The 144179-nt window shown below is 44.2% G+C and overlaps 1 protein-coding gene and 2 long non-coding RNA genes across 5 annotated transcripts; all 3 read left to right on the top strand.

Moving 5' to 3' along the window:
• Window positions 1–12809: 12809 nt before the first annotated feature.
• On the top strand, window positions 12810–15725 carry LOC106043267 (uncharacterized). Its single transcript, XR_001211593.3, has 4 exons — window positions 12810–13012; window positions 14692–14726; window positions 15266–15310; window positions 15637–15725. It is a non-coding gene; the product is annotated as an uncharacterized lncRNA (long non-coding RNA).
• Window positions 15726–29968: 14243 nt separating this feature from the next.
• LOC106043263 (uncharacterized) lies at window positions 29969–31816 on the top strand. Its single transcript, XR_001211591.3, has 3 exons — window positions 29969–30484; window positions 31028–31112; window positions 31200–31816. It is a non-coding gene; the product is annotated as an uncharacterized lncRNA (long non-coding RNA).
• A 1467-nt stretch (window positions 31817–33283) lies between these two features.
• Window positions 33284–109076, top strand: ST3GAL1 (ST3 beta-galactoside alpha-2,3-sialyltransferase 1). 3 transcript variants are annotated; one of them, XM_048049937.2, is made up of 7 exons: window positions 33299–33455; window positions 83315–84099; window positions 92602–92798; window positions 95982–96161; window positions 100901–100946; window positions 103440–103559; window positions 105494–109076. In XM_048049937.2, the coding sequence occupies exons 2-7, from the start codon at window positions 83788–83790 to the stop codon at window positions 105665–105667; spliced, it is 1029 nt and encodes a 342-aa protein (XP_047905894.1). In that variant the 5' UTR covers window positions 33299–33455; window positions 83315–83787; the 3' UTR covers window positions 105668–109076. The 3 variants fall into 3 exon arrangements, with proteins under 3 accessions (XP_066846862.1, XP_047905894.1, XP_066846863.1); XM_066990762.1 differs by lacking the exon at window positions 33299–33455 and adding an exon at window positions 77410–77542; XM_066990761.1 differs by lacking the exon at window positions 83315–84099 and having other exon boundaries at window positions 33284–33455.
• The last annotated feature ends 35103 nt before the right edge of the window (window positions 109077–144179 follow it).

Here is a 144179-nt window from a genome sequence, read left to right as displayed (position 1 = left end):
GTATCCTCGCTCTGCACAGCAGGATGTATCACTAGGATGTGAAGAGTGGTCCAGGATATTCTTCTTGACAGAGTTTCAGTGGTTTACAACTGCCAGGAATCATCTCCAAGAGGCTTTGCTATAACATTTATAGCAATTAAGACAAGGGACTGTACTGCAGACAGTTCCCATCCTGGCAACAATTGTGGACATGTTTCTGGGGTCTATTTTAAGCTGTCCAAGGACAGCTACACCAAGGCTACTATATAAAGTGCAAGAACTATGACCTTGAATCAAAGGGAGCATAATCCAGGTTAAACTTGCTCTTGGGAGCCTCCTTATGAAAATATGTCATACATTGTTGTTCGGATTCTTACTCCAATCTGCATCTACCTCCCTGAGAACAGAAGTCTGTTGTGTTACTTTCCAACAGTTAAGCTATGCTTTTTGAAAGAGGAGAAGCACACATAAACTTGGTTTGGACTCTGTTGGTGCTCAGTATGAAATTTAGTAATGAAATAAACACAAAAGTTATAGACAAGGTAACTGGATATATAATGAATTGTGGAGAGATATACAGAGATAAGAGCTATATGTGTATATATATTAATGTGTATATATACGTACACATTTCTTGTCAATGATTCTCATTAATTTAGTACCAAAACATGAATCAGATTATCATCAATTCCCCTGTGTTATAGTACAGGCTGAAACAAAAGACTTGGGGAAGGAAATAGGGAAAAAAGAGTGCAGATTTAAGTCGTGTGCTGGAAGACATGCAGAGAGTCACTGGCAATCCCCTACTTCTCGCACCTTGCTAACAGGAGGATCACTTTGTTCACAGAGATAATGCAGATGCAGTTTATGTTAGTAAAACTATGTTGTGGTTGGTGTTTCTTAGTTCCACCCTCTCCTGGTCCAGTGGTGGTACATATGAGTAACGTAGCCTGACAACCTAAATTACAAGTGAGAATATTCTGCCTTGATCCATGTGCTATTATTCACATAAGAACATGCTCCACGCAGAGTCAACAGAGCCCAGGGCAGCAGTGGAAGCAGCCCAGGCAAGAGTTGTAAGAGGAAGATTAGATTAAATTTAATGACATTTTGCCTTGTAAAGATCACACAGATGGAGAGGCCTGTTTTTAAGGAAAGCTAAAGGTCACGCATTGCTAAGGCAGAAGTGAAATTTGTCCATTCTGCTAACCTTAAAATTAAACTGTTAAGAATGTAATAAAATTGGACTTAGAAATGGAAGCATTTTGATTATTTTGAAATGCTTATGCATGAGCCATGTGGGATGCATGTACAGAACCAGGGAAACAGAGAATTTACATAGTGATTAAAACCATGAGTAAGAAGACTGTAAAGTTTACAAGATAGAAATCACATTGTTGTCCCAATGTTTATTATTGAATTGCCCTGAGTTTAGGACTGGTACCTCTTGAGACCACAGTAAAAGCAATGTCTGTAACCTCAGAAGAGTGGGTGCATATGATTAAATCACTGAAATTGGGAAGGATTATAGCACCTTACCCACTGACTTCAGGGGGCTTTGGAAAAACCCTTTTTAGCTTATGTATGATATATTATTTTTTTTTCTAATTAAACTCTCTGGTAGATAAGAGTTTGGATAAAGAAATAACACAGTCATCTGCCCCCAAAGGAAAATATACAACCCCATATCTGCATCAGTTTCAATTGGTCTTAAAAAGAAAGGTGAGTCCCTCTAAAAAACTGACCAAGGAGTGCTTCTTTCTCTGTAATAGATAATGACCATGAAAGAACTCAGAACTCACAAAATTAGAGCAGCTCTTTTTTTCTGAGACAAGTATTTACAAAGATGCAAGCATCATTTTAGCCATGCATGCACAGCCTGACCTGATGGATGTCTCTGTTTCACACGCCTACTCATCCTGCATGCCTCCTGCTGAGCCTAAGGCCAGTTAACAAAGGTGCAAATGGCACAGGATTTGGTGTGAGAACCACCAGCACAGGTGTCATACAAGTGCCACCTACCTATTTGCAAGACCTATAGGGGATGGAAGAGTAGGAGATCTTGGAACAGCTCTCCTTGTCATCACAAAATACCAAGCAGTCGCCACGTGACGCGCGATGTTTCCTTGAAGGTTATCAGTTTAATATGATATTTTGACAAGACCACCTGCTGCAGAAAAACATGCTACATATATCATCAGAACAAACTTCTACCCTAAGGGAGGCATATTGTTCCCAGTTGTTTGAAGAAAGTGTAGCCTAATGCCAAAATAAGTATTTTAAGGACTTTTAATATACCAGCATGAGATTAGGCCCCATGGTATTTCTTTGGTGTGATACAGCAATCGAATACTGAATCATTTTCATCCCCTATGGACTCTGATGGAAACTGAGGGTCTCAATTGTCTTCAGAAGCTCAGTGCAAGTAAGGAGGAAAGCTACCAGTGTGAGGACAGACATATGCTCACTATGGGGCTGGGGTCACCAAATAACATAAATTCAGTTCATAAATGCATAAGCAGAACTTATCTTAATCAGGACTTGAAATCTGTGCAGCAAATACCAATGAGATAAAGTTGGGAGTCTTGTCTTTCAGTGGGGTTCACATACAGCATGGCAGGAAGGAGGGTGATGTTCTGAGTGGTATAGAGCTGCCTACAGCGGGGCTTTCACAAATCACTCAACTATGGGGAGACAATTTACTTCTCTTTCATTGCACTGTGTTTTATCCTGAACTGTAAGATTCACAAGGAGTTACTTCACCATGCATGAAAGTAGAGTGATAAAGATCACAGGCTGTTTCATGAGCTGGTCTTATGTGAAATCATGGTTGGGATTTGGGCAGTAGAAAAGACGGCATCCCAAAGCATTTGCAAGCATTAACAAAAAAAAGTAAAGAAGGAACTATACATGGGTAAGCCAGACTGTCCCCACAGGGTGTGGCATGAAAAGACCAAGAAAATGGATGTTAAGTACACTTTAGGCTTTTCCACCCTTTTATCTTTGCAATATAGTTGCAGAACTTATTAGAAGACTTCCCACACAGAACTTCAATCCGCAGAGCCCGGAGAGCTTTGCTAAAAATGTCTCACATTTGAGAAGGAACCTGCAGTAGCGTAAGGCAGTGCTCTGCACTCACTGTGTCTGCTCTGCATCCCTGCCACCTCCCCAAACACGCAGAGCTCCCTTTCAATGCAGTCTGTCTTTGATGCGCACCTGACAAGAACATCAGTCTGGTGGAGAACAAAAGATTGGAGGGCTTCCAGGCTCAGAAATAACGGTTTGAATCCAGGGTGCAGCCAAACACACTAAAAGCAAAAACAAAGACTTTACAGCCAACAGGAATTCTGCTTATCAGTTGGCTTTATTTATCAGCTCTTCCATATCGTAACCTAGATCTTTGCCCATAACACAATGACACTAATAATCATCTGCCAAAAAACTGACACAGATAGCATTTAGGTGTTTTGCCAGTTTATGGGTATTTTTTTTTCTGGGGGGGGGGGGGGAACTCTCAAACTTCTAAACTGGTGTACTGGTCTTGACTGGGATAGAGTTAACTTTCCTTATAATAGCTTGTGTGGTGTTATATTTTATGATGAAAAGAATGTTGATAACACAGTGATGTTTTAGTTGTTGCTGAGCAGTGTTTACGGAGCATCAGGGACTGTTCTGCTTCTCACAGCACCCTGCCAGTGAGAGGCTGGGGGTGCACAAGGAGCTGGGAGGGGACAGAACCAAGACAGGTGACCCAAACTGACCTAAGGGATATCCCATACCATGTGGTGTCATGCTCATCTCAGGTTAATGATTGCCTTTTATGTCACTTATTCTTGAGTGTTTTATTTGTTTGTTTACTTAATTAATTTTCTTTCTCTCAACCCATGAGTTTTCTTTCTTTTGCCTTTCCAGTTCTTTTCCCCCCACCCTGCTGGAGGGGAGCGAGCAAGCAGCTGTATGGTGCTTAGCTCCCAAGCAGGGTTAAGCTACAACTATCAAATTCAGAACTAAATTTGAGTTTATTCAAGACTGTAGGTTGCTTATATGGTGGAATTGTTTTAGTGTGTGTGCCTGGTTTAATACAAATAATTCCCTTTGTTTCGCTGTTCCCAATGAGGCTTTTTGCCTCACAAATACAACTGGCTGTAAGGAAATCAGAAAATGAATTCTTCAGTCTTGTGGGCAGTTGACAGTGCCTGTACAGATACACCAAAAAGCCTAGAGAGAGGAAAGACACATTCCTCTTTTCACAACTCATTAGTGATACTTTGGGGTGGAAATAACTCCTCACTTGGTGTGCTGTGCCAGAGCAAAGCCTGGGCTGAAACAGTTCATTGCCAGAAGAAAGGACTTCTTGTAAAATAGGGCTACCTCCTTGCTCCCTACATCTCTATTCTAGTGGGCTGATTGCTCAGGAGCATGACCTGCATACAAACATACTGACCAGCAACATTTTTGCACCCAGCTGGCCACTTGATCCACTTACCCCTTTATTTTCCCATACTTGCTCTTTCCCAAACCCGTTATATCCCTCCCTTTCCCTGCGTTGGTTCCTCCCCTCAACATCCCATAATAAGTTTTGTGCAGCCCCACATGCTCTTCCCTTGAATCCCATAGTGTGTCCAATACCCCAGGAAGTGACCCGGTTGGATCTGTGAGGTGTCCCATAGAGCTGTTCCCACCTCACCATGCAGTAGGACAGCCCCAGTCTGGCCCAGAGGCTTGTGTCCCTGGCTGAGATACTGGGGACTCCCCCAGTGCCCTTGTGCCTCTGGGTTTCCTTCTGTGTGCGATGAGTCTTTAATCACGCAACCTGACACAGTCCTTCCAAAACAGTTCACGTTGGCTGAAGGAAGATCTCAAGAACAAAGTACTGGAGGTGTCCTAGTGCTCGCTGGGCTCTGCAGCTGTGCATGGCAGTCTGTTGCACATGGTGTGTGCCACAGTACATCATACAGTGCGTGAGCATGAGTGGAGAAGGGTGATGACGTACTGCCTAACTTTGCAGAACGCAGTAATGAAATGCAATTTTTTAATGGCTGGGTGTTATTGCAAAGTCTTGTTTGAAAAAAGGCTTAAAGAAGGGAACACTGAGGTATGCCAGAAATTAAAAGAAAGGCCATAGGCTGGACCGTCCTGAGAGAAGGATACTTTCTGGGGGACTTGGAACATTTGGGTTCAGTTAAAAAGTTCTTGGAAATCATGGTCATATGGAAATGATCCATGGTCCCTGCATCATGGAATAAGCCTCTGAGGGGCATGAAACAGTATAGGGTCAGAACCCTGGACCCGCTCTACCACGTGTTATCGCGCACTCTTTATCCCACACTTTACAACTTTCTATACCAGCCTGAGGGGACTGTAGTCTGTCTATCTTCCTCAGTTCGGGCATTAAACCTAAGTATTGATCCTTCTTTTATCTTCTCCCTTGAGTCCAGGTGGAAGTACTACTGCATTTGCTGAATTCATCACTGTGTGCAAACAATATTTACATGACAGCAAATCCATACAACTTTCAGCTAGCAAAAAAAGGAAACTTATTAGGTCCTTGCTGGAGGGCACAGTAGTTCCCTCTTTCTCGTGGTTCAGCACAGATCCTTTGCCCTACATGAAAATGGCCACCACAGCAATTTCCTTGCTGTTTGCTTGCATGTTTGTTTGTTTTTGTTTGTCTCTTTGTTGATTGTTTGTCTGTTTTTTAGATGGGAAAAAAATGGATTCTAATAAGTGATTTTTCTCAACAGTAGTTCAATTTTAACTTGTTCTATTTACAGTCAGTCTGGTCCTAGCATATATACCATATTTCAATAATCCATAGGTTTATATAAATAAAGCAAGTCAAAGGGATGGAAAAGAAAGATAAAGCCCAAGCAGATCTAGTAAAATATTTAAGGGATGGAGGAGGTATCTTGGTCTATCCATGCCTTTCAATCATGAGTTGATGGCACAACACTACTGTGAAGGCTTTGAGCAATCCATTGGTGTGTTTGTAGGGGGTTGGAAGTAAGAGTTGTCCCAGATTAGCAATCTAAGACCATCTGATAGCTCTAGATTGGAAGCAGGACTAGTGGATCTCAAATTAGACACCGAAAACACTTCTCTTCCTGGGAGACTCATAAATTCCTAGAAGACTTCCCAGATTCCCTAGTCGTTGGTCACCTTGTTTTTTGCATACCATAGTGTAGCCTTTAGAGGGATGGAGCTCAGTGTTGTAACTTGAGGACACTCAGGAAAGAAATCTATAGTCTATGTAGCCTATAGAATTTAATTTTGCAGAAAAATACTGATTTAAGATATTCATGGAGATGTGCCAGGTGCAGTAATCTTTCATTAAACTATAAATTTTCTTGGTGCCTTTGAGGCCTGCTGTGGAACCCTGGGACCCCCTGGTGGGATGGGAGTCTGGAAACCACATGAGGTTACAGGTCTCTCTACTGCAATGGTAGGTGTGAAAGATATAAATCAAGCAGTCCGAAATCCTCAAAACTATGTCAGAATTTTGGTATGTTTCCCAAGTTTTTATAAAGGTTTGGAGGACTTGAGAGCTCCAGGTTGACATAGGATTTTCATACATTCTATATATGTTCTGAAGTGGAAGGAGGAATCTGGAGAATAAGAGACAAGTTTGCAATATTAGGAGCTCTATAAAGAGCCCAAACCAACTGTTGTCTTTGTATAAGAGACATTAGTTCTTCCCATGTTTTCTGGCTTCAGGCTGAGCCCTTTCAGGAACCTGGTGGGAGGAAGTTTTCAAGGGTCACAAATGCACCTGACAAACTCATTTGGTGGTCAGATCTGACCAGATGATCACTGAAGATCCTCTCTTTCTAGAACATCACTTGGCAGAGCATATGAAAATAAAAATTGGAAATATCAAAGAAATTGGAAATTCAGTTTCAGCCAGTAGTATTTCAGATCTCCCTTGTATCCATTTTTCTTATGTTGAGAAAGTCATTCCTGAGGTCGTGACTGGGGAGTGATCAGCAAGGAAATCCAATTAGACTGGCGTTGATTAACCTGAATATTACTCTGATAATCATGTTTATTATGTAGCATGGCATTTCTGAACCCTTAGATTGGATTGCCAAATCCATCTCGCACACATATTGGAGGTATCTGAAACATCTCCCCCCAAATTTAGTAACCATATCTTTACTATTTTTCTCATACCACTTTATGGGAGAAGATGCTGTCAGGACAGCAAATGTCTGGCTGTGCAGAGGAAAGCAACAGATGTAGTCTGTCTGGCCACAGATCCCTTTTCTGCTCCCTGTTGTCTTGCCCACATCTCACAGCTCAGCAGAGGAGTCCCACACTGATGGGAGGAGGCATAAGTCTGTTGATGACCAAATCTCTTCTTACCCAATAAGAGGAACCAGAGCCATTTTTTTTCGTTGTTGTGATTTTATTATCTAAACATCCCAACAAATCTCCCCTAAGCGCTATTCAAGCTACTGTGAAAAATGAGGCTCAGTGAATCCAAGTGTTAATTTTGGTTCATGTCAGAGACACAAGCCCCTGCCCTGTCCCCTGCCAGGCCTTCCCCAGGGGACCCTCTGCCCCATGGGCCAGGGGTCCACTCACCCCTTGGGGCAATGGAGCAGCTCTCCAGATCACCTCACTGACTAAGGAAGATCACTGCATGGGATATGGGACACGTCATGGGATGCAGGGGAAGAGCATCTGAGGATTGCACAAGGCTTTTTATGGGATGTTTAGGGGAAAAACCAAAGGCAGGGGAAGGGAAGCATTAGCAAGGTTTGGGAAGGAACAAGTGTCAGAAAATTAAGGTATAATGGGATAAAGTGTCTAGTCAAGTATAAACAGTTTGCTGGGCAGTACACTTGTCTAGTCACACCGTTTCTCATGAGTGCAGCCTGTCCTGTCTTCTCATTAGACCCCATTTCTAACTCTTTTCCTGGGTAAGGAACTCTCTACTCTGTGTGTGTATCAGTATATTGGGGGTCTGAGTGCCGCAACTGGAGTGGGACTAGGGATCTTGGGGCCCACACATCCATGGTGCAGCAACGGGAGCCAGTGCAGGTGTGTGAACGAGCGTGAGATTGGTAGTGAAGATCAAACTGGACCAGCTGGCAAGCAGGTGACATGGTCTGGGACCAAGTTGGGTGAGTGGGTCTCTGAGGGCATGACCAAGGTTGGAGCTGGCTGGTGGAGGGACCTGGAAAGCCCTGGGAAGCTTTGTGTGTGAGTTTGTGGCAGTATGTATGAGCACCTGGAGTGGAGCTGTGGCCCTGGGGGCTCATACTTGCAGATGCTATCAGCTGTGGAGACTGGGAGCCAGGGCCAACTACCACACAGGCTGAGTGCCTGAGCCCAGCTGCTGGAGGGATTACACGTTATGTATGTGTGTGTGATGACACATTACATATGTGTGTGTATACATACTCCCTTCCGCTCAGCCAGAAAGGGGAGCAGGATGAGGTTGTTGGTGCTGTGCATGTTCATGTGTGTGCTCTGAGAGTTTGTTCTGTGTGGCCAGCCATGCCTGTATGTATATATGTGATGTACAGGTGTGTGTGCGTATATGCCTGCCGGGAATGCGTGCTCAGCCTGGCCTCTGGTGGGACCTGGGCTGGGAGCTGCTCCAGCCTCACCTCTCCCAGGCTGCTGGATTCATGGAATCACAGAATCACAGAACAGTTGGTGTTAGAAGGGACCTCTGGAGGTCATTTGGTCCAACCCCCCTTAACAAGCAGGGACACCTGGGGCAAGGTACCCATAACCCTGTCCAGATGTCTTTTGAAGATCTCCAATGAGGGAGACTCCACAACTTCTCTGGGCAGCCTGTGACAAGGCTCAGTCACCCACACAGCACAGAAGTGCTTCCTGATGTTTAGACAGAACCTCTTGTGTTCCACTGTGTGCCCACTGCCTCTTGTCCTGGCACTGGGCACCACTGAAAAGATGCTGGCTCCATCTTCTTTGTACCCTCCCTGCAGGTGTTTGTAGACAATGAAGAGGTTTCCCCTGAGCCTTCTCTTTGCCAGGTTGAACAGTCCCAGCTCTCTCAGCCTTCTCACACAGAAGTGCTCCAATCTCTTCTCCATCTTGGCGGCCCTCTGTTGGACTCTTTCCAGGATGTCCATTCAGCCTTGCCCTAGCTGTAACCACCACCACTGACAGGACACCACCACCAGATACAGCTGGGAGCTGCTTGGTCCACCTCTGGCAGCCCAATGTCACTGCCCCAGCAGGAAAGGCCAAGGAAAGGAAGAAAGGGAAAGCACGGTGACAAAACCCAAGCTGTGGTGGCAGCTGCACACATCAGCCACAAGCCTATCTGACCTATGGGTTTCACAGCCTCTGTCCCCTTCTTTTCTCCTCCATTACCATCCTAGAAAGTTCCTGCTTTCATACAGGAAAATTTGTAATTACTCCTCAAACCTAGCCTACACTTCTTCCCTACCTCCTTCTCACCTTCTCAAACCTAATCTGTGATCAAATCCACCCACCAAAATCAGATGTCTTTCCAGGGATGAACCTTCACACCACCTTGGAAGAGATTTTCTAGTTCTGTGGTTGGTGAGAATAAAAAATGAATGCAGCTTGTTCCGTGTAGAAGCATCAGTAACACGCTGCATGTACACCAGATTCACAGGGTCACAGAAATTAGAGATTGGAAAGCCCAAGGGAGATAGCTGCTCCAGCTAAGGAGCTGTGCAAAATTGTTGTCTGCACCACATTAAAGCAAGGAAGAGCTCTGGGCATTCCTGAGCTGTCACGTTGTCCTTGTTTTCTTGTCACCTTCTTCCTGAAATGTATGTGCGGGTATTGTCTTTTCCAGAGAAAGTAGTTTATTAATTTTAATGAGCAATCAAAATGTGTGCAGTTGAGCAACAAGCTCAAATTAAAATATTACTCTTATGTAATGAAACATGGATCTTTCACGGTGACATTTAAAGAGCCATGTTTTTATTTTTGGTTACAAAAATTTTAGCGCATGGAGCTGACATGAGATCCATCAACTTACCTGTCTAAGGAGCTGACCCAGGTTAGATATATTTGATTCAGTTCTCAGGCTAGTATGCACTCTTTCATTGTGGATCTAGCCTTAACGCCAATTAAAAGCAGTTGGAAAATCTCTAAATGGCTTTGCCTGAGTAGAACTAGACCCCTTTCAGACCATGTGCTTAAGGTCAGTTGCTGCTCTCAGGTATAAATCCAGCAGAGTGCCACTGAAATCAGTCTAGACGCAGCTGATTTATTGACATGACAGTGGGAGCAGCAATTGACTCATTGCAAGAGTCTGTCTGTGGCCTCAATCCAGCCCTGAGCTCCCAGGCTCCCCATCCCAGGCACTGAAATCAAAGCAAAGAGAATCCAATCCGTGGTTATCTGCTGACTCTCGTTTGAGTTCTTTCTGGTTGAATTTTCTAATGAAGCAGCCATAATGGGATTGAAGTGTCTTGTTCCTGGTAAAATTGTTACCTTGTGTTTTCCTTGCCCTATGCAAATGGCCAGCATTGGAAAGAAAGTGTCCTCCTTCACTTTGCCTTCCTAGCTGAGGGTCAGCCAAAGCACCCCAGCAGTTCTTCACAAAAACCAAGCCCTTGCTCTGTGGCTTCAGCTGCTCCCTCTGTTGCCACCTCCACACTTCCCAGCGCTGGTTATGACTTTGCTGCTTGCTATGTTTGCGTCCCAGATTCACCCCGCTTCATGGAATTAGAAGTTCAGCAGAGGGGCAGCCCCATACGAGGATTTGGAGGGCTCCTCCTCTGCTGCAACAGATCTTTCTCTCACACTTAAAAGTAGCAGTGCTGGACATTAGAAGAAATCCACAAGGGGCAAGGAAAAGATATTCATTAGCAGTGACTTGATGATGTGGTTTCTCTGTCAAAACCTGTGACCTGAATTACTGCCTGTGCTGCCAGAGGGATTATTGGAAAGAGAATAGCTTCACTGGGAAAAGAAATCAGACTGCTGGGCAGAGCATCTATTAAAATAAAAGGGAAAGTCTTACTTATATCTCAGATAAGCAAAGAGGACGTGATCGTAAGAACATCCTTAATGCTGGACCAGGCTGCAGAATGCAGCTGGTTTATGTGAGCCACAAGTCAGGGATGCTGCAAACTGCCTTATTGCCCTCTTCAGCCAAATCCCCCAAAACTTCGCTCCCCAACCTGCAGTTATTTAGATGCTGCTGTTGTTTCCAACAAGCTGACAGAGATCATAGCCAAAGAAGTGGCATGACAGAGGGCTGTCCTCAGACCATCTCCCATCTTTTGTGGTCATCCTCCAAATGGATTTCTGTGGAGGTTTAAGGCTGCTGGAAGCCTGGAGTCCTCACTCAGATGATGTTCCTGAGGCACTGCCCAAATATCAAGGGTGGATGAACTTCCAGAGCAGCCATGAGCATGACAGCTTGGGTCCTGCCCCACTTCTGGATGGATGCGTTGCCAAGAGGACTATTAACTGGCTCAGCCACGCTGTCCTTCGGGTGACACAGGGACAGGCTTGGATGCCCTGCCAGTCCCATGGTATAAAAGCCATTCAGTCCAACCTGGAGAGCACTTTTACAGTCAACAGCAGTAGTCAGTAAAGCATATTTATCACTGTGGAGTCACATATATTTTGCTGCAAGAAAAAACATATTCCTATGTTTTATTCCTAAAACAGATGTTCCTATTACTTTTCCCTTGTTTTGAGGAAAGTAATAATAACAAATAATAATAATAATAATAATAATAATAATAATAATAATAAAAAAAAAACACAGCATTTAAGAATGACCTATTCACATTGCCTTGATTTATTCTTCCCTGGAGTTCAAGGGACTCCTTGGGCCAGAGGCTCTGCATCTGGCTACAGAAAGTAATTTCACTCAAACTTCCAATGTGTCCCATTCACAGAAGATATTTTGACTACAAATATGTAAGAAACATCAAGAAGGGAACTAATGAATCAACTAATGAGTCAATCCTGAAGCAAGCAAAGAAGCTGTAAAAGGGCTATTAATGTAATACTAAGTTTAATTAGGCTACAAAATAGCATTGCACTGCCTTTGATTAATGCTTGTTACAATGTCCTGTCTGCCAGCCCAGATCCCAAAACTGCTTCTCCTGTGCATAAATATTTATTGGCTATATGATATTGTATATAAAGAGTCTGGGGAACAGGGAGAAGAAAAAGCACAGGGAGGTCAGGAAACACAGGTGTGGATTTCACCAAGCAGTCGGCACTTGGCACATGAGTTTAGTAAGGTGGACCCATCAAAGCCTTTTACCTGAATGAATCATTTTAATGACGGCACTTTAGCAATCTCCATATTTATCTTGTGCACCATCTTTCAGGATAAGTCCCTTACTATCCCCAAAGCAAACAGGAAGCAAATTATCAATTCTGTCTTCCTTTTGGCTTCTACTTTCTTTGAGAGCACTGTGAAGATGTCTCAAAGCCTACATTATCAGTGAATTAAAGATACCAGCGTAGCTTTAGGAAAATCCTTAGAGACAGCATCACCGCCCCTTCTAATCCTGGTGAAGGGTGTTGTCAGGGTGGTGGCAAGGAGGCACAGTGGTTGAAGCATCTCAGAGGTCCTCTTGCCTTCTGCAGACAGGCAGGCATTGCAAAACAGCCCTTGGGCTGCTCTGCAGAAGCACTGATATCAAACTGCTCAACCTTATCTACTGCAGGCACCAGGGCATAGCATGTCCTCGCTTGTCTGCCTTGTCTCTCAGGTGCCTCTGCGTGTTTCTTTGCAACATCACAGGGACAGCTGAGGAGTGATGGCAATTAATAGTTTTGAAAACTTTGACTGAGAAAGAAAATAACATCAAACTCACCTGAATACCGCTAATGAGTTTGTCTCAAACAGGTGACCCAGGGATATCAAACACTGCAGCTCTTCAAATGCATTTTAAAATCACTGTAAGACTGGAAGTGGATTTTGTTAGTTTATTGCCTTCAATTTTTAGCTTAAGTTTTTATTTTTCTTGCATATAGCATCACTTGATGATCCCCAAAGTTTAGGATACACACTGTGCACAATAAAATCCACAGCAAATATAATCAGGTAAGTCATTAACATGGGTGCTTATGCATCTTTACTGATAAATCACCACTCCTTACCTCAAAGACTTTAACCTATATACAGATAAAAAAGTCTTCTCAGATCATTTTCTCCTCTGATAAATGGAGTCATTAAATATCAAAGGTTTCAATGTTTATCTACTGTAACATTTCTGCCATTGTGCTTCTGTAAATTGGATGCCAATAGGACTCATGACTTTAGCAAGCTGCAAATCTTCCCTCCTGATGTTACCCTTTATAGAGATATCAGAATGTGTTTTCTTTGCTCTTGCTTGTAGAAATTCTTGTTGACTCTTCAAATATTGTGGCTGACTTCAGAAAGGAGTTATATGGGGGGGACAAAAAAAAAAAAAACATTTTTCTTTTGGTGCATTTTGGCATATTTCAACACACTGCCCTGAAAACAGACTGATGGGCATTGCCACTTTTTCCCTCTGTGGTTTTGGTTCTGATGATAGTTTATTTATACTGAAGGTTTGTCTATAATGGGAGATTAGCTTTGATCTCAGCAAGCCATCTTCCCTTGTCCTTTAAGACAAATCCCCATTGCCGAGTGAGTGCTGGTGTGATGGGAATCAATACATTTGATCCTTCAAATACTATTGCTCTCCTAGTAAATACTATGTACACTACCTGTGCTGATCTAGCACTTTCTTGCAGACCCTTGCACAAAATCCTGCTGTGAGCTGCATCCTCCAATACCAAGTTACACATACTCAGTATATGTCCTGAAGGCACGTGCTAGTTTTTGATACATAGGTTGGTAATGGCCGTAGCATAACTCCTTTGCCCTACTGAGACCTGGGCTAATCTCCAGTACAAACCACCGGTGACATTTTCAATGGCATTCAAATGACACTTTTTAAAGGCTTTAAATCTTTATGGGTACTGACTTAATTGGTCAATATGTAAAAACTTTTATTGTTATAGCTACACACATAGAAACCTGTAACAGTTTGGCTCTCGGTGACTTTGGAATTCATATCTTATCTCTAAAAATGAAAGGCACTGACAAGCTCTAGTATCAGTGAAAGCCTGATACTGCGTTTTAAGTTTGTAAATTCAATAGCTGATTTGATAACTTGACCTAGGAACCAGTAAAGAGATTCACATGAATTCCCATTACCATCCCCATGCATATCAGTTCTTCTGTCCTTTCACTATCTTCTTTTCAAAAAATGTCAGATTCTAAACTCTGTACTAAATACTCCATCATCACTCATTCTCTACTCTGTCTTTTCTGATTAAAAGCTATTTATTATATCTATAGAAAACAATTTTGTCAAGATCCATCCACAAATACAGAGAACAAACTGCTAACACTAGAATTGACGATAAGATAGAACAATTATTTTTCTCTTGCAGCTGTTGATTTATTTTCCAAAATATATTCTCTTATTTCAGTTTTGGCAAAGTGTTCCAGCTGACTTATGTACGTGTATGTGTGTGTATTTATGTATATATGTATATAATAACTGACTATTAATAAGTTTCTCTTCTTTCCCATCATCATAGGTTATAACAGCCTCACAGGCTGTAGGATAAAAATGTTCAGTTCAGATCCTCCAGAATAACACCCCAACTGTAAAGCAGCAGTGCTCCGTATATTCTGTTTTGCTGAAGTCATTCTATTCTGCATAAAACATTTAATTTTTTTACTAGCACAGCAACAGGAAACCAAATGGCTTACTGCCCAGGTGAGTCTCTGAGTATCTGACACTGTTGATCCCTTTCTTCCTTTCCTTCCCCTGTTTTCTAGATCATGGAATAATTACCTAAATTGTGCAAAAGACAATATTATTAAGAGAAATAGTAAGAAGAAAACAGATTGCAAATGCATCGACAGTATCCTGGGAGATGTGATCCAAGGAGCGGGCGAAACCTAAAACATTGTTTAAGCTGGCTTTTTATATCACTCTCTGTTGATTATATTATCATAAATGATATAACTACATTAGTAATATTGTTATATTACTGTCTGTAGATTGGCACATGTACATGAGGGTACAGGTTATCTGGAAATCCGGGCTATTCCATGGGGTTCTCTGTGATGGACACCATGGGCACCTTTCCTACCTACCACTGGCCACTGGGCGTGCTGGTGGAAGGGAATGTGGTGGACTGGGATTCTCTCTCAGAAGGACACACTGCGAGGTTGCACAGGTGCAGAAGCTCAGCCCGGTTATTATGACAGTTCCCTGTAACATACATTCACGCTTTCACTTGCTCTCTGCAGATACAAGGCAAACTGAGATTGAAACACAGGCGATGGCCACACTGAGTAAGTTTCTGGAGATAAAATAACCCAGGAAATAAGGTGATTTGTGACCCCTGTTGGGAAGTGGCAGTTGGCATCAGCTAAGCCTGACATGTCCACTGATGCCCTGATGAGCAAAAAGTGATAATATGTTGTTCTGTTTATCTGGGGAGATAGGCAATGAGATAGGCTGTAAAAACTGTTAACAGCTACAATGCTGTTGCTGGCAATTCCATCCTTACCCAAAAGTGTATCAGAGGCTAAGTCAATATTTGGACAATCTAAGCCCGTTCATTACTACCTTCTGTAAACCCCCAAAAGCAACATTAATGCATTTACTTTTTCCTCAGTGATTTAAGAAAAAAGAGAACAGAAACATGAAGAGGTTTCTCACACGCTGTATGCTGCATTCGAACTCCATGAAGGAATTCTGTCCTGGTTAACCACTACAGGTCATCATCCAGTGTCAACCTTTCCTTGAATCCTTCACCAACCTTTCCTTGAATCCTTCACCAACTCAGATTAAAGAACAGAAAGAGAGAAAAATTAAGGATAGGAAATTGAAAGGGTTTGTGAGCTACAGCTGCTGGAGCATCCTGGAGGCACAGAACAAACACCTCAGCACCACCTAAATTGCCTTTCTGATGTTTGTGTCTGAGCAGGTCATGTGTCTGAGTGGTCCCCTGTAGATGTTTCCATCAGCTACAAAGGGACTTTGGATCAATGTGAATGACTTCACTAGACGTAACTCATGTAAATGGGTTGAATTCTGCCTCTGCCCAGCTCTAACCCCAACTGGACTGTCACTGAGATGAGACAAACTTCCCTTGCTTCATCCTTATCTGCGACAACCTCTAGGGACCTCAGAGATCCCAACAGCATTTCTTCTTTTGATCTTCTTCCTTCTTTTCAGTACCTTTCTAGTCTTTATTCTGACCCCTAGGTTCTTGGATTAGTTGGACATTAGTTCTTTTCCTAAAGATGACAGGCAAGACTTGCTATTGGGACAGGAAATGGCACAACCTGCTAAATTCTGCTCTCAGAACCACAAATTTTGAATAACTGTCCAGTACTGTAGATGCTTGTTCATGTTCTGGTTAGTCCTACATGGCTCAGAGCAGTGCTGTGCATACCCAAGCCATACCAGGACATGCCAGCTCACATACTGAAAGCAGCCTAGTCATGCTAGTGATGTCTTTCACCCAGGCAGTTAATCCTCCTGAAAAGCAAGATAAATTAGGCAGGAAAGCCTGGCTGTCTTACTCAGAACTGTTGCAGTATCTTTATGTGTTACTGCACTGCTCTGTGTAGATACCCTTTGACTTACAAGCTTCATTTACTTCACTAAAATTAATGCATCAGCATGCAGTTACTATGGTGATGTGGGCTACCTAACTATCTTAGGCTACGTCCATACTCATGTGTGAGCTGGTTCTTGCTGTGTCTGAAGTTTGCTGGCACCTGACCATAACCAGACTGCAAGCCGAACTGTAAGCATGGCTGGATGAGCAGGGGATATGAATATAACTTAAATAGGGAATTTTGCTTTTCAGTAGTTAAGTAATTGGGTGTCCCTATGTACCTATGTGCTCCATGTGCCTATAGGGGACAACCACAAAAAGACCTCTGATGAAGAAAGCAGAGACACGTCCCCTGTATCCCAGCTCCATTGCTTGTGCACCAGTGTATGCTGCTTTCATTTCACCAGGCTCCTGCCTTAACACGGGAGGTAAGGGTGCTTCTGGGTTTTACTCTCAACTGGAAAAGACAAGACTTCAGAGAAGATGGAATTAACCCAACGGCAAGATCCTCAAAGTCTCTGGAATAGCTGGGATGATGAGGCATCCTGTATCTCCAGGACTTCATGAGATTTAACAGATGCACAATAGTTATATTGGCCCTCCGCATTATAGGGCTCAAACTGTAAGTACCATAAGCAAGAAGAAGACGTCCAAGGGCTTTGATGATCTGTTTGTGGCTAGGAAAAAGGTGAACTTAATCAAAACCATGATTTGCTCTTAGTCACCTCCTCAGCTACCGACGGTGTCTGGCTTTACTCTGCTGCTTGTTCATAGTCCCTGGAGTCTCAGATACCCGATCATTGCTATGGTGATTTTATTTCACTGAACCTCTTCTTTAGAAATAAATCTTTGTCCACTGATGGCTTAGTCAGCAATTTGCTTGCCTGATGCAGCTCACTAAGACACATGGCACTGTAGCACATTCTGATAAAGAACAGAGATGCTCTGATTTTCTGTAATGAGGCGAGTCTCCCTGCTATGATGGCACAGAGGTGTTTACTCTATTTGGAGATCAGAGGACATCTGTAGAGCTTCCTACTGACAGCAGTGTTGCTGCAGCAGGCTGTTTGCAGAAGCACCCAGTCATTACCCAAACTATCATTACCCAGTGACATAGACAATGGGATCAAGTGCACCCTCAGCAAGTTTACAGACAAACCAAGCTGAGTGGTGCAGCTGATACAACAGAAGGAAGGGATGCCATCCACAGGGACCTGGACAAGCTTGAGAAGTGGGCCCATCTGAACCGAATGAGGTTCAACAAGGCCAAGTGCAAGTTGCTGCACCTGGGTCAGGGCAATCCGAGACGTGAGTACAGACTGGGAGAAGAACTCATTGAGAGCAGCCCTGCAGAGAAGGACTTGGGGGTTGTGGTGGATGAAAAACTCAACATGAGCCAGCAGTGTGTGCTTGCAGCCCAGAAGGCCAACTGTGTCCTGGGCTGCATCACCAGAGGGGTGGCCAGCAGGGGAGGGAGGTGATTGTGCCCCTCTGCTCTGCCCTTGTGAGGCCCCACCTGGAGTGCTGGGTCCATGTCTGGGGCCCCCAGCACAAGACAGATATGAATCTGTTAGAGGGGGTCCAGAGGAGGGCCACAAAGATGGTCAGGCCGAGAAAGCTGGGGATATTCAGCCTGGAGAAGGCTCCAGGGAGACCTTATTGCAGCCTTCCAGTACCTTCCACTACCAGGGAGCTTATAAAAAAGATGGAGAGAGACTTTTTACACAGGTAGAAAGTTATAGGACAAGGGGGAATGGTTTTGATTCTTTTGATTCTTTGATCTGTTTCTGACTTACCTACTGCTTAGGCCTCTAGTCTGGTTTTGGCCAGGATAAAGTTAATATTCTTCCTAGTAACTGGTATGGTGCCGTGTTAAGATTTAAGATGAGAATAATGCTGATAACACACTGATGTTTCCGTTGTTGCAGAGCAGTGCTCACCCAGAGCCAAGGACTTTCCAGCTCCTCTTGCTTCCCTGCCAGCAAGGGGCTGGGGGTGCAAAGGGAGCTGGGAGGGGACAGGACCAGGACAGCTGGCCCAGATAGACCAAAGAGATGTCCCACACCATGTGGTGTCTTGCTGTACAATAAAACTGGGAGTTGTCCAGCCGGGGAGGAGGTGCTGCTGCTTGGAGATGGGATGGGCATCGGTTGGTGGGTGGTGAGCAATTGCATTGTGCATCATTTGTTTTGTATATTATTTTTAATGATAATAACTATCATTATTATTGTTATTATTACTGTTTTCCCTTCCTTTTCTGTCCTATTAAGCTGTCTTTATCTCAACCCACGACTTTTAACTTTTTTTCTGATTCTCTCCCCCATCCCACTGCGGGGGAGTGAGTGAACAGCTGTGTGGTGCCTAGCTGCCTGCTGGGTTAAACCACAACAAACACTAACCAATGTTGGACCAATACAAATTACCAGTCTGGAAAAAAACATTTTGGGGTAGATTTTGAAAAGTTTCTGTAGATGCAAAAATCTTTCCAATATTAGAAAAAAAAAAAAAAATCTAGGGGGATCAAAGGAAGTTGGATGCCTAAGCAGTTGGGGATTTTAAAATCTCACTTTCTGCATTTTTAGATATTGAGTAGCTTTGAAAAGCACTGCTGAGATTTATGAATATCTTTGAGGACTTTATCTATGGAGATACTTTGGATATCTTTGGATATTCTTCAAATTCCCAATGAGCCTGAAGCACCTCAGGTGCTCTCTGGCAGCTGAGGAGAGAGCGCAGGGTGCTGTGAGCTGCAGAGGCACTTGTGAGAGTCTGAGAGAAATATAGCTCCAGAGTTATGGCGAAGAAGAGGAATGAATGGCTTGAGACATTTTAAAGGTGTTTCCTGGTGATGGGACAGGGGTGAGAAAGTGCAAAGCCTGCAAAGACAGGAGGCTTCCAAACACCGAGTTCCCTACCAACATCAAGGCAACAACTTCAGGATAAATTAGTAGATTGTTTTAACCAGCCTAAGCAAGCACAGTGGTCCTGCAGCACCAAGCCTGCTGGGGCATGCACTGATGTATCTGAGCTTTCAGCTCTGTCATACCTCTGCATTTCCAAAGGAACTGTCTCCCATGAAACCTCTTATTGCACAGGATGGAGCAGCCCCAGATGGTTAACAACGCTGGGTTCCCTCACATGGGCTTTATCCTCATCCTTCTTTGTTTTGCTTTTTCCTTCAATGAAAGCATTTCTTTTAATGCCATTTAAGCTAAAGAAATCTGGCAGCTACTCCTGTGTGCTGTAAATCTGCTGCCCTCCCAGTGCAGCACAACAATCCCCACCCGCAACAGCAACGGAAACCAAGAAAGAAACCGAAAAGGAGATGAGAATAAGACCTGAACTGCACTAAGAGGTGTAAGTTTTTAAAAATCTTGTTGGACAGTTCATTTTCCAGCACAGGTTACCTGCCATTAAAACTGGAAAGGAATTTCTTCTTTTCTCTAACACAGAGAAGTAATTTTTGTCTCACTGAAATATAATCCAGGTAACTGCCCAGTTCAAGATATTTACTTGCTCCCAATACTGCAGATCATGAGCTACTGCTGTATTTAACTGTTTAAGCAAAGAAAGAGAAAAAAAAGTATTTCCCACAATAAGTAGAAGCAGAAGAGTGGGCTTCCAGGCAAAACAAAACAAAACCAAACAGAACAAAACAAAACCAAAAAAGAAAAGCAAAAAGCAAGCAACCAAAACAAGCAAACAGAAACTTCCTGTGCAATCACACAGTGCCTCTTGCTTTATCACTGCATGTCAATGTTGTCTCAGTCTGAATGGCACAATCACCAGTTCACATCAATAATACAAAAAATTAGGTAGCTGTGACTCTTCGTGTTCATTGACCTGCCGTCCAACCCACCCACATTAAGGAAGAACCAAAGGGAGGGTTTGGTTATTCAAAGCACTTCATAGCTGCAAAAGCCTGAACTGGAATAGAAATGCTCATTTTGGGGTGCAGGAACCAAACTACAGCTGGAAAGGAAAACACTTAAAACCCAGAGCCAAGCAATCCTAAATCTTTCTCAAGACTGATGGAAATGTGATATTGAAACAAACAAACAAACAAACAAACAAAAAAAACCACAGAAAGGTCTGAGGAGCCTTGAGTCAGGCATTACGTAGGACAAGAAGAAGAGTAATAGTGACAGTAAGGCTAGAAGTGGTCCTGGTGGTCATCTCTGCTGACCTCGTGCATACTGTACATCAGTGTTTCATCACTGCTTCCCACACCAAGCCCATGGATCATGGCTGAGCATCTTTCAGATGGCACAGAATTGTCTTAAACTCTAAGCTTTGGGTAAAGATGGATAACACCTCACTGCCCTCAGTAAAGGGATGTTAGAAGGTGGGCTTGGCTTTGGCCTGGAATACCTCCCATCTCAATACTCTCGTGTCCAAATTATAGCACAAAAATCAGCACGATTCCTACCTCGGAGGGAAGACGGTGGACCTTGGACTTGCTCAGAAGAAATACTGTCGATTTCTCTCTCTTAGCCAAGAGAAAAGAGAACAAAATAGAAGAGACATAAAGACTCAAGTATGTTATGCAGCCTGTCCCTAAGGAGTTAATTCACCTCATGGAGGGTGTGCGAGCTTACAGGAGCAGGGATCAAGGTCTCCATCCAGCCTGTGCTGAGAGCCAGCAGCTAAAGGCACCCTGCCACGGCTGCGCGAGCCGCTGTCCATATGGAGGGTGGAACAAGAGCTTCTTGACAAGTACGCCAACCGTTTGGTAAACCTTTGCTCTCCTCCTTTTTCTGAAGAATGTCCAGGCCTCATCAGGGCAATAAGGAGTGTTGTAAACAAAGTCCCAAGACTCCTAAGCACCGAGCAAGGCATGAGTCAGGACGCATGCATACTCTGCCCCAAGGGTAGGTCTAGCTAGCAGCATAGCTCACTGATTTGGCCTACTTACTAATTGGCCTCATTGTGAGAAACTTTCGTCTTATTTATGTTGTAAATATGTTTAGATTCACCTTCCGGGTACCAGTGAATTTGGGGTTGTACGTAGGTGGTATAATACGAGCCGTGCCTCCAAAATCTGTACCCATACCTGCACTGGGAGTGGTGCAAAAAAAGGTGGGTTAAGGCGAATTAAAGAGCTCCGAGGCAAAATCTGGTTTGGCCGGCAGGATGCACGAGGTAGACGGAGCCCGATCGCCATCTGATGTGTCTTCTGCTTCTTGACTGCAAGCTGGGCAGCTGAAGCCTCTCGTGAGCACCTCAACATGCTGCGTTCTGCAGGCATGGCCAGCTGCCTGCAGCACCAGTCAACTCAAGTGGACGGCAAATAGCAGCGAGGGCTGGGAATTGGCCCCGCTGGGGGCACCTGCTGTGGGTTGGGTGGGGAGGAAGCTTCGCCACGCATTGTTTTTTCCTCTTGGGTTTAGTCAAGCCGAATGTGCTCCAGAGATTCTCACTGATTTTCACAATAATGCCAAATTCAAAACCCATGAACTATGCCATCCCCAAATCCCCACATCGATATTAAAATATTTCTTTATTCAATACTATAATAAACGTTGGAAAGTTTTTATATGCCTTCTGCTTTCTAAACCTTTGGGGAACATTCAGTACACTCATCAAAGCTATAAATGTGCTTTTTCTCCCAAATAACTAGATCTTCCCCAAATCACCTATTTCCAGAAATGAGGGATTTCAGTAAAGCACTAATGAGAAGCCCATGACAAGACAACATTTCCGATGCACTGTGTTTGCTCAGGTAACAGCAGATTTTTTTTCTCCCTTCTATTTTGTTGTAAATGAAGCCATAGCACATACCAGTTCTACAACTACCACACAAATATTGCACGTCACATAAGTAATTTGAATGCTTGGCATTCAGAAATGGCAATTCAGCTTTCTAAAGCTGGGCATTAAAAACTAAAAGCTATTTCCAAAAGTCTGGTCATAACTGGTGTAGCCAATGACACCCACAAATCCAGAGTCAGAGTTTAAATTTGAACTCTGAAGTCTTTAATTTGTAGAAACACACTCAGCCTCTGCATATGCTACCTTGGGAGATGAAGATCCATCTGAAAAAGTCTATAAATTTGAAAAATAACTCTCATAAAAACTAATGTGATTTATGTAAGCACATTAAGGGGAAAATACCCTGAACAGTTGGTTTGAGTGCTTAGACTTCCTAAACTTAATATTTCCATATGGTTACATTGTAATTTTAGATTTTTAGTGCCTTCTTACCCTTCTCTGTTAAATTTGAGAAACAAATCAAGGTACCAGCACAAAGAAATTAAGATTAAGGAACAAAAATGCCTGCAATGAGTATTTGATTGTTCCCACATGAAGCAACGGTTCTTTCTACAAATTTCTGTAATCCTCTAGGAAACATTATTCCAATTGTCATAGGATTGTTTGTGTGATGTTGTGAACAGATGATTATAAAAGTCTTTTGATATAAATAGAAAGCAGTAAAATAAAGGGAGAAGTGAACACCATTTTTTTTTTTTTTAATGCAGGATTATATTAGCTAAGTAAAGATTAGTTTCAAAATACCAGACATGGTTGGAATTCTTGCTGAATTATTTCACGCCTCTAACACTTTCATATTTATCCCACAAGATTTTCACTTTTGCCGAGTCCTTGGCGGCTTTGCAGTGAACCACCCCTAAGTGTGTTTCATCTGTAGCACCAGAACTAGCTTATGTTCCAATTTTTAACTAAAGGTAACAAACATCTTAAAAATGATTATTTGAGCCACCACAAACTGTTGTGTGAACCTTCTCAAATCGATCGAAGCCCACGTTATATCAATTTAACTTAGGTTGATCCCTATCGACTAAAACTAAATGGATATAAGTCACTCACGCAACAGCACAGAGGGATCTGTGTCTGTGTGTCTGTTTGTGGTCTCAGCTCACTGACTACAATACTGTGCAGTAAAAGGTAAGAAAATGCAATTCTTTGTAAGGAACCTCCACTCTGCTATGATTCATTCTTGCCTCCCCAGCCCCGAAACAGAAAACCAACCAAAAGAAAAAAACACGGTATGAGCATGTGAGGATGCAACACTGTAAACAGTACAATCTGCCTTCATTGTATGTATGGGACCAGTTTACAGGTAAAGATGAAGTTGATGAGAAACAGCACAGGAAGTCTAGGCTGCAGCTCAGTTCTCTAACATGGCCTGGGCATCTGTGGGGATGCAGATGTAGGTAAAAAAAAAAAACAACAACAACAACAACAAAAAAAAAACTTCTTCAGAAGTGCCACCCGTTTTCCTGAAATTGTCTGCAGTCAGAGGTAGTAAACACAACAGAGAGGAGAAGACAGGGATGGAGAGAGATTAGGGAAGACAGAGGGGAGAGAGGGACAAACCAGGAATGGGGCATGCCTGAGCTATTCCTACAAGTTGTGGTAGAAGACCCCCAAAGGGAAGAGCAGGGTTCTGATGGGGAAAAACAAACAAAGAAACAAAACAAAGAAACAAAAAGCTCTTTTCATTTCTCCTAGCCAGCAACACATTCAAGTTCCTATTTAGCCTTGCCTGCTGCCCAGGTGAGCAAGCAACGTGTAATTATGTAAAAGAGATAATATTTATCACATGAGAGGTTAAGCAGGGTTAAGTTGTTGGTCAAGAGAAAAGATTTGCATTACTCCTTTTCTTCAGACCTAATAAAACACTATGGAGTGATGGTTAACACGCTGACATTTAAATACACTTGATTTAAAATAAAGGGAACCAGCCCAGCTACATGAATGCTTTGTCTTTTGTTTCAGAGATTGTGTAATTCTTTGGTTGTCTTCTTCAACTGGAGGAGGAAAAAAAAAAATTAAGGATGGATTCATTGCTCTCTGCTGCACAATTTGACAGATGTTAGTATTTATTTAAAAAAAACACATCTGGCAGCTGTCTGGCTGGGCTAGTGGCTGAGCTGGTGTTATTAGATACAGCTGATGCTAGAAAACCAAGTTGGATGGAAGGAGCTGAAGTCTGTGATGCTGCAGGGGATGTTAATATCAGAAAAATGGAAAATGGATATGGAACAAAAATATCAAGATTAGTATTTGCATAATCTAGTCTATTTTTCCAGGAGGACCCTAAGTATTAAGGTGTTTTCTCATTAGTGCTGCGTGTACGTCATCAAGAAGGTACGATCAGTGAAAAACGCAGACTGTGGACAACATGCATACCGAAATCCAGCTATATATCCCTAACCAAATTTTCACTGAACCACACCACTGCACAGTCCCAGGACTTAAGAGGTAGGCGTCCTCATATATAGGAATTAAAGTCCTGCATCTGCTCGAGATGTTTCTAAGTCTCATCTGTGTGAGGTGCAGAGGGGAAAGCCAAGGAAATGATTCAAAGCTGGAAAAATGACTTAGCTGGAGAGTCAGATCCATCCTGCCTAAATACAAAGGTCTTTAATACAGGCATTGACACGGGAGGTAGTCACCACAGGCTTCCTTTGCTGTTGCTAGAGAGAAATAGAAATGCTGTGAGGGACATTTATCTAGTCTGTTTTAAACAGCCACTTTAGGATGAGAGGAACTTCATTCTGGAAAGAGTCATTTCTCTGTGCTGCCTGCAAAGGGAGGCAATGGTGAGCAGCGCTCTGTAGCCATCTGTTGGGAAGAAGTTCACATCTGGTCAGAGATATCCCACCTGAAAAAGCTCAGTGTTCTTAATCCATTACAAGATCACAGTTTTAACTTGATTAGAGTACCGAGGACCTTCAAATGGAGACATTTATTTCCAGTGGGCATTGTTGTCCAGCAGAGATAAATAAGGATTAACAGCTGGAAGCTGAAACTACCAGATACCTCCAGGTAGTGTTTTATTTATTTATTTATTTATTTAATTTATTTTTGTACAGTGATTGAGAAAGCCTGTTGTCACATAGTAGCAGGAGAAGAGAGCACTTCTTTGTCTCTTTGAGCCTTTGATGTCTTTTTAAAACACCTGTTCAGACCAAAACTCTTTGTTCGACTTAATAAGGGCTAACTGGGTAAACTCCTGTGGAGTATGCTGCTCCAGAAATCAGATCAGATGCCTCATCCAGACCCTTCAGCTGATCTCTGTCTTAAATTTATTTTAAAGGTTGCATACTGAGAAGTCCTTACTCCCTTGCAGTCTGCTGGGAAACAAACACACACAAAGAAAACAAATAAAATGGTCAAAAAAAAACAAACAAAAACAAACAAACAAACAAAAAAAACCAACACAACCAACCAGCCAGCCAGCCAAACAAACAATCAAACAAAAAGAACACATGAAAATGTAGTAGGTTCTTTGGTCTACTCAAAAAAATAAAATAAAAAAGAGATGTGATCCTTTTTGACCATAACTATGCCTTACATTATTGTGGGAGTGATAACAAGGACTTGGTCTGCACATTTAGAAACAACTTCACAAGCAGAAAGGGCCAAGTCTTCTGAGGTTCCACCCCTGGAAGCAATGTCTCCTTACTCATATCTCCTTTAAGTGACAAATGAAGATTTGAGGGACTGAGCGTGTTCAGCCCCCTTCAGCTGGTACCAGTGTCCACAACCATCTAGTTTTTGAGATAAAGAGAGATATTTGCCCTGGGCTATGAGCTTCAGGCTCAGTTCCGATCTTAGAGGATTCAGTAGAATATCTACTGCCTCACGTGGCCTGGTGCCAGCCAGCTCCTCTGCCTCCTGTACAGAGCAGAATTACTGCAGCAGGCAGCTGGGAGACAGAGTATGAGCTGCGCTCAGTCCTGGTGTCTTTATCCATGGTGGTTCCTGCTTTGCTCGTTTTTCTTGGTCTAAAACAAGAAAATATTTTGACTGAAGCTGCATCTCTCTTCTCTGAGCCACGAGAGCACCCCATAAGGGTAATATCTCAGCTCTAATGCAACTGCTCCTCGGGGAGGAGTGGCTGGAGTATAAGGCAGCTGCAGCAGTAAAAATATGTGCATACTGGCTAGGTCCTTGATCCATGATGGGGACTGCTAGGAACAATCTCAGTATGAGAGATACAGATATTGCCCAGTGATGGCAGCACATAGGCTTTGATACGGCACAAAGAAGGGAACAGAAAACAGCATTTTAAATGCGACAGGATGCGTGTATTTCTGAAGTCAAGAGGGGAAGGATATGTCGGTGAGAAGATCTATGGAGATACAATGGGAAAAAAAAAAAAAGGATTGTAACAGCCCAGCATTTTTTTTCCTAGACAATTGCTTATTTTCAGCTCCTTGCTTACGATCTGCATTCCTATGATGTGTACTTTACATGGGGCTGATACTTGGATGGAAATTTTAATAATGTGGATGGCAGAAGAAAGCAAAGACAAAATGAGTGTCCTACAAAACAAAAGATGAAGGTAGATCCCTGCCTGATGCTGATCATCATAGACCTATGGAAGCTGATAAAAAAGCTGATTTACGCTGAGGATGTAGCCCTAGTGTCTGCATTCATTAATGGGTCAGGTCTCAGTGCTCAGGCACATGGTGTGGGAGCAGCCTCCACCAGGGAAAAATGCCTTCTTGGAATAATGGTGGAAGAGTGGGGAAATTGCAAAGGCATTGCAGCCTTGTATGAATTCACGAAGCTTACTTTGAAGCACATCCTTTTCTAATTAGCAGCGGTGAACCTGGAATGTCAGCCAGTACTGCAGCAGGGTGTTTTTTTTCCCCCTCATATCTTGATCAAAACTTCTTTTGACTTCTCAAACTGCTCGAAGTACAATTGAAGGAAGGAAAAAGACAGTAAAGATAAAAAGTACATTCAGTGACACAAACTAGCAGTAATGAAGGAAACTGAACAGTAGCTCATGTTTTGCTTTAAAAACACTACTGCGCCATACAAGCTGGCCTCATTTTCATTTATTTATTTATTTATTTATTTATTTTTTCATGAAAATCTCTCTTCTGCCAAAACTGAAGTATTTAGAAACTACATTCTGGAACAATAAATCTGTGGGAAACTTTAATGTTGCATAGAATGTGCTTGATTATGCGAACATATTAATAATAACAGATCTCAATAGCACTTCCTATGACAAGCAGTTTCCTATTCGCAGCTTTCTTCGGTCTGGTCGTAACCTCAGTGCTCTCGTAGGAGTAAACCAGACATCCCTTTGACCATCAGAGAAGTTAGGAAAGGGTCCTGGAAGGTGGCCTTTGCTGGGATCAGCAGAATCTCTGCCAGGCTGTGTAATGTCTTTCTTACTCTTTTCAGAGCAATTAAACGGATGCCACCTGCTAGTGATGTACGTCCTTGAGCATAAGCATCATCAAGCCACATTTCCTTATATACGGAGATTTAAGTCTGATTCATTAAGATCAGTTGTTTACTCATACAGGAAACCATATCATAAATTTTTCCCTGGGAATGCATCAAGCCCCATATGTAAACATCAGTGAGTTTGCTCTCCCTTCTCCAGTAGAGGCTTTATTTTTTGCATCAGTTTGTCTTTTTACATACTGGTTAATAACACTATTTTAATTTACAGCCCGAATGTATTCACCTGCAGCTGATACTCATTGTTCCTTTAGCTGCTATGCATTCCTCACTTCCCTGACATTTACTTCCCAATTAATTGACAGCAATCAGGTTCTCCCTCAGCTTTCATTTTGCTAGGCTGAGCAAATCTCATTTGCCCATTTCACGGCTTCATCCGGCTGGCGGCTTAGAGTCATCTTGTATACCAGAATCTTCCCCCTCCTTAATTGGAAGCAAACAAAGAGCTCCTATCTCAAGGCAGATGGTTTTCTTCATTCCTAAGGGTGTGTTTCACTTCACTTCACTTGGTCTAAAGTGCATATTGTCAGCTTCCTCAAATTTGCTGCTTTCCAGCCATGAAGCAACCCCCAGCCCAGATAAGTCTTCCTATATGTCCGAGAGCCGTGTATTAGCTGGCTAACTCCTCTTCCTCAACAGTGGGCTTCTCCTTTAGCTTACCTTGGATGACAAGACCCTCTCCAGTTGCATGAAGACATGCTATGCAGCCACGTTTCTGAGCACTGGCTGCAAGCTCTGGATCAGCTGGGAACTGAAGGTGAGCACCTTGCACCAGGCCAAAGGGATGTTCCCAGAGAGATGGAGAAAGCTGGGGACAGTGCAAAGGCATGATAGCCTTGGATGAAGCTTATTTTGAGCCACTGGTTTCTTTACAATGCAGGATGGGCTTTCTTCCCTATTTCTTCACAAGAAGCTATTTTGAGTCCACTTTTACATAATGTTTTGGCTCTGTCTATAACTTCTGATAGCTCCTGCTCAGCATGCACGCACTTTGGCCTATCGGTCTCATTCCACTCTTAGCTTCTAGCAAAACTACCAAGAGTCCAAGTAGTACCACTCCACCTGCTTCATCAAAGATAAATACAACCTACTACGAATCTTCTCTTGAGAATCACTTCCTGCCTCAAATGCACTTACAAATTATTCTTGTTTAATCTCCTGTTGGTAAATACAGGTTGCTTTTTATCCCATTTTTCCATTTATCTCCAGATCTTAAATTAATGTTTCCTCCTGAATTTGTTCTATATCACGCTGGTTTAAGCTTAGATTAACTGTCTTCTCATTTTCTAAATAACTGTCTGTTCAACTTCTTAGATGTAGATTATGATCTGAGTGCAGCATCCATCTAGTTTACAGAAAGACCATCTTCAAGTCTTTGAGCTCTTGTGTCCACCTCTCATCTCTAATCATTAAAGCAATTCCTTAGTTTACCCAAGTTTGGCCTTCTGAAATCAGGAAAATGTAGCTGTAGTCTTGCTTATGTTTGTTTATCTTGCCATACAACTTAAGAAGAAAAAAGTCATGATCAGTTACTCCCCAGTCATCTTTGATGGCAAGTTCCTCTATAATAGCTCATTTGTTACTATCAGATCTAAAACAGCATTGTGGATGACTTACTGCTGCTTTAGTGAATAATTCTACTAGCTTTTGCTCACAGAAATAATGCAACCTAAATATTTTCCAGTCTACATATGGGAAACTTAGTTTTTCTAGACCGTTACAATTGCTAGATTTTTTTTTTCTCTAGTAACATCTCAGACACTCTGCCTGACGTGGATCTCCAGCCCTGTGGGTTAATGGGAGCACTACCCCAGCACAATGCTCACCTGTCTTCCCTGGAGCAATCCTGTCCACCCCATTTAGCCCTGCTCAGCTTGTCCCACCAGCTGTAAGGGATTGTGCAATGTTATTTCAACCTTTACACCTGGCAAGAAAAAAAAATATTTTCCATCCTATGTAGCTTACGATACTGCATTTCTGCCATTGAACATAAATGCCATTCCCCAGTAAATTAAGCTGTGACTAACATCTGTCAGGTGTGGTTCATTGTTTTTCTCATCATTTACCCAACGGATGACTTCCACATGCAATTAGTGTGCTGCTTTGTTAGCGTGTTTAATTTAATATAGCATGTAGAGCCCTTCGTATGTGTGCGCTGTCCTTTGGGGGAAACCATTTGTCTCAAAAACTGCATGGTGGCACAGCTTGTGTGCTTCTGTGACATTCAGGAGAGATGAAACAGTTAGCTGGTACTGATCAGACAAGCACATAAGCCTGACTTTGAAAAGGTTGTTCTGCGTTACTATATTTATTTTGTTTGAGCCACAGAAAAATGCTTCCTTGTCAAAATGTTTCTTTAACAGGCTTTGCTTGCCATCCTTTTTGTGGTCTGGATACTCAAACACAAGTCTAACAGACACTCCAACCTCATCAACATTTGTTTTCTGTCTCTAAGACTAATCTCACCTTCTGGTTTATTCCTGATTATCCTGGGGGACAGCTGAAATGAAATAAAATGAAACGATGCTAATAACAGCACAATCAGTTAAGGCACAAGTTTTTAAGTCTTTGCTTGGGAAAAGCTGAGGATTTGCAGCTGAAGTGGCTGGGAGTAGACAGTACTCGAGGCATGACAGGATCAAGATGCACGAAGATAAATCAGGTGAATTTTACTGCTGTGCCTTTCTGCAGGTGATACCTGCACTGCCTAGAATGGTCACTGATGTTGGGGAGTTTGTGTATGTTACAGGTGTACAAAACACCCCAAAAGTATACCACGTCTGTCCCTCTTTGCCATATGGTTACTTATATTTACCCTCTTTTTTATGTACTTTTGTCATTTGTTTGTTTTGCAGTAAATTGCTTGTGGCCAATGAATGTTTCTACGTGAATTTAACTTCCTGTATCCTGAGAGATGTACTATAGTTTTATCTATTTTAATATCCTCACTGTGTTTTATTCCTATTTCGTGTTTATTATTCCTCTCAGGCTTTATATTGTCCTTGTAGGAAAAAAAAAAAAAATCATTTATCTAAGAATATAAAAGCAAAGCAGTATTTCATTGCTGGGATTTTTTTTTATGTGAGTTTGCTAAGGGCTTGGCTTGAGCTCCAGACTTGCTGCTTATTTCTGCAAATCAGGCTTTTGGTATTTACTGTGTGTTTTTATGTGCTACAGCACTGAAATGTTTTTCTGCCTTTCCCAGATATTTATTGAGAGCAAGTTCTGCCATATCACAACTGCCACCCACAGCGGATGCTCCCATGTCCAGCACTAATGAGTCCTAGAAGGTAAAAATGTGTCACTGTGTAATTGTTTGGCATCGAAGGAAATCCTGCACTGATGTAAAGCTCTCTCAGACACAGTTCTGCATCTAGGTGCTGTGAAGCAGATGCTGAGAGCACTGGCCGTACGTTCAGTCCCACCGAGCTCTTCCATCTCCTTGCCATACAAGCACCAACAGCAACCAGAGGAAGATGCTGCATGCTTTTTTGGGTTCTTTCCTCCTTGATTTTTAAAGCACCTTAACCCCGGAGTCAGATTCTGGACACTGTGGAGGCTGCTGAGGACCTGATCTAAATACCTGTTTCAAACCTCTGAGCAGTTCTCAGCTGCCACAGCAGGCTTAGGATCAGAGGACACCACGGCAGTTCTGAGAAATCTGAACAGATAGGACAGCAGTTCAGTGTTTAGTTTGCAACATAAATAAATAAGTAAATAAGGCAAGATGACCTAACTGGCTGAGATCAAACCATCTATCAAACATGGCAAAGTCAATTGCTATCAGATACCTTTATAAAGTTCACGTTCTTGTTTTCACTACTTATTACATTGTTCTAATGACGACATTTGTGTAAAGTAACTGCAGTGCCTCTTGCGCATCTAAATAAAGAATATTGTTCATTTTCTCAGCAGAAATAACATATATGTAGATGACCTGTCTCTCTTACCAGTCAGAACAGAGTTCAGAGTTCAGTTGTGGCCAATAATCCTAGTTTCACGGTTACAAAATTTTTTTTTTTCAGAAGTATTTAATCTGCTTCACAGGCAGCTATAGCAGTCAATAGGTGTCTCTGTACAATACCTAACAAACACGTATGATCAGCTGCGATAAGAAGACAGATTTCCCAGTAAGCCCATCTACATGGAGTTTGGCCTTGGAACGGGGACAGCATTTATATCGCTCTGGCAGGGTCAGCAATCGCTCCCATGATGCTGGCTGTGACAGCACGCAGCCATTGCAGTGCATTTCAGCGTGCACGAACACCTTGGGTCTTATTCAGCCCAAGTATTGGAGGATCTGGGGATGGGGCATCTGTTGGCCACGCTCCCACCCGTGCCTCCTCTTTCCTCCAGCAATAGCACGGTGATAGCGCTTAGCTTCCCCGCGAGTCTTTCAGAGCAAGCCAGCCATTGCTGAACAGCAATTTATTTACACAGGCGAGGAGAAATAGCTTCTTGGCAACTGCGTACACAGCAAATGCTGATTTTTCTATTTTAACTTCTGCTTCTTGGCCTAGCCGCGATGGCAGTTGGCTTGTTTGGAGGATGGCAGGTTACCTACTGAAAAGAGAGCAAATGCAGGGAGGGCAAACACCAGCCCAAATCTGCTCTCTCCCCTTGGGGTGCCCATTGTTACATTTTGCTGAAACACTTGACACTGGTTTTGGCCTCAGAGAGCTTTCAGAATAATCCAAAGGATTTCTTTGTTAATTGCAATCCCGGAGTTAAAATAGAAATGAAAAGCTGGACAATCCAGAGAAGTGAGGGAGTGGAAACAAGTTGGTGAGGCTGAAACCTGCACGGACTTTGAGCACCCACAGGATAGGTGCCTAAAGCCGGCATTGCGTCAAATAGTTTCACCAGACACTTTACCAGTTGCAAGTATCTGTCTGGGGGTTCTTTAACGACGCTTTTTAATTCCGCAGCATTTTATAGTAACCTTAAAAACGTCAGATACTGGACGCGAAGAAGGCATTATTTACTATGTGCTCTTTTTTTTTTTTTTTTGTTTTAATCATCATTAATGACGCAAAACGCGCTCTCCCCACGGGAAGCCCTGAATTTCTCTCCGCTTTCCCTCCTGCGCTCGGCGCCGGGGATCCGCGCGGGCGCAATTTTCAGACAAGGAGAGCTTTTGGGGCGCGGAGGGGAAAACGAGGGGGGGCGAAAGCGTTTCGGGGGGGGGGGGGGGGGGCCGACGCAGGGCGGTGTCAGGAGCAGGTATTTCGCCTCGGTGGATGGGGCGGGGGCGAAGTTTGGGCTGGCGGCCGGCGGGGACGGGCTGTGCGCGCATCTCGCCTCCTGCGCGCCCCGCGCCTCCTGCGCCTCCTGCGCCGCGCAGCAGCCGCGCAGCACCGCGGAGAGCCGCGGAAAGGGGGGCGGAGGGGGGGGGGGGGGCAGAAGGGGGCGGCTCCGCCTCGCCCGGCTCCGAGGAGGAGCCGCCGGGGGCCCCGGCTCCTTCCACGTGGCTGGGGGCGCGCTATATGAGCGGGCAGGAAGCCCTGCCGGGGAGGGAAGGGGAGGGACGGGGGAGCGGAGGCTGCAGCAGCTCGGCGAGGATCCGGCAGCGATCGGTTCGCCCTTTCCCCGGCCATGGGGTTTGGCCGCCAGCCGGCCCCCGGCGCCCCGCCGTGAGTACCGGGCTCCCTCCTCTTCCTCCTCCTCCTCCTCCTCCCCCGCTTACCTGCAAATCCTCCCGCTCCCCCTGCTGCTCCTCGTTCGCTTAAGTTGGTTGTTATTATTATTTATTTTTTTGGGGGAGGAGGGGGGGTGGCGGTGTTATTGTGATCATCTGGAGGCAGAGGGTGGCCCCGCCGGAGCCCGCAGCATCCTCCGCCGGCCGCTCCGGAGCGGGGCGGCTGCGCCCCATCCCGCCGGGCTGCGCCCCCCAAAAATCCCCGCAGAGGGGCAGAGGTGGGCTGGGGGGCACGGAGAGGCTCCGGGCAGCCCCCTTCCGTGGCTGGGTGGCTGGGGAGAAGCCTAACGGAGTCCCACAGCCCGCTGTTTGTATGGATTCATTTCTTTGCTTATTTATTTTTTTCACTTGGGTGGGCTGTGCGGCGAGGGAGGGAAGGCAGTGTTGCTCCGTTAGGGGAAAGCAGGCTGGCTGCCTGAGGTACCAGCACATCCCTGCTCGCAGAATGAGTCTCCAGCGGAGTATAAATAACTAATCTCCGAGTTTGTTTGTTAGGTGTGTTGGTGTTGCGCTGGAGATGTCTCAGCAGCGAGCGTGGAACCTTTGTCCTTGTAATGATTGATTTTAGTTTTGGCAGAAACAGAAAACAAACTAGTTAAAAAATAAAAAAATAAAATGCCTGGATGCATATTTACTCCTTTGAGACTTGCAGGATTTTTCAACTATTTGTCAAGGTTGAGTGTGTATGTGTCCAACACACAGAAATAACTCTTTCATATAATTGTAAGTCTAAATTATATATTTGCCTGCTGGGCACACATGTTAAAGGAAAAACCTCCCTAATTATGGATCCTTCAGAGAGATTGGAAGGGTGACAAAGCCCTTGTAATCTTTTGGGTCAATTTTCATAAGCTCCAAAAGCCCTTTTTGAAAAGGAAATTAAACTTCAGTGTGGAAAAGAGACAGGAAATTCGAGGATATGAAAAAGAAACTCCACCTTTCCCTCTGATCCTGTCCCCAGGAGTTCCTTTACATTGGTGCCCTTCGGTGACAGAAGGGAAAATGAAGAGCCAGCCGCCTCTAAGCAGCCTTCCTGCCGCTTGGCAGTTGAGAAGATACTCAGTTAGCAGCAGCACGCTCCTCCTGGGGGTTATTGACATGGCTGTAGCTGGAGGGGTGGTCGTGGGAAGCATCTGCTTTGAAACACTTGGATCTCCGCTCCTAGTGTCCCGCGCGGTCCATGCCAGCCAGGGCCTTCTGCAGCCGATATGTTCACCCCTCCTCAATTCTTAGGGCTTTGTCCAAAGCCCGTGGGGCTCTGCCCACTGTTTGTAAGGGATCGGCAGAGCTGCTCTCCGGTTAGAATCTGGGGTTTGTCCCAGGGCCCCTCTCTGGCTTTTGGCAGCGGCCGGTGGCTATCTGCAGGGCATGGCTGTGCTTGAGGTCCCTTCTGGGAACTTGATAGCTTCTAATCTGTTTGAACGCACTTCCAGGCTGAGGCTGGGGGGTGGAGAAGGGAATGACCGGATAAAAAAAAAAAGGTGGATTTTTTTCTTTTTAATAAGTTAAGGGCACTTGTTTTCTTGATTATCCCTGAAGCAGTAAAAACTCCAGTGTGGGTCCACAGTGAACTTGGTGCTCTTCCTCTGCCGATTTCTCACTTTATTTACTCTATTTTGGTGCTGCTGTAGGATAACATTTCAGCAGGTTTAAATCCTTTGCCTCAGCAAAGACAAAGCCCCAGACTGTGGTCCTCCCAAACCTGTTTTTTTTTTCTCCTCAATAACAATAGTTTTTTAAAGTACTCTCCTGTCTGATATACTTGTATTTTACCTTTCTGCTAGTAGCATGTAAGAGCACAGTCTCGGACAAAGCAAAAGGAGAGAAAAATCCAATTCCCTATTCTTTTGGCTCACTCAATTTGTGCACAGTTGGACTGTGCAGTAGAGACAGCTGTTTGTATGAATTTTTCACGTATCCCGACCAGAAAGGTACCTGCAGCCTTGCTTGCAGTTTTTCTTCCAAACTTGATGATATTAGTAATGGTGATAGCATCTCAGCTGAGGAAGGGAACTTTTAACACTAAACATCACTTTGTTTAAGGCTTTGTATCTGCTTATCAATTTGATTTTCTTTTGATGGAAAACTGGGAGTTATTTGAGGGGAAATTAGGGTCATGCAGATAGCAGTTCCATCTTCTTGGCTACAACAGCATCTTTTATCCCAGATACATTGTAAATGCTGTCATTAAATGATAGCAATAATATGTTTTTATTAAGAGCTTCTTTCAAAAGTATTTTCAAAAGTGTGGTGAAGCAGAAATGTGCTTTTGAAAGCAGAGGAGTAAGAGCAAATCCAGCTCCACAGAAAATTTAAAGTGCTGTTAATCCCACCACCTGGTGGAGCTTTTTATGGTGCCAGCTGAGGGAACACAGAATAAGGATGCATTTTTGTGTTTGGTTTTATTAGTCAGATGCTCTGCGTAGAGTTTCTATAACTTTTTTTTTCCTCTCCTCACACCAGACTCTCTTACCAGTCAGAACAAACAAATTGTGGCGAGTACAGTTGTAGCCAATAATCCTAGTTTCACAGTTCAAGTTTTGTCAGAAGTATTTAATCTGCTCCACAGGCAGCTATAGCAGTCAATAGGTGTCTCTGTACAATACCTAACAAACACGTATGATCAGCTGCGATAAGAAGACAGATTTCCCAGTAAGCCCATCTACATGGAGTTTGGCCTTGGAATGGGGACAGCATTTATATCGCTCCGGCAGGGTCAGCAATCGCTCCCATGATGCTGGCTGTGACGGCAAGCAGCCATTTCAGCGTGCACGAACACCCTGGGTCTCATTCAGCCCAAGTATTGGAGGATCTGGGGATGGGGCATCTGTTGGCCATGCTCCCACCCGTGCCTCCTCTTTCCTCCAGCAATAGCACGGTGATAGCGCTTAGCTTCCCCGCGAGTCTTTCAGAGCAAGCCAGCCATTGCTGAACGGCAATTTATTTACACAGGCGAGGAGAAATAGCTTCTTGGCAACTGCGTACACGGCAAATGCTGATTTTTCTATTTTAACTTCTGCTTCTTGGCCTAGCCGCGATGGCAGTTGGCTTGTTTGGAGGATGGCAGGTTACCTACTGAAAAGAGAGCAAATGCAGGGAGGGCAAACACCAGCCCAAATCTGCTCTCTCCCCTTGGGGTGCCCATTGTTGCTGAAGTACTTGACACTGGTTTTGGCCTCAGAGAGCTTTCAGAATAACCCAAATGATTTCTTAATGTTCTGTAACTTCTATCTATTCCGTACTTTGCAGAAGAGAGCACAGTGTTATCAGTGTCTCATCTAAAGTAGCACTCACCTGTAGGTAGGTGCATCAGCGATGTAAGAGACAGATTTCTTCCTCCCATCCTTCTTTCCCTTACAGCACGCTTTTTATTTTTGCTTTCAAAAGCAGAATGATGCTGGCGTAGAGCACACCTGTAACCTGGACGTCCAAAAGCTATTTATTTTCACTTAGGGGCCTTTCTCAAGTGGAAGAATGTTTTTAATAGCCAGCTCCTCTTTAAAGATGCATTGAATGTTTTCTTAAGAAAGGTAACCTGAGTAATCTCAGTTAGCTTTGTATTAATAGTTTTGCTGTGATTATTGCTATAAAAAATTTCCTAAACAGCCTGTGCACAATCATGTGTGCTGTGAGTTCTACCCATAGGACAAAACTGGAAGGGAAAGGCAGATCTGGAGCCTTAAAGCTTGGTGTGTTGCACAGAAGTTTCATGCTTTTTAGTCCTGAGCAGGTGAGGTGAAAATGTACCTTGGACTGTGTGCACAGTATGATTTTTTTTTAAAGCCCCTAAATTTGCAACTAATTTCTCCAATCTATCCATAACTAGACTTAAGGAAGGTTGTTGAGACTGTATCTTAATCTGTGGATCTCTGTTCATTTCAACCACTGAAAATAATGTCTAACAACTTACTGGAGAAAGTATCTGACCAGGAAAAGAGAAGCAACAACACTTTCTACTTATCTAAGATTGCTGATAAAAGATAAAAACAAGGGTGTAAATGCCTTTTAATAAGGCAAAGTGTTGAGGGGATGCCTTTGCCCCCTTCTGGTGTATGTAGTCCTGCTTGACTGCATAAGAACCTGTGAAATGAAAACATGAGTAAGTCAGAGGTATGCAAATTAAAAATAATCTTTTTGACTGTCTATGATTTCTCATACCCCAGAGTGGAATTACAACAGTGAGAAATGTTGTATTAGTCATCTTCCTAAGAAGATGTCTGTATGGGACAGGAGACTGAAATGTGCAGGCAAGCTACAGTTTATGCATGGTTATATTGCTTTATTTTGCATTTGTTTTATGGTTTTGCATGTTTATATTGCTTTTATTGCCATAGTATCTGCATCAGTAGGCAAGAGACTAACCCAGGCTGTAGCTTGGGAAGGTGGTAACTCCTGTGTGCCTCTCGAGTTCTGGGTGGTGTGGTCCATCTGGTCCCACTGTTGAGGTGGATAAATGCCTTTGCAGTCCATCCAGAGCAGAGTTCCTCTCTGGGCCAGCCTGGTGTTTGAAGGTAGATTCAGCTCATTGACCAGCAGGCATCTGAATACCACGAATCCTATTCCTGGCTTCAGGAGCTTGATCTCCACGGAGAGCAGCGGGATTGCAGTTGTCTACCTGCAGGCGCCTGTATTTCAGCATCTTACGTATGATGTGACTTTTGTTTCCTAACCATAGTCACTTAGTGCCATTTGAACTGCCCTGGACTATCTGTCCTGGCCTTCTGGAGCTGGTTCAGGAACTTGTTTGTCTCTGACACCTTGTGTCATCATATTTGGACCCCAGGAAGGTGGCTGATTTTTCGGGCATCTCCAGTGGCATTTGAAACCTGTGTTGTTGAACTGAATTGTCCCTTTCAAGAACTGTGGGAGCTAGATATGTTTTCTGGGCACTAATCTTTAACTTATAATATAAATATATTATCAGCTTAAGTGTCTGCACCTACTTAGGAGGTAAATTCATTAGAGAAGGGTTGTTTCCTGTCTCTTGTCTCTGTTCTGGAAAGACCTCTGGACCACCCTGTCATCCATAAATGACAGCCACAGAGGAACCACCATCAGCCTTTTGATCGCCTTTCCCTTTCTTACCTACAGTCTTCTCTTTCTACTGGTGTTGAGTTTCCCATGGTGTAGCTTGTAAGTAGTACACTCAAATCACTTAACAGAAATATCCTGTGAGGATGTGAAAAGCTCCTGTAGTTGGGACTGTACAACATGCATAGCTGTGAAAAGCTGTAAAGCAAAGGAAACAGAGCTCTGGGGGACAGGGAGCATTTTGCAGAAGAAACTCCCAATAACAGTGGTAGAAACTTGCTCTGAACCGTGAGTGGAGGTTAGGGATGTAGTCAATTGTAAAAATTGTAGTAATTGTTCACATATAATTCTGGGGGAAAAGGAGGGTGGAACTTAATTTGTTCCTGGCTCTGTAGCGCTTTGAATTGCTCTTGATTAAATTGCTTAATCTGTGCCGACATGTGTGTCCCTCCACTGGGAGAGCGAGACTTTTGCCTGCGTACTAGACAACAAAGCCTTTGGGCAGAGACTGGGTGCATTATTTCCAAGACAGGAAATCTGTAAACCTCATAAAATGACAGCTGTTTCTGTCAGCTGATGGCTGGGTATAGCGGAGTGCAAATGAGGCACAATAGAGACGGTTGTACCCTGCATCTGGTGACAACTGCTTGAAGTGTAGAGTTCTTGCTCTGAGGACATCATCTCAATAGACCTTTTGTTTTTTAGTAGTTCTACTATTTCGTTGGAGGTCCTTTCTCCCGGCAGCAGTTTTTGATGTGGGCTCAGCCCTCTGTAACTCTTCACCCCGAAGAGTTAGAGTGGAGGAGAACGTGGTGGCTGTGGTCAGAGACTGCAGGGACTAAACGTCACCTTCTGACACAGGATTGCTGCTGACAGAGGTGCCCACACATACTCTGGGTGTCTCTAAAACTCTTCTGAGCCAGACCAGTTGCTATCGAGCCCCTTGGAGGATTGTTCTGCAGAGCAAAAAACTGGCACAGTGAAGCTTAGGTATTAAACTGGATGCAAGTCGAAAATGTCTCTGGACTAGATAATTGCTACTGATGTTTTCTCAGGTTTGGTGGATTTTTGCAATTTTTATTTTTTTTAGCTTTGATGTACCAACACAAAACAAAGGTAGTTCCGTCTAAAGGGCATCGCATTATTTCTGGAAGCTGGTTATTCAATCAGTGACTTGAACATACATATCTGAAATGCTGTATGTGCTGACACATCACAGTACTGTACCAGCTCAACAAAGAAATCTAATTCTATCAAATCTGCCAGCTCAGTTATTATGAGCCTGCCAGGGAAGCATAAGGCATCACCTCCAGATTTTTAGGTAAGAATCATGTTCCATATCTCCAGCTCAAATTCAATGAACACTACACATGGTCAGAACTGGATTTCTTTTTAAGGTACCTGCTTACATTATGGTGCACAAAAGATCAAATTGCAAGATGTCATCTAAGTATTGGGGTTGGCACATACCAGCTGAAGTCCTGCAGAAAGCCTTGGCTTGGGATTAGTGTGGAAATAGACTGGTCTTCATCTTGAGACCTCTACAAAATCATAGAAAATAACATGGTGTAGAGCTACCTACGTCTTGAATTGGAGCTGAGCTTACAGTATGACATTGTCCTCTTTTATGTTGCTCTTAATTTGGTGGCAAAACTGAGAAAAATACTGGTTTATATGGATTCAAAAGAAAGCTAAATTAAACATAATCAGGTCATGGTGAATTTGGTTTTGATCAAACAAAAGGTACTGGGTTTGCCTGTCAAGGTCTTGGTACCAGAGGGACTGCAGGGGTGGGTTCTGTGAGAAGAGCCCAGCAGCTGCCCCATGTTAGATAAGGGCCAGTTTCAGCCGGCTCCACAGGGACCCGCTGCTGGCCAGAGCCGAGCCACTAAGAGATGTTGTTTGTGCCTCTGTGAGAGCAGATTTAAGAAAAACAGGGAGGAAAAAAAAAACTTCTGTGCAACAGCAGCTGGGAGAGACAAGAGTGAGAACCATCCCTGCAGCCCCCAAGGTGAGTGCAGCAGGAGGGCAGGAGGTGCTCCAGGCACGCAGCAGCAGTTCCCCTGCGGCCTGTGGAGAGGCCCCTGGTGGAGCAGGCTGTCCCCCTGCAGCCCACGGGTCCCACACCGAGCAGATCTCCACGCTGCAGCCCGTGGAGGAGCCCCCGGTGGAGCAGGTGGATGTGGCCTGGAGGAGGCTGCGGCCCATGGAGAGCCCCCGCAGGAGCAGGCCCCGGGCCGGAGCTGCAGCCCGTGGAGAGGAGCCCACGCAGGAGCAGGGGGTCTGGGGGGAGCTGCCGCCCGTGGGGGACCCGTGCTGGAGCAGTTTGCTCCTGGGGGATGGACCCCGTGGGACGGAGCCGTGTGGGAGCAGTTCCTGAAGAGCTGCTGCCTGTGGGCAGCCCCCGCAGGCTCAGTTCGGGAAGGACGGCATCCCGTGGGAGGGACCCCATGGAGCAGGGGCAGAGAGGGACCGTGAGGGAGCGGCGGAGATGAAGCGTCAGGGACTGACCGCAGCCCCTGTTCCCCTGTGCTGCTCAAGGGGAGGACACAGAAGAGGGTGTATGAGGGGTGAAGATGTTCTTAGTTTGCTTTTAGTTTTTCACTGCTCTACCCTGTTAGTAATAGGTAATAAATTGTATTAGTCTCCCTGTGCTGAGTCTGTTTTGGCTGTGATGATAATTGTTGAATGATCTCTCTGTCCTTATCTCAACCCTTGAGCCCTTTCTATTGTATTTTCTCCTTTCTATTCTATTTTCTCCTTTTTCCCCTCTTTCCCTTTGAGGAGGGGGAGTGAGAGAGTGGTGATGGAGTTCGGCTGCCCGGCAGAGTAAAACCACCACACACGGCATTCTTGCTTTTTGGTTCACTTAATCTTAATTCCAGGTCTATTTCAAACTCTTTGACATGGTCAAAATTATTTCATTTGGAGAACCCAGAAGGAAATTCTGCCTTTAGAAATGTCAGAATAATTCCTCTGAATTTGACATGGCCTGCATTGACACCATTTATGTTGGCTGGTGGCTACATTGAAATTATGCCTGAATTTGGATTTTTCTTTCTAGTCTTTGAAATGCTTTTTCTATTTAAGTTGTTAATCTTCTTCAGAAGGTTCACCCAGCTTTTCTCTTGGGGGCAATTCTGTAGATTTTGAATAAATAAAGAAAGGATCAGTCTTGTGGCGTGGACTTCTTAGAAGAATTAGAAGTCTCCCCTCTTGCTCTTTTCTTTCCAGCATCCTCTGCTTTTCCCCTTTAGGTAATACTTGCCGCTTTGGGAAGCGATACCTGTATGATCAGGTCTCCTGTGGTTTCAGACTGCATTTTGCAGATGGATCTACTATTCTTCCCAAGCATTTGGCCTAAATCTAGTCTGAAAATTCACCCTGAAATGTAAAAAAAAAACGAACTTTTGCTTGCCCTGTACTCTGTTAACAAAAGTTCAGCATCAAACTTACAGAATCAAAATACAGAGTGTGAGAGGCTAAAAGCTTTTCCAGAGCTTGGGGGTAAGTCTTCCTTGTTTCTCTCCTTTCTGAATACACACGGAAATATTCTGCAGTTCTAGTGTCCTGGTACCCTCCTGTGTTTCTTATCCCCTCATTTGCATGTCTTCTTACCACTCCCCGTACCACAATTGCTCCTTGCTAGAGGAGAGCAGACTTGCAGGCTATTTCTGTCTCTCCTGCCACTCCCTTTACTCTGCAATGTTTTGTCCTCTGTGTGCCAAGTTCCGAGAGAACCAAGACATGGGAGGGTAAGGGACGCTTAAACTTTGCACCTGAAATCATGTGCGTAGCAGTGGGAGGATGCACTTGGGCTGAGAACCTGGAACCTCCTCCTGTCTCAGCTCTATTTTGCCAGCTGTAGATGACAGCATTGGACCTTTGTTTCCCGGAGGCTGAATTCATCCTTTAAGATGCACGGAGACTCCAGTAAAGGTAAAAACACTACTCTCTTTGACTGACAGCTTCATTTATGAATCGGGGAACTAAAAGATGATCTTCAACCTCATGGACAGCAGAACTTTAGGGACAGGACATTTGGCTTCAGCAATTTACTGTCAGCCACTCCATTGAGTAGTGCAGTGGTGTGCCAAAGCACGGCAACAAAAATCACCTAAGTTTCTGCTTTGTCAGCTGTGGTGATTGATACCTGTGCTGAAAGAACAGTTTAATTTGGTATTTTTTTCCAGATGGCTGTTGTTGTGGTGCTTTTGCTTGCTTGGTTCCTGAGACCTTACAGAGCAATGGAAAGTGTCTCTGTCAGTCACTCACTGCGACAGTCACAGTAGACTTATGTGAATATTGCAAAAATACACATGCAAAAATAGAAACTGCTTTAGACCAGAAAAGCTAGAGGAAAAGCCTGTAACATGGTAGCAGGATGTGTGAAATAGCAGCTGCTGCACAACTTCTCAGATAGCATGATAAAACTGTAGGGATGCTGGAGCCATCTCAGATGGCCACTTCATTAGCTTGCGAGGTCAATGATACATGTGTATGCTGGGAAACAACCGAACAAAGCAAGCCCATTAAGGAGTGTACTGATTACAGACAAATTTTCCCCAAGGCCACCACACTAGGTTTGATAAGGCTTGTTTAACTGTACATAGTTGTGTGAAATACTCAGGTGCTCTTTGGCCACTTTGAGGAACTGGAAGTGTTTGTGCATCTGTAAAGTATGTGCTCTGTAAAATATTTAAGGACACTGGAGAACTGTGATGCATAGTCCAGACAGAGGAAAAATGGGGTAATTTAGGTCTCTTGCAAATGGAATTTCACTCAAGTTACAGGAAACAAATGTGACACACTGAGATACTGCCTGATTTTTAAGGATATGAGAAAAAACATGGAAGTTTTCAGGGGACGGGAGGGGGTGGAAATACCGATAATACATAGGTCCTCTGAGTGTTGCCGTGATTCTCACAGTTCAGACTAGACATTAGGAAAAATTTCTTTACTGTGGGGGCTGTCAAACACTAGAACAGGCTTCTTAGAGAGGCGGCTGATGCCCCATGCCTGCCAGTGTTTGAGGCGTTTGGGTAATGCCCTCAATAATGTGCTTTAACTTCTGGTTAGCCCTGAAGTGGTCAGGCAGTTGGATGATCTTTGTAGGTCCCTTCCAACAGAACTATTCTATTCTGACAGTTAAATTTCACTGCCGTGCATTGGGTGTAGATGTCTGGTTAAGACATTTGTGCCCTACCTGGGCTTTTATTAAAGCACTTTAACTCTGGCACGCAGGATGGCCAGTGCCTCAAATGGAAATGAGCCTCAAGCAGCTAAATAAGTGGTTGTGAGGCCAAAGAGCAACGGAGCAGGAGATGGATGCTGGCTCTTGAAAAATACAAGGTTGCTGAAAACTACAAGGTGGTACAGTAATTGCAGAAGCTGCTGAAACACTTGCTGATAGCAATGAAACAAAGGAGTTTAGAGTAAGTTGCCTCTCTGCAAGGCAAGAGTCTCCTGTCAATACTGGGTTGAGTATAAATATTGGCTGAGTAAGCTGCTATGTAAGTGCAATTCATTTTGGGTTTTTTTAATAGGGGAAAACTGGAGATTTGGATGGAAAAGAATCAATAGGGTACAATTACCATCCCAGCTCGCTTGGAAAGGAATGTCTGTTTTGCACAGCAAGAGAACAGGCTGCTCTTCTCTGCTGTTTTCTGACCTGTTGGAGTAGGAGAGGGGCTCTGTTGTGCCGTTGCTCCCACCTGCCTAAAAGGAGGGCACACTTATCCTTTACCTATAGCTTTGAAAACAGTGGACAAAGAATGCTTTGTAAAGCAAAAATATCGCTAGAATAAGCCAGAAGTGCTGTGTGGTCACTGCTGCTATTGTTTATTAGAGAAGAGCTTCTCTCTGCCCCAGTCTAGACTGTAGCCCTTTGTCCCCGGGGCTTAAAATACCCAAATCCAGTGTGCTGATGGGGAAAACAATCCCACAAAGTCCCATGTTTGCCCCATTTAAAGTTAATATGTTGGAAAAAGGATAGTTCTTCTGTGGGAGCAAGCCTGACCAAGAGCTGGATGTTAGTGCAGCTGAGAGCAAAGCTTCGATCCTCGTTAGGCGAGCTGTCAGGGCCCTGCACATCCCAGCTTTCTTCCTTCGTGTATGTGTGAATTTCTTAATGAGGCTTTGCTCAAAATGTCAACTCTCCCTAATTTATCTTGCCACACGCAAACTTAGAGGTTTTCTGTGTTTTTATGAAAAATATCCAGCAGAGCTTCATTTTGGGAAAACGGCATTTCATCGAGGTGTCAGTCGGCCCTAAGATTGTTCTCAGAGCCACTAACCACACTTCTGGCATGTCGCTGAGTCTGGAAGTTAATACTAGTAGTCTGGCTCTTGTCCGCCAGCAAAATCTTGTGCTGTTACTGTCTTGCTTTGAAATTTACTGTCTGTGATATGCGAATGCAGAAGATACTGGTGTTTATCCTCGATGAGGAGCTTCTCGGGGAACAGACTGGAGGCGGAACAGGAGACCCCCTCCCTGAGTTCCCACTTGAACCTGGTGCGCTTGCTGTGCGTGTTTCAGATTTCCTTGGCATAAATGCATGCACTGGGAGTTGGCTCACCAGGGTGGAGTGTAACTCCACTCTTAGAAGAAACCAATTGGCTTCTCAAGACAGCTCTTCTGCAGGGTGAAGTGTGGTGCTGTTGAAACTGGTGCTGCCTGCTCCTGCGCTGCTGACCTCCTTCTCAGTTAAACTGCGAGGTGTTGCATTCAGCCGCCGGCGCCTGAGGGTCAAGTCGAGGGTAAAACCAGGTTAGGCTTGCTCATTTGGAAAAGCATCCCTTTCGGATGTCCACGCCTCTACAAAAGGAACCGCTTCAAATTTGTCAAAGCCCAGATCCCTTTTTAATACTTTTGTATCTAATCAGGTTTCATTTGACAAATGTAGCTCTTAGAGATGGAAATTCCGTTATTAGGGCGCTGACACTTTTCTGAATATTAAAAAACCCTCTTGCTTTTACAGCTGTCAAAATCAATCTTTCTGATCTCCCCTTGAGCTGCCATGCTTTCTTCTGAGCTGATTGCTGCTCCCGGGCAGGTACGTGGCAGCATCGCTTTGGCTGGTGCTGACAATATTGACTTCCAAGGAAATTAAGGTGTTTCTGCTTTTAGGACCAAGCACTGTGTTTGGTTTTTAATCCTCTTTTCCATCAGGAATAAATGCTGCATGACTGTTTCACCTTTCTCCAAGAGAGAATGGGGTCGTGCACGGTAACCTTGAGTATAGACTTGTCATATCTAATGAGCTCATTAGGGCTTGATCAGCTCATTACCTGGAGACTCTTTAGAAGGCAAGACTGAAATATCTTGCGGAGACAGAGCGGGTAGTGTGCTTCTCTCTGAGTCAGCACAGGGCTGTTGCTCAGCACATGTGTTAGAATCGATTGCTGAAGGTCTCATCTGCTTAATGAGACTTGCAAAGCATCTGACATCTCCTGATCTCTAGAGCACATGGCACTTTTATGGACAACCGATGATACGGGTTTCCTTACCCAGTTCCAACAGGACTCTTTTCAGCCTGCATAGCGGAGTACTTTTCTTAGACCTATCTGTCATTACTGTCCGAGAGTCCTGTTAAAGGTACAAAAGGATAAAATTTCCTTTCTTGCAAAGTTACCCCTTCGGATTTCCTCCCCTTCCTGAAGGAAACTTTCATAGATGTGACAGCCTGTGGAACTCTACTTATAGCTCCTATTGAAATTCAACTTCCTGTCCAAAGTTATTGGGATATGGGATTTTTTTTTCCCTCCCTCAAAGGTCAATTTACCTTGCAAAGAGTGCTCAGTGTAACATTTTAAACCTGATGCATGAACTTTAAGGCATGTCACAGAAACCCGTAGAAAGCAACTTAGGTGTTGGGAAAATTAAAGATTAAAGCATAGGTTCTTCAGGAGGTGCAGAACAAAGAAACAGACTTGGCATCCAGAATTAAAGGTGCCCTACAGTTAGTCTGCTCAGCAGGCTGCTTTGGGAGGCATAAGCACTGTAAGCATCGTGGCAGAGAGACTGAACTGCTCCACATCAAATGAGAATAGTATCCGTGTAGGCTCATGCTATCTTTCTCGGCAGGTGATTTTTGTAGTTCTCCATTTCTTGTGAGATTTATATCCTGATCTAAATATGAAAGACTTATGTCTTAGCCTCTTTCGCCAGGTTTTCCCATGTGTACACTCAGACTGGTGCACTGGCACAAGCATTATGAATGGCAAAACTCGTGTCCTTTTGATATAGTTGCACAGTAACACGTAGTTCGATCAAGCTGGTAACTTTGTTTTTGATCTTACCAAAAAAAAATAAGCAAGACACTCACTGGCATGTTTGTCTTTTTGTTGCCTGAACCTTCAAAGGAGGTGTCAGGGGAAGGACACAAGTGACTTTCAGATGACATTGCATTCATTTGTAACGGCGCTGGAATTCTTGTTGAGATGCTTCCTAAGGTTGTTAAATGCATCTGGCAAAAGCTCTGCTTATGTTTTCCTTTGATATATGCCCGGAACCAGAGACAGATGCTGTAAATCAAAACAATTAAATGTGTTCATTTCTTGTAAAAGATGGTTACTGTAGTTCATTTCATGGTTCAGGGGTCAGGAGGGGTCTTTAAATACAACTGTGCTCTGCCTGTGTAATTTGATTTTTTTAATATTACTTTTATTTCTAATTGCAAGGCTTACTTAGGAGCTTTGTAGGCAAAATAATTTTTCAATAACAAATGTCTTCTGTTGGGTGTTAGCAGCAGCACTGAGCCTTTGCTCCTCAATTCAGAGGCAGAATGGAAGAAGGATGTGCTGAAGGAGAATTTCTTGGTGCTTAGAAGAATTAGAATAAGCCCAGCAAGCACATGGTTTGTGCTTAGCTCTGAGAGCCTGAATCTGATCCTGCTCTTACTAATCTCTAAAGGGATTATTCCTGATTTACACCATGATGAATGAAATCAGAATCTGGCCCTGAAAGCCTATTTGTACTTCAGACATTGTTTCAAGGCAGCTGACCCATGAGTATGAAAAAGCAGCTTGGCTTCCTGCAAGTTAATTGTTTAAATTTGTCAAGCTAAGTGGACTATAGTTTGTTTAGCAGGGTTTATTTTAAACTACAGATTCTTTATCCAGGGAACTGTATGGCACAAACCAGGGCTAGAATCCATTTACTTCTATTGGACTAATACGAGATGGTAATCAGAAGACCCTCTTTGGTACATTGCAGTGCTCTTTATTTGCATAGTAGCTTTTGTCTGAGGATATTAAATAACTCCTTCGTTGCAATTCTGGAAGCTGTTCAGCCAGACAAGTCTCTTTAATGGCCTGCAGTGACTCTAGATGCTTGCAGTGAAGCAAAAATAAGCTGCTACGCTAGGTCTGTGGTCATGAGTGACATCTGTAAGAAAAGGTCTTCAACCAAGAATGGGGGTGAAGCTGTTAGCTGAAAATACTGGGGTTTCTGAAATAAAGGTTACAGCATGCCTACTTGCTGTGAAGAAAATTGATCTTTCCTAGCACGAGTTCAGCTAGTGCTCACTGAGACAAGTACCGAAGGCAAACATACAGCTTCAGGGTGGGAAAGCACAGGTCGGTCACCTTTAGATCATTGTGGCCAACTGCTTGACAGTCCCCAGCAGATACACTTTTTTTTTGATTGTCTACGTGCTCATTTTGAAGGCTGTATTTATATCATACCTGTCAGTATTGTGATAAAAAGGAAAGTGGAATACACCTTTTCACAGGGCTGCTCTAAAGGAAACTAATACCTTATATACCCTTGCGTATGAGCAAGTCGCATTTCTCATTGCTGTAAGGCACAATTTTGCTGTAGCAATACACTTGTGCATTCCTGGAGAAGAGACTTCAGTGATTCAAACTGAGATGCTGGTGAGTGATGCCCTGAGAAGTTTGCACTAAGAATGAAAACCTGGTAGACTTTGTCTGTAGCTTGTGCAAGCATCCCAGAAAACGATGCAGTGTCCTCTCCTCTGCCAACGTGTGCGTCAGCCTGAATCTGCTTCATCAAAAAGAAGCAAAGCTGGAGCTCCTTTTGGAGCTTTTTCCATTTAATTAAATCACTCTAGAAAGTCTCTTCATCTGTATCTATGATGTAGAGTGGGAGAATTTTTACCCCAATTCATCTCTGATCTCAGATGGTCCTGCTAAGGCTGACACCACCGCAGATGTAGAGGTGGAGAAACTTCCAAATGCAGCATGTGCCAGATATGAAGTGCACTGCCTTACCAGACTGGTTAATGTTGTTTAGCTGACAATTCTGTAATGTAGAAAAAGCTGCATGTTATTGGCCAAGCACTTCATAATTTTCTGGTATGTCTATAAATGGATGCCAGCAGTTGGAAAAATTAAGTAATTTTTAATTGAAAGGATATGATCAGTAGGTGATTAGTTTGTAAAGTGCCTTGGATGTATGCTGTGCTGTAGAGACAAGCCATCTGGAGCAAGCCTGTGGTTTGGCTTCTGTAATGAGTACTCGCAGACCACGATGCCAAAATGACCAGCTTTATTACGTAGATGAAGATCTTGAGTAATTTGATTCATTTTCACAGATCTAAATGAACTAAAATAGGATCATAGTTTGGCCCAAAGTATTGATTTGCTGCTCTTAACCATTAAGTCAGGATCATCGGTGTTTCTTCCAGTATCCTCAATACAACCAGCCACCACAAATCAGGTTATTGAATTACTTCCTCTCTGTAACTTTTACCAAATTTGTTGTGGCCAGAATTTCGCTCTGTTTTTCATTACAAATCCCAGAGCTTGCGTGGCTGCAGGGTACCTGGGTGATTATGGTTACAGGTTACATATGTGAAAATGCGGGGATTCTGCTGTTATGAAAACTTGGCACTTCTCATCACGTAGGTCGTTCCAGAGCCCCCAGAATAGTTGTTAAATCCTTGACTAAATCCAGACTTTCCCTCTGACTTGGCAGGGTATGGCTTGTCAGCCAGTGACCAAGTGGCTCTTCAGTTCCTCTCTTTGTTGTTTCTCCAGCTCAAGCCTTATGTTGCATTTTGCTGATGTTGTGGTTTAACCCGGCAGGCAGCTGAGCACTGCACAGCCACTTGCTCACCCTCCCCAGGGAGAGAATCGGAAAGGTAAAAGTGCAAGAACTCATGGGTTGAGACAAAGACAGTTCACTAGCTTAAGTAAAAGCCACATGAGCAAACAAAGCAAAACATGGAATTTGCTTCTGATCAGCAGGCAGGTGTCAGCCACTCCCAGGAAAGCAGGGCTCATCACGTGTAAAGACTTCTTGGGAAGACAAACTCCATCACTCCAAACATCTCCTGCTTTCCCCCAGCTGTCATTGCTGAACATGACACTACCACATGGTGTGGCATGTCCCTCTGGTCCATCTGGGCCAGCTGTTCTGGTTCTATCCCCTCCCAGCTCCCTGTGCACCCCCAGCCCCTCGCTGGCAGGGCAGCACGAGGGGCTGGAAGGTCCTTGACTCTGGGTGAGTGCTGCTCTGCAGCAACTAAAACATCCGTGTCTTATCACCACTATTTTCATCACAAATCCAAACCACAAGCCTGTGTGAAGGAATTTAACTCCATCCCAACCAAAACTGTGAGAGCTGGGCACCAACAATCTGTAAGAGAGATGTGGGACACACAGGGGCCTCTTGGCTCCCACCCCTGCAGCAGCTGTTGGTGGGTACCTGCATCTCTGCTGCCAGTCCTGTAGCTGCTGGAGCTAATTAATCTGAAATGGAGACTGATCTGCAGCATCACACCAAAATTAATCCTCCCTCTTTCCGAAATTATCATTACATGGACTTTTTGCTGAAGTCCAATCAATCACAGTGATGTACAGCGTTAAGCCCCGAATCCGAAGGGCTGCCCTGTATCAGGTCTGTCAGGTGGTGGAAGGAGCGAGGGTGGCTGGAGGGAGGGACTGGAAGAGGAAGAAAGAAAACAATCTTTGAGAAGGCTTTGGTCTGAAGTTGGACATCAGTGCACCCAGGGAGGAGGGTACGTTTAGGAGAAGGGCACAGTCTCCACGGAAGCAGATGTGTTGTATTTGATGTGCTGAGATCAAGGTGTCGGAGCATTTAACTGCTCATCTGGCTATCTTATCTTGCACATTTTTTTTCCTTTTAATTTTTCCCTAGTGTTTTAAGAATTGGTTTTCCCTCTGCTTCTGTGGAACATTCTTATGCAAAGCCCAATCTCCTGAAACTTGAGCAAGCTGTTTGTAGCATAACAGCAAAGAGATTCAGGAGTTTTGACTTTGCATAAAAACACTTTGCTTATTTTTTTTTTCCCCAAACTTGTTATTGAGTGAGCAGTATTTTAATGAAGGATTTCATGGAGGGGAAACAAATGCAATTGCTATGGCCTGTAGATCTTTCCCAGATCCCTGAAGGAAAGATTATTTACAGATTAAAGCCCTTACTGTTTCCTGTGTCACTGCAAAGCAAATAATGAGCAGAACTTGAAAAGCTCTGGTATCTTCTGTCTTGGAGTACCAGACCCTCTCAGAACATCAAACAGACATGCTAGTGCATTTTCCTGGTACTAGATGACTACATTTCCTAGCAGATATTCTGCCCTGATTTAATGCTGCTAATGACTGGGTGAAATAGACCAGAAAAGTATGCACGGGTTTAAAATCCCAGCTTCAGTATTTGAACTTTAACAAGTCTGTACAGGAAGAACCTGTTAGAAAGGGGAGCATTGGTTTTTAACTCCTAGGTTTTTCAGGTTTTTATTGTGGTTTCCTCAAATCCATGCCATCTGTGGTGGGATATACTGCAGGAATCAAGTTCTTGCTGTAAGCACGGACAAGTGGTGTGCTGGCACGTGATGGACAAGCCAACTGTCCCTCCGCAGGAGCTGCGTCACTGGGGTAATTGGGGAGTTTCTTTTTTAAACAGCAGCAGTGAATTCATGCTTCAAGCAGCCTCAAACAGCCAAAGAGGAATAAACTTTAGGTTAAAACCTTGTGGCTTCGTGTCATTACCATCTTCTCTGTTCTCTTTCCCCTGCGGTGACAATGTATTGGGTAACGAGGGGCAAGGGAGCTATGTCATAGGTGGGAATAATAAAAACTAATAAAAAAGGTCTATGTTATGAGGACCTAGACTAAAACAAGAAATATAGAAGCACCTAACTTCTAACATAGGGGAAAGAAAAATAGACGCAGGTATATAGAGAACACTTGGGCAGACTGAGTGTGGATTTCCTCTGTACAAGGTAGATAAATTACTGACTGTTTGGCTACCCATCCTTAATCAAGGAAAAATACACTTCTGGTTAACTGAAGTCTGTTATTTATGACATACCCAGAATATGTCTGTAACCCTTTCTGCTGATACAAGCCTGAGTTGCTCACCTCTGAACTGTGCTTTCCAACAAAATCTGGTAACACTCGGCCTTTCTACCTGCACCCCTGATATAGCCACTGCTTCAGAAAGATGGGTTTCAGTGCCGATGTTGATCTGAGCACACTCTTAACTACGGTGTAGCCATGGGTTGAGCATTGGTGACCTACAGACTCAGGGAAACAAGGTAATGTTAACTTCGTTGCAACAAAAGCCTATGATACAATCTGATTCCAGCATTTGAAAGGGTTTGTAGAGATTCATTAAATAGAGACTTTGATCATTTTTACAGTAAGAGAAATGGGATAGATTTTAGATAGGACACTGACTTAAAGACAGGGATTCGTTTCTATATCTGACATGGAAGATCTGGGAAATTCTACTTTGTCTGCTGTGGTCCAGCTCTGGACTGAAATTGTCACTTCCTACATTTTTCAGAGCTAACCTGGTTTTAATTCATGTTTCTTTCTATCACCTTTTAAAATATGCTGTCACACTCAACATTTTTGGAACACAGCTGGATGGGTCTACACGCTTTACTGAACTATTGATAGTCCTTAGTCATCTACTATTGAAGAGCTGAAGTGCAGATGGTTTATTCCACGGGGAAGTCACAGATGCCAAAAGTTTAAAGTAGCGAAGAACCTTTGAATTTGCAGTATACAAAAACTCGGGTAGCATAAATAACACTGAGCTCTTTTTTCTCTCTTTAAGGATTCTCCATATCCCATATTGTGCAGACGTGACAGAAGAGATGTTAAAATGTGCCAGAGTAACATTTCTAGAAATTCCACTGGCTTTAGATGGGGAAAAGAGAGCTTAAGACTTGATTGTAAATACACCTGTTTATAAAATAAAAATCTTTAGACAGATGGGTATTTTATGGTACGTGAGCTTTCAATATATGGGAATCTCAATTAAATGATTTTGGTTTTGTAAGCTATAACCTTGTAAACCTTACTATACTAGATGACAAGAGTGAATATGGTTCATTAATAACTCTTGATAGGTAGCAGACATGGGGGCGAGCAGCAGCAGGTGGCTGGCAGCGTGATGAAAGTAGGTGTCCCTCAGCAGGATTTGGTGGCACTGGAGGAGCTGCCTGGCAAAGAGGATGAGCGTTCTTGGAGGGGGTATAAATATGGGATGCTGCTGGCTGCCTGCCTGTAAAAGCAGAGGCGAAATCCAGCCAAGCTGGCCCTTGAGCAGTGAAGGGTGGTGCATGGGTACAGGGATGGATCAGTCCAGGTGCAAAGCCCTGCGGGATCGTAGTTTGGAGGGCTGCCAGGCCCGGAGTAGCTGCAGAGGTGTCAGCCTTTGGGGATGGATGCGTGGTGATCGTGGAAGGTGTTTTCAGGGCCCGTCACCAGGTTGGCAGGGTTTCTGCATCTCTCAGGGCCTAGCAGGCAGCGCACACACGTAGCTCTAACGGGTGAGGCGCCCGCTGCATCCCCCCACCCCAATATCGCTGGTGACAGCACTATTGGCAGAATCAATACTGTGAAAAATACGCTGCTGCGACCCAATAATTTAAAAACGACCTTGCAGAAAGAAGTACGTTCGCCCGCATCGCCGAGGGAATTGGCGCTTCATTTTCTTTCAAGAACACTTCGGTTTCTTTTAATTAGGAGAAAACCGCTTGCCTTACAGAATGAAAGGTAGTGTGTGGAGTGCAGGCGTGGCGGGGGAGGCAGTTCATGCTCCTTTTGGGGCAGAGAGCGTTTTCCTGTCCTGGGACCTTGTTTAGAGCAAAGGAGATGAGTGTGGGATGCAACCGACCAAGTGCAAACATCTGTAACCTATGCACTGCTGTCAGAGCTGGTTGTAAGGTCTCCTTCTGTAGGATACAGAGAGAAGTAGGTACTTCAGCATCTGATTCATCTCACTGTGGAGGAAACGACCCAAAAAGAGGCTGTAAGAATTCTCTCTATTGATGGTTAAATTCTCTCAGTTGATGACTTGCTCAGGTGTTAAGGTGTGATGTTAGATCAGGTGGGTGCTAACATGGGATTGAGAGCCTATTCACCTCTCTGCTATGGGTGTATGTGCGCTAGGGCAGGACCTGGGGCATCTACACCGAGGGCTTTAATGTTTGCTTTTGGGGTTTTCTCGTTCTGTGGAGAATTGAAGCCCAAAGGCTGTCCCCGTCGGGTAGGCCGACAGGAGGCTTAGAGCCCAAAGAGGATTGAGTTGTCTGCACCTGACTGAAAGCAGTGCCTTCCTGCTGCTTTCGTGCCCTTTAAAGAAAAATCAATAAATATTTTGGTGTCAGTGTTATCTGTTGAAAAAACCATCCATCACATGAGTGTTGTTCCTTGCAGGTGAATGTGGAAGAGGTGTGGAAGCTTCATTAGGATCTGCTCCTCTTCCTTTGGGGGTGGGATATCACTGGGCTCACTGGCTCGGAGCTGCCCTGCAGACACCACTGCACAAGTGAGTGAGCCCCACTCACGTAAACAGAGTTAAAACCCTAATAATCAACTGTGCTCAAACGCATGACATAGCAGAAAATTAACCCAGCTGGTGTCTTCCCACTGCCTGACACCCACTTATAGACATGTCCTCTTAGAGATGAGAGGTCCAGACTGACCTGATTGCACCCACAAGTGCCATCCATGAAGCTTTTTGCAAGGTGTTTGCTTCACACACAAGAAAACTTCCCCGAGTATTTACTATTTGGTCTTGTGCCCTGCTTGAAAAGATGCTGTCAGCCCTCTGCCATGGGGCAGATGTTTGCATTTTTATTTTTTCTTTCAGAAGTGAAAGAATAGCAGTGTTTAAACACCTGTGAGCTGGTGCTGCTTTGTCAATGTGTAGCTGACCCTGAAACTTGCTGCTGCACTACGGTTTTGAGTAAGCATGAAAAACAGGGTATCTGATATGTCAGATGCTGCATCTCATGCTCTAGGCTGTATTGCTGCCTCCAGAAGGTTGAGGAGATGCCTTTTCCTATATTAAAGAGCCTTTCACAGCTTTCTACTGATCTTCTGAAGCGCCAGTTGCTGATGATAAGCCAGGGACGGAATTTCTCCTGCACCAATATCTGATTATTTGTAATTTCTGCGGCAATTTCCCTTTGTTCACGCCACTCAGATGCTTTTGTTTGGTGTTTTATAGCAGAGCATTCATGAGCTCTTTTCTCAGTGGGATACCTCTGCTGGGTATGCAAGTCACCCTTGTTATTATAACAGGTTTGCCTTTAATTTGATAGCCCCATTGCTCTTACGCAAATTCACTGTCATTGCAAAAAAAAAGCTTTTATTGACTTTTCTCCAGAAGGGATGGGGGGATGCAGAAGTGAAATTTCTTTAGTAAAGATATGTCATTTCTGCTCTCTGCTGATACCTAAATATGTAACAGAATAAAGCTAAAAATATTGGTCATTCTGTAGAGAATTTAAAGGACCAGTGGCTTGCGAATGCAGCTGTGGGGTGTGAAAACATGGTTCTTACAGAGATTTTGGATTGTAATTCTGCATCACACCTCTGCTGTTCGAAGCTCCGCTCTGTGTCTCTCTGTGTGTTCAGCTCATAATGTTTGGAGTATTTGTGACGAGCCAGACAGCTATAACCTTAGATATGATGTGATCTGAAAATCCTCTGAGACACTGAAATACTTGGAGGCAAGGGAAGCTGTGGCTAAAGAGTACATGATGTAACTGGAAAGTCTGACCACAAAAAGCCCGAACGTCTGCTAAAGGCACTATTTGCTTAATTACTTAATTTGAGACATTTAAGGCAGTATGTAAAAAAACAAAAACAAAAACAAAAAATAAACCCTAAGTTGCAGGCAGTTCTTTTGAGGTCTAAAATGACTGAGGTGGATGATCAGGAGACTTTCAAAATACAAATGCTTCCAGAAAAATAAACAAATGAAAATTGCTATATGACATTTTAGCTGGCTGTTTTTTAATTATTATTATTATTTCTTATTCTGGTAGCTTTTACAGCAAATCCATTGGCATTTTGGGTTGCTGCAAATGTGAAATGTGTTTCAGGGTGATGCTTTCCGTATTTCTGAGGCTCGTGCCGAGCCATTCATAAGTATCTGGTTTCTCTCAGTCCCCAAACTGCTGTCTGCCTGCATGTGGCTTTGCACTTGGTTGGCTCTCCGGTCCTCTGGCCGCTGCTGTTTCTCAATGCCAGACCCCAGGGAGTGACGACTTCCCAGCACAAAGCACTTGGCCTGTAGTTCTGCTTTCGTATTGTCTTTTTTTTTTTTTTTTCTGACCTGCTGCCGATGACCATGTCGAACCCATGCCCTGCTCTGTAGCCTTTCCGCCCTGAAATCTCAAGCACAGGAAGCATCTGGCCGTTCCCGTGCTGTATGGGGAATTCTTTTAGCGGATTATCTCCGTTTCATTCTGCTTCATTCTGGCACAAAGCCCTGAAAAAAGAAGTCATTTGACTATCACGGGCTCTGCAGACCCGCATCACCCATCTCTCTCCACTTCTGCGATGCAAGCAATTCCTCCAATTTCTGCCCAGGTGAGCAGCTGCTGCCTCCACCGCCTCAGAGCTGGCTTCTCGGGACAGGGGGAATTCATCAGGTTTGCCTTTCCCCTTCTCATTGCTTTACCCTTTACGTCCCCTGGAAGAGGAACTGCAAGTCATTAGGAGAAGGTGAATCAAAACGCGTTAAACTTGGCGAAGTTTGGAACGGGGATGGAATTTTTGAACATCTGCTTTCAGTATCGATAGTGCGAGGGGTGGTTTTTCCCTCGGCTCTGCGTTTGCAGGCTTTCCATTATGCGAAGAGGGAAGTTAGTTTCGGTTTTGCAGGTGTAAGAGAAAACAAGTGTCTATGGCTTCCTTCTGACTGTGCATTGACTTTTTTATTTTTTTCGTTTGGCGCAACGGCTCTGCTCAGGCTTGGCAGGTACTCAGCCGTCTGCGCTTTCTTTTGTTGAGTCAACAATAAATCCAGCCAGAGGAGAACAGCTTAATGATCTATAGTAGTCATCTAGCCAAAACCATGGCTAAAATATCTTCTTCCCTCCAACCTGTGCAGCTCCTTGGTTTGCCCCCTTTCGTCCCAAAGGGGACGGCGCTTGTGTAGGCGGTGGGGTGCTGAGGGTCCTTGTTGCCTGGGTAGGGCAGGCGATGCTGGTGCAGGACAAAGTGGCCGGGAACCCCAGAAAATGGCATGAAGAAGTGGCATGGCCCCTTCATGAAAATCAGGAGAGCCTTCACTTGGCATGCAGTGCCTGTTCTCTGGGTACAACGCGGTCTGCTCGGTTCCAGATAAATGGGTTTTGCTCTGACTTCGGAGCTGCAGGTTTTAGTTGTGTGGTCTGTTGCTGTAGTGATGAGGTAAATGGTGCCATGGTTGCAGTGCTGCACCAAAACACCACCACCTTTTCAGGTTGGGTTGGGCGGCGGGATGCTCTCCCTGCGCTTTAAAAGTCATTTTCTGTCTTTCTTATCAGCAGGATAGGAGAGGCGTTGGGATTCCTAATGCTGAGATCAGAAGCTCTATTCAAAGAATTCAAAACCTCACAGTTTCTGAGGCCTGACTGAGGGGTATTTAACGGCTGGGGCTGCTGACAAACCTCTCTGAGTATGGCTGCGAGGAAGAAAAGCCTGTGAGAGACGTACTTATTCATTACTATGTACGCTCATACATCATAAAGCTTAATGTTTGCTTGAATCCTGGGTGACAGGGACTCCATTTATGCTGTGTTTGGCTCTTAATCATTATGATAATTTATTATACATCATCTCTAAAAGGTAGATTAAGTCCAAGCATGACAAAACCTCCTATTGGGTTGCTGCTGAGATCTGTCTCATAAAATCAGCGCTGGGCTTATTTTATATATATTTTTTAAAGCAAAGTTCTTGTTTACCTATTACCAAACCGTGCAATTACTTAAAGACGTTGTTTTTCCGCTCAGTGAAGAAGTAAGCCCCAAAGTCGGATCAGTAGGGTCACCCCGCTACCTGCAAACGAGGTCTCTGAGCTTGGCGGCGGTTTGCTAATTACTGCTGATCCATTGCCCGGTGAGCAGCAGTCATTAGCAGGATGCTGTTGGCTGCTGGCAGTCCCCAGGCTGGTGGCTGTGCTGTGCTCAGCATTACGGAAATTCTCGGATAGTGACAGCCCCACCGTCAGCACGGGTAGACGATAACAGAGAGGACATCCTGACGGAGGCCAGGCAGTTCGCTGTGTGGCCTTTCTGCACTGCGAGAATTTATTTTCCCACTCGGGGCCCCTGGGCTGGACTTTGAAAACGAGAAGCATATTTTGAGCTTTTGTTCCAACAGAGTGTCAGCTCGCTTGCTCCTGCTGAACCTCTCCAAGTGCTGCAAAGGTGTAAAGAGAAAGCAGCCTGGCTCGCGTCTTCAGTTTTGTTTTTTGTGCTTGCCTGATGGGCATTTTCGGTCGGTCCTGAGCCTGCGGGTCAGGCTGTGTGGCTGAGCAGGAAAGGTCCCACAGTATCAGTGCACACTACAGAGCTGCCTGCAGCTTCCTCGGCTCACTCGGTGTGAGATATCCATCTTCCAAGGGAGTAAACCACAGGCGTGACTCCCCACACAATGACCAACTTTTATGGGGAGCTTGCGGCTCCCCGCGAGGGCTCCTCCTCTGCGCTGCTCCTCTTCCAAAGGCAAATTAAACAGATCTATTCCTATCCGACTGAAGCCATTGAGTTACTTAAACAGATTGACCTGACTTAGGCTTATCAATTTCTTTAATGAGGTGTCCTCTGCAACTTCTGCTTGGCTTTTCTCCATCCTCCTCGTTAAAAAAGTTTATTTTGGGATCTCTTTGTTCCAGGTGGGTTCATTGCCAGCCGGTTGGCTGGCTGTACGGCTGACCCTTATCCCCTAATAATGCTTTAATTTTAGCTTTTATGTCATGAGAAATTGAAAGCGAAGGCACTGAGAAATTACCTCGCTTGTAAATTCATGATTTAGAGATCATTTTGACTCTACCCAAGGAGCAGGAATGGAGAGAGGGCTTCTTAACTCCGCCTGCATGGAAATAATCCTGCAGAACAGAAGAGTTTCAAGATTAAGATGCTTCATCTTGCAGCCTGGGTGAGATGCCTTCTCATGATAGCCTTTTAAAATGACAGAATTGACAGATTCCACCCATGCCGGAGGATAACAACCTCCCACTGCAACTTCTTTACCAAGTCGAACCCGCAGGATCAAATGGTGGGTATCTGTGAAGGGCCTACCCAGAGTGTAGGAAAAAATTCATTATTGATGCATAGAGAAACCAATGTGTTTCTCTGGGATGAATATGCACCAAAAAAGACTGAATTGATCCAAGTTTACTCTGATAAAACTGTGCTCTGCTCCAGAGTAGCTCTCCATCTCCCAATCTTTCTTTTGGATGCTGATAGTGCATCTCCTAAAGCTATTAAATCAGTTAATGTTAGCGGGTTATTTTCTGATTTTTTTTTTCCTTCAGCCAGTAGCTATCACATATATATCATTTACCACCCAGGGCCAGATCCTCTAAAGGACCTGTATGTGCATGAATTCATGCCTTTTTAAAGGCTTCGTTGAAGCCTACACAGAGGCCACCTTTCCTGTGCTCCTTGCATCCTGCCCCTTGAACCTTCTTCACCCAAAGGTACCCCCAAGAGCTACATCCCACCAAGACAAAACCTGACAAGCAGATCTGGCTATTTTCATTTGGGGCACAGATTATTAATCCAGCAGGTGAGATACCGTGATGGAAATCCTCCCAGGTGGAAGAGGAGATGTAACTTGCGTGTCCTGTCTGAGCACTCGGTGGTGGTCCCTCAATCTCCTCTCAACAAAACTGATGCCTGTGGTTGACTTTTCTGCTAAAGCCTGTCTTGTCCACACGTGTTAGGCACAACATTGGCAATGCTGAGACCCCAAGGTCTGATCAATGCCTGTTTTTCAGGTGCCTGCTGTGTGCAGCAATGACAGATGCTAAATGCTCAGTCCTGTCCAGAGGCAGTGTTCAGGGACGTCATTCTGAGCTCCTCTGGGGACCTACTACTACTACTATTATTATTTTATTATTATTATTATTATTTTATATTGTTTTCCTTTAAGGCAAAGTCCCTGCAGAGTTTAGGTGGCAGCGTGGGAAGAGTGCTGCTAAGCAGAGGGTATCAGACGTGCAAGTTTGCACTCAGGCATCCATCTTAGTCTCTTTTTGTTGGTTTTAACTCTGACCTTTTCCTGCAGCAGAGTCTATCAGAGCTGTCCAGGCTTAGCAGGGACCACTTTCACCTTCTTCAGTATGCAGCATATGTACTGCTAGTAGAGGCAGGATCCCAGCTCCAGGGAGGTATCATTTACGTTTATCCTGAGGTTTGCTCATTTGTCCTAGTTGAAATAAAGCCAATTTAACACCAAGTTGCTGCAGAAGAAAAACCTTCTGCTATGGCAAATAAACCACCTCTGCTTCTGCCGCTCCAGCTTCAGACACCCAGCTGATGCACTGACACCACCACCTCAATCTCAAATGCATGGTTAGAAGAGCAGGGCAGGGAAACACAAGATAAATCTTGCATAATAGATGCCTTCTATATCGAGACAAATCTTATTCCCAGACAGGGAGAGGAGGAGGAGTGTGTGAGGCTCTCAGCTTGTCTCTGCACAACCAGGGAAGAGAGGATGCAGGGAAGCAGAGGCAACCCCACAGCACCATCATTACAGGTTGCAGACTGTGACTGCAGAGCAGAGATGACTCTTGCATGGCATGATATTTATTACTGACTGCTATTGGATTTTTATAGACCTGATTCAGCAGAGCATTTGCATCTACATTATTTAAGTGAGTGGAAAACCCACTCTGTCTTTATAAAGTTAGATGTGTGCTTAAGTGTCTCGCTGAGCTGGGATTAATTTAGGGAAAATAAATAGCTGCTGGCTGGCTTGGATAGCAAGCAGTCTGGGGCCAGCATTTGCAACCTGACTAGATTTAGCATGTTTCTCTTCTGAGAACCTAACTTCAGATACCTCAGCGCAGAAGTTTATCAAAAATACAAGTGTTAGTGAGAAAATCAGAGCCTTAACTACATTGAATCCCACTCAGCCCTCCAAACACTAATTTACAGAGTGTTTTCCAAAGCGTGTGGTCCAAACAGTTGGATAATGAATGTAAAGCTGTCCAGAGGGTCATGTATATCGGATTTGCAGGAAGCATTATTGAGTTGTGGTCAAAATGACCACACATAGACCTATCCTGACTCAAGTAACCATACACAAGTCTGCGTGTGAGCCAAAATAATTTGGAGAAGGTGTTTCTTGTGCCTTTGTGTGTGCCCAACAGGCCTGAGCCTGCGTTCCTCTGCAGGCTCTGAGAAAGCTCCCATTAAAATCAAAGAGGTTTTTGAGTGAATAGGGAGTTTAGGCTGTATCACTGTGGATTTTAGTTCTTTCCATTCATTTTCCTTTGATTATGAGTACAACACTTTATTTTTGCACAGTGTAATATTTTCTTAAAGGCACATTTGTAGCTAATAACATTTATGAAAAGGTAGCTTTGACTGAAACTGCGTCTGAATATCACTTAAATAATAAATGGGAATGCCATATATTCATTAAAATTTGAACAATGATAACTGTATGTCTGTTAGAGTTCTCTTTTTGATGGATGTGGCCAGCAGCCATTAAAATACAGTGGGAATTTTTGTTTGCAGACTCACAATGACTGATAATAACACTCTTGATAAGCATTTGCAGCTCAAGATGCTGGATTTACAAAAGGGATTCATCACAGCTAACAGGGGCTGTGAAGATTGAAATGTTACCATCATTCAGCTGTACATTTTCTTTATTTTTTTTTGTAGTCATGTGTGTTTGAGAAAGGATCTTTCTTCCCCACCCATCTGTAGAGTTCATTTTGTGCTGGCTCCTATGAGAAGCTACTCAGTTCCCAGAAGGAAAATGTTGGCCCATATCCCCCGTTGGTTTGAACTGGCCGCAGGGAGAGAGGTGAGATGAAGGTGTTTGATGAAGGCATGCGCCTTGCCTAGGCTTCTCTGCCCCTTTTCACAGCAAACCATGCACAGCCAGAAGAGTCGGTAGCAGCTAACATTAGTGTATAGTTTCAAATGATTTACATCTAATTTCAGACCACTGTGACTATAAATACACTATAAACAAATATAAATATAATATAAATAAAGCTGTCCAACAGATCTTTAAAACAAGCCTATCCTTGCTCTGAGGACAAAGCAGTTTTTAGCATCCTGTCCCAGACATATTCCCTCTACCCAGACAGAGTGTATATAGCTACTTGTGACCTCTAGCTAGTGTGCCCCTCTATTTTTTAACTCCGAAGGTTTGTAGAATTTAGAGGTGGAAGTGACCTATTGGGGCATCTAATCCATTTTCTACACTCCTCTGCTCTTTTTCCAAGAGTTTGTGTTTCTGGGCTTTTTAATGTTTACAGATGCATTAGTACCACCACTGTTTCTCCAGCTCAGTGATGTGTGGATGTCATTTGGCTCTAACAAGGAGACCCACGCAGCACTTTGGAGCAGGCGAAAAATGTGGAAAAATCCTCCTACGAGCATCCATCCCAGAAAGTGACTTTGCTTAGCTTACAGTAAATACAACATTCTTTAAAAATACATCGTTCTTTAAAAAATGTGTTTACTACAGACTATGTAACTCATTGCCTAGACCTACAAAGCTGACCCAACAGACAGCGTAGTGCAGTGGCTAAGATGACTGACAGTCAGCTGGCAAACTTGTATTCTTCGTTTTGACCTTCAAAAAGTCACTTAATGGAACTTTTCCTTTCCATCCTTGACCATTCTGCAGGGCAAGGTTTATCTGAGCAAGAAGTGCTTACTAAGCATCAGTATAGCATCTACTGGGCCAGGACCCTGAGCTTTATCTCTCAAGCCTAGTCGACTACAAATAATATGTTGCTCTCCTGAAGAAATAAAGCTTTGGAAGAAGTTTGTAGGGCCAGGTTTTTGGCTGGCACAAAGGATTTGCCAAGGCGTTTGAGTTTAGCTTTTCCTTTGTCATCAAGGATATAGTCTGTTGACTTCACTGATTCTTTCCCCATTCATGTGTTCAGTTCCGATCTGGCAGTGGGAGCTGGAAGGCTCACATCCTTGTGCATTAAACAGGATGCATCGCCTAATTATTATTTTGATTAAATTTTGTGATTAAGTGGTCTGTAATTGTCTGTGGGCTCAGACTTTCCAAGATATTACTCAGAGCTGTGTTGACTGATCATCTGGTCAGGGCTGAGGTGGCAGTGCATTGATTAAATCTTGAAGGGGAAGTGGCACACATCTCTACATGCACTTAAGCTCTGGGGAATTTTGTTATATCTGTTTTTGGTGAGCAATATGTACAAGTGTATCAAGTGCAAAGCTGGATAGGTAATAAATGTCGAGAAAGGATCTGCGGGGAGATACACACGTAATATGTATTAATGACTCCTTGTTTAATTTCAGAAGAGAAAGAAATACCAGATTCCTGATAAATGTCCAAAGTAAGTACATAAAACAAAGAAATAAATATATGGTAGCAAAGTAACTTCCCTTTGATGACTAATGCTGCAGAATTTTTAAAGCTAGGGAAGAAACAATTTTAGGGGTGATTAAACTGAAATCTCTCGTTCTCTGCCCTCTCAGAATAACCATCCATGCATTTCAAGTATTACTCCTTTAATAGGCTAAGGCATATTGATAAATAATAATAATAATAATAAAAAGCTTATTTTAACAAAGAATGGGCAGTCCGGAAGTCAAATGCTGTTTTTTCCAGCTCTCTGCGGCTTGGACTTAAAAGCTTGAATAGCACCCAGCAATAACAGCGTGGAGATGAAATCCACTTGGATAAAAAGTACAGAGCAATGCAGCTTGACAGGCTGAGTCCTAAAGGGCAGCAGTCTTGGATGCAATAGTCTCTCTCATTTTGAATAATTGCTGGGCAACCTGAAATCCAACATTTATTGCTGAGTACAGGCGCATTTGCTGTCCCTGGTGACCCTCTATAAGCAAATGTGCAATACGATTTTATTACGAGGAGCGCGTTTCACACAAACTGTTTGCTTTACAGAATTAAATAAACGCAGACAAAGGACGGTCAATACGATTGTTTTGCCTTCTTGCATTTAAATGCTGTATCCTAGGCAGTTCAATAGCAGGCCAGGAGAGAGAACTGTTCTGTCAAAATGGGTTACCCAGAGGAATTCACCTTTGAGAAGAAGCTCACAAGAGCACCAGAACTAAGGGGTTGCTCCTCTGTAGACCAGCAATACATTCAGATTTATGCCTTCATCTAAGTAGTCAGACGCGATTGATGGCTCGCAGGGATTAGGTTGACTGGGGAAATGTGAGCCAAAAAAATTTGTTTCCAAACTGTAACGGCCAAGCAGCGGAGAAGCTTTGATTTTACTGCCAATGCAGCATTTGAAGAGTGAAACCATATTTGTGGCTGTGGCTGAAAGAGCTTCTGGGAGACATTTTGAACCCGTGCCATGAATTTATGAGCTAGAAACATTTTTCAGTGCACAGAAAAAAAGGACATCTTGGACTAGCACTTGCCTCAGGAGGGATTGAGATTGGTCTTGCCTTTGGGCAGAGCCTGCACTGAGATAGGTATCTCTTCAGTGCAATTAGAGATAAAGGCATCTGTTGCATCCCTTGTCATGATGACAGCACGTTGCACTTTTGTGGAGGGACATTAGGAGCCACTTAAAGTGCCAACTAGTGCCTTATTTGTTGTGCTAATGCATTCCTGTGCTGTTGATTCTCCCTGCTAGGACATCCCTAGACTAGGCAGAGGCAGAAAGCTTAATGTGTTCAGCCCTTTTTCTTTCTACCAGGGTTGTAAGCACAGCAGGGCTAAGACATCCCAAGGCATGGAGCAGGGGCTGTGCTTTTGTCTCCATAAAAAAATGGAGAACCCCATTCAGAGATACACACCCTAAGCTCTAAAATCTTCTCCTTGTTCATATTCTGGTACACACTGATGTTGTTTCTACCCCCCCCCCCCCCCACCCCCCCCATGTTGCTTCATCGCTGTGCTCTTTGTACAATGATAAGGTTAAATCAAAGGGAGGTATTATAAAATATATATTGTATGTGATTGATAGCGTTGCATGAAAGCAAGAGTAAATTCTGAAATGTTGATTTGCTGTTCAAAGACCAGTGCTTGGGCTTTTTATGAGGCTTGAGCTGAGGAATATAAACCCAGGATGACAGGCACGGTGGGACTGGCTATTCAGACTATACCACCAGACTTTCCTATTACTCGAGGCGCGCGCAGCACGGAGTAGCAGAGAGAAGCCACCACTACTCAGCAAGAAGTTCTCGGCGGCTGCTTCACGTCGTTTGGTGGTGCAGGGATGAGGTGTTCTACGGGTCGAGCTCCTGTATGTGCCTGAGCTGAACCAAGGTATTCTGGTGGGTTTGTCCTCGGCACGGACCAGGATCAAGCCTCCAGCTCCAGGGAGCAGAATGGGCAGAGTGCAGGAGTGCGCAGCCAAATGAAACGGATGCTAACGTGAAGCTGGTCAAGGGGAATATAAAAGGACTTTTCTTTCAAAAAGTTGGGTAATTGGTGGCCCAGACTTCCAGGAGAAAACGTTTGAGAACTGATTGTGGTAGGAAGAAATTCCCCTGTTCACTCAAAAGCTCCTGGATCCTGCCAACTCATTACTGTGCTGCTGGGACAGGTAGGAAGGGCTTCTTTCCAAAAATAAAGAGGCATTATGCAATAAGCTTAGTTATGTTACTAACTAAAAGACGGATGTCCTGCTTACTGTTAGCTTTCAAATCCAAGCAGGCAGTCATACTGATTGTTACGGATTTATTTTTTTTCCTCTTATACAGGGAAACGTGGGGAAGGGCAGGACTCAGTATTTATCATTCTACTTTTGATTCTATATTGCAGCATGATAATTGATGCCAGATCATGGCCCATGCTGCTAGAAGCTTTTGTGTTGACTTTGGGCTTTGAACCAGGGCTGAGAAGCCACATCACGAATCATTCACAGGTCCCCCTGGTAGAGTAAGACCCTTGCAGGGCCAGTTCTGGAGTTCTCAGTGAAATGAATAAATCTGGATAAAAAGTGCCCATCTTTGGTCTGTTACTTCGTATTTTTCTGTCCTGGTTCTGATGTAGAGGTGTCCTAAACTCAATGCCCGCTGTTGTAAACAGGAGAAATCTTAAAATTCATCCTGAATTTTAAAAAGGGGATATATATATATTTTTTTTTTTGATAAATCTGCTGGTAGAAATCATTTGGAAGACTCAGCTGGCTTCACTTGAACTTGGAGCAGGCTCAAGATACGGTCACTAGTCCAGCAGTGAAAAAATCTCTGTGTTTGTTGTCAGCTGCTAAATCCTCCCCCTGCACTCGGGGTTCTTCACACCGCCTGCCTTCAGGCAGTTAATTGTGATGTCTCAATTGGGAGGCCAGTAACTGAGAAGGCGAGGGAGGGAGAAGCGGTGGGGCGAGCCTCTGCACCGGTTGCTCGTGGAAAGAATTTGACTTGGGAAGTTACAAGTGTGGGTTGAACGTTTGAGATGAAGGAGAGCGTCCCAGCGGCAGGCTCACGCGCTGGCAATTCCTGGGGTGAGGCCCACCGAGCGTGTCCACCTCTGCTCCCCTGCTTCCCAATCCATAGTGACTTGCATTACCCTCTGCAGCTCACTTTGTCCCAGAAAGTCTTTCAAATGCCTCTTTTTTTCTCCTCATTCACTCTCCTTGCTTTTGAACAGATGGCGTTGAAGGACTTGTACCTTTCCCCCCCACCCTCCATCCTTTTTTAGGCTCTCCGTGCCTTTCCCAGCTCTCCTCCTGTCACGGGCGATGCCCCTGACAGCTGACCTCTCAATCCTGTGCCAGCAAGCATTTTTCTTCTCCAGAAACCGATCTGGTACGAGGCTCCCTGACAACTAACCCCCTCCTGACCTCTCGCCCCGGGGTGCCTGCTCAGTCCTTCTGCAGGGGGCACGGGGACGGACGGATGGACGGACAGACACCCACCCTGCGATGCTGCGGGTGGAAAGCATTCACCAGCACGGCAGCACAGGCTGGATAATAAGTGAAAAATCAGCCAGAGAGGCAAAGTGTTCCCTTCTGCAGAGAGAGCCTGTTCTCACCTGGCCTCTTGGAGCTAATCACGGTGGCAGGAGCCATTGTTTATTTTCTCCCATCCTTGTCTTTCTTGTTTTATGGTAAATTAGAGCAGGCAGGCGCGCCATCCATCAGGCTGTAAATGCTGTGGGGTGTTTTGGCTTTGTGCTAAATAATTGTGCGTTTTATTGCTATTTACACATTCATTTTCCTAGGCAATAAAATGCAAACTGCAGGCCCCGATACTTTTCTTGTTTTCTGGATGTATCGAGACAGCCACACAGGCTTCAGCAGCAGCATGCAGCCTGCTGCCATAAATTCACTGTTATTTGAACAGGTCTAACATTTATTTATAATTAATGTCAAAGACCTTGCACAGTAATGACAATTATTGATTTTTTATTTTTTTTATTTAAAAAGAAAAATAAATGACTTTTTTTTTTTTTTCCTTATTACTGCCATAGCAACCCAATCGAGTTAGAGTGGCTAATCTTCTCCAGGGTGGTTGGAGAAAAGGCTCTGAGAAACTGGTGGTAAAGTTATAAAGCAGCATGCAAACCCTTAACTCTAGGGTCCTTACAGATCGGGGATGTCGTGCTGGAGGAGCAGTAACTCAGACGAGCAGCTCTGATGGTGGGCATCCGTGGAGATGGCTGGCAGAGGGAAAGCTCTGCAGCAGGAGCTGTTACAGCCACTGCAAACCAAGCACGTGTGGAGGTGGCAGTGGGATTAAATGTCCCACTGCAGGGAATGTCCCAAACTCCAGCTGTGGGTTATTTAGCATTTTCTATGTTTGACTGCACAGGGGATTTTCTGTCGCGGGCTGGATGCAGTGCTTGCGTGCACTGCAAGGGGATGGAGCTGGGATGGAGAGGAGCCACACACACATGCACAAGGCTTTGTATCGGGACCAAAGGAGCCTTAAAATACATTTCCAGACTTCGAGCCGCCTTCCTGGTGTTAAGACACTGACCATACATTTGCAAAACTAATTCCCCTTGTTGGTAGCCCTTGCATGGCAGCGCGTGCTTCCTTTTCAGTCCTACTGTGGCCCGTTACACCACCGAGTTTGCTGCGGGTGGCATCAGGCTTGGCAAAGAGCGCTGGGAACAGCAGCCAGCTCCATCCTAAACTGATTTCCCCCTGCCGGGGATGGCTGCCTCACAAGTGCAAGGACCCAGCCGATCCAAACCCCTGGTGCTTTACGCATTGGAGGCTAGAAAGGTCTGCAGAGGACAAAGCAATATTTCCATTATTTCTCCAGCTCCTAATGATTTAATTTCAAACTCCTGGGCAGGGAAAGGAAAGGAGCAGGTTGGTGGAGCGGTGGAGTTGGGAGCTGGGGATGGATGCTTTCTGCCTCGAGCACCGTGATGGTGGCAATAGGGCGGATGCCCACGGATGCCCCCCCTTGAGGCTTCAATCCCGTTTCTCTCCTGAGGGATTCCCCATCGGCTCTTGGGGGTGTTGAGAGGCCAAAACTGTGGAAACCAGTGAGGGGCAGGTGCTCAGCATCACTAGAAACTCAGCCCCCAGCATCTTGGTTACACCAAATGACTGCAAAGAGCACAGAGGCCAAAGTTACTTGTTTGACATCAAGCAGCTGAAAATGCTGCCCAGATTTTGTCACTTCAAGCCTGGTGTTTCCAGGGATTTGTTTATTACAGGTTTTGTTTGTTTCGTCTGGGACAAACAGGATTTTTTTTTTTTTTTTTTTTGCTTGCTTATCAGGAAGACAGCTCTATTTTCATTCCTTACTTAGGTTGGCATTTCTGCAGTTATTAAGATATGTCCGGCCAATTCGAAGCAATGCACAACACCTGTCAGGTCTCAGGCCTTGCAGATCAGGGGTAGGTACTGTAAAGGTGGGACCACGCAGCAAATTGGCTGTTGGGGCTGCAGGAACAGAGGGGATGAACTTCCGTCTGCTGTGACAATGCCGAAGGTGGGATTTAACTCCCTGTTTTCTTTTAAAGCTGCTTCTGGAGGTTTTGGTTCTGCCTGTGCCGAGCAGGGGGGAGACGGGAGCCGCGTTTCACCCCAGGGGTGCTTCGTAGCCCCGGCCCTGCTCTGCAGAGGGGGCACCTGCAATAGCAGCCGTGGAGAGAAAGAGGGGTGATTTCCTCCTCCTTTCTTTCCGCCTTTGCTGTTTTTATTGTGGTTGGAGCTTGGTTTGGTTCAGAGCAGAACTGTGGACTGCGGGTAGGTCTGTGTGTACCTCGCACACTTCTTGCACGTCCCACATAAGGGTTAACTCCAGCGGTAAGCCCGCAGCAGGGCTATAAGCCCTCTCTCAGACCCTTCCTGCTCCCAGCTAATCCAGACAAATCCTCTTTCCTTGTGCCTTCTCCTCTTTTCTCCACAACCTCGGGGCAGAAAGAAGGTGGGGCTAAGGGGAACGTATGGAAACACGCTTTAACCATTTTTAACCACTTTGGTATCTGCGTGAAGGCAAAATAGCCTCCCCCAGGAACAGCGCAGCCCCTGATTTCATGGGGGGGCTACATATATGTGGCTGTGAGCAGCCTGTGTGGTCCTCTCCGTTTAGCTGCCTGCCTCAGGACTTTTCCTATAAATTCATATAAGCCCCCCAACTCTTCCTATAATTCCCAGCACATCGTGTCCTGTAAATGAGGCAAGGGGTCCCAGGCTAAAGCTGTTTCCCCGAGTGTCTGTAGCTGGAAGGAGGGAGACATTCCTGCTCCTCGTCCCCCTGGGGTGCAGCTTTAGCAGTGGGTGGGTGCTCACACACAGCCCACGGCAATGCACAATGATGTTACAAAAAAGTCTGGGTTTCCTGGTTGGGTTTCCTAATGATTCAGGGCCAAAAGTTTGCCAGCATAGCATTACATCCAATGGAGGGACTTGTTTCAACTCATTTCTGATTGTTACTAAAATGGGACTTTGGGGAAGATGTGGGAGTTGTTTTGTTGATTTTTTTTTTTTAATTTTTTTTTTTTTGCTATTGTCTAAGCTAGGAATGGTTCTGTACTGATAAAAAATTGCTTGGTGAGGCAGGAGAATGTCCTCTCCTGAGTGTTTTCAGGACAAGTTTAGACAAACATCTCATAAAATGGCTATATGTCACTGGCTGGTGCCGCCTTTGCAGAGGAGGAAGCCTCCGAGCACCTCGCCCAGCTGAGCCTCCTACGTTTCCGTGACCAAATGTCCAGAACCAAAGCCAAACGTCTCCGTGGCAGTCCTCCAGCAGTGCCAGCCACAAGCTGCACCTCTCCGTGTGGCTGTGAGGGCTAAAGCATCCTCCTCAGCTGCGTTTCTGGGTGGTAGCTCAGCGAGCAGAAATGAGTGCATGTATTTGTAAAACTCAGGCGAGACGATTTTGCCTTCGTATCCCGTGTGCTGTCACTGTGAGCCCTGGTGCCGCCTGGTTCCCACACTTCCCTCACCATTTCTCATACAGGTCAGCGATGCACCAAATCCGCTGTGCATGTAAATCAGAGCAGGGTCGATGAAACTCAGGAGTACGAAGCGCAGGAGGAAGGAAAACGAGAACGATTTCCATCAGCTCCAAGTTTAGAAATATCTCTGATGCTGATCGCTGAAAGCACAGCTTTAAACAAACATCTGGGGGCAATCCCCCAGAGCACAGGACCCCCTGATACTCGCTGGCTGGATGGGAACAGCCCAGCAGCAAAAACTACCTTGTGCTAGATGAACCCCTCATAGCCGTGTGTGATGAGGATTTGGGCTGGGGACTCTTGACCCCTCTTGGAGCAACTTGAAAACAACGATGCCCTTGAGCTGATGCTGTCTCCTGCGTAAAAAGCCATTGATCAGTTCTCCTCTAGGAACTTCAGCTGTATTTGCTTCCTTCTGGGTGCAGTCATTATTTTTCTGCATTTACTTTTTTTTTTTTTTTTGAGTGAGAGAGATGTTAAAAAAAGGAGAGATTAAAAACTCATCCTACCATGTTTAAAACCAAGCCAAGCAGAACAGCGTATTTTCAAGAGTTCGTCGTATACAATTCCTGACAAATCCTTGAGACATTTTAATTAAAAGTGAAATGACTTTTCTTTTTCCTTTGCTTAATTGAGGCCACAGGAATAAAAATCCTGGAGCTCCCACTTGCAAAGCAAACTTTTTGACACGAATTGACGGCTCATTTAAAAGCAAACCCAAAGCCCCAGGCTGCTGCCGCCCGCAGTTGTTGGGACAGTTAGTTTTTAACACTGTGCCCATTAAAACTTGCCCAGAGCTCTAATGCTAGATCAAGAGGTGACATTTTTCTAAGCCCCGTTTTCAAAGCTACCATGAAACTTTTCATGGGGGTGAGAACAGGAGCCCTGGGACCATTCATTGCAGTAGTCTTTCCTGGCCTGAAACATCCATCCTTCTTCAGGGAGATTAGGTAGCTTTTCTTTCTGTTGCAAGCTTTTATGTGTATTAGTAATATTTGTGTGAATTGCTAAACAGCTTCCATGTTGCAAGACAGGACTGATACTGATCTTCGGTTGACACAGGAGAAAAAGATCTTTGTTTTCTGAGACACCAGCTTGTACCAAACGGGCAGATTTTGGAAATTGCTCCTGGGGAACAGTCAGCAGCAAGGAATCCCTCGTTGTCCTTCAATAATCAGCATCCCAAGGACAGAGCTGTTCCCTCTTCCACTCCTTGTTATTGATAAAAGAGTAAATCCAAGCCTACGTTTCCAGCATCTGGCCTGCTATAGCTTTATTTCTAGGCAGGATGAGGTTGGCAGCACTGCACAGGGCAAGAGCAAAGCATTGATGCCGTATATTGCAAGATGATATTGGTGACCATTTTCTTGTGCTAAAATTTCAGTTTTACAGACTCAATGGGCTATAGTATGATACTGACTTAGAGTTCAAAATTTTAGTACTGAATAAACTAAATCTTCCTCTGCTAATTATTTCTGTATAGAGAAGTGATACTCGGAATTTCTCTTTGAACCAGGAAGCCCTTAAATATCTTGGGACTGCTGGCTGCCTTAGCACTCTCCCTTTTTATGTTTTAACCACCCAAGTAAGACAAATGGAAAAAATGCCATAGTTTTGTGCACGCCTGTGTGTATTTCTCCAGCATTCAATTATCAGCATCCACATACTTCAGTATTAACATTTTTAATGCACTTCAGGATGCCCGGTCGAGCTGCTGCATGTGCAGCTCTGATGTATGCAAATCCATTTTGTATGCAGCTCTTGACATATTTTCATATTCAGGATTATGGGAAGCCTTTTCTGTGCCACTCTGATGTATGCTAATCTTTGTTTCTCTACAAACACTTGAAAAGTCCGGACAAAAAGACACAATTTCTTCTTCACCGAGATCCTGCAGTTTTCTATATCCAAGTTGCCACACAATCCAGAGCAAAGCTTCCACCGATGGAGCGTCATAGGCCTGGATTCAAATTGCCTGCTCGGGGCAACTACTTCTGTCCATCAGGTATTAGGGACAAAAGGCAGCCTGAACCCTTCATTTCTTTCCGAACTGGAAAATTAACTTCACAGCTGGCCTGGGAAGATCCCCATGTGCACAGGGGCTGGATGATGTGTGGGCTGGGAGCAAGAGCACACAGTGCACGTGGATCCAAATAAGTCAAGTGCTCCTATTAAGGGTGTATAAATGACCAATCAATTAAAGTAGCTGCATAATGGCTTTGTAATTCTGGCTTGCAGCACAGGATATTAATTACTGCATGCATTGCTTATATCTATATGTTTTTTAATGTCTTATTGACTCCTTAGAAACTTCCTGTGACTGCCAATCTCTCAGAAGCCTGCACAGTAAATGGAAACCTGGAAGTATTATCTTGTACATACCGTAGCTTGCATGGACTGCCAGGTCCAGACTGCACACAGGTGCTAAAAACCCTCTGAATTTTATTGTGGGCAGGTCGACACCAGTGCCTTCATAGCACAGGAAAAACTAAGCTTCATTCCCACGTTTATGAAGGAGCCCCCTGTGGTGCTGTTAAACCTTCTCTAGAATGAATTCAGCGTGTCTGATGAATAAATGTTTAATGCAGAGCCATATCTGTTGGTGTCATTGATTGTAAGAGAAAGGCTGTTGGTTGTGAACAGGAGCTAACAACCCTGCAGTGCCAACAACTGCTTGGTAGCGCTCCCAGGCAGGAATCCCAGGGAAGAGAGTTAGAGATGCTCCAATGGGCCTGGAAACGTTTCCTAGGTTTGGGGGATTATTGACAATACTTTTATCATTATTATCTACCCTTTTATCATTATTATGTCTCTGGATTTAGAATTATAATGCCCTCAGGGTCCCTGCAGTGTGTTAATCACATTCTTAGCATCAGAAATCAAGGTGCCTCGCAACATATTCCTTGCAGTGTCTTCCACATGAACAGCTGTATTTATAGTCACATTTCCTTTGGTTTTAATCAAGAAATAGACCGGTGACTATTTTGGGGCTGGATACTCATAGACAAGCAAGCAAAACACCTGCTGTCAATGTGATTGAATTCTACCTTTAGTTTAAAGTGTCCTTTAATCTGAAATAATCCTATATCCTCTTCTGTAATCCTATAAAACTGAAACTAATGCATGTACAGGAATTCACTTCTACAATATTTTTAACTTGCCTCTATTTGTACTACTGCTGTTGCCACCGTTAATTTGTCTTTCTGTATTTGGATTACCTGAAAGTGTTCTTACTGTCTCTGGGAAACTAGGAAGATTTTAAAATATATATATATAGTCAGCCCAAAAGGAATTAAAACTAAAAAGAAGAGGTGAAATTTTCTTAACCTTTCTCCTATGAGTGAAATTAGAACTTTTTCATTTTGTTCTTCTAAATGTTTTGCTTTCCTTTAATTGTTATAAACTACACATTTTATAAGTTTTTTTGCAAGATGAAAACTAGAACTTTTTATTTCAAATGTTAAAGAGTCCTCTTTTTAAAAAAGTTTACTGAAACAGAAAATGGAAAATTATTGTATCCCCAAAATTATGGTTTTAGCAAACTGACACCCCCCTAAGAAAGAAAGAAAGAAGGAAAGGAAGGAAGGAAGGAAAGGAAGGGAGGGAGGGCGGGAGGGACGGAGGGAAAGAGAAAGAAAGAAGGAAAGAAGAAAAGAAGGAAAGTAAAGAAAGAAGGAAGAAAGGAAGAAAAAGAGAAAGGAAAAGGGAAAGAAAAAGAGAAAGAGAAAGAAAAAGAGAAAGAAATTTCCCCCAAATTGTTCTTGAAAACTCCTTACCAGATGCAGCTCTAGGATTGTCCTATCATGATCTATTAAAGAGTTATGCTCAGTAGAAACATATGTGGATGCCCTGGAAATCCCTTTGATAGTTCATGTTTTCCCAAGCAAAAGCTAGCAGAGCTTGATCCCAGACTAAATACCACCTAATGGCATGGGAAGGGTTTGAACATAGAGGTACTCTGTCACCACGGACTCTTTGCCATCAAAGGATGTCAAAGGAATCAAACATCAATTTTTAATGTACCCAGTCTTCTGTTCAGATGTTTTCAAGGACTGTTGGAAGTAGAGCAATTCACAGAGACAGATACCATGTATGACTTTTAGTTTAGGATTTTCACAGGGGATTTATTGTATTTGTTGCCCCAGCTTTGGGCTGTTGATGTGCCAGCTTGTATAAAGACAACACAAAAGTCCCAGCCCAGCCCATCGGTGGGTATTGGCCCACCACAGCATAGCTCTCACAGTCCAGAAGGTTCATCCTATGAGTCTGTCCAGCATTGCCAACTGCAGGATGAGGAAGGAGAAGGATATTTTAAAGTTTGTAGTGATATATTTACCTTTGAGAACATGAAATGTGCCTGTGGGGAAGGGGATTTGGAAAATATGTAAGAAAATGAGGTACTACAAGGGAAGCAGAGTTGTTGTTTTTTTGAGTGTGTGTGAAAAGGAAGGTTCCTCATCAAAAATCACTTTCTAGCAAGGCAGAGGGGCTGCGAAGGATGTTGCTACCTGCAGCATGTTTTTCCACTGCTGGTTTCCAGCACAGCCCTGGTGAGACCTGGCAGCCTCCAGCCTCTCTCTTGGCCTTAATCTCTGCTCTTCATAGCTTGGGTGGGTGGTTCTTGCTCTGCTGCTCCTAGTTTCAAATGCTTGAACCTAGGGCTGAGCCAAGGCAATGGACCATGAACAGATGAGCAGTGGAGCTGCCCATAAGCTAGAGTTAATCGCCCGTCTCACTGGCCTCTCCCAGTTTATCCCATGATGAAGACACCCAGGGGCTGGTTTGTGAGGGGGGGCTGGTTCACGGGTTGCAGGCATGGCTAAGCGCTCCCCTGGCACCGTCACTGCCTGGAAAAGTTAAGAAGAGGCTTATGTGGGTGAGTTTTGGTACATTATCAGTGGGATGTTTTACTGAGCCTGGCATGATATCAAGCCCGGCACTAGTAACAAAAGGCCATTATACAAACAGCAATTTGCTCACACTATAGCTCCCTCCAGAAATAAATTGATCACGGGTTTGTCTCCACAGTTGCAATCACCTCTGTGTTTCCCAACGATAACTGGGACCCAGGTGAATGTCAGCCTTACACAACTGGTGCCACCAGGGGAAAACCAGGCTCCACGCAGCCTTGCCCTTCACCCCAGACCACATCTCACTCCTCTCCCAAGGCTGAAGGTCAGATGCTCTGAGGAGGTGGCAGTAGGGCACGTGGTGTTTATCAGAAAGGTGACAGGTTGACAGGATCCTGGAATGAATTTGCAGCATCAGCAGCTTTTGACTGGGATCAGCCAGGAGAGCAAACACTTAAACCCAGAGAGTTACTTTTTCCTGAGCCAATTTTCGTGTAAAGTCTAATGCAAGCTCCATTGATCAGAGCAAACTTTGCTTCACACCCAATTCTGGCTGCACCAGCTCCTCAGGAGCTGTCCTGTAGCCCAGCTCCTGAGATGACCTCTGCCACGGACATGGTAGATAGGTGAGGTCGGAGATTTTGTGCAGAGCAGAACATCTTTCATGGCATTTCTAGTCCCATTCAAAGCAAAAATTCCTGCTTGATTGAAGAGATGAGTAGGAATTGTAGCCCATGGAGGACAGCACAATAATCCTGCATATTAACACCATGTTTTTTTTTTCTAAAGAAAACACCCCTTGCAGGAAATAACACTTGGTGTGGGAGGGAGGGGGAAGCTCTCACTGCTGCAAATGCTCCCACAACAGCGGAGGACAAAACCACTTAATTCACAGAGGGAGGAGGCAGGGCTGGCAGCTCTCAGCACCCAAGGGTGCTGGCAGCCTCGTGACCCTTCCCAGGCCAGAGCCTCGAGCCCTTTCCTCAAGCATCACGGTAGAGATTCCACTTCCAGATGGCTCAGCAATGCGCCTGATAAGGGCTGCCAAGATAAAGATTTATTTTGAGGTAGCAGAATGCAACTTCCCCACCCAAGTTTTTGCTAATCCTTGACACATCTTGCACAAAAAGCTGTTTGCTTACTCTGACCGCACAGACCTGCTAGGTGTGTGGGCAGGGAAGGCTGTGTTGGAGCACCAGGGAGATCTCCTGCCTACCTGGCCAGCTCGAGCCTGCCAGCAGACCTGCTCACTGGTAAGACACGAGTCATGATATTTTTTTCAGATCTCTAGCACCTAAAATGCCATGCAGCTACGCTCTATGAACCACCTCCAGTTCTCCTCCTATTCACTGCGATGGATGAAACAACGCCCAAGAGCTGGCTCCAGATTCAAGAAACATGGAGGAGTTGCTGCCTTTGGATATGTTTAGAGCAACTTTTTCTCATGGCTTAAATGTTCCTGAACGTGTGGTTTTGTTTTGTTTTTTTGACCTTTTGTTGTTGTTGTTTGTTTTTTATTTTTATATAGGCAGTGTTGATATGATTAATTGGAGTTGCCTGAGGTGAGCATTTTACCAATCCAAGCAGTATACCAACGGGCTACTTCAGTACTGTGACCCTTTTTGACAGTTGTGGTCAAAGAGCTTTGTGCCTCGCAGTGTGGTCAGAGACGGGGCAGATTGTTTTCTCACTGATTAAAAGGCAGGTGGGAGTTGGAGCTGCTTTTCCATGTCTGTGGGCACTCAGGACAGGAGAACCTCTGTCACCCCTGTGAGGAGGTAAAGAGGGACGGGCGAGAGCTACCAGTTAGCTCAGAGGAACAAAACACATTTTGATGTTAATTAAGTTACAGATGGAAAAGAGCAAATTCAGAGACTCCTAAAATCATAGAGTGGTCTGTATTGGAAAGGACCCTTCAATATCATCTAGCCTACCCCCTGTGCCATGGGCAGGGACACCTCCCACCAGGCCGGGTTTATTCAAGCCCCATCTGACCATACTTTGAATAGCTCCAGGGATGGGGCATCCACAGCAACATTTTCCAGTGCCTCACCACCCTCATGGGTCACCTGATGATTTTCCAAAACTGCATCCTTTGGCTTTTGGTGTCCGGGAGGGATGGAGCTCACCTTCTCCTGCCAGTCCTGTGGGGCCAGCAGCATTTGTGAAGTCACACCGTGAAAAGGCTGAGTCACAAAGGCAGGGGCACACGCCGTGCTGGGGCACGTGCAGCATCCCCTTGTGTCTACAGACCTCCTCTGGACCTTGACTCCTCTTGAATCCCATCGCCTGGAGGTGGACCAGAGGTCTTGCACGGGCTCCCAGCATTGTCTGTGTAAGGGAGGCTCCTGTTTCTGCCCTGTGTTTAACTGTGAAGGGTTGCCAGGCTGTCTCGTAATTGCACAATACATCTCACGTAGCAAAAGCCGTATGCTCAAAGGTCTTTGGCAAGGTGTCAGACCAATGAAGTGTTTCTTTCTAAATGTCAGCCAGCTCCTGGCAGTGGGAGGTAGCCAGCGATGAGCCAGGGCAGGGCAGACAAGCCTGTGGTTTGGAATAAAACAGTCCCATCCATTGTTCCTTTCCAGGACTTAGCGCAGAACTGAGGCGGAAAATTGTGTGTATTTTTCCAGGGACGGGCTTTCTGCTGCCCCAAGGTGACGTCTTCCAAACTGTTCTGGGCCTCTGTGGGTGCAGCAAAGCAAGACTTAACCTTGCACCCTCGTGGTTCATCCTGGGCCAGCGCTTAGAGACCAACGGTTGCCCAAGTAGTTACTCACGGGGAGCGTGTGTGGGAATAAGTCCCAAAACAGCAGGAAGGATGCTTGAGGAAATATAGCTTGTGTTGCCAAAAGGCTTTACAACAATACAGCTGTCAGTGGCTTAGCTGGGAAACTAATTTGTGTTTGGGGTTTTTGCAGTGGGATGATGGTAGCTGTGCTTCTGAAAACGGGCATTTGCAATTCTGCTGCTGCGACCTTTCTAGCACGAACTAAAATTGCAGCCAGTCCCAACCCCTTGATGTCTACATTTTCCAACCCTACAATGCACAAAGGGCTGGACGATGGCTCCTGACGGCTAGCTGCGGCAAGTCCCCATGTCCTTCGCCAGCCTCCTGCGGGGTGACGCACACCAGGGAGGGTGGGGATGTGGTTTCTGAGTGTAAAGCCCTTCGGAACTTTGAACTATTCAAGCAGTGAGGCTGGAAATGCCTCTGCACAAGAATGTTGCTTCCTGTTGCCTTTGCGCTGGTCTCACCAACAGGCTACATCTGGAAAACGTTGGTGGCGTCAAAGTAGGGAAGTTTGTTTTACACCTGGGTATTAATGTGGGTTAGGGACCAGAAGGCTGGAGCCTGAACTGTGGGCGTCTAATCCAGGCTAGCAAAGATCTCATCAAAGTGGTGCCGGTAGAAAGGAATTCTGCTAGCAAACAGGTATCAAAAGCGGTCACATTCAACCATAGACAACTTGGGGAGATGAGAAGTACAGTGATTTTTTTCTCATTTTTGTAATGATTATTTTTGTTATGCTTTTCCATTTAAGACCCATCATTTAAAAAAAAAATCAGGAAATGAAGCATTCTGTTAATATTTAAATATTCTCTTCTGACACACTTACAAAGACATATTTCTAAAGGTTTGTTTCATTTCTGCAATAATTTCAAAATAACATTGGCAAATAACTTGCATATGTAGAAACAAATAAACGTCACCTAGAAATGATTTTATTGTAATCAACATGAAGCACGTAAGTTTGACCTCAGCAAAATAATCACTTGCGTGGCTCAGATTATTTTCTGTCATTCATTCCTGAATGATATTTTCTTCAAGATCTGTATTTCCAGTGAAATTACCTGTGGCCTGTGGCCAATGTGATTTGACACACAGTAATTCACACCGCTGCTCTCACTTGGCACCGTTGGGGGGAAATCGGACTGGATCCAGCAAATGAAGGGCGTCGAGGCTGGGGCAGCTCTGTGCCCAGGTCCTGCCAGTAGACATGCTGGGCATGTATTCCCAGATGATGCTCACAGGGCAAGCATACAAATATATGCACCACATATATACGTGCGTACATAGCCAGCCACATAAGTCATGGAAAGACACGTGATCTTGTGCCATCCCCAAATGATCTCCCCTTGCACCCCATACCGTGTCCCATGCCACCAGGCAGCAAGCCCCCAAAGATGCTCTGGCGTTGACCCGTCTGGGTGGATTTCACACCTGGGCACTGGGGCTGAGGCTCTCCTGGGTCAGCCCCGGGGCCCAGACAGGGTGTCCCCTCTTCTGAGTCCACACTTCATGTTCTCACCTGCCCTTGTGACCCTCTCCTCCTCTGGGCTTAAGGAAATGGAGCTCTGATGGGCTGATGGCTCCTGGGATAGGCCCGGGAGCAGCAGGGCAGGGTATTTATTGTTGGGGCAACCCCACTTGCCATTGTCTCTTTGTGCTCCCCTTTGGGTGCACAGACAAGCTTTTTCGCGTAATCTAACAAGTACAGTGAGAATACGTTGAGTTTGTAGGTGGAGTTGTCAAAAAAAAATCTCCTGAAGGTGTTATGAATTTCTTTGTATTATCCCACTGAACTGATGTGGTTTTATCCTTGTCTGTTAATGCCCAGCTGGCAAGCAACCAGGGACATTCTTCAGGTTTTGAGTTTGCAATGCAAAGAAGATCTACCCTGAGAGGGGGAAAAAAAAAAGTTATTTCTGTTCCTCTCTAAAATACGAGAAAACAATGAACACAATCAATTGCAATGGATTGATCGCAGTATATTTTATTTCAGTTCATAAAGCCTAGACAAAAGACTAAGCTCTGCTCTCCTGTATGGCTCTGTAATCACACTGGCACCACTCCTGCACTTTGGTCCCACCATGGAGGAACGTGCCCTGCTGTGTTCTTGCCTGGGAAATGAAGTTTTGCATTTTGGTATTGGAAGTTTGCAGCAGAACTAAGTTATCCTGGCATGTCCAAGGGTGTTGTGCACGAGGGCAAGGGTAAATGTAGGAAGGGGGAGGAGGTGGGAAGGTAACAAGAGAAATCCAGACTGCAGATAAGACCTTAAGCACCCAGTTGCTTAAGGTAGCTTATCCTGCTGCCCACAGACAGGCCAGCCACATGCACGCTGCTGTTCAGCCCCTTTTAGCTCTCGGGAGACCGCAGCTGGACTGAGGGCTGGGCATGTAATTTAAACCTCCGCACCTTTGGTTCCCAGAAATTGTTTCTGGGTCTGCTGCCAAAACATCCTGTTTGTAGATGTGTCGATGCCAAGGTCATGGTGAGTTATGTTGATAAATACTGCGGCTGCTTGCACGCTGCTTCCTTGCAATGATTTAAATTAACTAGTGCAAATAGGATCGTGAAGCAAAACACGTTCCCAGAGGCTGAGCCTGGCAGGCACCAGCCCCGTGCGATGTCTCACGCTGGTAGCAAACATGGGGCTGCCGCTTCGGCATCGTCCTGCCCTTCGTTCTTCTAGCACAGCAGTGTGGAGCCTGCAAAACCTCTTTATTAAGGATTTATGAATACCCACGAGCAGAGGGGGCCATAGGACGGTGCTTGGTCTCAGACGCAGCAGAAGAGGGTTCAGCTCAAGGAAGGAAGAAAGAAAATCCTGATCTTGGACCTAACTCGTGTTTTAAGAAAGGAAAAAAATGGTCCTGGTCCAAGTCACAGCAAAGTCGATGAAAGCATTTTCCATTCATTTCAGCATGCCTTTTCCTCAGGCCCTAAATCATATTTATAGTCCCCAGAGTCCTTCTGCCAGGATATATTTATATATATTTTTTTTCTATTGTGAGTACCCATAGGAAACATGAGCGTTCAGGAAACCGGAAAGAGCGAGAATTAAAATAGAGTATGCAGTGTGGAAAAGGGCCATGGGAGTTCTTCTGGTTTCTCACCTTCCCCTCGTGCTATAAAAGGTGGCATGATTAGGAGTTTGGAGACACTTCAGTCCACTGTCTAAACACTGTTTTTTTTTGTTTGTTTTTTTTTTTCCCTTTTTTTTCCCCCCAAATTCTAAATATAAGTTTAACCTAAGCTCAGTTAAAAAAAAAAAAATAAAAAAATCTGTTAAAATGGGTGTTTACTTTGGAGGCTGTAAGTGTGGTCTTTTATGAACAATACCCCATTTTATAGGCTTTTCCAAGAAAGGCTGGATAATCCCCCTCTCCCCTCCACTTAAAAATAATAGAAGAACAGGAACTGTGTTTACAAACAGTGACTTGGCTCGGCAGTAACAGCAGTAGGGGGTCGCCCCGCCAGCATCACGGCTTTTGAATTATCTGGCCCATAAATGGAGAATCAATCTGCTTCTGGGACTTGGCCCAGTTCTGGGGGGTTTAGAGGCCGTGTTTTTGTTTAGACTAGCAACTACATCCATACCAGTAAAACGAACGACTTTGGGACTGCTCGCTGGCACAGAGGCCAGTTGGTGTGGACAGGGCTGTTAATCCCATTATTTACTCTCCAAGGTACGGTGGCAGCATCCCCCATGCCTTTTGGGTTGTGATTCCCAAATTGTACCCAGGGAGATCTCTGTTTACCCCAAAACTCACCACGGGTCCCTTGAAAACGTCCTTATCGGAGCCAGGCACGCAGGATTGCTCTGTGCCGCAGCGTAATTCACTGCGCGAGCAGCCTGGGTTAATAAAGCCTTTTGTTATCTGCCCTGACCCACTTGTCAGCCCTCGAGCTCCTGTAGATGCGTTCGTAAGGGGCAGGCTTCAAATAAATCCCAAGGCATTTGGCAAGCAGCGACTGACAGGACGGCACAGCCTGCCCATCACGGGCTGCATGGGGGAAACTCGGAGCAGAGGCTCGCCACCATCATCTGAGGCTCCTGCTTTCTGGTTTGGCTTCACGGGACTCAGTTAATATTTAACCACTGCCTCTAAAAAACAGCCCTGTCTATCTCCAAGCAACCATCTCCAACCCCTGGGACAAGTACCATGGCCTGGGGCAGCTCCTTGCAGCTCTCCAAGAGAAGAGGTGGCAGCAAAGCCCAGCCCAGCCCCGTGGCCACATCTCCTGGGTCTGGGTGAGCCTTGGCTCTGGGGCTAAAACAGGAGGGACCCTGCAGGGAGCAGTTTAAAATGGGAAGTTTTGACAGGTAACAGTTGCAGTTTTGCTCTATCTTTTCTGGCCAGAAGCCTGAAGCTGAGTGAGTGAGACTTCGTTTGCCAGGCTTCTGCTTTTTCACAAGCTGCACTTATTCTGACGCAGATGCTTCTCTGATGTTTTCCTCTTCATTTTTATTTTCTCATCAAAAGAATGTTATTTAAGCAATGGCACTTTGGGGGCTTTTTGCAAACATCCAAAGTTTTAAAAAAAACCACAAGACATTTTCTTCCCATGAAACAATGGCATTGTGGGAGGAAGGGATCCGGCTTTTGGCTTTTAGAGACTCGTTGCTTGTTTAAATCTCCGCTCTGGGCCCTTCCGCATCCCCCCTCTGCCTGGCTGGGATCTCAGGGGAACCTCTGAGATCAAAACCTGGCTGTACCTAACCTGCCTTGGCAGCGAGGGAAAATAGCAATAACCCATGCAAAACAAAGGCCATTTATCCTTTAACTTGTGCCGTCTGTCCCAGGACGTATGAGCTGTTCTTGCTTGGCTCTCTCCAAATCACGAGTCCAGCCCCAATCCTTTAAAAATGAAGCTGGCTGGGGGAGGAAGAGAAAGGAACCGATTCCTCTTCCTCTCAGTCCTGCTCCTCCCTCCTCTGCCCACAGTTTTTGTTCAGCTGGTTCGCCGTACAAATACTTGGCATACCTAGTGGCTATCAAGGTCAGTTTAAGGGAATAAGGTGATTCATTGCCATTCAAGCGACCGCGAGCTGTAATTCAAATAAAGCCAGAGAGCTGCGGCTAACTCGATACAAAGGGACTCAATGTCCACAGGTCGATGCTCTGCCCTTTCGGAAATTTCAGCCTGCGACTTGTCAGTATGCAAACAGGGCAGCAGAAGTCACTGCCGGCCCTGCGTCCAGGGCTCAGAAGTTTTGGGATGGGCAGCGGAAAGCACGGAAACTAGGTTGGGAGCGATGCCTTTCTGACATTTATTTTTCTGTCTTTTCACGTGTGTGTGTGTGTGTGTCTGCAGGCTGCAAACTGCTCTCTGTGGCTTAAATGGACATCAAAGCACGTCTCTCTGCTGGAACGGACGTCCCCGACTGGTCTGATCCTTGGTGAACTAACTTCAATGAAAGAGAAAAGAAGAGCTGTCCTCTGCCTTCTGTGATTTGGTTCCTTTAATTTATGGCTCGCTCCCACACACAAAAGCTAAATTTTCGTGCTGACATTGCTCCTCTCTAAATCTTCCGGAACGTGGAAGGACGAGGATCTGTCTTCGCTGAAGCCTCAGTGGGAGAGACTTGCCAGCACTGTGAAAAGGGGAAGGGAAATACCCAACTTTGCCTTTTTTCAGCCTATTTGGGGAAAACCAAGCTTCCCCCCCCATGGACGGAGGTATCGGTGGGTCCATCCTGAGCCCCAGGCGGTGACTGGCCGTGTCACCAGCGCCCCGTCCCTGTTGCCTTAGCTTCGGCCCACCTTGTGCTCCGCCAGCGCACAGGGATGGGTACCGTAAGGAAGAGGAACGTGAAGGTGTTCACGTTGGCCTTCGTGCTCATCACCGTAACGTCGTTTCTGCTGAACTACAAGCACCAGGTGACCACGAACACCTGGGATCCTAAACATATCATCACGCAGTTTTCCGAGCACGTCCGGAAACTCATCAAGTACCCCAGGAGGCCGTGCAGCTGTAACACATGCATTTCGGAGCCGGGACATTCCCTCTGGTTCGACCAGAGGTTTAATTCAACTATGCAACCTTTCCTGACCTCACAAAATGCCTTGATCCCAGAAGACAGCTACAGGTGGTGGCTGGTAAGTGGAAGGCATGTGCGCGTGTGCGGGCCGGGATGCGGCCTGGTGTCAGCACGGCAGGTACGGTGCCGGGCTTCTAGCGATGCTGAGCAGATAGCGATGATAGCATTTTCCTGCCAAAAACGTGTGCAGTCCCAGCTGACGAGGCAGGCAGAGGTGGGACAGAGTGGGTGTTCTTGCTGTTGTTTAGCTTGCAGGCACTCATCGCGCACCTTCGATAGCTCCAAGTTGGAAAAATCCCTGGTAGAGGTAGGGATCTGCACATCACGGCATTGCCTTCTCCTCCCTTTTAGAAATAGAATTCGTAACCTGGATTATTGTGCTTCAGGTGGTTAAAAAGGGCTGCCATCTGTCGAGGCAGCAAAGAAAACTTCTTGGGAAGTGTGTAATTCACCTGGGGCTCTCCCGACTGTGAGACATGTAAATAATTACCAGGATTAATCAGAAAGTGATTCATTCCTTGTGTACGAGCACGGGCTGCGCTGTGGGCAGTGACATAAAGCAGGTCTGCAAAGCACACAGGTGGCAGTGGGTCACGGGGAGGCAGCAGCACAAAAAAAGCACGAAAGGGGAGAAGGAGCATCCTGATATTTTGCCTAATTGAAGCCCCTTTTATGCTTTCTTGAAACAAGATGTTGCATTAAATGAATTTGCTGGCCCCGTCTGCCCAGCTGCTGAAGCATAGGTTCTGGCGGCAGCATCCCACTAAAATCGTGGTTTCGTTATGAGGTGCTTTCCCCCTTGTTTCACATAGTTTAAATAGCTTAAATAGTTTCACATGTCTTTCTTTGAACATGCAACTTGGGCTCCTGTGCCACAACCCTTAACATGGAGTTTGGGGACGTGGGGACACCCCTCCAGCAGGAACTCTTGCTCACACGGTGGGGGCTCAGGTCTCAGAGGAGGCATCAGGTGCTGCAGGAACAGGGCTGGATCTGATATTTATCACTTCACACTCCCTCGGCTGTTGCATTTCCTCATGAAAAAAAGATGCTAGTGAACTCCAGTGTCTAAATAAATAATATCCTAATTTTAGGACAATATCCACCTTTTTGCTATTAGCCTCACATATTCCAGCTGTTGCATCCTTTCACCTGGTTTTTGGCCATGACTGCTATTTTCAGACGCTTGTGGTTATCCTTGCTGCCCCCACATGCCCTTCCTTAGGTCCTTACATTTCTCATCTGGGCTATGCCAGAGCCATGAAGAGGGAAGGTGGCAAGCTCAAGTTCGACACTCAGATCCCAATTTGATTTTAAACAGGTTTGATGTTTGAATGCATTCGCTCTTTAAAAAAAAAAAAAGTTTTAAAAAAGGAAGAAAAATGGGACTTTCAGTACAGAAGTCTGACTCTCTGGTTCTCCTTCTTGTGGTGAAACTGAAAAAAAACCACAACCACAGATATCTAACATCAGCTCAACCTGAAACAGATTTTTGGAGAGGAGGGTTCTTTCTTTTTCAGCTAAATGAAAAGTTAGAGACCTTCAGGACAGCCAAAAGTGTTTTGTTTGTTTGTTTGTTTTTTTGTTTTCCTATATAAAGGCTGCCATTAATTTTCAGGGCTGTCTAACCCTATTTTTAGCGTTTTCATTCATTTTTTAAATTCGGGTCAAGTTCAAAGGGAATACACTACTTCAGAACAGAAAATCAAAGCAGCTTTTTCTTAGGTGGGAAAAGTAAATCTTAGAAGATTTCTACAATTCAGCCAGAACACATGGAATATTTTGGTGCCCCCCTAAAACTGCATTGCTTATGGGAAGTTAGCCACTTAATGAAAATACTTGCTCTTGTCTCGATTAGATGGTGAAAGAGCCCTGTCTCCTCTAGCAGATCATTGTGGGTAAACCAAGGCATGACATGGCCTCAGCTCCTCATTGCAACCCATCTGGGTGACCCTTTCTGAGACGGTCAGAGTCATTTGTACAGCTGGTAATTCCCAGGTACATCCCTTTTTGACATTCTTTTTTAGTCTCGTCTTCAAAGTGGTTCAGAGATTTCTGTCAGTCTTAAAACACGGCTCGTGGCCACGTTTTACTGCCGCTTGCTTTGCTAACTCAGTAATTTGTGATTTTTTTTGCTACATTTGTACTCAAAAGATGAGGCATGAGGAGATCTGAAAATGCTAATTGTTGTTTAAGCTTCATTTTGGCTTGCGGGACTGACTCCAGACAGCGTGATGGATTCGTTATGCTGTAACTGAGGTGAGGGTGACTGGGGCTATGTATTACAAGGCTGTGACGTTGGCGTCATGGCAAGACCCACGTAATATGGACCAAATACACGCAGGGCCCTTGCTGGAGAACTTGGTCTACCAAGCTCAGTCTGCTCTTCCTTCTCATTAACCCTCTTGCTGTCTTTGTGAATAGGAATTATTCAGCCAAGTGGTCTCTTAACGTCAGGATCCCTCCTCTTCTAGAAAAGCCATGGCTGATTTCAGAGCCTAATGACAGGTATTTGAGATGAAGTGACTTTGGGGACCAAAGGACCGGGTGGTTTCGCTTGCAACTCTTTGCATGCCTGCCTGGCTGATTCATGGTGCCTTTGGAGAATATATGGCCAGCTGGGTGGGATATGGCCTTTTGGGGGGAATTCTTCCTGGTGCTTCGAACGTCGAAAAAATCTATGTGGTTGTGCCTGTGTTCACAGAAACAAGGGGACTCTTGGCAGGGCTGTTACTGCTTTTTGTTTGCTTAAATCTACACAGCTGATAAACTCTACCTTGATTAATTCAGTCAGGTTACGAACAGAGGCCCAAATTCTCCTCCTAGGTACACCCCTGCAGATGCTCTGTGATTTTTGTGTCTTAAAGTGGAATTGGAAGTGATCTGCAATTAAAACGGCAGATTGTAACTGGCTTCTTAGAAATTATCTCCTTTCTTCCTTCCTTCTGTCTTTCCTTCCATCCGTCCTTCCGTCTTTCCTCTTTCTCTCCTCTCTTTCTCTCTTCCGCCTGTGTTTCTCGGGCTGTCCATCTGCCCTCACTCGTTGCGTCCCTCAGGGACTGTGAGAGTCTCAGTGTTTTGGAAGGCGGCACCTCATGTCACGTGCTGCATTTCTTTCTATTTTCTCTCCCACCTCCCTGAGCTGGCTCCCCTTCAAGTTTTCCATTGTTGTTCTATGAAACAAATGGCTGTGGACTCTTCCACTGAATTCAGTAACCTGTATATAAGGGGACAGGACAAAAATTATATGCTGTAACATGGCATAGCATTTATTTATAGTTTTCTTGTTTTATTCTGAGTGGTTTTCTGCATTGTTTTTGGTGGTCAGAAAGTACAAAAAATACAAGATGGGAACCTGCTGTTCTCAATCCCAAACAACTCTGTGGAACTTGATGGATTAAAGCTGCGGTAAATAAAATAAAATCAGGCTCAGGGTTCCCTGGCAATCTTATCTGTAGCACATTGTTCATAAACTACCACGTTACAACTATTTTTATCTTGAGTTATAATATTTGAGGGGTTTGATTTTTATTTTTATTTTTATTTTTTGAAGAAAGCTCTTGGGGACTTGTGATTAGCATATCTAAAAGAAAGTGTTAGCTTTTAGGCCTTATGGTTGTAGGAAAAAAAAAAAAACCACAACATAATATATGGTTTAAAGTTTTTCTCACCAGACAGCAAATAAAAGGGCATCCCCAACACATGCACTGGGAAAGTCGTGGAAGCTGCACTTATTTTTAAGACAGTATCGGAGCTGCTTGGCACCTGACTCGTGCATTTTGAATGCTCTTTGTAGAAAATTTCCCCAAGTACTTTGATCATAGGGAATCTTCTTTAAAACTGGGACGCTATCTGTGATACTTTAAATGCAAAACCAAGGGCTTCCTGCAGAAGGCAGTGCCAAATTCAGTCCCAGTGCCTGCTACATGCCCAGTCCCACCTGGTGTCATTCTGCTTGGCTTCAAGCGAGTGTGTTTTATTTACATAATACATGCACATTACATTCGTATTTGAAAATGCATGTTTTCTGACAGACACAAATCATTACACAAAGCCAACCCAAACACTTAAAAGCCCCTTTATTCTCCCCCTAAATGTCTTTGATGTATAGTAATTGCAGGACATTAAGTGAAACAATAATAATGTCGTATTTTCCAGACCAAGGAGATGTTTGTAAAATTGATGGTCGCCTTTTAACCTCTCCTTCGGTCTGCAAAGTGGAGATTACCTGCATTTGCCCCACCAGGATCATGCTAGGATTAATCTTTGTGCAATGTTTTATAGCTGGGAAGCGCTTCCTGAGTGTTAATGCCTCCAAACTGCTGCAGCAAGGCAATTAGTAGCTGTGCAAAAGAGGTTCTCATGGGGTTTTATTCTCTCTTTATCTTTTAAAAACAGTTAAAAAACGGAGAAGCCATGACAAAACAGTATTGCTACACCAGCTTCCCCAGGCTGCCTGGCCATGTGCTTGCAGAAGGGCAGACCCACACCTACACCTGCCCACCACGCAGGTTGTGTCTCAGTCCACGCTCGACATGTTTCCATCTGCACCCAGGCTGCACTAATGATTATGGGTTAAGCAGGATATTTTCTACATGCTGATATATTGGGATCTTGAAGGTGTATCTAATACAGTGCCAAACTTGGCTGTGGATTAAGGATGTACAGGCACCAGGAGAGCTTTCCTTCCAGGCTCTCTTGACTTTAGCTTCCTCCTCGCTGCTCCAAGCAATTAGCTCTGAGCAGCCTTGGCTGAATTCACAGCCTCCCCTTGCATCCCCTTAGCTGAGTTTTGGGTATTGCTTCTTGGCAATCACTGGTGGTGTGATGGTACCGGAGAGCCTTGGGAAACCTTCTGAGAAGTTTATAAAAGCAACAAATCCCAAGGTTTGTGGTCATCCTTAAAGGAGGCTCGCACAGTGTGGTGTGAGAAAGAGCAACAAGCTTTTCCTCGGAAAGCTGTTCATGGATTAAAGAAGGAACTGTGTAAACTTTAAGCTTTATATATATATATATATATATATATATATATATATATATATAAGAAAATGTAAAACCAGCTGGAAAACCTCTGGATGTGAAGTGGGGAGTTTTAAAGCTAAGAGTGCATCTTCCCTGTTAAAATAATTAGGAAACTTCTCAATCTGGACTCTGGACTCAGTATTTTATTTTTAACAATGTAGGGTGAAAAGCTGCCTCTCAGGTGCCAGACAAATATTTTTGGAGGGCTAGAGCTGAAGTGTTAAGTGGTATTTTATGTGGACACAAGGCAGGTTAAGATGCCTTTCGGACTTGGACAAGAGCTTAAACTGCACCATTACACATGGCTGTTGATCGCAAAGACTTCTGAGAAATACAGTCACTTCACCCAGGACACAGGGGTCAGGTATTTAGGTGTATTTAAGCCCGCTTCCAGTAGCTGTATCCATATGCCTATCCCTGGCACACATCTACAGCACTTGGAGGGAGAATGGCATCCCAGCAGAGCCAGGTGGCACCAAACGGGCACTGTGCTGCCTTCTGCACCGCCATGGCTTGATGTGGCTTTTTCTTGCATGACCCGGACAGACTTTCACTCTGCACTGCTGTTCATTTATGGGAAATGCCGGACTGTTGGGAGCTTGTTATAAAAAAAAAATACTCAAGAGAAAAAAAAGTGGACAAAAATTTGGCGTGGGAAAGTGAACTATAATTGGCTTGTAATTATAATGCTATTAAAATGGACTTCTTCAAGAAGTCAAGTAAACATTGTGCAATAAGGAACTGGCTGCACGTTACGTCTGAAGTTTATAAAGAGATCTGTCTTGGAGTTAAACATCTTTATTGCCTGTTCTGCTCCATACTGCTGAAAAGTCAAAGACTTATCAGTTCTGATTGAAGATTAGGCTTGAAGAATATAGTCCAATCAGATAATCACTGCGGAAATGAAAACAGCACTTTTAATAAGTTAGAGACTGGTGTCTTACTGTATGGATGTTCAGCACAAAATCCTCATCCTATTTAAGGTCTTTGATGAAATCTCTGATGTCAGTACTAATCTCTGTTGGAGAAATTCTGTACAATTGAGGGGCTGGTGTTGGTGACCATGTTTTAATTTGGTTGCAATACAGTTACTCTAAATTGACAGCAGCATATCAGAAAGAAAAGTCAGATCCCCGATCTGGGCAAATGGAGGTGCCTATCCATGATAATGCTCCACATCGTTTTCATGCATCAAACAAAAGTAAATACTCCAGTTCCTTTCCTTTACTGATGCTATCATTCTGGCTGAAAAGGCAATTTACCTTAAAAAGAGAGCTCAAATGCTCAGGATTTTCTGAAAATGATCTTCTTCATCTGAATTTTGTCAGGTAAAATCAGTTCAAGAATACTTTTTTTTTTCTTTTTTTTCCCTGAGTAACTATGTTCTTAAAAGTGTTTTGAAGCATGTTTGATGGTTTTCTCTTTCATTTCTTAAAGACAGTTAAAGTCAGATCAACTTTTACACAGAGAGAGAGTATGCACATGGTGTGTGCACATTTGTATACACAAATAACTCAAAACAAGCTCCTTCTGAAAAAGCTGGAGTTTTCTGCATTACACACCTGATGCTGCTCTCTGTGATATCTATGAAACACCTCTGTTTATTTTGAAGGCTGCAGGATTAGGCTACTGTTAAGTGTTTTTCTTATATTCAGAGTAATTTTGAAAATAGGTTAGACTGGATTCATACAGAACACACAAGTGTAGATACGTGAGCATGTGTTTGTAGCATCACACATGTAAATTTAGGAGAAAATAATCCTTTGCAATTAAACAATTGAGCCATCCACCGAATACTCCGAATATGTCGTAATAATGACAGTGCTTGTCTGGGCATCCTCATTACCTTTTTTATTTATGTACAACCATTGATTGCTTGACTTGGCCTTTCTTCTGGGCTGCCCTCAGAGTAAGTTAAAGGAATGGCACGAAGTAAGGGGGTGAGCTGTGCTTGTTATTAATGTATCTGGAAGAAGGCAGTGACTATTTTGGTGATGCCATGACTGGTGTCACTTCTCAGAGCTGCCCAATGGACTCAGAGCTGTGGTAACGCAAGCCCTTTATCTTGTCTCTGCCAGTGCTCAGCTTCAGCTACATCAGAGGAAAAACAAGCCGAGATAATAACAGCTGCTTAATCACTTCAGCCCAGGAAGAGTTTTTTGCTGACTACTTTTAACAGAAGACCACCTTATGCAGTCTATACATGAGTGTATAGGTTAGGAAGGGTTAGCAGGAAGGTTAAGTTCTTGCAGGTAACATTTCTTTGGGTTCTTTGTTCTCAGCCATTGACCCCAGTGTTGTCCTGTAGCTCTGAGCTCCACGGACCTGTTGTTCCGTTCCGTGCAAATAAGGTTTCTTGACATAGGTCTGCAAAGATAACAGAACTTAGCTGACCAAACAAAATGTACAGGTCTGTATATATTTGTGAGATAGGATGGGAAATTAAACAATTCCTGGTGCAGGTGAGAGAAATACATCAGAAACTAAAGCCAAATTACCCCAGGCTGTTGCTGGCAGTCGTGGGAAAAAGCATTTTTCCTCCCTCCATCCCTGTCACTCTTTGCCCTGGGCTTACAGAGCAAGTGCAGAGCCTTTCGGGAGATGCTCTCTTTGGAGCCATTCTCCTTTTGGGAACTTTTCCTTCTCTTTGCAAGCAAGCAGCACCATGAGTGTGGGCAATGCTTCATGTGAGCCTGCCAGCACCCCCAACATTTTTAGTTGCCCTCAGAGAGCAGATTCCCAGAAAGGGAGTGTCTCACCATCACCTGCCCTGCACCTTGCCCGCACCTTCACCATCCAGCCTTTGTTTCCACCATGCACCACAGAGCTGCTACAAAAGAGTTTCCCTCCATGGCAACGGGCACAATGACCAAGGTCCGGGGTGGTTTTCTTCATCCTGGAGAATTTTTTTAGATGGTTTTACATCTCCAGCTGTCAAAGCTAACTTAACTTTACCAGTTTCCTATTGCACTAGTGGCTGGTTCCTTCACAGTCCGGAACAGCAGAAGTGAGATCTCGCACTCCCACTTGTGTCAAATGCCAAAATTTGTGGGAAGGGTGTCCATGGCTACCCCAACTGGCTCAGCCCTATTTCTGTGCTCCATCAGGTTCCCTTAGAATGTTTTGTCCTTCTTAGGGGGGTTAAAAGAAATCTTATACGTGTCTTAACAGAAGATATCTGGCCCAAGGTGGGACAAAGCTTTTAGACACCAGAAGGACATTTATTCTGCTAGGGTCAACCTTGAGGAGAATGTATGATCTGTTCCGCTGTGGCTAGGTAGAGACTGAGGAGGTGAGGCAAACAGAGGAGAAGGAAGAGAAAAGGAAAACCAGGTTAAAAAAGTTAATGGGACAGGATTTTCCATATTTTTAATTCATACTTTCGCTCCCAGTCTGAAGCCATGTAACATACACCCCAGGAGACAATGTTTGCAGGAACACGAGCAAGAGCAGTCTTTGAGAAGACATTTGAAGCTATGTCTTGCTCACAGAAAAGCTAGCTATATTGGTAACCTGGAGTGATTTTTCTCCCCAACAGAAACTGCAAGGAGAGAAATCTCCAAAGAATATTAATGACACTCTCAAGGAACTGTTTGGGATCATTCCTGCGGATGGGGACCCACTGCAGGAGCGAGGTACTTTAACGTGCAGGCGATGTGCCGTCGTGGGCAACTCTGGGAACCTTCGGCAGTCTCAGTATGGCCAAGAGATTGACTCCCATGACTTTGTGCTCAGGTAAGTGGGCACCACCTCAGCTCCAGGTGTCTCTGCTGTTTGAGATTTACTGGTGTTTTTCAGGATAAATTAGCAAGCAACGTTTCAGGGGCTCTCTAGTGAAATCTGCTTCTTAGGTCCAGTCTAAGCTATATTTTATGCCCCTGAATGCATTGGAGATATGGCCTCATGTTTTAGCCTGGAAGAAAAATATGACCTCTCTTGGGTTTAAGTAGGTGTTGATACTGTAGCTTACTCTGCACTGTTCAGAATTGCTTGTGATTAAAAAAAAATAAAAATGGAAAAGCTATAATTTTGGATAAACATTATCTCTGCAGCTAGTGCTCACAAGTGATCTTCTGCACACAAAGCTGACTGCGTCAGATTTGACCTTCTTGCACTGGTTCACTCTTAAGCAATGGTAAGGTGGGAAGGCCAAAGTCAGTTGACAAGCAGGGAGGAGACATCTGGATGGCTAGAGCTACTTGTTAGCCAATACTTGGCTATTATTTTCCCACTGAAATAGAACGGGACACTAGGTAGGCAGAGATGACTGCCCAGAGGGCAACCAAGGTATCTGCGTCAACTAAGTTGACCTTGCCAAGCTGTCAGAGAAACTTGTAAACCACAGTGGTCCAACACATTCTCCCTCTTTACACTGCAGTTGCCAGTGCAGAACAATTTGGGGAGCAATGCAGGCAGGTCAGAGGGTCTGGAATGCAAGGACTACTACTGAAAATATGTGAGATTATGCTCTTAGAAACAACATAATCTTTAGCAGGAAGTTGTGTGCTGAAACTGAAAGTGAATCAACAGAAGATTAGCGTTGTTTGAATTGTTAGACCACCTTAGGCCACTTGGGTTTTGATGCGGTTTGGGTACCTAAATGTGTGTAATGAATCATTTCAGGAGTAGCTTGCTTCAGTTGAATGCCTTGCCCTCAGCAATAAGTACCTCCCCAAAAGCAGTCAGCCAACCAAATCTTCAGATACATGAAGGGAAGCAAAGAATCATTAATCCTGCAGGTTTTAAGTGTGGGGCAGCAGAGATGCATCTGTATTTAACTCTGCATCCCTTGCTATGGAGATTGCCCTGTTCCTGCATGGACTTTCTCATCTTGCCTGGCCTACATTTTCAGGTGCAGGCAGGAAAGCCTGACAAGGGGGGATTTTTCTGAATAGTAACTAAGGAGTTACTATTCAAATTCAGGTATGTGTTTCTGCTCTGAGTGTTCACCCTTCCCATAGCTGTGCATCCCCTGCAAGGGAGAAACTCTCTGTGATTTGGAACTTAACCTGCCAGTCTCTGATTTCCAGTTTATCAGTCTCAAGCCAGATATGAATAGATGTCCCAAGGTTTTAGGATTTATCATGGAAATTTGTGCAGAGAAGGTAACCCGTCCGTGTGCTAATCCAACAAACAAAATCTCTGGTGACCCAATAATTCACTTGCAGGTGCTTTGGCAATACAGCCAAGCATGGGAAAGAGCCAGCGAGTGTGAGGTGATACCTTTCCTTCCAAACACCATGTTCCAGGCCACTTTTATTTGTTTAACTGTCTGTTTTCATGACAAAGGGAAATCCCACTCCTTCCTGCTGAGACTGTGTATGATCACTGCCTTCTGCCGTGCCGCATGGCCAGCCCTTGCTGCAGATGGTGGGGAAGGGACACAGACCCCAGGGCAGGCTGTGTACCGTAACCAAGATGCCACCCTTGGCTTTGACTTGACAGAAAGCAAGCCCTGGATCTTATATTTCAGGTTGAGTAATCTTAAGATAAAAATGTAGGAATTTCCATGCTTTGTAGAGTATCTCTACACCGTGCAGTGAGGATCCCTGAAGCTGGCAGGGAAGAGACCAACTCGATAACAAGTCCACACAGGCCAGCAAGATGTTCTACCTATGCTAATAGCTCCCTTTCGAGGGAGTTAGAAGAAACTTAACTAATTCACCTGGGGGAGCACTGCAATAACACAGCCTGGCATTAACTTGCTGAAGTGACTTTACCTCCCTGTTAGCAGTGACCACAGCAGTCTGTTGTCCAGCAGTGGATGATGCTGATCATCATCTCATCAGCTACATCCCTTCCTTGCCCTCCTTGTGCTTCTACCAGGAGCTGAGCTAATGTCTCTGCAGGAGACTCCAGGAGACTCCCATGAGCTTCAGAAAAACCCTGTTTTTCTCAGAGCCACCTTGAGTGTTTCTCCTGGTGTTGCACCATGGAGACATGCAAGGTCAGTCACACGTTGGGGTTCTCTAATCTGCATTATGCTGCACCACGAAACCATGTCAATCTCTGCCAGTAGTGAGCTAATGCATCAGGATGGGAAGTGCTCATGTGTCCCCCAGAGTTGCTTTCAGGAGCAAACACAAGCACAGGGGTGTTTCTGCAGTCCCGAGTTCAGAACCCCCCCTCTGTTCCCTATTGCCTTATAGATCCAACATAAAGTAGCCCTGTTTGCTCAGCTTGCTTTGAATGAGCCCTGGTGGGCCCTGGGCAGGTCTCCATACTGGGTCTAAAGCACATATTGTCAGGCTTTGAAGCTGATTTTTGAGTGCTCCTTATTACCAAAATGGATGTGTCAAAGCTGGGGGGTACTACAAAGCAAAGTCTGAGGAAATAAAGTGTCAGCAGAAAATCCTGCATTTGTCACTGTGGATTTTGTGCTTTCTTCTGGAAAAAAAAAAAAAAAAAGAAAAACATAAGGAATATTTTCTGCTTCTCGTCACACATAACGTGGTTTGTTACCTGCACCCTAGGCATTCACTTGTACAGATGGGGGGAATGAAGCTGCAAGAAGTCAAGTTGATGGACTTCAGGGCAATATTTTTCTCACCTACTGGAGGCCGCAGCATTAGGGTGAGAGGAGATGTGTCCTGATGGGCTCCCTGCTCTATTAACTAGCTTTCTGCTGACTGTAAGGAGAACTCAGGGACGTGCTCAGGCAGTCACTTGCTTTGCAGACATACCCAATTGCACACTAAAGCCTAGCTTTTTTTTACTTTTAATTTACCCACTATGGGTGATGGTCATTTCAGCCCACTTGAGGACCGCTGCACCCTGATGAGCCTGCATACAGCATGCAGCCTTGGGAAAATATTTCTGCCACCTCAAACAAGCGATGTGAGGAAAAATCACACGTTTGTACCTACCTAATTCCTGTCCCACTTTCTCACTCTCTTGCTTCTTATTTTTGGGCTGCAGAATGAACCGTGCACCTACCGTTGGCTACGAGTCAGATGTCGGGAGCAAGACCACTCACCACTTTGTTTACCCTGAGAGCTACAAAGAGCTGGCAGAAAACGTGAGCATGATCCTGATCCCCTTCAAAACCCTGGACCTGCGCTGGATTGTCACCGCGCTCACCACAGGCACTATCAACTTGTGAGTAAGAGCAGCCTCAAGTGGATGGGCTGAAAGGGTGGGAGCCCCCCACCTCATATTGCTGTTGGAGAGGAAAGCCCACTCTGGGCAAATCCCAACTGATGAAGTCTAGAGGAGCTTTACAACCCCTCTAAGAGCAGGGGTTAGTCCTGAACACTTCATTTCTAGGAAAAGTGTAGTGTTGTGGTGCAGTCTTTGAGGTGAAGATCCTTGGCCCAACACAGCGATCTCAGAGGAATGAATGGGATAGCTTTTGCTTCTGGAGACAGCCAGTTTGAGCATCAGCTTCCTGAGCTTTGGGGTTCTGTACTTCATTTTGGGTTTCTGTTCATCCATCCCCTCTCTGGTCCCTTGGGAGTAAAGTGGGTGTAGCCAGCATGCCCATACCCAGAGGTACCCAGCAGAAAGCCACCTGCAGAATCAGGCATAGGGCGGGTTATTCATTCAGCGTGTTCTTAGACATCCAGATTATCCCACCTGTGATACTTTGGTGGCCAAACGGTCCTCCCATACACATTGTCCCGCTTGCAGAAGAGGACAAAGAGACAGAGAGGGATGCTCAGTTTGCTCATGAGCAGAAGCATGGCACTAAGACATCCATCCACAGCTTCCTCCCATGGGCAGGTCGATCAGGAGCTTGGTGCATCTTTTGCGGTCAAAAGACACCTACTTTTCCCCAGTCTTCCCACGAAGGCCCTGAACACTCAAGACTTGAAGCATTTATTTGAACAGAGCTATGCCCATCTATCAGAGAGCTAGCTCCATGCCAGAGCATTATTTTACTCGCAGGACACGGGGAACAAAAGGGAGGCATTACTCTTGAGACTCGTTCTCGGGCTGGAGAGCCCCCTCAGAGCCTTTCAGTTCCTCCTCTCCAGCTCGGCCTCTCGCCCCTTCCCTCCGGCCTGCTTCGGAGAGCAAAGCCGCAGTTCGAGCTGTCTGCCTGGTGTGATTTTAATTTCCTGGTGGGAAATGATCTCCGGTCCAGGTGCTCTGGCACAAACCCATATCAGAGTTCAGACGTACAGGGGGGGACAGTGCTTGAGGGATGTGTTAGGATCAGATCTGGGGCTAATTGCGGGGCTGAGGGGGCCTTCAGGATAGGTTGCGGCAGAGAGAGATGGAAAATGAAGGCTTGACTGTACTTATCGGCTGTCACCCAAACCATCTGGATCTTTTCCAGTGTTTTCAATAGAGGAGAAACAATCCTGCCTCCACCCTTCCTGGGGAAAGCAGCATTTCCTCCTGTGCGTGACTCAGGGCCGTAGGGCCCAGAGCAGAGGGAGCGCTGGAAATGGCTCGTCCCGGCCTGCCTTTGCCCACCACAGCAGGCTGTGTTAGTGTGCTGGACTTCAGCGCCCCAGTGTGATCACAGACACCCCCAGGATGGGCCTTCAGGGAAAACAAACAAACAAACAATTGTTCCAAGTGAGGAAGAGGCAAAACTCCCCTGTTCGGTCCAAGGACCTGCAATGAGGAATGGTGGTGAAATGGGAGGGAGTATTTGAGGTCGGTGTGGCTTGGCCCCATAGATGGAGGGCAGAGAGTGACACTGAGTGTCCTCCGCTGGCTTTTTCCTTCTCCTTTTCCCATTCAGACCCAGATCCCTGCATTTGCCTCTGAAAACCCAGCTAAAAACCATGAATTTCTGCTAAACCTCACCACAACAGAAGGGCAATGTCTCTGCCGTGCCAGTATGAAGGTGTCTCAGGACTGCGGCACATGGTGACTGACAGCTGTGCAGAGGAGGCACCCTTCTTTCCTTTGTCACCTGTGTGCCCTAGCCTTAAATTAGCACGTTTTGCCTGGCAATAATGTGCCACACTGGTATTTATTCTCTATTCTTTATGAGTACTTTCAGAATGAAATGCTGTTCTGCTTAATATATGTTTTGGCTGCACCTGAATTTGAAATACGAACAAAGCATATGTTTCTTCTGGACGCCTCCTAGCAGATTCTCTTTCCCCCTATAAGATGGCTTTTCCTAATTCAGAGGATGAAATGTATGACATTTGTACTGTGTATGAGGTTATCTGCTGGCTGTAAAGCCACAACCATGTGAGATTGCTACACATAGACAGAGCAGAGCAGATTATGTTATTCCAGAGAAAAGTATTTCAAGACATTTCAACTTTTTTTCCCAATTTCAGAGTCTCAGAAGATGAAAACCTTGCAAAAATATGTCCCTATTGACTGAGGATTAGACCTCCTTTTACAAAAAGCTTTTTGATGGGACAGCAAATGGAGTTTTAATTCTTCTTTTTTAAATTTTTCTTCTTTGCAAATTGATTTTAGATTCTCTTCACTTCTTAACATTCTCTTAATTTGTAACATTTTTTTTTCACCAGCACTTAATATGTCCAATCGTAAGTTTTCACAAAAAAAATAAATCCATCCTCTGAACACACTCATAACTCAGAAAAATCAACCCACTTGGAAAATCAGCTAAAAAATATCACTGACCTTTTTTGCAAAGCTTAGGGTTTCTTTTTTCTTTCATAAGCTATATGGATAAAAAAGGTTGAGAAGCTCTGCCCTTAAGCCTGGATCCAAGTGCTATTGGAATTGAGGGAAGGCCCCCAGCTGCCAGCAGCAGCCTTTCAGTGAAGCCCCTTGCTGCATCTTTGTAAAATCCATGTCTGTGCCAGGAAGCCTGCACAGGGCCAGTTGCTGCCACCATCACCCACCCATGTTTCCATCATTGTCACTGCTCTGTGCCCAAACTGCAAAGCCATTCACTGTGCTTCAGAGGTCACAGCAAGTGGGTTGCAGTGGTAAAGCTGAGTGAGCCGTAGTCTGGCTGGAAGATGTAACTGGTTGCCTACAAGGCGGTCACAGGAATAATTAGAAATCGCACATGAACGGAAAAATATCTTTGCCTAATAAGTTGCAGGATACAGATTTATAATTAGATTGTATACATGGGCTTGGTAAGCATCTGGTATAAATCAGTGTGTATTTACCACATGGAAAAAATACCACTGTTTTAAGATTTTGGGGGAAATTGCATAATTAATAAGCTGGAACATTCTGGGGTAATAAAACAAGACAATCATAAACACACAAATCATAACAATACATTAAACATAATTTTAGACTAATGGTAGAAACCTATGAGGACCCATTAAACACAATGTCAGATACAGTGTATGAGGAAACTACTGACTGTACATTGGTGAAAGGGAGAAAGGATCAAATAAAAATAAAACCCATTTGAAACTTATTTTAGAAGAGAAGAAATATTCACCACCTTACACTCACTTGCATGGCCATCAGGTCTCGTGAAGAGGCTGCATAGTGTCAGCTGAGGTCGGGTTAACCACAACCTAAGTGCACTCATATAGAAAGAAAAGCATTCCTATTCATTAGATTTCTATACAATGTTTGATTTTCTGTATTCTATTCAAATGAAATAATAATTTCCTAAGACTCAAAATCTGTGATTTATCTTATTTACCTCACAGCAGTATTAATTCATGTAATTTTTCTTCACTGTCCGAAAGAAAAGCCAAACAGCAGATATCCTTAATATTAGATATAATTGATAGCTGAATGACTCTCTCAGACTTCTCCCACTTGATTGATGGATGTCCCATTTCAGAGTGGGTCTGTAAGTCTGATCCAGTCTCTAAGAGGTAATGACCTTCTGCCTGCTCGGCAGCCCAAATTTTACATGACCTTAACAGCAAAGGTCTGCATTTGGCTTTAAGTAGCATGCCAGTACGCAATGTAGTTGTATGTAATTCTGCAGCTAAGTTACAGCAGGACTTAAGTATTGCTTCTGAAAAAAATAAAATAAAAATCCCATGATTGACATGACTAATTTACCGTCTGACAAGAGTTACAGTAGTCTCATGGCTGGATTAGAGCTGTCTACAAATACTGTCATGAATGCTCCTTTTGCACCTGGCTATATGTCTGTGAAATATGCCCTCCTTATTTCCTCTATATCACCTTTCTACTTTTTTCCTACTTGAATTTTCCTACTTGAAACAGCCTCAAGGAGAATTTTTTACAGCACTCATGATGAGCTGTGTGGTGTCAGCATGCGCTGTTCATGGGACACAAGGAACTAAAGACTTTTTTATTTCAAGGCATGACTCATGATTTCAACCCAGTCATAAGGTATGACCTGGAAGTTTTATGCTAGGAAATGCTGGCAGCCTTCCTCATCCCTCTGGGCAGGCAGGGAATAGCTTACTGGCGAGGGGCTGTGTACTGGGATGCCCGAGTTGCACATAACCACAGAAACGAGGAACTCTGCTACCACCTATTCTGAAAAATCATGTGGTAATTATAAGTATTAGGAGAGGAAAAGTCTCCCCCTGGTGGGAAAAGGTTTTTCTGCCATGAAATTAAATGAAAGCCGTAGCGGTCATCAACATGCAAAAGCTGCAACAGTGATGGTCCAAGAATTGGAAGTCGTGGGCTTCATGGCTGTACAGTATATATTCAACTAAATCCTTGATGTTCTACTTTCAATAAGTACCTTGAAAATTAAAAGATGTGATATCTTCCTATAAACTCTGCTTCAGTGAGAGCTCAGTTTTTTCATGCTGCATTACTTACTTGCAGCCTCGTTTTCCAACTACTAAATGTATTTATTACTTTCAAATCATTTGAATTTATTACTATACCTGAAGAATATTCTTTCTTTCTTTGAGAATACATAAAAATATTAATATGTTGGGCTTTTACTAATCTTGGTCATTTTGTTTTTTTTTTTTTTCTTTTAACAGCACGTATGTTCCAGTTCCACGGAAAATCAAAGTCAAAAAAGAAAAGGTGAGCAATGCTGGTCTGTTAATTTGTTCTGCTGATTAATTTGTTCTGCTGATTCAGTGTGGTTCTTTTGCCTCTGTGGGAGACTGCAAGAATCCAAGGAATTCCTTGACATCATAAAAACTGCACTCAAAATGCACACCCTTTACAAGGCTAAAGGTTGAGCTCCTATGTGCCGTTCAGGGCATGGGTCATTCACTAAATAATTGAAGTCGGGAAGAAACTGTTCTTGTGACTTTGTCATTGCGTAACCGCAGTTTTGAAGGTTGCATTGCTTCCTCTGGTACTGCTCAGGGAGATTTAAGGCGCTCCACTGGTGAGTGGTGCTCACTCTCCACAGCAGTTGTTCTGCTCCCTCCCATTGCAGTCTTTTAGATGTAAGGACACTCTGAGCTGTGGAAAACCTTTGCTGCTTTTTAAAAATGATTTGACTATTTGATCACGAAGGATGCTTCTTATTCCTGGGTAAGTTCCTTGCAATAAGGAACTAAGTGAACTCTGAACAAATAAAGTCATGTGTTTTCCAGTCAGTGAAGAACTCATGATGATAGTATCAGTGGCTCTTGGGGAAGGACCACAGGCCACAGCTGTAATAAATGTCTGTATATGAGTAAGCAAGCCTGGAGACTGGGTTCAGGCCACGTCCAGGCTGGTTTTGTCCCAGGTGCATTAATACTCCTCCAGACAATGTTCAAGCAAAATTTGGAAGACTGCAGAAACAAGGGAACATTACGTGTTTTTCACAGGGACAGAACTGAGTAATGTGGATGTAATCTCTGCCATGCCACTTGCCTCAAGGCTAAAGAAATCCTTTTGACCCATTTTACTTCACAGCATGGGTGTACAGAGGGCAATCAGTCAGTGAACATCACTTTCCTGAGAAAGCCAAAGAAAGATGGACAAACCCGGTGCCCACCCTACAGCAGTCAGAAGAGGCTCTAGCTCATGCAGCATCCAGACTCATTTCCAGAGTATGCTGTGGTTTAGTAGGCATATCCTACTGCTGGAGACAGAGCAGAATGGCCATTCCCATGTTGGACATCTAGCCACCATGCAAAGTCTTTTGTTGTTATAGCTGCATGTTATAACATAACCAAGGCAGGCTGTGTAGGGAGAGGTTAAAGATGTTTCATCTTCCACGGACCTTCCAGCAAAACGAAGGTCTCATTCTCTCAGTTTTTGAAAAGGGTTATTTTCAGAGGAGCTCAGGCTCCTAGTATCTCAAGGGCTGGTACAGTATGATGTCAGTCCAAGAGCATTAAAATCACAGACTGAAGCACATTCTTCATTCAGCAGGCCAGGTTTCGCCAAAGGCTTCAGCTGAGACCTTAAACCAGTAGCAGTTTATATCCCTGTGTTTCAATCGTGGGCCTCTGTGGGGTACTAAATAATCACTCAGCTCATCCCTACCTGTGGTGATGGACACATTAACCTCTGCAGAACCCTTGTGAGATATGCTATGGCAGGTTGTTAAACCGATGTCACAACTGCATAGCACCAGCCTGGGGTATGGCTGGAGGTATGCAACGGCTTCCCAAGCAGGGAGACAAGAATCTTGTATTTCCTCCCGCACAGTGCAATGCAAAACACCCCGTGAGAAGCGATTACACACAGATAAAATATCAGCAATTAACCTCTGACTCTGTAAAAGAAAAATCCCTGCAGCTAACCAGATAGCACTGAAACGCTGTCACTCTAATTACGAACACAGCATGGAGGGAAAAGCCTCTCAGCCTGATTCAGAAAAGACGGTTGAAACCAAGTGCTCCCACCAGTCCTTGGATTCACTGTTCAGTCATGTCTGATCTTAAGTGCAGTTTCCATTAGAAGTCCCCATAGTTTCCCCAGGAGATAACCAAACGTGATGTACGTCTTGCTTAAAAATAAATAAATCAAATCAAAAAATAACAAAAAAATAGCATTTTGAGAAATAGGAGAAATGTAGCTGACACACCCTGATAGGGTTCCTGATAGTTTATACCTGACCTCCGGGTTTTCTTAGACCGGGAAATCTAGAGAGGCCAGGACATGGTTGGCATACTGTGCAGAAGATTCAGTTCCTTGTACATTTCCCCCCTAAATCCAGCATGACATTGTACATTTCCCTTGCTCAGGCCTCAGACTCCCCAAAGCTCACCTATGCTACCAGCAGGGCACTAAAGGGAGGGCTGGATGCCTAATTTCCTTCTTGCTTGCACAATCTCATACCCATTGTTTTCAGGATGAATCACTTAGATTTATGGTAGCATGATCAGGTGGGGTGTTGAGTCTGAGGAATTTGTGCGTAATTGCACATAGTAAATATTATTAAATGTATTTTAACTACAGGACTGTACAGTTCCTTTTCACTTGACCTCAGGGAATACCTAATATGCCTTTCTTCTCCACTGCCCTCCCACAGTGTCTGTTAGGGGTGAAATGCTGCAGTTGTGTTTTTTTTTTTTTTTTTTTCCTAGGGTGTTTTACTAATGAATCCATCTCTCCAATTTTTCCTAGATCCTGGTTTACAATCCATCTTTTATCAAATATGTCTATGAAAACTGGCTCCAGAATCATGGGAGATACCCTTCCACAGGCCTTCTTTCTGTAATATTTGCACTCCACGTATGTGACGAGGTAAAGTCTGGCTATGTTTGGATATATGGGTATCAAATGAGGATGCTGGGACACTGATGCACACTGAGGTGCCGGGAACATGCCCTGGCCACTCAGCCTTTATTTGCTATCTTCTCTCCCATTCATTTCTTCAGACAGATGCAGAGTCCTCAGTAACATTCAGATATGCTCAAGTGACAGCGACCAATTTTTTTAATGTCTGTGAGTAGTAGGGTTTAAGATGTGTTTCAGAGAAATTTAATTAAACATAAAGAATGGAATTCCATTTGGAATTAAAAGACATCTAAATATGGACTGTATCTATGTCTACATTAGTTGTCTCTGTGCCCATCTCATCAGAGGAAGCCCAGAGTATATTCTCTCTGACCAGGCTCCTAGAGGCATTGGCATTGCCCTGGGCATGCCCTCTACCTCCAGCTGTCACTCCAGGAGAGTGAGAGTCCTGTGTGACATCTGCTCACCTTCAGCAGGTGTCTTGACTACCCAAGGACATCTCAAATGGCTCTTACGTTTGGGCAACTACATTGAGGTCTTACCTATGTGGTCAGTGGAGTCCAGAGGCTAATTCCAACCACTTGGCAAGGCATTTGGGGAGCGGCACTGCTCACTGAGCTCAAGGACTGTGCAGTCTGGATCTCCACTGACTGTAGTGGATGCTCAAGCACCTCCATTTGGATATCTAAATCTTAAACATAATCCCACCTGAAGAACTTTGTCTACCAGCTCTTGAAATAGTCAGTTTGGAGAATACAAATGATTTATTTTCAAATCCTTCTCTGTTCCCAAGCTTGTGGGTTTATACAGTAGGTTATGGTAAATGCCTCTGTTGCAGGAGTTACTTGAAGAAATTCCCTCGCTAGGGTAATGTGCGGTGCACCTAGGAGATCAGAGACTTAGCTAGTTAGTGTAAGGTCATTTCAGCTCTACAAAATACCTCAAGCATGGGCTTGTTAGGGTGGGGGAGAAAAATCACAATGCTGGCAAAATTCCTGGTCTGGACACAGCTCTGCTGTTAAAAGAGAGCTTTTGTCTCCCTGGCCTGTGTTGCTTGGAGAGGATGATGCAAGTATGCCAACAGAAATACTCCTGATGACACTGGCAGAAACTGTACCGTAGTCAAGGCAGATAGGATGGGGAGCTTGGGTGGAGCCTGGTTTCTGTCGAGCAGGCAAGGAGCAAGCCTTTGACATCATCAGAAATAATTTAAAGACAGCTCGTAATTGGGTGGGTCCAGGAGTTGCGTAGGTTAGGGTGTTTGTTCTGTGATCCATTCATCCCATCAAAGCCAGCCCTATAGCCACACCCAGTTTAAATAAATGTCAACCACGAAGTTTTGAATTTATTACCAGAGGAGACAGGCATAGCCATTGGTAAATGAGCAGCTGGGAGTGGAGAGGCTGTAGGAGTACACACACACGAAGAACACGATTCCCGTCTGCCTCTGATCTCATGGAAGTAACTGCACGTGCCATAAAATGAAGTATCTAAATAGGGCTTGACGCAGGTCATTATTTGGAAGTCTAGGAACAAAACCAAAGATTTTTCTACTCTTTGTGGCCTTAATCTGATAAAGAGGAGATTCCCAACCTAGGTCACTGACCTCCTGAGGTCAAACATCATGCTTAGGGAACAGGAATGTGTTTTCCATATTACTAAACAAAAAGTCATGGATAGGAATTTCCTCTTCTGTCTGGGTGCAGGTGTGGTAGTGGTCTCAGCATAGCTTAGGGTGTGTTGTTCCTTCATCGTGATGTTCCTTGGGCCATTATTCTGTGATTGTATCATGTCAGGCAGTAGAATAATTTCTTACAACACTGAGGTCCTCAAGTGGTACTGCCTATAGATATACTGACAACCAAGAGAAAATTCTCTGCGTTTTAGATGAAGACCAATTCCTTTCCAGACCATAACAGTAGTTCTCTCTTACTTCCTAGGTGAATGTGTATGGTTTTGGAGCAGACAGCAAAGGACACTGGCATCACTACTGGGAAAACAACGCTTTAGCTGGGGCTTTCCGGCAGACAGGTGTCCATGATGGGGATTTTGAGTTCAATATAACTTTGACTCTTGCCTCCATTGAAAAAATAAAATTTTTCAAGGGCAGATGACCCTGGCCACAGGGACAAGTAGGGGCTGCAATTTCCAACATGCAGCAGAACAAAGCTCAGTGAAGATGATCTGGATGCCAGCTGCATTTGAAAGTGTGAATCTGTGGTGGATTCGGAGCGTCTCGCTGCTGCAATGCTGACTGCAGGGAGCTCGGCCAAGGACCAGCTTCCACGCTGCACTTGATTTCCTGTCTACAGATAGCTGGGAACTACCAATCAGTTGTGGGAATAGATGACATGCTGAATCACTGCTTAGGCTCTACGACTTGGTTCCTGAATTACTGATGAAAGACCTGCCTGTTGCAATTAGGAGAAACTTGGGCACAGGGACTGCTGTTTGTGTGCCCATTCCTTCCTTGAGTAAAGCAGGAAATCCTTGAAGAACCGTGTAAATGTCTTCTGGGATTTGACACCCACTAGGGTAGCTCTGAACATCACAGTAAGGATTACCTCAAAGAAATTAATTCACTTCTGCTGTTAATCTTCTTTTTGAACCATCTCTTTGGTTTCCTCTGTTACTTCTGGTTTCATGCCCTATTAAGCAAAAATGCTATGAAGTTGCCTGGAGTAGTAACTATTTCTACCATTGCCTCATTCTGCATTGATGGTATCCAGAAAATATGGATCAAATCACCTGTGATCATGTATTGTTTGTTATTGCTTCCTACACAGCCATAATAAGAGAAAAAAAACAAAACTGAAAATTCCAGAAAAAAAAAAAGAAAAAGAAAAAAAAAGAAAAAGAAAAAAAAAAGAAAAAAAGGCCTTTTTAGCCACTTCTTGTCTTGTTTGGTTATATATAGCTTTTTATTTTTTATTTTTTGGTCAAAATTACTCCAGAATGCTTTTTTTTATTTAATCAGTTTAAGGTTGGAAAGTGGACTATTTTTTCTTTCAGTCGTTTACATGTGCCTTTTATAGTTGTGCAACAGATGTGATTTTTTTTAAAGGTGACAAACCCTAAACTATTTTATTTTTATTTTTTTTATAAGGGGGGAGAGGGGGATTAACCAAAGTGTAGCCTCCATATGGTATACTTTTGTAGTCAAAACTAAGAATAACAGCTCCTATATTGTATTTGAGCAAACACAAACAAGGCTAATTTTTGAAGGTAGCTTTTACCTTTTTTTTTTTATGGGATAATATCCAAATGTTCCAAGGAAACTTTTCCTCTTATTTTTTTACAAATTTAGAAAGCGTTATCTCTTTACCGTGTCTCTATTTGAAATGGAAGAAATATCATGGGTTGAAATATAAGATAGTGATGCAATAGTGATGAATCTTTTGCACAGTAGCAGCATCTATGAAGACACAATCTACGCAAGCTTATCCTACAGTGTAAGCCTTTAAGCTGTGCACAGCTCTGGAAGAATGAGTGTATTATTGTCAGTACTTCAGGGCAGTGAGAGGAGGGAAGTGACAGTGGAGATTTTACATCCACAGATTTTGCTGGAATCAATATATTTAATCCTCGAGGGAGAGAAATTATGAAATGAAGAACAAAGTTCAGGTAGTGAAGAGTGTGAAACAGTGTTTTTTGCTTCCCAATATTGTGAAAATAGGATTCATGGATTATTGACCAATTTTCAGCTCTGGTGAAGCCAGAGTTCTTGCCACAGACTTCAAGGGACTTTAGATCAGGCCTGGGAAAAAAGTGGCATATATCATTTTTAACAGATTACGGTGATTGGGGTTTGTGGTAATTTACAAACCATCATCTAAATGACCCGTCTTTCATGCACCAGTTGGGACGTCATGTCCAAGCCGATGGGTATTTTGATGTGAGCTCAGTGAAAGCCTAGCCCTTCAACCAGTAGTATGCTTCAGTCCAAGATTTGTCCCGTTGGCCAGTTGTTAATAGTGAGCTCCCCTCCAAGACAGCAATTCGTGGCAGAATGATGCAATCAGCTGGAATATACCTGTTTGACCAAATGGACTGCTTTACCCACACGAATATTATTGGACTCAGAGCATAAAAAGAGCCAAGGATGCCAAATGTCTGTGTGAGGAACTGAACTCTCTTTCATGTACACATGTAATCCTTCAGTTTAGCAATATGGAAAGAGTGGCATTTTCAAATCTTCATGATGAAACCAGTTCATGTCAAGAAGCCCTTTCCCAGCACAGTGGCCATCAGAACTACCCACCTGCATGCCACAGGTGGAGCAAATTCAACGGGCGTACTGTCTTCTAAAAGCCCTTTGTAACAAAAAAAAAAAAAAAAAAAGTAACATTTCTACCTGAACCATGTTTGTTTGTTTCTTTTAAGCATTCCCACTGTTTAAATTGTTGTTACTCAATATGTTTCTAGCAAGATGTCATGCTAATATGACTCAAGGAAAGCAACTTTAAGAGGAAAAAATTTCCAGGGAAGAATCCAACAGTATCTTCACCCTGTGACTGGATTTTGGAGATACTTTTTTGCATCATGAGCTTCAAATATTTTAATTTCTTTTCTTATAGATGGATGCCAGTAACAGGAACATTTCATTGCTATTTCAGTCATTTTTAGAAAGATGTAGAAGAACACTCATGGCGTTTTGATACCCATTTCCTGTTGATTTTTTGTTACAGGTGGCAGCTTGCGATCAAGGAAAATGTTATAAAAATCAATTATCTTCTAGAGTGTGTTGTTTTGAAAGTTTCCTGTTGCTGTCCAAATTAAATTTCCAGTTTTTCCCTGGATATTCTGCCTCTGACAGCACATGCAAAACATCTTGGCTCATACTATTCTGGACAGATTTAGTGTCTTCATCGTGGGACAAGCTGCAATTTCCATTTTTCTTGCCAACAGCAAGTAGTAACTGTGTAACCCTGATGTCCATTTTTTCAGAGCAGGAGGACAGCAGAGGGTGGACCTTTCTAGCTGTAGGATGAGGGGTAGTCTGCACCATCACATTTCCAAGGAACTTTTCCTAGAGTCCTTTAGGTGACTGACTGCTGATGATTCAAATGCCTTCAGAATAAGGAGGTACCAACAGATGATGCTGGAGGAAGAATTCACTCCCACTGCCAGTGTTGAAGACTGTCTGCCTTCCTGCTATAAACTTTGTTGTTCTATTTTGCTTGAAAGAGCAACAAAGGAAAACATTTAGCAACATGTCAAAGCTTCAAACTTTTGAACTGTGTTTGCCACCCCTGAAAAGTCTCTGGAGCACTCCTTGAGTGTCTGTTGTGTTTTTAACCAAAGCCAAATTTCTTGAGCACTTTTTTTCTCCCATGAACAGATTTTCTTCCTATTTTTCTTTGACTACATGATTGATTATGATAATCACTTTTTGTTGTTTTGGTTTGGTTTGTTTTCTGTGATGGTGGGGAGTCTCACTCAATCATTCTTTGACATTTTATTTATTTAATTTTTCAGTATGATATGAATCAAAATAAATTTTTTATTGTAATCAAATCAAAGGTGTTTTTCTCTGTCCACACATCATTCTTCTTCCCACAGTATTTCTATTAGCTCCTAGAACCTCCTGTGACACATAACATTGCAAAGAAGCATTGTCCCACCTTCACTCTCATGACACACTTTCCCCTTCCACCCCCCATAATGAAGGAAACCACCACAATCATTTTTACAAATCATTCTTCACTCCCAGAGTAAAGTTTAAAATAGCAAAACTTCAAATAACTTGAAGTGAAGAGCCCCAAGTTCTTCTGCAGATTTAGAAATTCCATTTCCAATCCTAAATCCCATGCAATGGCTTTCTAACCTGCAAGAAGATGCATTTGGGTGTCTAACTCTGATTTGTGGGTAAAGCTCACTTCTCAACCTTCTTTGGGTATCTTTGGATCTTTTTTTTCTAGCTGATCCCAGTCCTACTGCTACTTCCAAGAACTCTCTCATTAGCCACCTGGTCCATCCTCTCCAACTAATACTTTCTTTCATTACTGTTATTCAAACTTCATTGTTATTGGGTGCTTTGAAACAAGAAATGTAATAGTAAAGCTATCCCAGTAGGAGGAGATATGATGAAAGACTCGTTACAATTGGGTTGTGGGAATGTTGATGTGAACTTTTGTGAGAAAAAAGAAGGTACTCCTCCTCTTCTTCCTCTCTTTAAGGAAAGACATTTTCCTTGTCATGTTTTGAGCCATGCATGCTCTGACAGGAGGGCTCTAGGAGTGCCCGCCAGAGGGATCACATCCCTAAGATGACAACAGCAGAGGAACACATGCTTCAGACAGACAGAAAGCTTGTGGTCACAGGCCTCATGCTGCTCAGCTTGTGGCAGGTCTAGACCTCTCTGGAGAAAACTAAAATTTGTATGACTGGTCTGCTAATGGATCTACGATGTACTTAGGTTATATACTAGGCAAAATAAGATAGATTCGGAAATCAGCAACATACGAGGTGACTTGACTCACCTGTCCTCCAGGACTGACAGGCCTGTATTCATGGATGGCCTAGACTGCCCTTCAGAAGAAGGCCATCTAGGAGTTTGACACCTTTGACATTACAAATACCTGCACCTCCTCATCTGCATGACCTTCACTTGGGGCACTCCACCGTAACTATTTCTTGTGGACCTCATAAGCTGTTCGGTTTCCTTATGGGCAATTTCCGTTCATTGTTTAAGGGAGTGAGTGGAGTACAGGTTTAGCAGTGAAATCGATGCAAAGTCCTGCCCCCTGAAATTCAGTCAACCTGTTTGCTTTGTGGTAGGAGCTCAAGAAGTCATCACAGGGCAGCTTCTGTTCAGATATAGGCAATAGTCTGATGGTCACAGTAAGAGATGCTCTCCAGTGGGATCTTCAGAGCACCAAGTTCCCAGGAGCTGCTTCACATTTTGTTTTTCAACCCAGGCTCTAAATGTACCACACCAGTGAGATACTAGCCACCGTTAGTGGATACAGCCCAGACACTATCACACTTGTTGAAATGAGTGGGAAGTGGAGTCACAGCACCCCGAGGGAAGGTGTGGCTATACCAGAAACTTCAGGCCTGGTTTCTACCCAGAGCTTCTATAACTAGGCTGAGGGCTAACCTGAGCTGGCTATCAAATTGGACTGTCCTTCACAGAGGCTCTGTACCTTCCTACCTGTCACCGTTTAGAGGAAATACAAAGAATTTGCTCTTCTATCATTCTCAGCAAAGCAAAATAACACTGTGGAACAACTTGCTCTTCAAAACCATTTTGCACTTTACTTCATGTCCACACAAAAGTACACTGAAAAGCAGTTTCCAGGTCTAAAGTGATTTTGTCAGGAAGGTAATTTGCATAAAATTACAATCTAAAGACCTCAGGGAGCAGTAAGATATTCAGCAGCAACAATAGCAACATCCAGACAGATGGACCAACCACAGGACTTGGACAAAGGACTTTGCTTATACAATCAACTAAAGAAACAAGTATCCACAAGGGGACAATATGGCTTCAGTTCATGGCATGGGTTTCTCTGATGGCTCACATTCAGGATAGCAATTAAATTCAACAGATGAAAAGGCAAGGAGTCCCTAGCCACCTTTAAAATCTCTGTTTGCACTTGTCTTTCCTACAGACTTTGAGTGAGCAGATCTCATTACATTTTGTTATCTTCAGGCAATGTGATCTAAAACATGGTTCACACAGTTGAAAGTTCTCCAAGGTTAGATTCTTTTATGCAGAGGTAAGTCTCTGTGTTTTCAGATTGATTTTCTCCTATAGAAATAGCATGTTTTTTATCCCTACGTTTCTAGGGCAAATTTGGCTGGCAGATTATAAATATACAGGAATTTGGCTAGACCTGTGACTCTAACACTCCTACTAAGACAGAACATTTCCCAAAACTGTTACTTTTTCCACTTAATCAGATACTCCAGTGTTACACAGCAGGCCAATAGCTGCACTCTCAGCTGCCTCCCTGGCCGCCCAGATGCTAGATCAGTAAGAAAAGCACCCTGGTCTATGCAACACCATGATGTTCCTCCAAAGATGCCCCAACCAAGCCCCCATATCAAGTGTTACATCAAGGAACCCCTTATAGCAGTTTCTATGTTTGGTTTAATACATCCTCATGCTCAGATATCAGAGGGTATATAAGGGTGAGCCAGGTCCCCAAGAAGCTGACGCAACACCAAGTTTCTGGTACCAAGTGTAGTGGTGGAGTCACAGGCACGGTCATGGGCGTGACTGATGACGAGTGGTTCGTCACTGGGGACTTTGGACAGTTATCCATGGAGAGAAGTTCTGCAGGATGACAGGCTTTGCTATTTGAGGTTTGATTTGTATAGGCAGATGCGGAAATAAACAGAAGCAAAGGTCAAGATAAGCTAAATAAAAATAAAGTCAGTAGATCTTTAGAAAACCACTGGAAACAAAAGTGTTTTCATCGTTTGTTTGGTCAGCCAAAGTAGGTGGTACAAAACTTGGTACAAACCTGTACCAAGCTAACTCAGTTACTAGTTGTTCCCAACTACTTATTCCACAGATAACCCACTGGAATGAGGTGAAGTAACTACTCTCCACTAGCAAGGATGACATGATCCAAACTGAAAAAAACTAGGAGTTTCACCAGGATGAGTGCAGCTGGAAGCACTTTGTATGTTCTTGCTGAAGTGCCTCTGAACTTGCGGTGAAATCAATGGAGCCTGTTTGATTCTTGGAATAATTTTTAAACCACCATTTCTGACAGCCAGGGGTGATGACAAATCACTGATTATTGTGGCTGTGCATGGTGTTTGCTTCTGTACCTGTATTAGTACAACACCTCCTTCCCCAAAGGCGTGTGCCAGCCCACCAGTCATAGTCTCCTCCATGGTGGTTCCATGGCTTGCAAGGCTGGCACACAGCTACAGGACTTTACAGCTCAGCAGAGAGATCCAGCAGACATAAGTAAACAAAGCCAGAATGATGTTTTTATTTCCTATAATAAGCAAAAGAACGGGAAACGTCAGCATGCATGCAGATTAATGGGTCTCCAAGCAGTGAGATGTGATTAACTCACTTCAGTCAGAGCTGGGGATCTCAGCACCTCATTAGCTCTTTCATTAATAGTTAAAGCTAATATCTGATTAGTGTCTCAGCTTAGCCAGTAATGAGTTCTCCATCTTAATGGAGAAGGAGTTTTCCACTGGGTGACGGTGAAAGAGAAAGAGAGGAAAGGAGCCCTCTGATTACCGTGCCCATGGGGCATCCCAATATTGTCTTCACCGACACATCTGTCCTCCCTTTGCCTGTGTAATAACGTGTGTGTGTAGTGCCAAGAGCACACAGCAAGCCTGAGGGAGAGGATCCAGTTCTGGTCCCTGAAAAAGAAATCAGCCCAAGCTGAAGGACAGTAGGAGGGGCAGTGTCAGCAGGTACCATGCTCCTCCCTGGGCTGATGAGGGGCCGTAAGTGACCGGTGATGCACAGAGAAGGACAAAGAAACACTGGATAGAGATGTGAAGCAACAGCTGCTTTCATACGGAGCGTTTCACCCAGTGATTTTAATAATTTCCCCACTAGAGAGTGCTGTTTTCCTGTTCCCAGGAGTTATCGGGCGGTTCCTGGAGCACACAGCTCCCTTGTACCAGCGTGTCGTATCATAGGCTCAGAGCCTGCTCCCTCCTGATGCTACGACTGCATTTACACATCTGTAAGGCTTAAGATTTATTTACTAGATCTGCCTGTTCTGCTCCCTGGATGAGGCCTCTCTGAGAGCTGAATGCAGGATCCCACTGGCAATGAAACAGATAGGGGAACATCAGGTGGGAGAGGTCCTGCAAGGCTTCGCACCGTGAGGGTTTATGTCAGTGCTGCTATTCATGCAGCTTTTCTTTTGTGCTTTCAGAGGGAACAACACACTCAGCTATGCATTTGTTGTCTTTTGTACTGACCCTTTAGAAATGGTTGTCACTGCAAAAAAAAGGATATTTTTTTTTCCTTTGAAACTTAATTCCCTGACCAGGGACAAATATTTGGTATGCCTGGTTATGTGGCATTGCTCAAATCTTTTTAGTTGGGGATGTAAAAGGCTGCAGTGATAGCAAATTAAAATGTCCTTTGTCGACCATAAATGCAGGTCACTTGTTTCTAACAGGACTTGCATGTTACGCTACCAATATAATCAACTTGTGTAGTTTGGGACTTTTTTTTTTTTGTTTTGTTTTGTTCTCAGCCACAGGACCCAGATGTTAAATAAGAGGCAAATATATTGCGAAAAACAATCAATGCCACAAATTAATTAGCTGGGTTCGGTGAAAGCAGAAGTCCCATCTGCCCGCGGACTGCCAGCAGCGTGTGTGCTCACCCCTCAGCCATGCCCCAGAGCTGAAGTATTTAAAGCCAGATTGGATGGGATTGGAGCAACCTCATTTGTGAGAGATGTCCCTGCCCATGGCAGAGAGGTTGGACGAGGTGATCTTTAAGGGTCCCTTCCAACCAAACCGCTCTATGATTCTGTGATTACAGCCCAATATAAAACTCACCAGCCTGGCTTGTGAATGCTCACTGTTGCCTTGCTCAGCTTTCATTTGTTTTCAGAGATGTGGCAGCTCATCCTCACTTGTAGCAGGCAGCCCCTGAGTACCAAAATCCCAGAGCGGGTAGGGAGAGGATCTGCTGAGCTTTTGTAGTGGTGGGACTTTTCCCTTCTGAGTATATTGAGAATAATCCAGCCCTGGGTAGGATTTGGGGGTAGTTGGGGTGTGTTATGGTGACTCTGCTCACCTACACTTGGAAGAGTAAGGATATATTTTTTGCCCAATGCTTCCTTCACGAAAATAGAAAGAGCAGTAAGACTCAGACCAACAATTCTAGACCCTGAATAGTCCCAAATTAATTCCTGTGACTACGTCAGCACTGCTGATGCCTGGTGTCCTGGATGCAGTCTCACCTGCACTGCTGAGGACTTGTTCTCTCCAGCTGACTGACCCTGCCCGCACTGCTTAGCACTGAACCTTGCATCTCCTGTATGTCTGAAGTGCTGTACCTATGACCTAAAAAGGAATTATCACCAAAAACTTATGTAAGAGTATGAGAAAAAATGTCAGTGTTGCATCAGCCTGATCAGAGTGGGATTTCTATGGCAAAAAGCTGAATGTTTATACTGTGTTCCCAGAGGAGGCATGAAGGGAGTGCTGGAGAGTGCAAAGAGTACTCTGGCAGCTGGCATTTAACAGTGTGCATGTTTGGGGAGATGGTCATATATAGAAATACACAGAAATAAATTTAGGATATAATAAAGTATGTCAAGTACCATACTTGTGACTGAGGGCACAAGTGTACCATGGAGCACGTCTGTACAGCTGAATGTCTTAAAAATGCTGGGAGGCCTTATCCATGCCATCAGCATTTGTCTGTAGATTTGTAAGGCTGGAACTGTGTCTGGGCAGGCTGCCTGTCCAGGAGTGGAAAGGTTCTGGTGAACCAGCTGCAGTTGCAGAGTTTTTAACAGAAGTCAGAAAGACATCAGCAGAGTCCCTGGCATCTAGCTGTTTCGATAGAGATGGGATTTTGCAGAAAGAACAGAAATGTTAATGTTCTTACAGCAGCAGAATTTGCCCCAAGGATGATACAGCTTTAACTCTTTCAGGTATTTGCTTCTTTCGGTTACAGCCCCCTTCAGACCCTCCTCTCCTGTGCAATCATACAAGACACCCAAACCAACCCTTAACCTAAACCAACTCATCAGCTCTGCAAGCCTGCTTTGTGCAGAGATGTTATTACACAGCATGTTATTAGTTGGCCAACTTCTCAGTGGATGTACATCAGCTCTTCTTCCCAGAGGTCAAAGCAATCACATCAATTAACACCAGTAAAACTCATATCACTTATATGACATGCAGAAGGGTCACAGGTGGTCCCTAAAATGATAGAGGAAATAATTGTTTATTTCCTTGTTGCTACAGCAGGACATCCAGGAGTTTCAGTAATGTAGACTTACATGCATTTATGCATGTCAAATGTCCACCTCGCCTTTGCTTTTGGATTTTTTTAATATGTTGTCCTAGTCTTGGTTTTCTCTCTTCCAAAATTTTAGGAGCTGTGGAAGACTTTTAAAAGCTAGAGAAAAATCAAAAGCACCTGCTTTTACAATGTAGCAAAAAGCACAGAGGCAAAGTGAAAATTTTCCTCGGAAAAATTAATCATTTCTGAAGTCCCGTTCCCTTTTGAAAGAATCCTCAGCTATGAAGGAAGAGTACAGCAAGGCTGCTTTAGCACAGGCTGCAGAGATTTCACGCTACAATAAGTCATTCTTGCCCTGCACATCAGGCATTAACCATTACCCAGACCACATATCTAATCCTTACCTTGAGTGGACTGTGTCATGCTCACAGTTACAGATTCTTAGACCTGATACAGCATGTGAAAACTTTGCTTTCAAGAAGCCCTCACCCCACAGTGCAAACCTTGCTATTGAAAATTTGTATCGACAGCTCCATTGACATCAATCTAAAGCTGCTTATGTGAAGTTGGTCTGATCCTGTGTTGGCCTGAATTCAGTTTAGGACACGACACGGACTACTGAAGTCACTGGGAAAGCTTTCCATTTTCCTTAGCGGGTATGGATTAGCACTGGAGGCGGTGTCTGTGCCAGCAAACAGAACAAGTCACGGACTTTACCCTGACATCGGTGCTGCCAAACAGAGCACGGCTCCCATCCACCCAACCGGCTGCATTTAGCCCCATGTGCCAGGTACTGCCTGGTGGAGACGGTGCCTGGGCAGTGCCTTGCCTGGGCACGGTGCTGGCTGTCCCAAACCAGACCTGATTAAGCAGAAGGGACAACTTTGGGGCAGGGCTTCGGTCTGTGCTTTGTTTTATTTATAAGTATGGGCCCAACCTGAGACAGCACAAACCCAAATCCTGCCTAGGTGCTCCTGAGCATTAGGAAAAGTCACTCTGCAGCAGGCAGGTGAAGCCTCCCCAGTGTTTCTTGCCGTCACCAGCACCGTTCCTCCCCACACCACAGCAGGTGTCAGCCAGTTACTGTTAGCTTTGGCTCAGAGACAAGGTTTTGCATTTCTCCTCTTCTATACCAGCATGAGAGACGAAAATCAAAGCCCACGTGTGTTTGCTTTTCCACTGAAGAGTTGGACTGGAACAATAGAAAGTGATTTATGCTGGAAAATAATTGTAGAAAGAAAAAGACACCACAAACTCAGTTCCTACAAAACTGGGAGTGAGTAAGGGAAGGGATTTCGCAGGACACAGATCAGTGAAGCAGCTCATCCAGTTCAGAAGGCTGCCTGGTGTGGGTCTAGGTGCTGTACCAAAGGGCAGAAATGCTATTTCCTGCCTTTGTTCACTCATGTCTCCAGAAATGATGACTTCTCTTGGAAAAAAAAATTCTTTTCATAGCACTTTTAGCTGTAGTGACAGCCCTAGACTGGTTTAGGGAATGGACCAGGAGAGAGCTCAAGCCCCCCATCTTACCCATGGCCCCAATTAACCCCATGGCCAGTACCAGCCTGACCTCAGGAGGAGGTGACAGGTCCCCCATCCCCTCCCCATATCTTCTCTTCGCCATCACCATGGTCAGCTCAGCCTGGCAGACCTGCAAGGTGACCTCATCCCCGACCATGGCTAGAGAGGAGGTAGTGACCTAAAAGCTGGAAAACATCCTGCTCCGTTCCTCTCCCTTGGCTCCACGCAGTAGCCTCAGGAAAGGCTCTTGCTCATCAGTTTGTTATCGATCCACATCACTTACAGCAGTTGTAATTGCAGAGATGGGAGCTGCAATTAGAGCAGAGTGAACTGCATAACCTGTTACTCTAAGGTGGTGGTTATGACCATAGGACACATATCTCTCACACACAAGTGGGCAGAAGTGTTCCAGAGACCACGGGGTCAGGAACAGGATGCTCAGCATCTGATTTTCACTTTGCAAATCATGCCTGGGCAGAGGCCACCCCGTTTTCCTCACCCCACACCTTAGCACACTGGTGTCCCACCTCAATTCTCCTGGCCTGCACAGAACTGAGAGATCCTTTGAACCGCTGAGGAAAGACAGAAAGCCTGGAGGGCAGGACTGAGAACCTCTGACACTCACATGGCATCTGAACAAGAAGAGCCTACTAACACAAAAAGACCCTGCCACACAGTGCACCTCACTAAGCCTGAGAAGACCTGGGCAGTCAGTGTATCCTGATGCTCCATGCTGGATAAAAGCTTAAACAGCAGGTTTTAACTCCAAAATCTTATTGAAAAACAACAGCAAAAGATTTATTATTATTATTTATTTAATTATTTACATATTTATTTTTAGAGCCCCAGCCGCTCTACTACTCTGGAGCTTATTTTTTCCCCTTCCCATCCAAGCAGAGCCAGAGCTGGTGGTGCAAGAGAGCAGGACTGTACTGCTGCAATTACAGCCAGGAAAGGGAGAGGCAAAAAATAGAGCAAGCCAAACATGCCCCTCTAAACAGCCAAGAGATGTCAGATTGGATCTCACATTTTGTGTAACTTCACCCTAAATAGTAAAGATGAGGCTGTGCAGCTAGCTGCACAACCGTAGCACTTGACACAAGTGCAAACAGCAGTGGACGGTACTTGTGAGGAACCCAAATCTCTTTTTACTTGCTAAGTGTATGCTTGTGCACTCTGGCATGGCTATTCCAAGCACCTGTAGGGGCCAGCAATAACTAAACTGGAGTATGGTCGCAAACCTAATTAATGGATTACATCGTCCTGCTTCCAGCACACAAACCTCTCTGTGTCTTTATGGTCATGTCCCAGAAGGGTAAACAAGGACACATGACATATGTACAGCGCTGTTTATCCTGCCCCTGACCTGCATTTTGGTCCTGCTTCTAGTCTCCTCTCTGCTAAAAGCTAATGAAATTCCAACATGTGTTTGTTCTGATTCCCCACACACACTCCTGCTCCCGTTCCTGAGATGTCCTGAAAATAATTCTGTTAGCAGGAAAATAAACAGGACATTACTCTTGATGGCTTTCAATTGTATTTTCTCTTTCCCTGATGTCAGCCCCTGGCAGAGGCGGGGGGGGAAGAGGAACTCAGGGCCATCAGAGAAGTTTTTCTGGCACAGACGAGCAACCTGTGTGCTGCCAAACTGTTTGCTATTGTACAGCGTGCACCCTGCTGCTTGCCTGGGACCTGAATAATAGAGCCTTACTGTGAAACTGTTAAAGAAAAAAACTGAAGTTGAGCACAGCGAAGGCGGGTCAAGCAGCAGTGTGAGCTGGGCCCAGCAAATGGGCATTTTTGCCTTCTGTGACAGCTAGTAGCGATGAACAAAGATGGATATTTTTAATGGTTGTTGTTTTTTGGCTTAGTATTGAGAAGTATTAATAGAGACTGAGCAGAAGACAAAGTCCAAACAAGACATGGATCCTTTCAGACTCCGTTCACAAGGCAGCCTTTACCCCTAGAGACAGGTGGGGTTCCCTGGTGGCCCACGGCCCTGCTGACCACAGGTACCCCTGGGCTCAATTCACCATGGTCCATCGTCCGCACCCAGTCTGGGGCATCCCAGCTCCCACCAGCAGCAGAAGGACTTGCTCTGCACCACAGGTACATTCACACCATATCTTCAGGGGTTTCCCCCCCAGCCTGCAAGAGCTCAGGATGCACCAGCTAGCCATGAGAAGGGAGAAGCAGCTTGTGGGGCTGCTCAGCTGAACCCCTCATTGCAGTGAATATCACCACCTCCCTTCTCAGCCTTTTCTGCAGGTGGCAACCAGCATGCTTTCAGTTAAACCAAGTGGCAGGCTGCAATAAGAAGTGATATCAAGAACGGCAGTGAGGGAGAAAGAGTCTCCCCCTTCCTTTCCAGCCCAGACTTTGACCTAGACCATAAGCCTGGCCACAGTGTGCTGGGCCAAAGGCTCAGATGCCCCAGCATCCCATCTGACAGTTCTGGAGCACATGCTTAAGGAGCAAGTTTATTCCTCTTCTTTCAACTTCTGGCAGTCAACACACCGAGGAGGATACTATATTTCAATCTGTCCTGTCCTACGTGTATTCCCCTTGGGGTTTTTTGACTCATCCATACTCCAGCATTGCAGGCATTGAAACAGGACTAAATTCTTCCCATCAATAGAGGGCAGTGCTGGCCTCATTGTCCCAGCACAGGACACGTGTTCCAAGAAGAGATAAAGTGTAATATTTGTTATTAAAGGTTGAGGTCTTTCTGGCACAGCTCTCTGTTTTGGTCTCCTAGTAAACCAACTTAAGAACTGCTGGGGTTACAAAAGGCAGGAGTTAATCAGTAACTCAGATATTTATCAACTGCACGTTTAACTATTTATTCCTCTCTTGTAATACCCACCTGTTTTTTATCTCCATTTAATGAGTAACTATTGGGAAGGGGATTAAATACACCTGTTCTCCCTACATATTGGGACTTTCGAGGGGTGGCCATTTTGATTCTAAGGAGCTGTATGCAAATTCGTCGACAGAGAAATGAAAACCCAAGTGTTTCAAGAGACAAAATAAATAAACCACCCCCTTAAAGATAAACCAGGTCCTCCTACAGCCTCATCTGGCACATTTCCAGCTTCGCTGCTGTTCTGCAGGCTTATTTCTCCATGTACACCCCAGCATGATTTTACCCCTTGTAAGTTCTCTTAGCATCTCCTGTTGTCTATTCCTTCCCACCTGTTTTCATAGAACCACAGGAAAATAAAAAATGACACAGGAGGGATACTGGGAGTTCATTCCGTCCACGAATAAATCTTCCCTCTGCTCTGTCCCAGTGCTTCCATTTACTGGGAGAGGAGTAAGGAAGTAAATACATTTTGTTGTGCAGTACCCTATGGATTAGATACTTCTATAGGGGAAGGCTCAGGACTGCTGTTCCCAGTCTTGCCATTGCTACCTGTGGGAATGTAAGCAAACCAACCACTGCCCGTTTGCATGTAACCCGGAGTGTTGTGCCTGCCTCTTAGCACTGCAATGGTCAATCGGCTGAACAAGAACTGTTTTGACATCTATAAAAGGGTGTTATTAAGGCAATATAAACTATTGCTATCTTCTTATACAATTCTTCCTGTACAAGGGACACGCTGATCCCTCTGTGCCCCTTCCCACCCCGTCGTTCTGAATCCTTCTGCTCCGTGTCTCCCCCAGCCCTCGCTGCGTTTGGTTGCTTTTCTCTGTGTGTGTTCAAAATACAGCCCTTAAAACGCCTCTTTTAGAGCTCATGGTGCCAAAGCTTTGTACGTTTTCATAATGCACTCTTCTCACTACTGATAATGACATGCTCTCTGAGGTTTAACTCCTCTTTGCTCAGCAGAAGCCTGGCAGCTGCTTTCTTTAAGTCACTTCCAGCTTCTCAGTTAGGGCTCTCTCTGCCCCCAGAGCCTCCACTCACCCACATCATCTCCAACAGAGAGGTCAGCTGTGAAGATGGGCATCCTTAAAGCAAAAGCCAGGGGCATAAAAGTAAAGAGGGCAGGAATATTTCTGCAGCCTTTGTTCCTGGTGGTGTTGGCTGAGCCTGAAAGCACACAGCTGGATGCCGACAGCCCAGGCAGAGGTTAAAGGAGTGGTACCACGAGAGGAAGGATGGATTGATGGACATATTCTTCCTGTAAACTGAAAATGCCTGACTACAGACAGCCAGAAACAACAAACCTGTAACTCCACGGGACAAATTTTGTGGTTGCTTTTGAGAGAAGAGACTCTTTTGACTTGGCAATGTTGTTATTAACTTTTTGCTTCCTAGCATTGATTCTGAAATTCTCCTCTATCCCTGCAGCCTATGTTAAACACTAATTAAAACCACCTAGCACAAAAACAGCCCTAGGTTCAGAGTGCTATTTATTAAGCTCCTTAATGAGACAAGAGGAAGAAATATTTTTACGTTGTCAATTTTTATTAACACTGTCAGTTATATGCAGTCAGCCTTGCCAGCTGCCTAGGTGAGGAGGGCAAAGGTAAAGGGTAAACAAGAGGGAGAGATCTGAAAAAAAAAAAAAGGGGGTCAGTGATTTTCCATTTGGCATTTGCTGCAGGTAATAGTAGTAACTTGGTCACAGAGAAATAAAGAACAAGCAGGGCTCAGTGCTCTGCAGCACGAACAGAAATGCTCCACAGAATGTGCCCAGAAAACCTGTGACTGCAGTGAGAGGCTGATGGTGTTGCATGGCTTGGTCTTTCTGATGTTGTCTCATACTGAGCACCCAAATGCCGTGCAAAGCCATTTGTCAGGTGGAAGAGCTTTGCTCTTAGAAAAACCAAACTTCACATAAAAAGCCAAAGTCATCCCTGGCTGCAAAGTTTCTTCTGTACTTTCTGGGGATCACAGTAACCAGTCTTTTGCAGCAGCAAAATGCTCAACTATAAAATACTTTATTCTCTGCAGAGATACTGCCCAGGCATAAATGTTGTATGGGCTCTCCAAGGTGTTAAACATTAAGCTGTCTGCTACTTCTTTCATCATATATTTCCCAGAAGATCTGAATTTCTTGGAGGTAAGAGACAGCAGTGAGTGTCTGCACATTTATCTGAGTGCAGCATTTTGTATACTTTTGACAGCGCCACACAGTTTCTTATAGAGCTGTACATTCTCTAATTATATACCCAGATGGCACCTCTCTGAATGGATGCATCCAGGCTTGAATCGGTAATTTCCTTCTTGTTTGCTTGTGCCCCAAAGCATGCTGAAAGGCAGATCTATTGCCTTACCGTGGTGCAAGTGACTGCCTGCTGCTTTGGGCTGGTCCCTGGCAATGGAGGCATGGGAAATGCAAGACAGTGCCAAAGGCCAACAAGCACCCCTGGCAGTGGGCTGTGAGGTAGCTCACTGACCTGTTCAGGTCGGTCACCTCACTCCTGTGACAACAGAAGCATCTGTCATTTGGTGGCAGACGCTGAGGCTCCTGAGAAGTCCTTGGTGCCTGCTTACAGCCCCAGCATGCAGCTTGCAGCCCACTTCCCAGCTGGCTGCTGCTGGTTGTTTAGCTGTGGAGGTTCCCAGGAGAAAACAAGAGGAGCAGGGCACGCAGGGGAGAACCTAGCCTGAGAGCACAGAGAAACTCCGGGCTGCAACTGTGAGAAAGAACCCTCCATGTACCCAGACCCATGTGGCATCAACCTTCCTGACAGCAGGGACAGGACAGTGGCACAGACACCAAAATGCTGCCCTATTCACTGATCGTTAACAAGCTAGTGATGCCTTTGTACAGGTCTATGTACATTCAGATAGAGCTTGTGCAATTGATTCACCTTTTCTCCTCAATTGCTGACTGATGTCATTATTTCTGGTGAGTACCTTCTGCCAAGTGACTGCAGGTGAGATAAGCACATATTGACTGGCACAGGTTGGAAAAAACTTCCTTTAGAGGCTGTGGTATTCCTTTTCCTGTGTTAGTGACCTGGAGGATGCTGTTAGCAGAGATAGGAGAGTGGATGAATAGCTGCAACAGCCAAGGGTCAAGATGGTATATTCCCTGTGTCTTAGTGTTCCACTTACCAAAAACATGTCCTTTCATCATAACCCATTCTGAAATCCCCTGGGAAGTGGTGTCTATGGCAAAATGAGTTGTTGTGGGCACATATTGCCTGCAAATCAGGAAAGATGATCTGGTGTGTTTGGGAAGTTTTGCTTCATACTTTGCCTTACCTGAAAACAGGTGTTCTTTCCACCTGCATTTAAAGAAAAGGCATTCTCTTACAGAAAGAGTGAGGGTAAAAAAAAATAAAATTAAAAAAAAATGTGGAAACAAATCACACTCTGACCAATAGTCAATGTATTTGGGCAGAAAAACCTTATATGGCCTTAGATTTTAATTCTCAGAAACAATCAAGAAGGAAAAAGGGAGCACGAAAGAGAGCAGTTTATCAGAAGCAATGACGTGTTCAGAGCTAATGCAGGTAGGAACAGGCCAGGCAGCATTGTTCTGCTTTTAGCACTGATCACATGAAAGGTGTGTGTCCCAGGAAAGGGTATTGCCCACGCCAGTGAGACATGATGGACGTGCTTGCAGGGAAATACACTGATTTTAGAGAATCAGTTGCTGATTCATCACTGACATTTTTTTATTGGTTTACAGTTTTACTTTATTTTCCCAACACTGCAAAGCTCAGCCTGGAGCTCACCAAGCATAGCAAGGTTTATAATCTGCTAACATTCAACTTTGCCCGTACTCTTCTCCTTGTTTCCTGTCCTGTGCTACTAATTATTGCTTTAGTTCTGGAGAGTTGAAACCAGACATGGGGAGAACTGGTCAATCAGGCAACAAGTTTCCAGTTCTTGCTAATGCCAAGCATGGAAATAGAACTTCAAAACTGTGAATTTACACCTCCAAGGTCTGTACCAGCACTCCAAGAGCTGGAGTCTGGAGATGACTGCTCCTGATAGTCACGTGAAGAATATTTCTAGGCCCAGTTTTTGTCCTCTTCCACAGATCCAAGCCACATTCCTAACCAATTCATGTGGTTTAAGCTAAAGTGAATTCTTAGCAGAAACTCAGGATTAGCTTTGCCTTGGACTCCAGGCACATTCTCAAAAGTCTAATATAATCTTAGTATTTGCACATATGCTGTCCTGTGGGCCTTGTGCAGAGCCCTCTATCCTGCAGATTCACTATAGTTTTTAGCACTGTTCCTATTTTGGGAGGTGCACAGGGGGAGTATGCCACTCACATGCACACACTTACACACGTACCAATGCACAGTACTTTCACACCATGTTTCTCAAGCCATTGTTTCTTCTTTTGTGTTAGTATGAGGATAACTGCAAACATAGACCCGAAGAAAATCCAAAACTGGGGGTTTCTTGTCATATATATCCTCCATGGAAATTCTCTGAATTCCCAGGTGCCTTTCACTTTCTCTGATATGAATTTTTCTTCCTGAAAAACAATGTGCATCTCTTTCCCCTCCTGCCAAGTGGTTCCCACGAGTCTCCGTAGGTTCCTTTTTCCTTCTGTTTCAAAACTCTTGTACTTTCTTGGACTTCTGTGAGGGAACTTTCACCCCTTATAATGCCTTCCAGCAGGGAAATAAGGGAAAAGACAGGTGATCACACTACTTCATGTGTGGGTAGAATGAAGTCATCATCTCTGATGACTCACCTTACTCCTCTAGCTGAGATTAGACATTCTTTTGTCATCAGGGTTGGCTATGCAGAACAATGCTGATTTATATATCAGCTTCCTCATACCAGAACCATGCCTACAGTCTACGTGGTGCAAAATCATTGATGCCCAAAACAGCACACAATAACTCAGAGCTAAGAGATTAAGTTTGGATTATTCAAGCTATACACTCTCTGAAATCACTTTGGAAAATCCCGTCTTTGAATTCTGCAGGTCTGAGTTCAAAAGAGAAAAACAAAATGTCTGAGCACATGACAAACAAGAACAGAGGTGATGATCTTAAGAAAATGAGTCTGGCTTGGATACAGGCCTGTTAACCACAGGTACTACTAGCAAACAGAGGGTACCACCCTTTACATATGGACAGTAATACAATCTTCTCTTTTGCTACTATTTATGATATCCAAAGATGAAAGAAAAACTTGTATTTTGTTGCCTAAACATTCTTGCTATTAGAAGATAAGCATGAATGTACTTAGAATTTGAAAGGGAAATCCCCACTGTAGGTTCGCACCGAAGAACCATGGTTGATCACTTGGTAGAAAAACGGTTGAGCAGAACTGAAAAAGCTAAAACGTTCTGAGTGGCACCATCTTCATAGATCAGATCAGTGAGAGATACCATGAAACCTCAACATAGGCAATGGTTCCTGATGGATGGTAAATAGGAGCAGGATCTTGCTTTAGCAGCAGTCAGACTGAATATGGCAGAGAAGAGTAAAGTATTTCTGAAGAGAACGAGAAATTAGTAAAACATCATAGATCTGATTTTAGAAGGACTGAGGCTCACTGAGTTTGGGGTGGATCAGCTGTGATTCTCTGTACCAAGAAAATATGTTCTTTGCTTCTCCAAGATGAAGCTGTGCTTCATCCCCAAAGAGAGTATAACAAGATTATTGACACTCTGGACATGAAGGGGGAGGATTTGTCTTTTCTCACATTTCCAATTCTACTCCTTTGTATGCTGAAAGGAAAACAGACATTCTCTGAATGAAACTAATGTTATTACTACTCTTGCTGCTGGTCTGCACTAAAAATATTTCTTACTGAAAAGCAGAGGTCTTGTGTAAGTTGGGGTGGGAAATGTTCACCTTGTGAGTGACTGGATGTTACTGTAAGCCAGAAACAACATAAAGTTGAATAGTTGTCAGTGGAGCCCAGACTGAAGCCCAGGTTTTTTCTTTGCCATACAAGTGCCCAAACACATAACTGTAGCACCAAACCCATTGAAGAAGAGTTAATCTCACTAAAACCTAAGAAAGAATTGCATTAATTCAACTATCAGCACAAAATTCAGTGAGAACAACTTTGTATTAATGACTGATGCTTGAGGAGTTTGTTAGTTGCCCAGTGTTTCATTTTTTCTTTTTGTTTCTCTCCATTTTCTTTCCCTCTTTCTATTTATTTATTTATTTATTTATTTATTTTTATGACTGAAGCATTGCAAGGCCCAGCTCAGATATGATCCCTGAGCAGACAAATCCTACCAATGACTGCATATTTGTCAGCAGCTTTAGTAGAAGCTGGTGTCAGAAAATACTGTTACACAGAAGTCTTATTTATCTTAAATACACAAGTACTTTCTATCTAAATAATGTCTGAAAAAGGCTTGTTGGAGAAGAAATGAACTTAACTGGGTTCTGGAGAGCATCCCTCTGAGACAACATTGCCAGTCCTGCTTTTGGATGCCTATTTTTCCCAAGACAGATGCAGACAATAACCCCTAGCTCCTTACAAAGTACTTTGCATACTCCTTCTATGTCTCTCCTCCAAAATGTCCTTCCAAGAGCACACAGGAAGATCTTTCAGAAAATATCTAGCTGAAGCATCTTTAATATACTCCACATTTCACTGACACACATATGAGAAATATAGTCCTCATCCACAGCACAATTCAGGAATCATTAGGATGCAAAGGTCTGTACATGTAGACTGGAATCCTGTAAAGGACCTATGAATATGGAGGAACAGATGCTTCAGGGAATTACCATATGAATCCATGGCATACACAATACCATATTAAAAATGCCATTTATGATGATTATGTCATTTTTGTTGAAACAAAATCTGCAGCAAATGGCTAGAATACTGCTATTCAAACCCCTAAGAAAAGCAGAGCTTCCCTAGCATCGGTTGCTGGAAGTCTGACCTTTTTGCAATGTAAATACTCTCTGGGAGGATAAGAGGTACAAAATATGGCTCCAAGTCTCAAAGTTTGCATCGAGAGTCCCAGCTAGGATTAATTAACATTCCTGCAAATTGGATTCCAGTGACAGAGAAATGTTTAACATTCAGTGCTGTAGGTTACCTGTGCTAGATGTTATCCAGCAAATGTCTGCCCTACAGCAGGCTTCCTTACGAGTTTCCTGGCAGCCATGCTGTTTTCATTGCTCCTAAGAGCTCACCCCCCGAAAAAAAACTGAAAAGCTGTGTCAGGAGAAGAAGAAATCCTTCTTCTCCATCCTTCTCTGTGTGTTTGCCTTGCATTCAGGTTCTCACAAGCCCATCACTTTTCCATCCTGCTCAGCAGCGCGTGCTGTGGGTACTGAGTGCAGCCGGGCAGGTCCTACAACCCCATGGAGCATCCTACTGAGCTCACCTGTGACCGGACAAGTAGCCTCTATGGACACCAAGCAGCACACTGAAAATGAAGTGGTGATGTGGAATCCTGGCTTTTTGCCCTCCTTGGCAAAGCTCCAAGAGACTTCAAGAGCATTTGTTTCTCTGCAGTGAGGCAAGAATGCAGCGTCTTATCTAGCTTCCTGCCAAATGTACGGCAAGAAGGTAAATTCCTAGAAGACATTTCAAAACCAATTTTCAAGTGTATATTTTCCAATCAACCCTACAGGATTTATTTGCTGAGAGCAATTGTTTGCCATTCAGTGCAACGTTTTTTTCAGGCTCCAGTGCCTTGGCTCTCCCACTCAGGGACTCTGTCTCAGGTATTTTCCTCTTCAGAGCAGGTCGGGCCTCACCTGCTGAGGGCTGGGCTGCTCCCTGCAGGATGCCTTCAGACTGAATCCCAAGTACATTCCTGAAATACTTGTTGGGTGGATCAAACTTATTCTGGGGTCTGTCCTGCTTGAATATGTAAAGGATTCCAGTGTTATCTGGTATATCTGATAGGGCACTGGCCTATGCTCTCCTCTTGTACCTTATCTTCCCTCTCTACGATCAGCCAGAAAATGCTGGTGCTGCTGTTACTGAGGGTAATTCCTCCCTCCACTGCTCCCCAGGGTGAGACGTGTCCACCAACACAGGCTCCTAACACAGCTCACCACGTGCAGTCTGCCAAGGTTTTATTAGCCAAGTCCCTTTCCCACAAGAACAAGCTGTAAATATTATTTTTTCTAATGAATACTCAATATCAATAATTTATTTCTTTGCAGAGTATAGGAGAAATTATCCTTTTGGGGGCGTGGTGGGGGAGAGGGGAGTTTGTTGGTATGCACACTGTGGGAAGTCTGCACATACTCAGCACCTGCAGCAGACTCAGGTACCGTGTGACTGTGATTGCAGCCTGCTAGTAACCTGGGAAATCTTTACTTTTCCTGGGAAAACATAGATGCAAATAAAGTAAAAATGCATCCTAAGAGGGGGCGATTAAAGAATTAGTCATTTCAGACAAAAGTATTGAGGGAAAAAAAAAAGAAAAACAACTGTTTTTTTTTGTTGTTTTTACTTTTCCAGTTAAAAATCAACAACAAACAAAGCAAACAAACAGGATTCCCAGTTCCAAATAACCTTTGCTTTCACAAATCAGAGTTTGCTGGATCCTGGGTTGTTTTGTGCAACATTTGGGCTGGAAGCAGCCCTTAAAGATCAGGAGGCCCAGGTCTTCAGGAGCTCCAGGGCCCTTTTCCTTCTCCGCATTTTGGGCAATGTCTTGGCACTGAAGCTTCAGCAGAGACTTTCCAAGCTGGGGGACCTCTTTTAGAAATTGTGTTTGAAGGGAGAGAAAGAGAAGCATTTTGCATCCTCTTAGCGTGAAAAAAACTGTGAGTAAATGGGCAGTTGGTGTGGAGCTGGAGGAGGAGCAGAGGCAGGACTGACACTGGTGCCCTGCCACATTGAGCAGGACATCCCTGGGATGAAGGGTGAAGATGGCGTGAGGGATGGTGGGAATGGGCAGGCAGGACAGGAATCAGTGAACAATCAGCCTTGCAGCTGTGTTTGAAGGATGCTGGGACAAAAAACTAGACTGTGAGACAAGGAGATGGCCTTTATCAGATTAGTTGGCACATCTGGAAAAGGCAGAAGGTGCTTCTGGACTGCAAGCCCTTCTCCAGGCTACTCTCATGCCTACAGGTTGGTATGGTTTACCCATCTGCAGCAGGTGGAAATATTTCCTCTTCCTGCAGACTTCATATCACTTGCATTCAGAGACCTGAATGGATGTCACTTCTGAAATGACACTGACATTTGTAGCTAGCAGAACTTGTAAGAGCACTTTTCCTACCCAACATGAACACTCCAGCACAGCTACACATGAAGGGGTGTGCTTGCTTCCCATAGTCCTTTCTTGTTTATTTATTTATTTATTTATCTCCTGAAATATGCCTGAAAACTCAAATGGCTTACAGTTGAAAACGTTAAGCATCTTTCTGCTGCTGCGTCTTTGTGGGAAGCCACAAAAGGGGTAATCCTCTGGAACCAAGGGATGACCCATCTGTCTGTACCAGCGATAATTCCTCTTTTGGAGGAATACAAAACCTGAAAGAGCTGCAACTGCAGCACTGCTGTCCTAGCTTTAGGGTTGTTCTTCAGAGGCAGTCAAACAATCAGTTCAGTAAATAAATCTTGTGACTTGCTTTCTCCCACTCACACTTGCCAGAGCCAACAAAAGATATAATAATATTCATTGTTTTCGTTAAAAATAACACGGGGGAAGTAATACTTCCCCTTAAATGAGTCAGCCTGAGGCAGCTTTTTTTAAAGAATGGTGAATCTTGTTACAGGACATTTCAGCTTCTGAGAAATGCCAGTGCAAGGTCTCCACAAATGTGTGTCCACTCCCAGCAGGCCCGTCAGCAAAGGTCAGTGGACAGACCAAGCATCTGTCTAGGGTTTCAAAATGCTGGTGTCCTTCAGAAAAGGTTAACTTTGGTCAGATCCTGACAGTTTGAACAGGATGATGGAGCCCCTGTAGGCAGTGCTGTCCCAGTAGACAGTGCAGTTAAACAGTTCAGTTGAGTAAGCAGTGGGGGCTTTTGGCTACAAGCTGATGTTTATTTGCATTGTGGCATGGACACTGACCGATGCTGACCTGGCTTCTGCTCAGGCTGGAGAACATCTGACCTTGTTTCCTCCCTTCTCCCTTCCCAGATCAGGTCCTGGGGTGACAGGGCCAAGTTCCGGCACCAGTGGTTTGAATTCTAGCATTTAGAAATCCAAACTATTTTTTTTGTCTATCTTGCTCATCCTGCTCAGTGTTGTTATTGCACAACTTCGCCTTTCAGCACTGAGCGACGTGCTCCCTGCCTACAGCTCTGTGCAGTAAGCTGGGTTCGTTACTATTATGGCCATTATTAAAACACAAAGGAGAGATAAAGGCATGTGTTTCAAAATGAAAAAGCAACAGGATGGCAGATGCACACAAGTGGTTGAGTAGTTATCATGTTTCTGTATAGAACTTCTTATCTGAAGTGAAATTTTCATGTTACATTTTGAACTCTCATAAACACCTGCTGAACAGAAGGCAAAGCACAGTAAAGCAGTGCTTAACTTCAGGATGGCATTGACCAGGCTTCATCATATCCCTGGGTAAACAGCATCGAGAGTGCCCAACAGTTCCCTTAGCACAATAATCTATTTCAAATGATAACGAGAATTTAATCAATTAGTGATTTCCCGGGGGCGTTCATCAGGCATCACAAATCACCACCGATCTTTGCTCAAGCACACGACTGGTCTGAATAAACATATGCAAGGAAGTGAGTCAAGGTGTGATAGTAGGCAAAGTCTCCTCAACAGGGGTTTGTTTCCTGGTTGGTATCAAGATGGATAAGTTTTATTTATCAAGCTCTATTTCTGGAGCTGTATAAGTAGAAATCAGCAGACATTGGGCTCAAAAGGATGATGCCCAAACTTGTGGTTAGTTTTGTCTCCATCACAAGTTCAGTCATGATCTCAGTCAATTCCTATTCCTTTTTGCACAGGTGATTTGAGATAAGGTTACAAACCAGAACCTCAAGAAAGAGAAACTTTCCTTCCTTAGAAGTAGATCTGGGTTTTGTCAGTTCTGTTGGTTTTCATCATTGATGCAAGTCTGGTTCCTCGTTTCCCTTGTTCAGTATTTTTTTTTTCTATAACCTACCGCTCTCCCCATGCTGCTTTTCCTAGCAGTGCTCACCATAAACACGTAATGTTTATTCTGTCTCCCTTTTCAGCATGATGCAGTGGAAGAAGCAGCAAGTTGGGATCAAGGAGGCATGGAGAACTGCTGCAAGCAGCTTGAAGATGTAACCATATGTGAAAACACCACCGGTTCTGAAAATAGACCATGGATTTGCAATGATTAGTGGAGCAACCAGAACGGAATGGAGAGATACTGGAGAGCCCTCCCCACCATCTGCACACTGGAGCCCTTTGCACTGTTGGATTCCCTAGATTCTGGTATTACAAAAATAATCAACACCAAATGAAAAAGTATTTACTCTCACAAATCTCAAAATAAAAGGAACCTCATATATAAGTGACCCTTTCTCCCCCTACGTTTATATACACTTCCATAATGCTGAACTGATTTCTTCATTTCTTTGCCTTCCATTAAAACAAACAAACAAGCAAAAACAGTCCAGGTTTTATGTAAAGGACTTGCTGCATAAACTCCATGACTCACCATCTTGGTGGGCACTGCATTCCCAAATACTAGCCCCAACAGCAGGAATTCTGGTAAGCTGAATTAAATAATTCGCAATAATATCTTGCTACTGCATTTAAAACATCTTTTGCATAACTGGCTCTTTTGGTGGGATCTTTACTTCAGAAAAGAAAACAAATGTATGCATACATATTCAATTAAGAGGTTGTAATGTGCTGCTACATTTGTTTGGCCAAATGTGGGGTGCACTCCATCGCTTTGAGTGTGACCAGAGTAAGAGGAGTCAGGAAAGAAGGGCTGCAGACCCACATTTGCATTACCAGCCCAACACTGCCCAAAAGCAGTCTGTGTCCCGGGTTTTCTTAGAGTCCCTCTTTGGAGCTTTAGAGCTGCTTCTATTTCATCTTCTCCAGACCTTTCTTTTTCTCTTATACAGCAAAGCCAGGAGAACACCCAGGCACCTTTGCCCTGTGTTTTACACATGCCAGCCATTCAGATGGAGGTCTCCTTTTTGGTTCTCTGAAGCCTTAAGACAGAATGGCTTTTATAGGACCGCCCTGTTTTGGTTTGCAAACCCATAGGGAAGAGTAAATTCTCAGGTTGCTGGGAGCAAAAGAGGGACAAGTGAGCAAGGCTGGTTGTTATTTGCCAAACCCTTATATTTCAGCTAATACTTCTGGCCTTGAAAGGACACTTGGAAAGGCACTGATATGGCCTCATGGGCTGGGGAAGGACCTTCCCCCCGGCTCTCCCATAGGGGTACAACTGCATCTTATCAGTATCTTGAAGGAACACTGCCCAGCCCATAACACTACAAATTATCTGACACATTGGGCCAGATCTTGCTCAGTTCAAACACTCACATAGCTCCTTATGCGAGCAGGAGTCCCCCATCAGCAGCCAGGTCATTACTGAAGCTATTTAAACACTTTCCACTCCCTTCCCCGCTCCTCCTCCTCCTTCTCCTCCTCTCGCCTGCCTCTCCACTCCCAAAACCAAACAATTCCCCCTTTCCCATGCTATATTAAGATCCTATGAAGAAAATCCAGTGCATTATCCTCAGGATTAAGTAGCATTAGAAGAGCATATTAACACGTTGCTGCTGTGTTTATATCAGCGGTATATTTATTCTCCACAGGCACTAAATGTTCTCAGAGATTCCCTGTGAAGGGAAGGTGGATAGCATTCCAAAACCATGTACTTAGAGGCTGTGGAACCGTTTAACTACAGATATATTAAGGAATTTGCCTCAGGAATGTAAACAGATCCAGAAGATTTTGTAAGCCAAGGCAATTAATTTTAAGAGTTACCTTGCATGCACACACGTGTACACACAGATACTTGCTCACACTCCTCTACCTGTACCCCTACATAAATAGACACCAAAACCAATATTTCTAAGGAACTAATAATAGTAAATGCTTCTGCCACAGAGACAGAAACTTCATACCTATTTGGGGTGGAGTGGAGGGTCATTCACTGGTCAGACAAGGATGTATCCATTCACGATACAATACTAACAGCTGACCTGGGTTTAGCTCCAGTGCATAGAAATTGTACATAAAATATATCTCTGATGATGCTAATATGGTTAAATAAATTCGTCAGAACTAAGAACAGCTTGACCTCAGGAAAAGAAAAATAAAATCTAATCTTGTCAGGCATTTATTGGAGCCTTGGGTCATCTTAATCTTCCAGTGTAATTTGTTTACTCCCTATATTTTTGTGCAGCTCTCAGCCACTCAAATGAAATTCTTTTATACAGTTTAGTAAGTTAATTATAGCCTTAAACTCTTCCATACTCACCTTTTAGGACTGGACTGTTTCAAAGATACAATCAAAACCTAAAACTGCACCTAAAATTTTTGACAGACAGTTTTGCAAAAAAGGATCAAGGCTTATAAAACAGCACTTCAGTAACTGGAGATGTTCAATAATCCCTGAGAGCCACCCTGTTAAGCAGTTGACTGCTCAGATTCTGCACATGCATGAACTGACCTGCCCAAGCAGTTACCTACTGCCCCATGTTTAGCCACAGTCTCGAAACTACATTGTGCACTAGCTCAGTGCCCTGAGGATCCTGCTCCAGCTTGTGCCAGGTTAGGTCTTTGTCCATCATCCTGGAAAAATCAGGTCCCTTTTAAAATCAAATTATGGCCACTTTCTTTAAAAAGAAAATTACTGGTGCTCTTGATGTCTATATTTACATAATACTTTGTGGCTAAAGTATTTGCCCAAGAAGGGCCACATTTTTGCCCAGCTGAGGTTCGATCTTGGATGGTACAAACCAGCAAATGCCAGGATGGCACAGGATGGCCAAAGCCTTAATGTGAAAGTTCAGAGCACTAGAGCACATCTAACTCCAGTGTGGTGAGAGAACTCCCACAGAGATCTTCCAGTCAAAACACAGAGATGCTTTTCGCTAGAACAGGTTGCCCAGAGAAACTGTGGATGCCCCATTCCTGAAGGTGTTCAAGACCAGGCTAGATGAGGCCTGGGCAACCTGGTCTAGTGGGGGGCATCCCTGCCCATGGCAGTGAGGTTGGAACTAGGTGATCTTTAAGGTCCCTTCTAACTCAACCCATCCTATGATTCTATCCATGATTTCAGTTCATGTCTATCTTAAATTTTAGTTTGGTCATTTGAATTCTTACCATGCTTTAATATTACTGTTTTTCTGTAGTAGACTAGGAAACTCACCATATTTAATATATTTTAAATATAACAAATTAGCTATTAAGACAAAATATACACAAAGGCTAAAACTATTAAAGAAAAAAATATTTTGTGATAAGAATTGTTTGAAGTCTGTTCCTAAAACATGACACATCACAAGTTACCAAACTGCCATTCTTTCTTGTTCAAATTTGTTCATCCTGTTAAAAGTATTGTCAGGAAAGTTCTTGTTAATTTACAAACTGGGATAAGTTAGAGGAGTGTCTTCCTTTGATTTTGTACAAATAAAGATATATATTTGTTTTCTTTTTTAAACTTCATTGACGTTTTAAGTAGTGTTGGGTGCGTTTCTTATCAGGATGACACCTAACAAAACCTTTATCTCAAGGATCCTTGCAGTGACCATAGAGAGAGCGTGAGAGGAAGAGAATTCTGTTCTCCCTGCAAAAAGAAGGAACAGAAAGATGCTTCTGCTCCAGAGCAGCAGCATCAGAAGGACTCTTAGCAGCCTCATCCTAGCCACTTATCTCAGTGTGACTGATCCAGAAGTTTTGCATATGCAGACTTTTATCCTGTGGTGAATATGCAGAAGCTCATCTACTTTTCCCTGGGTGGTGGGTGGCTTTGCACTTAAAAGAACAATTAAAACAGGTTTAATTTTTTTTTTTTGAAAGTAAGTTTCCATGCAGAAACCTACACACACAAAAATCCATGAAACTCCTTACTCCATAGGCAAAACAGTCCAACTTCTGGCAGCCTGTCAGGTAGATTCTGTTTTTTCTTGCCAGTAGCAATACATGCACAAACAGGTATTCGTATCATCACGGAGTTTTTTCTTTATTTTTCTAACTTTATAAAATAAACGTTTGGTTTCTGTGTGAGACACTTGGAACCTGTGGCTAATTAGATCCTGATTTGTAGTTTGTACTCAAGTCATGCTTCACCATCCTGGTCACAACCCAAGAGCTGGCTTTCTAAGTTGTGACAGAAATGCTGAACAATGGGACCTGCAGGCTGGCACAACACGGCTCTTCACTACAGACATGCAGAGCAGGACCTGGTGGGCTTGACTCTGTTCTCCCCTTGTGGCATGGTCAGATTTTTTAGGCCAAAACAGCCAAAGGCCTTCCACATACCTCTCATAAGCTATCTGCTAGGTCTCACTCTATCTGCTCTCATAAAAGGGGTTCAGATTATCTCCACCCATAATTTATAGGATTCTAAAGGATGGGATTATCTAATTTTTGCCTACCTAAACATGTGATATCTAATGCAAACACATCTTTTACTCTCCCTCTATAATCAGTGGAGAAAGTAAACACTTGGGAGGACAATTCAACCCCTCTTAGACACTCCTTCAAGGATGAGATGGATTATCTTGCATACGTGTCTCTGCACTGCCTGCAAATGACTGACCTCAGTCAGAGATTAATTCCACTTTTAAGCTACACAAAATGAAGTCCAAAAAAGAGACCATGCCCATCTCCCTTCATTTCTCCCAACATTGCACTGCAGCTCAGCTCTCCCAGCAGTACAGGGGAAAAATATCTGATCCTGTGTCAGTTGTCAACGTTACAGCTCCCCCATAGACTCTGCCCTGGTGAGAGCTAAGCCCTTTGCCTCTATGTGAAATTTTGCTGAGTGTATATCCATTGCTGTTATTCATTAAATGGATTCACCTGACCATAGGGCTGCCACAAACAGTTCATTCTTGGTACTGTTTTGTAAAGGGATGGTTGATAGCAAAGCTGTTTGTTTCATCTACAGTAAAAACCTCCCTCCAGGATTGTGCAACCGCAGGTTAGAGTGCCTACTGATGTTTTTTAAAGTTAAAATGTCCTTTCAACTTATTGATTATGAAGACAAAAGGAAACAACAGTCCAAGTGCCAACAGACTCTCAAAATCTGCATCCAAAGGCACCTAGAACTACTGGCACTTTATGCTTTCTCCATGGGGTATCAGCTTCCACGTTTAAATTTCTGCTCAGAAGAAGCTCAGTGTCATTTCAGATCTGAGTATCATCAGGATCCTCAATGTGGCCAACCATTTGCTGTGGTTTTTGACCATACAGGTGACAGGCATTCATTGGCAGGTTGCAATGGGTCTTGCACAGCTGGTGTCCCTGGCCTCTCCACTGTTGATCCTGTTACTTTGCCCTGTGATATTTTTTTGGAACATTGCAGTTTCCTGTGGTTTTGCACTGTCCGTTTCCTGATGTCCATTCCACTTCTTGTTACCCTGTTTTGCTCTTCCCTCCCCCTCATTTTATCGCTCTGTTTGATTTCCTTAAAACCAAAAACAAACTAACCAATAATAATAATAAACACACATGCACACACACCGAAAAACCACCATGAATCATCACCTTGAAGTATCTTTCTCTTTTGTCCTGCTTAGACTCGATGCCAAAAGCTGGTGAAACTCAGCTGAAATGAATCATATCTGAGCTGCCATTGCTCTTTAACCAGTAGCACACTGATCAGTGTGATCTAGTCTTGGAAACTTAGGCTTTGTGACCCTGTTTTCTTTGTAAGAGTTCACCCCTGCCCAGAGAGTATTTTAATTAGTAGTCTACAGGATATTCAATTGTACAGCAACGCCATTTATGTTTAATCGGTAACACTCTGGTAGAGCAAATCCAAAGATGATCAGGGGCTGGAGCACCTCTCCTGTGAAGGCAAGCTAAAGGAGATGGGGTTGTTCAGCCTGAAGAAGAGAAGGCTCCAGGGAGACCTTACAGCGGCCTTCCAGTACCTAAAGGGGCCTACAGGAAAGCTGGGGAGGGACTCTTTGTCAGGGATTGGAGTGATAGGACAAGGGGAATGGCTTTAAACTAAAAGAGGAGAGGTTTAGATTAGATATTAAGAAGAAATTCTTCACTCAGAGGGTGGCGAGGCACTGGCACATGTTGCCCAGAGAAGCTGTGGATGCCCCATCCCTGGAGGTGTTCAAGGCCAGGCTGGATGGGGCTTTGGGCAACCTGGTGTGGTGGGAGATGTCCCTGCCCATGGCAGGGGGTTGGGACTAGATGGGCTTTGAGGCCCCTTCCAATCCAAGCCATTCTGTGATTCTATGATTCAATGATCCCATGATTCTATGATTCTACATGCAATAATTAGCATTAAAACAGAGAGAGCTTGACATGAGTTTAGCAGTCTTTGGTCCACTATCCCACTATTTTGACTTCTATATTCTATGGGGCAAATCTTTTTTGAGAAGCTGGTTCAGGATCTCAGGGAGCTTGAATTCTGTTCTAGTAATACCTGTACTTACTTTGATACCCAAGACCTCCATTTATCAGCACCCCAAGTCTGTTCTGAAGATCATCGGAGGCTGCAGAAGCTAAACAAGGAGCTTGTCCAGGGTAGAATGTGACATTTTGCAATGTGCTTAAACTGCTGAACAGCCAGAGGAGAGGTGGGGTTTGCCAGAGTGACCGTGTCATCAGTGCATGGAGAAGAAAATGAAGCACATCACAGGCTGTGCAAGCACCCGTCCTCTCCAAGAACGGCTTCTCATTTCCAGTGCAAAGAAAACCACAATAAACACACCCAAATATGAGCCAGTCACAGAAGCATTACCACATCTCAGCCCAGCTTCGGGACGCTTCCTTGGCTGCTATCCACAAGTGCTGCTCCACTGTTAAAAGCGGAACTGTCACTTGACGGGACGCAAGGTGAAGGACCTTGTCCTTTCATGCCTGGTCGAGAAGCCTCAGCATCACGTGCTAGACACAGTCCTTGCATAAAAAGTGAATTGTCCTTCATCATCCTATGAATGGACGCGTGGAAAAGCATGAGGGAGAAGGTGAAGTATCACAAAGGAGTATACAAAACAATTTTTGTCTTGCTAATGAGAAGCAATGTATCAGCAGACAGTTTCATATCTTGAGAAAGGAAAAAGGGGTCTAGGATACCTGAATATTGTTTTCTCCCTCAATTTTGTTGTGCTATAGCTCTTCTTTACCACCAGTACTCAGAATGTGCCAAGAAAGTAGAAGAGAATAATGGGCTTTTGACACCAACCTCCTCCTCCCCCTTCCCACACCCCCCCACCAAAAAAAGAAAAAAAAAAAAAAAAAAGAAAAGAAAAGAAAAAAAGCAACAGGCTTTTTCCTTAAAAAAAAAAAAAGAGAGAGAAAAAAAAAAAGGAAAGGAAAGAAAAATTAAATCCAATTTTGCCAGCAAAAATAATTGCAAGCCTGTAGGGAGAACCATGATAAAAATAAGAATCTCATATTCCCTGTGGCCTGGCTAAAACAATATTCTTTCCTTAATCTTCATTATAAGCACTGTAAGGAACAAAATCCAAAAGAAACAGAATGACATATTGATGCTTCATGTAACAAATACGTCTGAGCGAGTTCTTCCAAGTCATGATATTGCTGTGCAGGAGTTGCTCTTCTGGTCAATGCTGGACATTGTGCTGGACAGCCAGCTGTGTTCCCTCTTCCAGCTATGTTATGATGATTGAGGTAATTTAAACCATTTACATCTTCAAAAACTGTAAGAGCAAAGTGCTCATAACGTTTCTTGTCCTGTTGTGCACATAATGCAGTCAGAGCCTTGCAGCATTTGTTTCTGGTATGGAAAGAAATTGCCAGGAAATTCTTGGACCTGTTCTTGTTTGTATTTCATGGAGAGGTGAACACCTGACTCTCAAAACACAGGCAAACAACATGAAAATCTCATGCTCAGGGATCCCTTCTTTCCCCTAGCCCAGCAGCCTCTGTGCACAAGGAGAGCTCCATTTGAGACCCACTGAGCACAACCCAGCGAGGACTCAGCCAGCAGCAGCCTGGATCCATACAGCACAGTGAAATGCCATCTGAAACTGTCAGCACAAATCTACATGACATTTCAATATATTGGCTGAGAGATACACCCGGCCTCCAAAACCCTGGAAGTGAGGAGTTGAAGCAAAGGGCTTGCCCATCTCAGCTAAGGCCAGACCAGCCTGGCTTGCATCCAAGCACATCAGAAGACATCTCCACGCTCTCCAGCACTTCCAGGTTACAGCAGATCTAAAATACAAAGTTTTGCTGGCATGCTGTATTGATTTAGAGTGGGAGAGAATCATAATATGAACTAAAATAGCAATAAAGCCCTTAAAACTCTTCATGAAGAGGCAAGATATATAAGCAATAGGAGCTCGTTTATATATATTTTTATTGCTGATGTAATCTGGGAGGAGATTTGATCAACTTTTATTGTCAACATGAGCTGTGTCATCACTGGCTAAATGAACCGAGTCTGTGTGTGTAGGCTTTAATCCTGCTCTTCGTTAGGAATTATCAAGTATCTCAAAATCATGAGCTTTAAAGAAGCATCTGTGAATCTTTGCAAGAGCATGTGGTGTGCTTTTCTAGGTTGAAAGTGTTTGTTTGGTGTCTGACTAACTGAGCTGTAAACAAATGTTATGGATTTGTTTCTACTCTCTTTGTACAATGATTGAATTGGGACATATAAGACAATGCAACTCCCATTGATATTACTATTTTTCCCCAGGGTGTCTGAAAACTGAGCTTAAAATGTATATTCTTTGTATTAATATTATTAGTTCTGCACAGAAAATGTATTATGTACTTTTCTATGTCCCTCTTTGGCTCCCTGAAGATGGTAGGAAGGTGGGTAACCACCCAAGGACTGCACAATTCAATCTGCCAGCAGCAGTCAGCCCCAGCTGCGCAGCTCTGGGTTATAGGGATCCACCATTTTTGCCCCATTTATCATGTAAATCCAACATTGCTGCCTGATTACCCTAAACAGCACTGGCAATAAACAGTAATCTGTGTCACATTGCTTTTTATGCTTTTTTTTTTTTTTCTCAAATACATATTGTTAGGTTAAATCTTACTATCCTACTTTCTGTGGCACCGCCATAGTCATCCATGAAAGATCCTAAGCGGACTGCCAGTGTCAGTCTTCAGCAGTTTCCTCAGGCTGATCACAAACGTGTTGCAGAACAGATACAACATAATGCTGATAAGCAGATCTGACCCCAAAATGCATACATACTTTCCGTTATATTTGCTTCAATAAAGTCATGAAAATTGCTCTTTGGGATTCCGGAATTGCAAATGAAGTCTTTTGGTATTTAAGAAGACAAAAACACTGAAATTTTTTTAACCAAAGACATGTGAAGGAGGGGAAAGGAGGTTTTATGGGATTTTTTCATTGGAAAAAAATGCAGTCAGCTTTACTACTAATAATACCTCCGCACACATGTGATCCTTTTTCAGGAACCAGCACTGAGGGGAGAATGGAATAAGAGAGTAGGAGCATAACCAGACCTCCCTGGCCTTAGAGGGAAGGTTTCCACGTGACGGCAGGTTTGCAGTGCCTGGATAAATCTTGCTATTACTTGGAGCATCAGCTGCCTTCTCCTGAGTACATGGGCAGCCTGAGAAGAGGCAGTTTTACCACTCTTAGTAGCAGTTCAGCAAGAGGAGCCTGGCAGAGAATTACAGAGGTTGAGTTGTGCTATTTTCTCACAATCTGTTCAGCAACCTCCTGCCAGCCCTGGCTGAGCTGGCCATCCATGCCTTCCATGCCTGTGTTTGCAGTGGCCGTGGGCCTGTTTCCACTCAAATCTCAAGTAGAGCATCTCTAGACACCTTTGAGGACTGGTGGGTGTTGTCTGGTGTGCTCTGTTTGGCATCCCTCTGTGGTGCCCTTCCTACCTCCCTCCTGAGCCATCAGCCTGCACCTTCTTTGCATTTTCCTGGCATTGCCCCCCTACAGGAAGGACATGGAGGTGCTCGAGCGAGTCCAGAGAAGGGCGACCAAGCTGGTGAGGGGTCTGGAGAACAAGTCTTACGAGGAGCGGCTGAGGGAGCTGGGCTTGTTCAGCCTGGAGAAGAGGAGGCTCAGGGGCGACCTTATCGCTCTCTACAGTTACCTTAAAGGAGGCTGTAAAGAGGTGGGGGTTGGTCTGTTCTCCTACGTGCCTGGTGACAGGACGAGGGGGAATGGGCGAAAGTTGCGACAGGGGAGTTTTAGGTTGGATGTTAGGAAGTACTTCTTTACCGAAAGGGTTATTAAGCATTGGAACGGGCTGCCCAGGGAGGTGGTGGAGTCACCATCCCTGGAGGTCTTTAAAAGACGTTTAGATGCAGAGCTTAGCGATATGGTTTAGTGGAGTACTTAGTGTTAGGTCGGAGGTTGGACTAGATGATCTTGAGGTCTCTTCCAACCTAGAAATCTGTGATACTGTGATACTGTGATAATCAGCAGTTTTTCTCTGCCTCAGTTTCCACGCAGAAAAGCTTGATGGAAAGTGCCAGTGGACCCACGGTGGTGTGTGGGACAGAGATACACATGAGAAGACAAGTGCATAGGGTTAGCTTGTGCAATGGGAGAAGTTTTGGTATGAAGGAGAGAGTCTGTGCAACTCCATGAGTGCATGGAAGGGGTGGGTCTCACCTGCAGCACACTGCCCCAGTCCCCCTCCGGCTCAAAGAGATGACACCCTGCATGTGACTCTCTAACCAATTAGTCATGTAAGGTGCCCTGGGGTGGCTGATGACCTGATTACAGGATTCATTAGCTTGGTTTAACAGGCTGAGAGCAGGGTGTGGTGCTGCAATGCTCTGTGGAGGCATGACAGCATGAGGAAGAATCCCATAATCTTGGATAATCTTGGAGCCCAGAATATGTGATTTGATCCTTTTGTTAGAAGGTGGGGAAGACTTGAGGACCACCAACATGCAAGCACTTTTACAGTACTTGCTGACAAAACTCTATGTGCATAGCCCGATTTTTACGTGTGTTGTGCATGGACACAGACATTTACTAACATACCACAGCTGCCTTTTTAGGCTGACAATTACTGGTCTGTGGCTCTAGACGTCTTCCACAGGATCAGTGTATTTAGAAATGAGGCATTCCCAGAACTTCTTTTCCTCTTAGTAAATTTTGGTGAAAATATGCATTGGTAGGGAGGCTTGCAGAGGTGGTGCCTGTAAAAAGAAGTATTTGCTGTACTGCCTGGGCTTAGCAGGGTCTGCATTTCTGTTGCATGCATGCATTTGTGTATGCATGTGAAATGTGATCGCAATATATTTTCAAGATAAGAAACCAAGACACTGATGTCCAAATGATTAGCTTTAGTTAATAAGTGTCTACATGACAAACAGCAAAGTCTGATGGAAAAGACTGTTATACATGAAAAAAATCGAAGTAAGAAGTAAGCATAGGATAAGAATGATAAGGTGCAGAAATTAACTGTCATACTTTCTGCTTCACCTTCCCAAGTAAAAATTAGGCAGCTTGTGTGCCAGGTGACCAGACCCAGCAGAGCTGGCATTTCAATCATACCACCTGGAAACAGTGATGGGTCAAGCTGGGGCCACTTCTGGATGTTCACATTGACCTGGCATCTTGGCTCTAAAACCTTCTTTCCAATTACTGTGAATGTTGCTAAATTTGAGGACTGGGCTGCAATTTTCCATGCTGTTTCCATGCCTTAAATGAGTCTGAACCTTGAGGTTTCAATCTTAAGACTTTTTGTTTGTTTATCTTGTGGTTTTAGGTTCCTCTGATTTTCTCGTAGAAATGTTCAGCCAAAACTATTCTCAAAGGCCTCAAAAAGGGAAGGAAGGAAGGAAAGGAACAGAAAGAGAACAGGGAGGGATAGGCCCGCCACACACAGAAAGGGAAGGGTCCATCAAAAACAGAAAACGAGGAAAGATCACTGCAGTGGATGGAGTACAAGGCTTGCTGCGAGAGGAGGCTGAGAAGAAAAATGCAGTGTGGTGAGGCAGAGAAATAGGAGTTCCTCCATCCTTTGGCTCTGCTAGAGGCACAGGGAAGATAAAGCCCGTGAAGTATAGAAATGACCTGTCTGATTTTTTTTAAACAGATCAATATCCAGTTGCAACATTCCCTTACAGTAAAGGTTGCATTAATGTTAGGAAATAAAGCTAACCTACTTAATACTGGAGGCAAAAGGATGTGTGTCCAGGGCCTGCAATGGGAAGGAGAATGTGGGAATAATAAAACTTCTGTTGACTGCTTTAGCATGGGTGTGTAAGATGATCCTGAGAAAGTCATCTGCAAGAAATAAAAATTAAAAAAAAATGTACTTCGGTACCTCACAGGAGGTCTGTGAGGCCTTATGGTTACCAGTTTCAGTTACTACCATGTTAAACTCCCCAGGAAAGTTTAAAGCAACATTTCTCACATTTGTTCTATAGCTTCTTTTTTGCTTTGAAATCTTTCTGATCCCCTGGCCCTCACACTGCAGCTGCTGTAGGATGCTCTGCGGTCTGCTGGTATCTCTGGAGAAGATCTAAAAAGCTGAGGTGCCCTCACTGAAGCCCTCACGTGGTGCCTTTGTCACAGAGCACCCAGTCCTGACCCAGAAGATCTTATCAGCATGTGCAAACCTCTGCTTATTCTGCAGGAACAAACCTGCCACAGCCCAGAGGTCCAGGCCGAGGCACTGAACAGCTCTGATCAGCTCTGGATCCTCTTTTGTTGGACCTGTGTGGTTTCCGACAGTGGCTCTTCACAAGCCCTCTTTCTCCTGGCTGTAAGGGGATCTAGCAAGCAGCCCTACCACACAAGTGAGAAGGACACACAAAGGCAGGATGACCTACTCGGGTTTCCTAAGGGTGTCCCCTAGCCTCCCTGGCTGCCCAGCATGCCCTGTCCCCCCAGAGAATAATCTGCCTTTGTCAGGTCACAGGTTCCTCATATTAGCACATGAAAGTTTTCATCTGGGGACACCCTCAGGCATCCTCAGGATGACATCTCCATCCAGACCTGGGGTTATGACACCAGTGGTGTAAAGAAACTTCTCACAGAGCCTCTGTATGGGAGTGGCTTTGACTTTCCTTCCCCAGAAGACTGCTGTATTCAAAGCCTTTCTGGGATGATTGCCTATTTTTTTTACCTCCCCCATCAGCGCAGGACCCAACCTTTCCTTCAAAAGGCATCCCTCGTGATGAGATTTCCAGCTGAAAGTAGGATTCGGTTCCTTTGCCGGAATTGGAAACAAAACATGCTTCATTGCACCTAATGAGTTTTTTCAACATA

This window comes from Anser cygnoides, chromosome 2 (genome assembly GCF_040182565.1).
Source record: "Anser cygnoides isolate HZ-2024a breed goose chromosome 2, Taihu_goose_T2T_genome, whole genome shotgun sequence".
NCBI lineage: Eukaryota > Metazoa > Chordata > Aves > Anseriformes > Anatidae > Anser > Anser cygnoides.
Note: the sequence above shows the minus strand (reverse complement) of the source record. Positions and strands in the feature narration are given on the sequence as shown.

What these genes read in the sequence shown, in the direction of transcription:
- ST3GAL1 (XM_048049937.2), top strand. Translation starts at nt 83,788, where the DNA reads ATGGGTACCGTAAGGAAGAGGAACGTGAAGGTGTTCACGTTGGCCTTC. An exon ending in ACCACAGGCACTATCAACTT is followed by an intron (nt 96,162 to 100,900) that starts GTGAGTAAGAGC and finishes TTCTTTTAACAG; the next exon opens with CACGTATGTTCCAGTTCCAC. An exon ending in CACTCCACGTATGTGACGAG is followed by an intron (nt 103,560 to 105,493) that starts GTAAAGTCTGGC and finishes CTTACTTCCTAG; the next exon opens with GTGAATGTGTATGGTTTTGG.